Here is a 142,086-nt window from a genome sequence, read left to right as displayed (position 1 = left end):
TTAGGGAATTCTGAAGAATGGAGGCAGCAATCACCTTCCTCCTTCTAGGCTCTATGCCTTAAGTAATATGGCCTAGGGCACATTTGCTTGTTTGTACCACAGGGACTGAGCTCCCGGCCACCATGGACAGTGCTAAGCCATACCTTCTGGTCCTAGCCACACACAGCTTTTTTTTGGACCCAAGTCCTGGGATTCACATTAATTTCTAGTCAGATTTACTTTGCATGAGTCCTGACAGTGTGACAAGACCATTCTGATTCCTGAGTCAGTCTGTGGCCTGTCCACAGCTTTGGGCCATCTCCACCTTGGCCCAGGCTCCATTCTTTGAGCAGCCATGGGCAGGACATGGTGGCATTTCCCCTGGAGAGGCCATGGCAGAGGAGGGGGACGGTTAGAGGGAGGAGAGCAGTGCGGTGTCCTTGCAGTGAGTGCCCCTCTGACCTTTGACCCTGCTCCAAGCATTTTCTTTTCCATCCTTTGCTTTCCCCCTTATCCTGTGCTCAGTACTATAGTCCCTCTCTTGCCAGAAGCTTCCCAAAGACTTAATCCTACTTTCCCCCCAAGAATCACTGACAAATACATGAAACACAAGTGTGATTTTTACTTTACAGATGGGGAAACGGAGGTCTGTAGAAAAGAAGTGCCTTGCTCAAGGTCTCCCAGGGCATCAGGAGCCATATTGGATTCCACCTCTGTTGACTTATTGCCACCACTTAATATGCAGGGCTGTGCAGTGGTAAGCAAGGGGGCCAAGTTTCCGGGGTGGAATTCCAACTCCATCCTCCATGAGCCAGGCGAGCTTGGGCAATGACCTCTCTGGGTTCAGTTTGCCTGGCTGTAAAGTGGGGATCGTGCAGGCCTTAACACCACACGGGTGTTATGTGGAGTAAATGTGATAGTCCATGTCAAGTGCACAAACAGTGCTTGGGGCACAGAAATGGGCAAGAACTCTGTGCATTTTCACCATCATGAGCCAGATGCAGGGCTGGGCACTTTACATACGTCATCACCCTTTCCCTCACAACACACATGCTGGTTAGAAAGCACTATTCCCAGGGCGCCCGCGTGGCTCAGGAATTACGTGTTTGCCTTTGGGACAGGGAGTGGTCCCAGGGTCCTGGGATCGAGCCCCGCATCGGGCTCCCTGCTCCACTGGGAGCCTGCTTCTTCCTCTCCCACTCTCCCTGCTTCTGTTCCCTCTCTCACTGGTTGTGCCTCTCTCTGTCAAATAAATAAATAAAATCTTTAAAAAAAGAAAGAAGAAAAGCACTACTCCCATTTTACAGCTGGAAAAACTGAGACTTGGAGAATGAAGGCAAGTTTGCTTCTCTGCTCGCCCCTCAGACTTCCCACTGAGTGTTATGGTGAACAAGAGGCCAAGAGCATCTACTCTTGGGTCACTGCACTCTTGCTTCCAAGTTCATGGTTATTCTAATTCTCATTTCCAGGCGCCGGCCTGGGCTTGAGGGAGACTGCAGAGAATGGCATGGAGGAGGCTCGCTTTTTCCCATCGAAAGAAACATGGGCTAACCTTCAGCCTGTGCCATTGCTCCTTTCACTTGGTGCCCCACCATGCCCCTGAAAGAGCTGGACCTTAAGCAAGTAAACAAAGATACAGAAAAGACAAATTGCAAAAGTGAGAGATCTATGGTAAAGACAAACAGGATAATAAAGAGATGGGGGCAGACAGGTATAAATGAACAAGGATGGCCAGGGGAGACCTCTCAGGAATAGAATATGGGTTCTTGGGAAAAAGATGGATCATGGCTATCTAAAGGAAGAGATTCAGAGAGAGGAAACAGCAGGTGCAAAGGCCCTGAGGCAGAGATGTCTGACATGTCTGAGGAACAGCGAGGTGGCCAGCATGGCTAGAAAGCACTGAAAGAGGCACAGAGTGGGAGGAGAAGAGGCTGATGTTAAGGATACCCAGGAAAGCAGTCTCTCTGGGTGGTATCAGCTCTTCCGAAGCACGGGAAACCGCGCCGGAAAAAGGAAACAAACATCTCACAGATCATTTGCAAGCCCAGAACATTTTGCACGCAAACGAACACACCGCTGCTGGGAATACGAACTGATATCAAGACTCGAACGTTAAAGATGCACATTCTCTGAGCAGCCGTTTGAGCCGCGAGAGTGATGGGGCAGGTTCGTTACGCCGGGAAACCCAGACAACACCGCAGTGTCGGTGGAGGGTTGGGCTGTGTGTGTTGTTATATCATGTCAAGGCCTCAAGGTACGAGGTGGCCGTGTGCGACGATGCTGTAGAGAAGGGTCACCGACACGGGACGATGCGTACTCTGTATCATTAAAATGAAAAATGGAGGGTCCCTTCTCTCTAAGTACAAATCTGCATGCACGGCCACAGGAAGAGAGGCTAGAAATGCAAATGACCGTCTCGTGGATCATCTCAATACTCAAGGGCCAGCTCTGTAGGAGGAAATTGCTGGCCAGTGTGCTTGTCTTCTTTTGTTTGTCGGGCGCGGGGGGGGGGGGGGGGTTGCCCCTAAGGTTATTTCAAGTTCCCTGAGTTAAAATGGAAACTTTAAAGAGACTCGTGGCTCTGTGGTCGTGTAGCCAGATGGCATCCCCGGCTGGTGGGTGCTGGGCTGTGGCTCTGGGGGTCCCCACCACCATCAGCAGCCCTCCGGTGATGTGCTAACCCACAGCTGAGTGTTCTAACAGGCCGCTCTCCAGGGCCTGGGGGAGCCCACGCTGCCCTGGGCTGAGCCAAGGGGAGGGGAGGGGAGGTGCAGGGCAGGGAAAGGCCAACTAGGCAGCCAGGACATCAACGGCCAGCATGCACAGGGCCGTACCATCGGGGGCTTGCCCCACACAGCCTTCTTTCCTGTCTCCAGCAACCCACTCTGGGAGATACCGCTGTCCCCGCTTTACAGATGGGGAAACTGAGGCTCAGCAAAGGGGGCCAACCCACTCAAGATCTTACAGCTAAGCAGCACTAAAGCCAGGACCCAAACTCAGGCCAGGAGGACCCCAGGGGACAGGTTATGGCCAGGAGTCCACTTGGACACTCAGCATCTCTCAGCGACTACCACACGCCAGGCCCTGCCCGGGGCAGCTCAGCACAGGCCCTCGCCACGGCCTCATGATGGGCAACCAGGCACAGAGAGGGTAAGCAGCTTACCACACAGCCTGCAGGTGGCAGAGCCTGGGGCTCCAACTCTCCACTGTGCACTCCAGCTTCCACAAGGGACAATTCCAGAGAGAGCGAGGAAGAAAGCCTCCTCCTGTCCCTAAGGACTAGGTAGGGAAACTGAGGCAGTAGTGGGTGACTGCCGGGAGCTGCTGATGACCTCTTTCCCAGGCATCCCTGCCTTCCTGCCTGACCCTCCAGAAACTGAGAATTTCCGACGGAGACTGATCAAAGTATCCACTGGAGGTGCCCCCAGAGCCATGGAGTCCCACAAGGAAGCCCAGAGAGGGGTGGTGACTTGCCCAAGGTCACACAGCACAACAGTGAGGAAGGGCCCACTGACTTCCCCTCTCCTGGTACTCCGGGCTGGAGTAAGGGGGTTGTCAAGGAGAAGGAAGGAGAGAGCCTGCATCTTCCAGGCAGAGAGAGATTCCTCACGTCTGGCGATCACGTCATCGGCCGGGACGCCGCGGCCCCCGGAGTCACCGTCCCCGTCCTTCATGACCTCATCTCTTGGCTGGGCCCCAGCGCAGCGCCTGGTGCCTGGAATCAATACCTCTTGGCAGGGCCCAAGGCCCCCTTGTCTTCCTGCCCGCCCCTCCCAGGCGGCCCTGCCCAGCAGCACATCGACCCACTGGCTGCCTCCCACTCCCAGACAAAGTCCGGTTGGAACTGCCTGCCACCACTCCCCACAGGCTGGACGCGAGCCCCGGAATCCTCAAGGAGCTCAGACTGATTCTCCTCCTGGCTCACCTGGGCTGTGTCGCCGCAGGTGGGAAAAGCAGCCTGCATTCAAATCCAAACACCTCCCCCGACTTCCCGCCCCATCAGGACAGCTCGCACGGCCTCCTTCAGCCTCAGTTTCTCATTGTGATGAAAGAGTGATGAACCCAGCTTACAGAGAGGCCTTCAGGATCCACCATCAAACACAGTGCCTGGCAAACAGTAGGTGCTTAATAAATGCTAAGTCCCGGGGCGCCTGGGTGGCTCAGTCAGTTGAGCATCCCACTTTTAGTTTCAGCTCAGGTCATAATCTCAGGGCTGTGATCTCAGGGTCCTGAGATCGAGCCCTGTTCGGGCTCAGCGCTCCTCAGAGAGCCTGCCTGAGATTCTCTCTCCTCCTCCCTCCGCACCTCCCCCCACTTGTGCACTCTCTCTCTTTCTCTCTCAAATACATAAATAAATCTTTTTAAAAAATAAAATAAATTATAAGTCCCTCCTCCGTTAGTCTGGATGCTTGCAAAGGCCCGTTCAGGGCCAGTATCACGCTTAAGAGCAAGGGCATTCGGGAGGCCGGGTAGGGACTAACGGGCTGCGTAGGGACCTTCCCGCCTGCAAAGTGCAAGTCCAGGGAGGGTCATGCGGAAACAGGTTTAGAACCCAGCACCGTATGACATCAAAACACAGCTCGAGGCTGCAGCTCAGGGCCTGGGCTGGAAGGCCTCTCAGAGAACACGTCACTCTCTGTTCACAGGTGGGAAGACCCACCACGGCCCAGAAAGGAGAAGGCAGTGCTGAAGTTCGCCGAGCAAGTCAAAGACAGAGGCAGACAGGGCTCGGTGGCCACCCTTGCAGGCCAGTGGGGACGGGCTGTCTTCGGGGCCCAGGGAGGGCACCATGACAGGACGGGCCCTCCACCATGGTCACATGTGAGCCTCAGCCGGTGCCCCGCGCTCACTGCACCCGTGGGGAACCCACCTCCCTGGCTCATGCTTTACCAGGAAACGGTGGCTTCTCCGGGGCAGGTCCCTGCTGCCCAGGCCCCACCAGCTTCAGGGCATCAGGACAGGGTGGGAGGGGCAGGGACCAGGAGGACCTGACAAGGTGTGGATGCAAAATCAAGGCCCAGGCCAACAGCAGAGATGAGAGAAGCGGTTCTGGCCGGGCAGACTGCAGGGAGTGGTGGGGACTGAGGTGAGCAAGGCAGCGCGGGCCCCATCCAGAGGGAGGTGGACCCAGTGCCAGCCAGTTGTTGCCAAGCGGGAATGTGGGTCGTAGGGGCTTCTAGCTGGTTGTCAGAGTGTTGTCAAGAAAAGCAATAAATACAGATTTTACTTGAAGATCTCACTGAATCACTGAAAACACGGTCTCAGACCGAACGCACTCGCGGGCTGAAGGAGGCCCCTGTGGAGTGGGGGGGGCGGGGGGGACACAGGGTTAAGTACAATGCCACGAAGGCACCTGGGGAGCGGCCAAGTGGACGACCCAGTAGGGGGAGGCCAGCAGGGAACCCGGGGGCCTGTTTAGGTCTCCCCGTGGGGCCCCAGTCCCAACTTCCCTGGGCTCTCCAGAGCTCCACACGGCCTGTTTCCCCCTGCCTTCCTCCAGCTGCTGGAGGGGCATAGTCCATCCCCGGGGGGCCCAGCCTGCTCTCTGCAGGATGGTGTTAGGGTCAGGAGGCGGCACTGTGGGACGGGGACCCTCCCCGGCCCCCTGAGATTCATGAGCCCCCTGTGAGCCGTGCTGCAGGTGCAGTGGTGGCCGTGGCTTTGGGATAATTCCTGGTGTCCTGGCTCTCCCGACCCAGAAAGCAGAGACGGTCTGCGGAGGGGTGAGAACAGGGATAGCCTGGAATGTGCTCTGCCCTGGGGGGCAGTGAGAGCAAATCTTCCCACCCCTTGGATTTGGGGCACAGCCCACCCCAAGCAGCTCACGCACACGGCTCCAGACCGCCCCCCCCCCCAGAGGACCACAGTGAGCGGGGGCTGCCAATTTGGCCACGTGATAGGCAAATAATATGCCCCCAAATGTCTACATCTGAATCCCCGGAGCCTCTGAATGTGTTACATCCCACGGCAGAGAGACTTCGCAGATGTGGTCACGAAGGATGTTAGGTGGGAGATTGTCCTGCTTCTCCAGGTTGGGCCCACATCATCCTAAGGGTCCTTAAAAGGTGGAAGAGGGGAGGCAGGTCAGAGTCACAGAAAAACCTGAGACTGCCGGCTCTGAAGATGAGGATAAGGCCACAAGCCAAGGAAGGCAGGTGGCCAACCGAAGCCAGAAAAGACAAGGAAATGCTTCTCCCTGGTTGTCCAGAAGGAACACAGCCCTGCTGACACTGGAGTTTATCCCCATCAGACCCATCTGGGATATCTGACCTGCAGAACTGTTAGGAGAGTAAGCCTGTTCAGCCTCAGTGTTTGTGGTAATCTGTCGCAGCAACAGGAGCAAATAATACGGATGCCATGTCCGCTAGAGGGGGGAGTGGGACAGCATTTGCAGCCCAAGCCCTGGCCATGCATCCCCCGGGACAGCGCCCGATCTCCCAGGAAGGCCACACGCCTATCTTGGGTGCAGTCGTGGAAAGAGGGGGGCCTTGCCTCACCCAGGCTAAGCTGGTCTATAGCACCCCACCGATCTGGCATTAACTGTTGATTCAGGTAACTCAGGGCAAGGCCAAGGGGAGCATGGCGTCCTCCTCCCCCAGAAGTGGCACAGAAATGGCCCAGTCCCTACAAAGGCCAGAACCTCCCCTGGCTCTGCTAGAAATGCTGCAAGTGAGGTCTGGAACCACGGCAGCCCCTTTGCCACCTTGAAGGACCTAAAGCCCAGAGGAGACAAGAAGCAAGAGAATGACCAGTGAGAGCTGAGGCCTGAGCCCGAACAATGACTATGGAGAAGGCAGAGGGCCAGAACGGGGAAGATGGAAGCTCTGTGTCTCTGAGGAAGGGAGGACAGCCTGTGGGGACACTGAGCCACCAGCATCTTACCTACATTCTCCCCGGGGTGGCCAGAGGCATCCCATGAAAACCTGGATCAGATCACAAGCTTCCTCGGCTCCCACCTCCCGGGGCTCCCACCCCACCCAGAGCAGGGCCAGGTCCTTCCTAGGGCTACAAGACTCTGCCCCATCCGGCCCGTGACCTCCCTGACCTCACCCCTGCGTCCTCCCCCTTCATGCATCTGGTTTCACCCTGGCCCAGCTCTGGAACTCTGCCACACCAGCCCAGCCTGCCTCAGGGCCTTTGCTCAGACTGTGCCCTCTGCCTGGCTCGCCCTCTCTCAGATGCTCACTGGGCTCACTCCTCCCTCTCTTTCAAGTCTCTGCGCGAGTGTCACCCTCCAGGCAAGTCCTTCCTTGACCACCAGACATCTAGAACGGCAGCCCCTCCAACACTTGCCACCCCAGCTCCTGCTGACTTGGCTCCCTAGAGCATGTATTCGCTAGTATCTCTCGTTCGTTGGCTGTGGCTCCCCCAGGGCAGGGACTTTCTCCGCCCGCACGCCCAGGGCCTGGAGCACTGTCTTACACCGTGGGGCTGTAAAACACACATCGGAATCCCAACCTGGAGGCCGCGGCTTCGAGCTCCTGAGCTCTGACCCCGCCCTCCCAGCCCCACCCGGCGCCCGGAGCTTGCTCTCGGGCGCCCCCCACTGCCCGAGCCGGCCCTTGGCGCCAGACCTCTGCCGACGGCACAGACAACCCTGACTTAAAAAGAGCAGGCATTCCTGGGCGCCCCCCTCCCGCCGCCCCTGGCCCCAGGCCTCCCTCGCACGCAGGCACGTGTGCAGACAGGCCGCGCGAGTGGATTCCAGGAGCCGATGGAGCAGCCCGCCGGGCCCAGAGAGGCTGTCCACCGTGGGGCACCACCTGCCCCTGGCCCCCGAGAGCCCCAAATCTGCTACCTGAGCAGGGGCCCTGCTTCTTGGCACACAGGCACGCACGCACACGCAAAAACACTATATTTAGAAATTCTACAATCTCACAATCCTAGGATTTTGAAAGCTTGTTTATTCCAATTTAGCCTGTATTCTAGTCTTTAAAGTCTGGGACATGGCAAATTGTGCATATCCAGACCCTCAGACCCCTCCGGAGTCAAAGCAGAAAGACCCACAGGATCATTCTGAGGCAGAGTCAGCTGGTAGACCCTAGCACCATCCTCCCCTTCTTTCTCTGATTTTCAGCTGGGTTCCCAGAATAAAGACCTCATTCCCAGCATCTCTCCCATTTAGGAGTGATCATGCGACGAAGCTCTCACCATTGGGATGTATGAAATAGTGCCCAGCACCAACTTCCAGGAGCCTGTCTTAAGAGAAATCTAACACCCACACTTCCTCCCTTTTTCTTCTTCCATCCTTCTTTTTTCTGCTTAGAACTCAGACGTGATGGCTGGAACTCCAGCAGCCATCTTGGACCATGAGAACCAGATCTCCTTGGTTGGTTGGTAGGCTGGTCTCCCTGTCAGCATTGTACCAACTACCTCTAGGCTTAAATATAAAAGAGATAGAAATCTCTTCCTCATTTAAGTCATTATTCTTTGGGGTTTTCATTTATAGTCCAACCCTCTTGTTGCAGAGATGAGGCAAGTGAGGCCCAAGTCAGGCACAGACAGACCTATGCAACACCAGACAATGAGATGGAGCAGGACCAGCACAGAACTGAGGCACCTGCCTTGTGTTCTTGTGATCCCCTGGGTGGGTTCCTCATTTCTGCTTGAATGGGTGGCAGAACCCTCTTCCCTCAAGGTCATGCAGGCCAGCCACCTGCCTCATTTCCACTCAGGCAGGTCCTTAGGTCCCCAGAGGCAGCCCTGGGTAGAGGCAACCTGAGGCCTGGGCTCTATCACAGGCACCTCTGTGAGCCTGGGCAAGGCCCTCCTCCCTCTCTGGGCCTCGTGTGTGCTTCATCAGCCCCAGTCACCTTCCCTCCATGTCTTCCTTCCCTAGCCTCCCCTGGGACCCAGGATCCTTGGGTTTGGATTTGCCCTTCAATCTCAAGACCAGACAGAGGTCTTCAGGGCTTTCCCAGCCCAACCCCTGTCCCTTCTCTGGCATCCCTGGTAGATGGTCACCCAGGTGCTGCTTGGACCCCTCAGGAGCCAGAGAGAACACTTTCTCCCCGACAGTCCACCCCCACCCTGCTGAGCTCTGACTGGGCCACCTAGGCCCCCAGCCCTCAGTCCTGACCCTACCCCCTGAGCTGACCTGGGGCCAGGGGCTGGGACCTGCGGCTGCACCTCTCCACGTTCAAAGGCATTTGCCGCCCCGCTGCCCTCTGCATCCTACCTCCCCAGAAGTTCAGACACGAGAGTGGAGAGGAGGGAATGCAAACTCACCGGGAGTGCCCACCGGGGCTTATTTCCACAGATACAGGGCTGCAGAAGCCGCCCCAGGCCCCGCATGCGGAGCCCGGGCTGTTCGTCCTGCAGAACACTGAGTGCTTCCCGTGCCTGATCCGCTTTGGTTTTCATAACAATTCCCTAAGGTGTACCCAATCATGGACCCCATTTCACAGATGAGGAAACTGAGGTGCAGAGCAGATTGTCCATGGTCGCACCCTTAACAAGGCCAGATTCCACGCACATGTGCCCGCCTCCGAGAGCTGTGCTCCCTCTGGGACCCCGTCCGCCCCTCACCCCTGGAGCAGGCCCCAGCCCCGGGGTCTGAGCCCTGGCCCACCGCCTCCAGTGCCCCTCCCGGGCCCTCCCTCGGCCCACGTCAAGACAAGACTCCAACTTGCAGGAGAAATTATGAATAAGGCGAAAGAAAGTTGTCCTGGCCTCTGTGCATGCCTTAAGTATTTAAATTCTTTTTCATAATTATCTCAAATAGTAATTATTGCAGGAGCAGATGCGCTTATCGCAGACAAGAAACCACCTGCCTTCCCATTTTTGTCAAAAGTGGAAACACTGACATTATTTTTGCGATTTGCTTCAATAGCTGTTTTCACTGTAAATACCACCTTAACCACAAGAAAAATACCCTGGGAGACGCTGGAGGTATTCGGGGTTTCGGAGGAATTATTCCAAGAGGGCTGTGGGTGTTTCACAAGGACGTGGAGAGAGAGGGATGCAGAAGCGTGGCTTCCCCTCCACACCAAGGGAACAAGAACACCACTGACAGGAGGTTTTTACCCCAGTGGGAGGGGGTTCACACGATATTCCCCAACACCCCCTCCTCCTCTCCGCCCCCCAGCTCCCACCCCCACTGCCACCTCCAGCTGCCTGCCCTCAGCTGCCCACCTTCCAGAAACATCTCCTGCACCCTGAAGAACATCAAAATCAAGGGGCTCCCTTCCAAGCTCTGTCAGAAATGAGGGGGCCCCCATCTGATGGAAAACCTAAGAATTCAAAGACTAAAGGACCAGGTTTCCACGCATGTAGCGTTCTAACATTGGCAGCTCTCTCCTCTCGCACACTTGGGCACAGGGAGAGTTGGGGAAGAAAAGGGACATTGGGAGCCACAGCCTGGGAAGTTCCCACTCTAGCAAGCTTCTTCCTCCCTCTGTCAGAGCTGGCTTGTCACGGAAAGAGGGTCACCTCCTGGGCAGGGGTGCTGTGCAAGCAGGGCCCACATGGTCCAGGAACATCCAGTGCTGGGTGAGAGGCTGGGGACAGGGGCCGTGAAGGGGCAGGGTAAGCTGTGGCCAGGAGGCTGGCATCTCAGATTCTAGTCCTGTGTCTGCCATAGGGGGGCCTTGGGCAGGCTGACAACCCATTTGGGGTCCCCCATCTGGCAAATGGACAGGGAATCTTGTGAGGGGGCACCCCAGGCTAGTTCCCGGCAGGCACAAGTTAGGTAAATCTCTCCCCTTCAATGTTCCCATCTGAACAGCCCGTGTCTCTCTCGCCTCTACGCCCCAAGTCATTAATCGTTGTCATTACAAATGATCATCACTGAGCAGTCACTGTGTGCCAGGCGCTGTGCTGGGTACCTGGCGTGCCTTATGGTTTATATCAATCTCCTTGCACGGGACCCCCCGCCATAGCCCTACCATCATCCCCATCTTACATATGGGGAAACTGAGGCTCAGAGTGTAAGCAAGTTGCCCAAAGCAAGTTAATCAGCTGAGGCACACATGACTGCAAACAACGTTACTGAGACCTATGATGGGCCCCAGACAGGTGGAACTGTGAGTGTCCCCAGACCACAGACCCAAGCGTCAGGATTTTAGCAGGCACTGTTCTGACTGCTGAGGAGGGAGGAGCTGAGAAGAGAGTTGTAAGGACAGGTACGGAGGAGCAGAGTGGGAGGGCCTGGTACCAAGCCTCAGCTGCCAGGAGAGCCCCCCAACAGTCAGGGTCAGCCCTCAGCCTCCCCACTCCTTCCCAGGTGTGTCCTCTGCTGCCCCCGTGTGGCGGATAGAGCTGACGCAGCCTTTCCCAGCGGGGCCACGGGCTTGCGTGAAGAAGGGGCGGCGGGACTGGGAAGAAGGCAAGGGGGACCTAGGGCGTGGGGCACAGGCCTCTTGAGTCTCTCGCCCCACTTCAGCCACTCCAGCACATTATTGCTTCCTGGCCTTTGCCCCACAGACCCCTCTGCCGGGGACAGTCTTCCCCTGCCTTTCACGGGACAGCCACCTCCTCGTCGTCCAGGTTGCTGGCCCTGCGGTGCTGCCTCTATCTAACCCAGGCTCCCACCATTGCTCTACCCCCGCTCTGCTCTACCGTCCGTCTTCCCACTTGTCACCCTCTGCCCTCACATTCTAAATTTGTTTGTCGACTGTCCATTTCTCCAGCAAAATAATGTCAGCTCCAGTGTCTAGCACACAGTAGGTGCTCAGTAATGACTTGAACTAATGACTGCATGAACATTTCCATCACTGGCCATTCCAACTTGCTCATCCCCAGTATGGGGCAGCTGTGACTAAAATGGAGGCACTTCCTCACAAGCTTAGGTCCTGTCTTCCTAAGGGTCCCAGCCCTGCCCACAGACCTACTGGCCCCTCCTGTCCCTCCTGCCCCAGGACAATCATGCAGAAAATTAGGGACAGTAGCTGGAACCCCTGAGGCCGCACTTGTCCAGGCTGAGCCACTCCTCACAGGAAGGAGTCTCCAGGGGTCATTATACATCTCACTGAAGGGTCTTGATCTGAGCACAGGAACCAGGGAGCTCAGAGAAGAGCAAAGTTGAGCAGAACATCCCCTCCCTCGCTGCAAGCATAGACCTTTGGTAATGTGGCCTGACAGACACAGTCATTCACTCCACACACACCTCTTCATGCTGTTCCGTGCTGGTACGGAGAGGTCTTTAGAAATGAATCCGGCCTGGATATTGATCACGAAAGAGACATAGGCTCGGCCAACCTTGTCCCACCCACTTCTGTCTAGTCATGTGACCTGGGGCTTGCCTTAGCCTCTTTGACTTCAGTTTCTCCTAGGTACAGTGAGGGGCCAGTGAGAATGGCCACGAAGTTCCCTGGCACTCTGGGAGCCCCCATGTCATTCTGCAAGTCTGTCACCCCTCTGCACCTCAAACTCCGCCTCTAGTGGCTACTTCCCATCCTCCCCCTGCTGCTCAGGGGGTGATAGCCTCAGCCCGGAAGAGGGCTATATGGCTCAGAGATGGGCTGTGCCCAGGCCTAGATAGTCAGCCAGTGGCACTGAGACCTACTGGCCACCCACCAGACACCCTTCCAAGATGACCTGATGGCGGCTGTCATTGTCCCCTCCTGGGTGGTGGGGGATACTGTGTCTCAGGCCTCCCTATACAAGCCTCTCTCATGTGATGAAGCTAGGGGAGGCGTCCCATTTTACAGGTGGGTAGACTGGGGCTTGGAGTGTTCAGCAGTTGGCCCATACCACCCACGGTCACGGTCATGGCCTGGCACAGACGCCACCTTCTGCGGCTCAACCTGTGGGGGCCTCTCGTTTTCCTTTTCTTCCCAGAAAGGGGAAGTCTGGCCCAAACGTCTCCTGGACGCTGCCAGCCATGAGGGCTCCTCCCTCTACCTCTCTGCCCTTGCTGGCGCTCTGTTCCACCACTTGTGAGTGTCTGGCTTTCGAGCCCGTGCAGCAATGAGGAGTGATAATAAGGACCACTTCAGAGAGGGGAACAGACCCTGCCTCCCTCAGTCCGCACGCAAGCCCGAGAGGCCGGGACTCTCATTAACCGTCTCACGGGCCAGGAAACCAAGGCACAGAGAAGTTCAGGGGACTGCCCGTAACAGCTGGTGACTGGCGGTGTCCTGGAACCCAGGAACCAGTGCCAGGTCTGCGCTCCTCACCCCTCTGCGCCGTACTAAGATTCGGAGCACACCGAGGCCAGAATGGAGGCTGAAATTTGAAAAGCGCGGTATCAGACGCAAGAGAGTGTCACCTCCTTAAGCCAGCGTCCCATGATCTCTGGGAAAGCGGCGGTGCCCAGAAATCTCCGGGTGCATGCCATTCAGAGAAGTGGCCCAAGATGCCTCAAAGTCTCTACGTCGGGGCAGCTGCTTCCTTGAGAAGGGGCACCCAGGGCTGCCTTGGGGCCCCTGCCCAGGCTGCCTCCAGCCCCAGGCCGCTCACAGGGCCATTACTGGGGGAAGTGTGAGCCGGCCCCTTCGGCCTCCCCAGGGGCAGTAGTGAGTGGCCAGACCGAGGGGAGGGTGGGGCCCCACGTGACCCAGGCGTTGGGGACCTGCTGGGAGACCCTCTGGGCCAGGCGGGCCACCCTAGGCACGCGCGTCCCACGGCGCCGCAGCGCCCCCTGGCGGCCGGCTCCCGCGGCGCCCGGCTCTGGCCTTGGGCGCCCCAGGCCCTTCCTGCGGAGCAGCGAGCCGGGAGCGGGGATGCCCTGGGCGGTGGCGGGGCAGGGGCACGCCCCGGGAAGGGAAGAGGCGCCCAAGGCCCGGCTGGGAGCCGCTCAGGGCCGGGGCAGCTGGCGGGAGGGAGCGGCTCCCTGGAGGGCCGGGCCTCACCACCTGCTGGAGGGGGACTGACCCTCCAAGAGAGTCCTGGGCTTCCTGCCCTCTCCCCTTTCCCCACCCCCACCCCCCTCCGGGCCTGGGCAGCAGCCAGGCGGACCGGAAGAGAGCAACCACACCCCTGAGCCCGGAGGTCAGGGACCTTCCGGCTGCAGCTCTGTCCTGGGGAGGCACAGGCAGGGGTTCAAACTCCCCACCACCCATTTGTGCCCAACAGGCGGGTCCTCCCTTCCTGCAGCGCCCGAGGGGATAACTGGAGCCCAGGGGAAGTCCTCAGTTGCACCCACGCTGACAGTTGTCACTGTGGCCAGTGGCCCACCCCAGCGGAGTCCACATTATGTCCCAGTGGGCACAGGAGCAGGGAGGTGGGCTCAGCATTGATCTTCTTAAAGCAGAATTGTGTGCAGATGGAAATGCCAGGGCTGGGGGCCTAGAGAAGGACAGGGCCATGGAACATTGAAACACAGTGGGACACAGACATGCTGGTGGTCCAGACGCCCCGGGTCCCTGTGCACCCAATCCTCCACTCCGCAGTGAACTCCGTCCTTTCACTGGGCTCTTTCAGCATCTGCCTCACCAACGAGACAAAATGTAGGCTCAAAGGTAAGAAGGATGGCCAGACTGGAGGTCCCCAATCTTGGTCACTGGCCCCTCAAAAATCACAGACCGCAGGCAGTGTTCTTTCCCCAAGCCCGGCAGCAGGTGGGGTGGCCCCCAGAAGGCAGTCCTCCCCGGATCCAACAAAGGGAGGTGAATGCTCCCTCTGCTGGAGCCTAGCGCCTCTGTTTCCATGGCAACCTCTCTTCCAGGACAAAGCGAGGACTCAGAATTACCCACATCATGTTAGCAGGCTGCTGAGGAGGGAGAGCCCAGACCTCCGGGGGACACTGAGGCAGGGACTTGCTCTGAGTCCCCGGCAGACTGCTGTGTCTTCTCCATCCCAGGACTCATCCCACCGCAGGGTCTGTCTACCAGCGACCTTCAGACAATAATCATAAGACTAAATATATAAAATAACATCAGTGAACATGCTTTGAAGAAATTATAAAAGAGTAAGGAGATGGGGAATGATAGGTGGTGGGGGAGCAAGCGCTTATTGTAGATATGAGGTCAGGGAGGACCTCCATGAGGAGGTGATGGTTGAGAAAAGACCTGATAAAGGAAGGGAAGGAGTCCTTATGAACACCCGGGAAACAATGCTCCAGGTAGAGGGAACCATAAGTGCAAAGGCCCTGAGGTGGGAACGTTCCAGGTAAGCTCAAGAACAGTGAGGAGCACCACAGTGGATGTGGAAAGAGGGAAGGAGAGGAGGTCAAAGAGGTGAGCAGGGGCCAGAACGCAGAGGTCTTACAGACCACAGTAAGGAATTTAAATTTATCCTGGGTGTGGTGGGAAACCATGGAGGGTGGGAGGAATCGAGAACAGGCAAGTTATTTACAATAAATGTTCAGGCAGCTTTGAGGAGAAAGGGTTGTGAGGACAGATGGGCTGTGGGTAAGGGAGGAGGTGGCCACCATGCTTCAGGTGAGACATGGCGGCTGGAGCCAGGCTGGTGGCAGCAGAGGCACGGAGGTAGTTGGGTTCTGAAGTGTTCTGAGGGCTGATTATGAAGGAATTGCCTATGGTCAGATGGGGGGTGGGGAGTCAGTGAGCAGTAGAGGCTAGAGAAGAGGTTGGGTTCTAGAATGTTCTGAGGGTCCGGCAAGCCAGACTCACTGATGGTTTGGATGTGGGGGGGTGAGAGAGAGGAAGGAGTCCAGCTACTGCAGGCCTCTAAGTGAGCAACTAGGTGACCCACGGTGCCACCTCCCCTGCATCCCCAAACCAACTCAGGTTTTCTGCCCCTCCCCCACCCAACCTTCCCCCTGTGAGTTCTGGAACTCAGTTTGAGACCAGCAAAACCCCTAAAGCCACCTCTCCCCTTACTTCTTGCCCATCTGAGCTGCCACTCACTCCTGAGAAGCCCTGCTGAGGAGGCTTCGTCCTCGACTCCCAGCGCCTGGAGGGCCAGTAGGAAGGTGTGCGGGGAGACGGTCCAGCTAAGGCCAGGTGACGGGGGAGGGGAGCTCCCCCAAAGTACACAGAGTGTGGGCATGGCTGGTGTGACAAGAAGGGAAGGGCCCACCAGGCAGACACAGACAAGTGATGTCCCCTGCGGGTGCGCCAACACGCACTGCCTGAGGGGCCCAAGGAGCAGCCCAATGACTGCTCCATTACGCCAGTCACACTTGAGGAAACTGAGGCCCATGGAGGCAAGATGTCCCAGCCAATGTCCCTCAGATGGACCAAGGCTGGGCTGGCCTCGGGCCCCACCCATCGGGTACTTCCCCTTCACCACAGAGAGTCATCCCACAGGAGTGACAGGGTGACTTGTGTTCACTTCGGGACCAATCTGCAGGGGGCTGTTGTCTCAGGATGCCTGCGCTCCTCCTGCCCCCCTCTTGGCCAGCTCCTGGTCCTCGGGCCCTGCCAGGTCCCCTGCAGGGATGGCTCGCACTGGCCCAAAGGCGTCGGCCTGTGACCAGCTCTTGGGGTGGGGACATCAAGACATAAATCCTGACCCGGCTGACAGCGCCCCGGGGCAGGCTCGGAGACCCACTGTCCCCTTCCTGTCCCCACCCTTCCTGGCGTGCTTCACAGGGTCACAGTGACTGGGGTGGGGAGGACAAGCTCATAAACCTTGGCCCCGGTCAGGCTGGACCAGCCTTGAGCTTCCGACCTGATACACGGACAGAGGAGAGGATGAGGCCTAGCCCAGCACTGACCTTTGAGGGCAAAGAGAGAGAGCCACCAAGGGCTGAGCCACTGGGGACCCTCAGGGCCCTATGTGGAAGAAACAGCAAAGCACCCCCTTCCCAAGATGCATACAGAGAGGAACTTAGGGCAGATGCTTCAGGTGCTGGGGCGGGGGGCAGTGCAGCTCACAGACAAGCCCCAGCCTAACACTCCCCACCCTGACTGCTGCTGTCACCGCCTGCTCCGCCCTTCAGCCTGGACAGTTGGGCAAACTCGGATTACCACCTGAATAGCTGGAAAGGCCCCAGCCTTTTCCTCAAGTGGCTCATGGTGGTGGCGGCAGTCAGGGGGCAGTGCACAAACATGTTTGTTTATTCACTCAACAAACATTTATTCGTGCCTACTTTCTGCTGCCTCTGGAGACAGAGAGATGATGTTTATCTGTGTAAATCCTGAGATTTACGGGCTACCCTACGAGGATGTGTGAAGGCAGTGGGGGCCAGAGCAAGGAGGTGCCAGCTCTGTGTGGGCAATCAGAGTGGGGCACTACAGGATGAATAGGAGTTCGCCAGGCACTCCAAGCATAGGAAACACAATAGCAGAGGCATGGGGGTGTGAAGGCACTTGGAGGGGGTTCGGAAGGGCTAGCAGCTGGGGCGGCTGGAGCACAGGGAACAGACAGGCAGTGATGGGTGATGAGGCTGGAGAGGCCAGGGTCCACAGTGTAGGACTAGGGAACTTGGACCTGAGGCATGCTGTGGGGAATGGGGAGTCATGGTGGGAGTTACACAGGATAGACCCAACTTGAGGGTCTCCTCTGCTAGGGCAGCCTCTGATATCTTCTTGTCACCTCCCGACATGACAGGTGAAACTGCTGAGGCTCAGAAAGACCCAGGCACCCTACCCCTCCATCAACCATGGCTGGACAGCCTACGTGGCCCTGGGCAAAAAACTTGGTCTCTCTGGGCCTGAGTTTCCACATCTGTAAAATGGGAGTGGTCACAGAAAGGAGGATGAGTCTGGTGGGGCAAGAAGGCTCCACTTGTAGCCCACCCTATCTCTCTCGGAGGAGGCAGGGCAGGCCCGTCCCCCAGACCACTGGCTAACCCTGGGAACACCTGGGCAAGCTCTCATTGGACGTCAGAACGACCAGGCTGAACCAGGGGCTGTAGGCCAGCCTATAGGTCTGGTAGGCACCAGAGATCAGAATCCCCCATTCACACACTCCCACCTCTGCCACCAGCACAGCGGTCCTCCCCCCCCCACATCCGACGGACCCCGCCAGGTGTCCGCACACTCACGTTCCCCGGCCCACAGACACACAAGCACAGACACAACCACGGATGCCCTGTGGCCCAGATGTAGGGAAGCCCTTGAGCTGGGGTGCTTGCAGGAGTCCGTGGACACCTGCCGTCCCAGCCTAACTATTAGTGGTGCCTCTTTCTCACTCAAGAGTGCAGATCTAGATAAATTATAGGGACAGCCACGTCATGCTGGGCACTCACTGTCCTCGCCTTTCTTCTTCAGAGGCTTTCTGCACCAAGTGTGTGTGTACAGATGCAGTCACGCGCACGTGTGTTTGTGTGTACCCACGTGCACGTTTACGAATGTGCATGCACACATTTGTGTGTGTGTGTGTGTGCGCGTGCGCGCATGCCAGAAACGTCTTTGGCAGTCTGGGGGAGTTTTTAAATGCCAATGACATGAAATTATAGTTATCCAAATACTAAAAAGAAATCTGTGTGATGGCCCTGTGTGGGCTTCTCTCTTAACACAGTGAGTAACACGGTCTGGCGGCAGGTCTAACGCCCACGGTAATTTCAAAGTACCGATGAGTAGAAACGGTATTTTGAGATACCCGAAATGTAGTGTGAACACAGCTAATGCTCCCGTGGTTTGTTGTCTGTGTGAATAATGAAAGGAAACACTACAGTTCCACTAGAGGTTAGTGACGAGCAAAAGACGTCGTTTTTGTGCATCCGTAGTCGCAGACCCCCTGATTTCTGCCCTGGGATGCAGAACCCCACCCGGCCCAGGCCAGCACTGTTCTCCTAGTCGGCGCCTGCGCGGCCGCCTGCAGTACCCCTCACCACCGCCAGGCGTCGCCGCAAACACCCTTAGCCGGGGGCAGCGTCCGGGAGCCCAGGCCTCGCTTCGATCTGGGCAGGATCCGCGAGGCTCTAGCAAGCAGTGGCCCGTGTCCACTGGCCTGCTTCTTGCGACTTATCTCTGCTCGCACGCATCCCCACTCTGCACCTGAGAACTTCCGCTGCCCCTCCAACAGCGTGCACTTCGGTGCAAGCTGGTTCCCTCCCTCGAGTGCTTGCCCTGCTTCTCCACCTGGGTAACTGGAGGTGCAAAACCCACTGGAGGCAACACGTCCTCCAGGAAGCCTTCTCTGATGCCAGCATAAGAGCCCTTCTAGGAGTCCACAGCCCCCGTGGGTTTCTTACCATTGCAGTGACTGTCCAAACGGTTTACCTGTTTCTATGTCCAACTCCCCACCAGCCTGTGAGCTTCTGGAGTCCGGGTAGGGCAATGCGAAGAGGTTTTTTTTTGCTTTATTTGTTTTTAATAGACTGTATTTCAGAATGGGTTTTTTTTGGGGGGGGAGAGGCAGAGGGAGAGCGAGAGAGAGACCCTTAAGCAGGCTGCACACTGGGCGTGGAGCCTGACACTGGGCTCCATCTCACAAACCTGATATTATGACCTGAGCCGAAATCTAGAGGCCAAAACTTAACCAACTGCGCCACCCAGGCGCCCCGCACACCAGTGTCAGACTCACAGCAATATTAGGTGGAAAGTGCAGAGTTCCCATACACCGCCTACCCCCACACATCACCGTCTCCCCGACTGTCAAAGTCCACATTCACGTGGCGGTCCACCCTTGGTGCTGTACATTTTGAAAAAATGCACAATGACATGTGTCACCATTATAAGAGTAGTTTCACGGCCCTAAAAATCCTCTGGCCTCCACTACTCATCCCTCCCTCCCTCCAACCCCTGGCAACCACGGATCCTTTACGTCTCTGTAGTTCTGCCTTTTTCAGGATGTCAGATAGTTGGAATCATGCACTATGCAGCCTATTCGGACTGGTTCCTTTCACTTAAAAATATGCATTTGAGGTTCCTCCGTGTCTTTGATGGCTTGCTTGCTCACTTCCTGTTAGCACTAGACAGTTCCATCGTCTGGATGGACCACAGTTTATGTCCCCATTCACCTACCAAAAGACATCTTGGTTGCTTCCAAGTTTGGGCGATTGTGAATAAAGCTGCTAGAAACATTTCCGTGCAGGTTTCTGTGTGGATATAAGTTTTCAGTTCCTTGGGGTAAATACCAAGGAGTGTGACTGCTGGATTGTACGGTACGAGCGTGTTTGGTATTGTAAGAAATTGCCACGCTGTCTTCCAAAGTTGCTGTACCACTTTGCCCTCCCTCCAGCCACGAGTGGGCGTTCCCACTATTCCGCATCCTCAGCGGCGTTTGGTATTGTCCCTGTTCTAGATTTTGGCCATCCTACCAGGTGTGTAGTTGTAGCTCATTCTAGTGTACAATTCCCTAATAATGGCTGATGTTGAACGTCTCTTCATATACTTGTCATTTGTATACCCTCTTTGGTGAGGTGTCTGCTGAGGTCCTTTGCCCATTTTTAAATCAGATTATTCATTTTCTCATTGCGTTTTAAAGAGTATTTTCCAGGTAACAGTCCTTTATCAGCGATATCCGTAGCAAATACTTTCTCCCAGCCCACTTGTCTCATTCTCCCGAGCACTGAGCTTCTGCAGTCGGGCACACCTGGGCGTGAATCTCTATGTGCCCTTAGGTGAGTCATATGCTCTAAGCCTCAGTTTCCACTTCTGTAAAATAGGAACAGAAGCCCGCCCTTCTGGCTGGAGAGGGGTGGAGTGAAATCTTAGCAGGGCAGAGCCCCCAAGCACAGAGGCTGAAACCTGGCGGGTGCTACCAGGTAGATCGTGGTGGAACCAAGCACGTTGGTTCTCTGGGTGGTGCGCGTGGCCCACAGTTCCACCACCATTAAAACACTTGGCCATCAATGGTGGTCACGTGGCAGCACAGGTCAGGCCAGGTCAGTAAGTCCATTTGCCAGGAAGATTCTTATGGGTAGGAATTCTTGGTCCCACAGGTGGGGCATCGGAGCAGATCCCAGGGAGACCACAGCCTTGGGGCAAGGGACACATCTGTTGTTCAATGGAGGACTGGCCACTCTGCAAAGTCAGAGCACCACCCAGGCCACATCCCCTTGAGGACCATTCTTCACTCAGCATCCACTGCTCTTCTCATCTGACCTCCCCCAGACCTCCAGCCTCTGCTCCTGGTACCCCCTTCCCTCCAGCCACAACGGGCCGTGAGCAGGGCCTCCAGTGTGCTCCATGACGTACCATGGTCCTCCTTGCCATTAAAAACACCTTTCCCCCAAATACAAATCAAAGCACAATAAGATACCACCTCACACCTGTCAGAATGGCTAAAATTAACAACGGATGTTGTCACTAATGGATGTTAGCAAGGAGAAAAGGGGAACCCTCTTACACTGTTGGTGGGAATGCAAATTGGTGCAGCCACTGTGGAAAACAGTACGGAATTTCCTCAAAAAGTTAGAAATAGAGCCCTATGACCCAGCAATTGCACTACTAGGTATTTACCCGAAGGAAACAAGAATATCGATTCAAAGGGATACACGCTCCCCAGTGTTTATAGCAGCATTCTCAACAATAGCCAAACTATGGAAAGAGCCCAGATGTCCATCAACTGATGAGTGGATAAAGGATAAAGAAGATGTGGTATTTGTATTATAAATAATATATATTTTTTGTAATATATATAAATATATATATTATAATATATATAATCACTCAGCCATGAAAAAGAATGAAATCTTGCCGTTGGCAATGACATGGATGGAGCTAGGGTGTATTATACTAAGCGAAATAAGTCAGAGAAAGACACATACCCTAGGACTTCTCTCATATGTGGAATTTAAGAAACAACGCAGATGAACATTGGGGAAGGGAAAAGAGAGAGAGAGAGAGAGAGAGAGAAAGGGAAGCAAACCATAGAGACTCTTGATGGCAGAGAACAAACTGAACGCGGATGGAGGGCAGGTGGGTGGGGGATGGGCTAAATGGGTGCTGGGGATTAAGGAGGGTACTTGTCGTGGTGAGCACTGGGTGTTATATGTTCTGTGTTCTAAGTGATGACTCACTAAATTCTCCTCCTGAAACTAATATCACACTATATGTTAACCAACTAGAACTTATTTTTACTTATTTATTTATTTGTCAGAGAGAGAGCACAAGTAGGGAGAGTGGCGGGAGAGTGGGAGAGGGAGAAGCAGACTCCCCGCTGGGCAGGGAGCCCGACGCGGGACTGGATCCCAGCACCCTGGGATCATGACCTGAGCCGAAGGCACATGCTTAACCCAGGAGTCCCTTAACTAGAATTTAAATAAGAACTTGAAATTAAAACAACACCACCTTTCCCCCATACCCACCTGTCCAAATGCATCCCTCTCCATTGGTGGTGGGCAGAGTTTGGGCTGGGGCTGCACCTGCAGCCACAAGGGGGCACCATTGCCCCACAGATCTGCCAGAACTCAGCTAAAAAATAAGGAAGGAGCCGCCTCCCTCCCACCGGCCGCAGAGCAGAAGGGGAGAACGGGCGCCTAACAAAACCATGGAATCTGGACAAGACAGAACGTCGAGGGCTCCATCCCATGTCCTGGCCTTCCTGGCCCACCTTGCATACCTCCTGTGATGGGGCACTTACTACCTGCAGCCGGGCTGCCTGGCCCATCGCAGGACGGCTCTTCCTGTGAGAAAAGTGCCCTGCAGGGTCTGTTTTTCAGAAGCCATGAGGTTTTAAGGGACCACAGCGGCTACCAAATCAAAATATTTTAGGAGAACAGCTTTACCTTGGGAAACGTTAAGTTGATGTGAAGTGTTGGCTCAAAACTTTTCCAAATATTGTGCCAGCCGAGGGATGGAGCACAGGGGTCCTCCACTCGCTGGGTGGGTTTGTGGTATAGCTCAGTGACTCGGACAAAGCAAGCCTCGGGTGCCCAGTGGGGTGCTCACACCCCCCACCTGCACATGGGCAATGGCACTGCTCGCCCCCAGCGTGGCTTGTGTCAGAGAGTGAGGTCATCTATGGGGACAGAGGTTACAGGAGGCTGACATGCTGCCTTTTTGGAGGGCAGCCTGACAAAATGTCGCCAAAGTAGGGGTACAGAAGCCCCGCGACCTGCCGTGTGCTCCTGGTTTCATGTCCAGAAAAGTCCTAAAACAGGGCGCAAAGGCACGAGGACGTGGACGCTCCCCGTGGCAGGGTCTGGGGGGTTGGTACCGGGGGCAGCCTGGGCATCATCACAGGGTAAATGCTGGGGGGAGCCCCGGAGGGCTCTGCAGCAACAGACCAGACCCACTAGCAACAATGGCAAGAGTTTAAAACAGTGCCGAGTGCAAAGCAATGAAGCGACTGAATGACAGCTGTAACACGGGACCGTCAAAGAATTAAAACTAGGAGTGCAAAGGAAGGCAGTCGGGAAGAGCAGAAAGGAGCAACTTTACAATCAGAGAAACCTGACAGGCACGACCTCAGCCAGGTGGTCAAGGTCAACGCCAACAGTGATTTGTCACACGGACAGCATGCAGCCTTGATATGGTGTGACATCTCCGGGGTTTTCTTCCCCCCAGACCACAATCCCAGTCTAACCATGAGGAAAACACCAGACGAGCCCCGGGGTGGAGGCAGCTTACGACGCGCGAGACCGACACTCGTCAAGCTGCCAGCGTCGCCACAGACAAGCAGAGTCTTACAAGCTATCAAGGCCAACAGGAGCCATGGTTAACGGTCACGGATCTCCTGGGTGGCGTCCGCGGACAAAGGAGGACGCAGATTAAAAACCAAGGAAATCTGAATGAGCGGTGGACCTTGGTGGATAATAGGGTATCAGTATTGGCTCGGTCACGGTGATGAATGCGTAGAATGATGTAAGTTGCTAACAAGAGAGAAAACTGGGTGGGTGGGCGCGTGCGGGAACTCTCTGCACTATCTTCGCACTTTTTCTACAAATCTAAAACTATTCTAAAACAGAACAGGGCCCCTGGGTGGCTCAGTCAGTTAAGCGTCTGCCTTTGGCTCAGGTCATGATCCCAGTGTCCTGGGATCAAGCCCCACATCAGGCTCTCTGCTCAGTGGGGAGCCTGCTTCTCCCTTTCCCTCTGTCTACTGCTCTGCCTACTTGTGGTCTCTCTCTCTCCGTCAAATAAATAAATAAAATCTTAAAAAACAAACAAACAAACTACGTACACACCCAGTCATGGTACTCATTTTCTAAAGCTCCTCCCAGCACAGAGATACACACCAAGGTGTCCGGATAGAGGCCTGGGGGAGCAGGACGGGGATGCCGACCCAGACCCCAGGGACAGTTGTGGGGGTGAGTGCCAGTTCTGTGCCCCAAGGTCTGAAAACCAATGCAACAGAAAGGCCAGCGGCCCCACGTGCTCCCTGCATGACCCTCTGTGCGTGGACACATTGGCCATCCCGCACGGGTCCCAGGAGGGAGGCCTGAGTGCTGTGATGGTGCACATTGGCACAGACACCCCCGACCCTGCCACTGCAGGGGGCCCTGCCTCTAGTTGACTTTGCCTGGAGAAGGGAGGTCGACCAAGCCGGGCCCCAGAGGCACCAGGAAGCCTCAGCAGGGAGACCAGCGGGCAGGCTGGGGCGTGCAGCAAGACGTGGAACTAGGTGTGCGTGCACGTGGGGCTGGAGTGATAAAACCCATCCAAGGGCCCTAATCCAACAAGGTGCTGATATGCCCAGAGGGATCAACCCCTCTAGGGACCTGCCTTCACCCCTGTAATCCGTTCTCCAGACTGCAGCCAGAGGGACGTTTGTAAAGTGCAACACTGCCCCTGTCCTCACCCCGCCATGCTTCAGCAGCTCCCCACTGCCGCAAGCATTAGATCAGCGTCCTATCTGAGGCCTCCCCGTCCACCCTCTGGTCACACACCACACTCCTCACCAAGTCTCCAGGCACGTCAGCCTTCATCTCCATCCCGGGAGCTTTGTATGTGCTGTTCCCTCCCCCTGGCACACCCTTCCCCACATTTACTGTTGGGTTGTCATGTTGCATTTGACGGAAAACTCAACCAAACTAGCTTACACAGAAAATAAAGTAACAACAGAAAATTCAAAGGCCGCTGTGACCACAGGCCTGGCGGGGCTCAGGGCTCAAGCACTGCCGTGGGGACGCTAGTCACCTTTAGCCGTGCCGGCTTCCGCCTCAGCTCTCACCTGCAGCAACACGGGGGCAGCGGCTCCAGGCCTGATGGCCCCTCAGGTTCAAGGTGAGCTCAGTATTCCCAGCAAAACTCTCACAGCACCTCATTGTCTCTGCCTGCACCTGAGACCTACCCTGGAGCCAGGCACAGGAGTAAGAACACGCCCTCTGCCCCGGGCGCTAATGGGCAGAGGCCCAGCACAGATGGACTCCAAGGTGGGGGCGGGGAGCCCCAAACAAAGAGTGAGGCGCTGCGCTCAAAGCAGGGCGGTCGGTGCTGCGCCGGCAGACGCAGACGTCCTGCAAAGCCCACCCGTCTGGCCTCCCAGCTTCTGTATGCCTCTTCCTCCCACCGCGAACTCCGAAACACGCTCACACATCGGTCAAAAGCACGCAGGGCCAAGCGTCGCCCAGCCTAAGCGTCGGCCTCCGGTGGCCGTGAAATGTGGGTGTAGCTCCCACGGGTAAGTCACCCCACACCACCCACGTCCACAGTAGAAAGAGGGCAGAGAATAGCCACAATAGACGCCATCGCGTTAGTACCTTTGGATGCTGACGAGATCAAGTTCAAGTACAGCTTGTGTCCTTTGTCGTGGGATCTCAAGGGCAGCAGAAAGAGGCGTCATCCAACCTCCTTATGTTTGCTCCCAAGACCTCGGATGGTACGGCAGGTGGACTGACGAGCGCCTTCGTCACCACCAGGTAATGAGAAGTACCAAATTCTGGGCCACGGCGGGGGCGCTCCTTCTCCCACGACCCAGCCACATTTAGGGGTTCCCCTTTCTAACACCCCACTCCCGTTCCCAATTTCCACATTGGCTGTGGGGTGGCTAGTGAGAGAAACCCCAACCTGAACCGGCTTACACAGAAAGGAGTTCACAGACTCACATAATCCAAGAACCCCAGTGTAAACCTAGTCTCTCTCTCCTGGCTGCTTGAACTTATTTGCTCGAATCAGTTTGCAACAGAGATGAGGTCACAGAGTAAATACCATCCCTTCAGCATTGTGTGTGTGTGTGTGTGTGTGTGTGTGTGTGTGTGTGTGTGCGTGTGTGTGTGTGAATTCAGCTCTTTCAAAAAAGCAGATGCCAAGACAGGATTAAATGTGCCTATGTTAGGGGAAATGCCTGGGAGAGAAAATGGGGAGGGGTCTGGGCAAGATTCCGAGGGGGAGGGGAGAGGGCACGCGGAGTGGAAGCATCCCTGCTGCCATCACTCTAAGGAAGCTCGGCAGGACGCTTGCAAGTCCTCTGTCCACAGTCGCTGGCCGTCAGGCGAGTACTGTGCCTGCCAGGAAGGGGCCTGCCTCAGTATCCCTGTTAAGCCCAGTCCCTCGCTGGGAGCAGCCCATGGAAAGCATGGCAACGGCTATCAAAGCCTGGCAGCTGGGATCCTGGGTCAGTGGAGGTCTGTGAGGTGTATCCTCAAGGCGCCCTGCCTCTCCAGAGGGTCTCGTGGGCCCGTCTGTGGGACAGGAAAACTCAGGCAACAGAGGTGAGTAGGACGACCACAGCTCCCGTCACTGCCGTTGACCCAGAGGTGACCACTGATACGCATCCTCTCCCTCCTCTGCCATCAAAAAAGTCCCCTCGCCCTTAGCTATCACCTTTTCCAGGTGCTCATCTGGTGGTGAGGGCTCACCTGGTGGTGTGACCCAGACCTTCATCCTGACGGATCTCTGTTAGCCTGATACCTGACCGCTTGCCCGCCATGCCTGTCACAGTCTGGGGTTGCTGCGTGAGGCTGTTACAGGCACAATCCCGCAAGAACTCCTGAGGTTGTCGGGGCTCCTCACATGTCCCCCTGCCCCAGAGTGTCAGAGCCCTGCCCCCTCTGCTGACCAGGTCAATGACCCCCTTAGTATGGGGGCTCCACTCCTTACCTACGAGTCCTAGGCACGCGGAGACTGAAGAGCCTGGGCAATGGCTGTCACACGTAGGTCAATGGGACCTTTGTGTTCCCCTGGGAGAAGTGTGCTTCCCTTTAGGGACCAGGACCTCCAACCCTGAGGTTGCAAGCGTTGCGAGGACAGGAAGACAAAACCACTCAGTGGCTACTGGAGGGATGGCAAGCGAGGCCACTTCTGTGGCCAGCTTATCCTTCCTTTGGGACACAGCTTCGTATGGGGTCTTGGATTTAACATCCTGCATCCTAATGGGGGGCTCCCCGTTGTTTCAGCACGTTTCCCTCCAGCTGGCACTCCAATTGCGCCTTTAGGAAGCCGTTTCCATGTCTGTGAGGCTGGCTGCCTCTGGGTCATGTGGTATGTGCGTGACCAGTCCCGTGGTCATGGCCCAGTGTCTTGGCTCCTCCTCGGTGCAATGGGACCTCGGTCAGATCCCACGGTGTGCTGAGGGCCAGACACCCTGTGAGTCTCCAGACAGTAGGCATCTACCCAGAATGGAAGGGGGCCATGGAGTCACCTTGCTACCAGGTGGTCCCTGGTCTCCCCAAGAAGAGAGATGTGGGGGGGTTCTGTGTTCATCCCCGTTGCGTTCAGAGGCACCGTGACCTCTATTTGTGTGCTCACCTGGGGTGGCCAGTCATGAAGACTGGCTAACATCACCCGGTTGAACCATTTTATCCTCTTGGTCAGTCATTCTGCTTCCCTTCCCTGGTAGAGGCTCACTCGTTGGCCTTAATGCATCACAGAGAATCTCCACACTCGTGCCCACTCCCTCCACCTCGCCGTCCACAGGCCTCTACCCAGAACCCTTGTCTCTAGCCACCCATTCTTTTCTTTCTAGGCCTCTGGCCAGATGGCCCGTCAATGACCACCACCCCCATAGTCCCACCTCAAGCCACTTCCCCTTCCACACAAAGTGGATGATGGGGTCACTGGCCACAACATCACCCACGGGGAAGATGTTCTGTCTCCTCTGCCTTTTAGGGTCACTTCTGGATGTGGCTGTCACGCAGGTGCCGTTTGTTTCCAACCTGCACCTGTCCCGAGCTGACCCGTCATTAACCAAGCTCTGGCATCGTCTTCCTCTTCCAGCGGATTCTAGAGAAACCTCCACCTGGCCAAAGGGGACAGGCTTGGTACAACAGCTCTGGGTGACACGGGATTGTGTGCCACCTGCCCATGAAGCCCACTCACGCCTCTGGTCCTGCTCAGACTCGATCCTGGACCTGTTTCCATCTCACTATGGACTGTGATGGACTCGTCCAACTTGATGACTGGGTGGGTCTGACAGACGCAGCTCGCAGTGGGTCGCTGCAGATGCACGGCCACATGGCGCCTGTGGTCAGGTGTGTGGTCCCCACGAGGGCCTCGGAACACGCCACACGCCATTTCTCAAGCGGTGGATGGCATGGCCTTGCTCTAGAATCCTGGGGGCCTGCACTGTGAATCCCCCCTCCCCGGGGTTTGCCCTGAGCCCAAGCAGCAAGGCTGCGGCATCACTGCCCACAGCTGCTGCGGCCGCTTTCCCGCTCCAGCCCCACTCCACGCTGGCAGCTTCCGTGACGACTCAGAATCAACCAGCATTTCTGTCCAGGCCACAGCAAGCCACTTTGGCAGTGAGTAGGCCCTATCCCCTGGGTTCCTTGCCTGGGTGTTACACCCCGTGTCCCCAAAAAAGTGCCCCCGAGTCAGTGAAGTCATGTTCATCCGGCCTCTCGTTCTGGCTCTGTTGGCCCAGCACCCTCAAAATCCATCTCAGGGGGGCTCCCCTGGCTCTCGTCATCACCTGCCACATCAGTTTTGCAGTTCTTGGGTGGAGAGTCTCTTTCCTTCCTTATCAAGCCCAGCACCCCTCTTGCCAGGTATTGGTGCTTTAACCCTAGTTATCAGCCTGGCAGCCAGGAGGAGGCGCGAGCAGCTCCCGAGGGGCACCTGGGGCCCTTCAGGGTAGTGGCAAGGCTCCTCTGCGTCTCCAGATGTTCCCCTCTATTTTCAAGGTCTCAGGTGTCTCACCCTGGGGCCTCTAAGTTCCCATGACTGATCCTGGCTGAGCAGCAAATGTCCCTAGAGCTCCGTGACTCCCACAATCAACCTCCCGCCTGCCCCCCAGGCACGCCTGCCCTCCCCCTGCAGGAGACAGGGGCCTCTGTAAGCTGCCACTGAAGGGCTCTGCCTCACCCCAGCCACTACCCCAGAGTTCTCCCCGTCCCTCCACAAGCCAGCACAGCTCAGCGGTGACCATGCACTTCTGCGTCTTTGTAAGCATTCGTCCCTCGCAGTCTTCAAATGCGGGCATCCCTGCCTCTGCTGTAGCAACCCCTCCACCGGGACAAGCCGCTCGGGTGAAATCGTTGGCCATTGTGCTGCCACCTCGGGCCAGGCGCCGTGCGTGCCCCAACCACCGACCAGCTCCAATACAGACTCTGGACTCCAATGGCACAGGTGAGCCTCCCTGTTGGGTGATCCTCTGTGGGGGTTATCACACATCGAGCGTGGGAGGAGGTAGGAGCCTCCGGGACTCCACGGTGAGAGCGTAACCGGAAACCGCATTTAGACCCTCCTGGATTCTGCCCTACGTGTCTCTTCCCTTGGCTGATTTTGATTTGTATCCTTTGCTCTGATAAAACTGTAAAGGGGCGCCTGGGTGGCACAGTCATTAAGTGTCTGCCTTTTGCTCAGGGCGTGATCCTAGCGTTCTGGGATCGAGCCCCACATCAGGCTCCTCTGCTGTGAGCCTGCTTCTTCCTCTCCCACTCCCCCTGCTTGTGTTCCCTCTCTCGCTGGCTGTCTCTATCTCTGTCAAATAAATAAAATCTTAAAAAAAAACTGTAAAAATTAAGTAAGACACCTTCTTCAGTTCTGTGAGTCATTCTAGAGAATTACCGAACCTGAGGGTGGTCACGGGACCTTGGAGTTGGCAGCCACCTGATCTGACGTGTGCCTGCAGTGTAGACGGGCACAGTGGCCGAAGCCGACATCCCTTCCAAAGGTGGAAGAATGGAGTACAGATCGAGAAAAAGGAGTTGCAGCTGAGGGTGAAGAAATGAATGGGTTATGCAACGACAGAAACCCACTATTCTATTTATCCGGCCTCACATTAACATCGCGGGAGAGGCCTGGAGGAAGAAATGATACAGTCTCTTAGCTCGATGATACCAGACGGGGGAAGCCTGGCCCTCCCCTGCCTTTGGAACCTGACACGGTTGAATGGAAGGTACAAACCTGAGCGGCCCCAGGAGACATCTAGTCATACAAGAGACAATGGGCTGGACGAGGTGCTAATGATGGCGTGGGACCCAGTCTCACTCTCCAGGCGACACCCGCCTGCTGCGGCACTGTGGGTAGGTCTCCACGCGGACACCGATGGCCACGGCCTGCGTAAGCTGCAACACTGAGTCCAGCCTCCTCAGGACGCAATACTGCCGGCCTGAGAAAGGACGGATTCGGCTAACCACTAGCTCACGTGTCTGCTAAAGAGCTCTGCATGAGTTCACCGTAAGGTACGCACAGCAGCAGATCGGAGAAGTTACGCTGAACACAGAGGCCCGAACATGAGGCTTTCCACCATCAGAAAGCCTCGGCCGGGCCAGGGGGCCAGAGTCCCCCTCACCTGAAGGCAGAGCTGCCCTTTGCCCTCGGCTCTGGGAGGTGAGCTCTAGGCCCCTGGAAGGTCCTGACAGGACTGGCTATGCGTGGGGAGTGGGGCGGTGGACAGTCTGATAACGTGACTGAGGCTGGGGGCTTTGGCACATGCGGTATCCACTCGGAGCTGCAGGAGGGACTGGACACCATGGGTCAGCCGTGCCGGCAGTCTGAGCAAGCTTGAATCAAAGTGCTGGACACCGAAGGCTTCCTCGTTGGCCACACTCTGCGTGAACAGACACACCCATCACACCAGGAAAGGGGCACATCCTGGGGACGTGCACCCCTCCTTTCTGCCCTATGCATAGGATTTTAGTTTGTATGCTTTCATCCTAACAAAACTGTCATCCTAAGTTTGGCGCTTCCCCGAGTTGTTCAGGTGAGTTAACGAACCTGAGGGGGGGTCAAGGGGACCCCCAAGTTTGTGTCTAGCGTCCGGAGTGAGGGCAGTCTTATAGGAACTATTCCCGCAAACTGTGGCTTGCCAAACTTGCAGACATGGAACTCTACAATCACGGAACCTTAAAACCTCTGAAGTGTGAGAAAAACTCACTTTCCAAGAGCCTGCAGGCACCAAGCTGGGTGCCGGATGCGTCGCTCGTTCCGGTGGGACAGCGGCCCCGTGAGAGAAAAATCGTGGGCACCCCTGTCCACTGATGAGGCAAGTGAAACCCAGGGAGGTGATGTCACTCACGCGAGGTCCCACAAGGAGTAACCCTTGAGCTGGAGGAAGAAGCCATGGCTGTGTAGGCCAGAGCCAACCGCCACCAGCCAGGTGCCGCCCCGTCCCCTAACCTGCCTGTTGCATGGAGGCCTGGTCCCCACTGGTCCCTGCCTGGTAGGCGCTGATGCCTGACATCGTTGCTAGGTCCGTTTTCCCCACAACCAGAGAACTAGAAGGAAGAGAGATAGCCAAGGCAGCGGGAAGGAAATCCTGGCTCCTGCTACACGGCCTTGGGGACAGTGCCAGGAGGAGCGGGGTGGGGAGAAGAGGCCACGAGACAGCGGGGCCGCCAGGCTTACAGCAGCAAGTTCCGGGCCTGGCTCCTTCCCGCTGCTAAAAAGTTCTAAATAATCGCCACATCTTAAATTGGAAGATTTTACATCAAAATGTAGTCTGGGAGCTTGTCTGGAAGAAAGAGAACCTCCCGCCACGCAGGCGCGGGTTCCCAGGAGGCAGCAGGGCTGGAGCTGGGTCCTGCCTCCTCCTCTTCCCCGGGCACGCGCTCCCGGTTCACCACCGCCCCCCGCGGGCCGCCGCTCTCCATGACCGACCACCACCCGCCAGAGCTGGTGGTGCACGCGCACGTACACACACACTGCTGCGTCCTGACACGGGTCCTCCCCCTCCAGGTGTGCAGCGCTGTGAGACTGGCCAGTCTGGCTTTTCAATGGTGGCTGCCGCCCACCCCGTTCAGTTCACGACTCCCAGGGTCACATGCTGCCTGCATCGGAAACCCACTGGCTCAGAAAAAGAGCCAAGGGGAGTGGCAGCATGCACGTGGGGGGGACTCAGCCTGGGGCCCGGGCGCCCGTGCGACCTTGCGCCTGTCCCTTCCCTTCTCAGCCCTCCTCGTCTGCTGCAGCCTCAAAGCCCCAGAAACCTACACGGGGGAAGGGAAGATGAACTCTCTCATCCTTCGGGGTCCTGAGTCCTCTGTCTGGCCTCAGTTTTCAGGCCCCAGTGACCAGGACCCGTACTGGAGTCTCCGGATGAAATCCAGAGTGACAAGCCAGCCGGGTCCACCTTTGGGGAACGAGAAGGAGGAAGCGTAGTAGTAAAATATGAGGAAAGGAGCTCAGAGTTAGCACGCGTTTACACCGCGATCCCTTCACCCCAAGGGGAGAACCTCGGGTCAGAGCTAATTCCTTGAACAGGACATCAAGGACGGTCTTGATCGACAAAGGGATGTGGTGTTCCGGCCGGGGAGCCCTGCCTGAGCCCTGCCTGAGCCCTGCCTGAGCCCTGCCTGAGACATGCAGGTACGCTCGGCAAACACAAACACTTTACAAAATGAGGGCTGTTTTCTTGTCTCGTTTTTTTACTTTATAACCCTTTGGTACTATTTGAATATATTTTTTTGCAATGTGTGCATACTACTTTTATAATTAAACAAAAACACTTAAAATGATTTTTTTTAAAAAAGGAAAAGAACTAATCACAGTGGAATATGAAATGGAATATCAGCTTTGGGGACAGGTCACTCAGTTAAGTCCAAACACCCCAACGTGGTCGCTGTGTTTCCAGTCTTCGGCCCTCTGACTCCACCCACGGAGCACCTACCCTGACCTTGAACTGCCCTCAAAGTTTAGGCACACTTCCGGTTGCCGGGCTCCCTCCCGTGGGGCGGGGCACAGGAGAGGCCCAGGAATCCAGGAGGAATCGGGTCAGCAAAATTAAGTTAATTTACAGAGTTAGAGTAAAAACCGCCACCATCACCCGGCCCCACACATGCAGCGTTCTCCCCACACGCAGAAAGGCGTGCGCTGGCAGGTGGCACAGGTTGGCGCGGGGACACCGCGGAAGGATCCCGGGGTTCCGCGGCCCCCCAGGGTGCTCGGGCGGGTGCGGGCGCCTCACAGCGCGAAGGTGGTAAAGAAGATGTGCATCTTGGCCAGGAAGGTGGTGACGGAGCCCTGTCGCCAGAGCTTCATCTCCACGTCCAGGGCGAAGTCCCGGGGCTCGCGCACCAAGCGCTGCAGGTAGACCACGCCGGTGTAGGCATTGAGCGGCCTCGTGCCGAAGTAGCCCTCCTCGTTGCCCTTGGTGATGGTGAGGGAGATGGTGTCGCCCGCGAAGACGGGCACCGGGCTGATGCGGAAGATGTGCGCCGGCACCAGGAGGCCCGTCTGGAAGTTGAGCTGGTAGTAGGTAATGCGTGCCGGCGAGTTCTGGCACTCCATGAAGTCGTGGCACGTGGTGCGCTCACACTTCCTGTGGGATAACGGGGTGGGGGGGCGGTCAGCGGGCCCGGGGCGCTTCCACCCATGATGTCCCCCCATCCTGGACACGGCGCAGGCCTCAGCGGCAGGCTCAGAGCCGGCTGGCCCAGCTCCGTTGCCAGCTCCACCCTTCGCAGCTTCTGCTAAGTCGCCTTTCCTCTCTGGGTCTCAGTGTCCTCACCTGTAAGGTGGGATAATAGCCTGTGGTCTGGTTGGGTGCGGTGGGTTAATGAACATGCAGGGCTTCACACCGGCCCTGGCTCGGTGCATCAGCGGCCCTTAGCCACACGTTCCTCCCACTCTTCTCCTTCCTCCCTGCGTTCTGACCTGCCTTCCTCCGCTTTGTTTTTACTTGCACACTCCCATTTGCACAGATTTCCTGGGCACGCTGTTTTGATTGTTTTCATCATTTTCCAAATTCCTTTTCTTCCGTAACTGACTCTCTTTGGAGCGGTCTCCTCTTTGGACTCAGGCTGGCCTGCCCTTTCCCAGGGGAAGCCTCTCCGAGTACCAGGCTGTTGGCCCACCTGGAGCTCCAAGTCACCACTCCCTAGGAAGCCTCAAGACTGGGCCATGCCACATGACAATGACCATGAGGAGGGAAGCTCCCCATGGGGGTCTAAGGCCTTGATTTCTGAGCACAGCACCAACCTGTCCCTTCTTGGCTTGTGGAGCCCCCGTCACCCATCCGTCATTAAATCACTCTCCACAAGCTCACCGCTTGTGAATGCACGCTGCCCAGGCGCCAGGGCACAGCAGCTCCAGAGGACCCTCTGAGCAGAGCTCCCCCTGGTGGACCACAGCACACAGCCACACGGACGCCACGACGGCAGCCATGCCACCAGCAACAAGTGGCAATGACGCGGCACTTACTCCACGCCAGGCACCGTGCCAAGCCCGTGCACCCCTTTACTCCTCTCGTACTCACACCTGCCCCAGGCGGGTGCGGCTCTCGCCCCCAGGTTCCAGACCAGGCAGCTAAGACCCAGAGAGGGGAGGTTCCCTGTCCAGGTCACCCAGACACACTTCCCTAAATGTCCCGACACGCATGCACATGGGTGTTAGGGTGTATGTGCCGGTGAAACGTGGCAAAGTGCCGCGGGGCAGCCGTGAGGTAGCAGCTGCAAGCCGGGCCCAGCCGAGCGCGTGTGTGTGACAGCAGCATCACGGGCACTCCGTGCTAGCGTCAGAAGAGGGAAGGTGGGTGCCCTCCACAGTCCTCAGAGCCAGCTGGGGGCACGGACAAGAGCTCTCACTTGACCCACTTCTGTTGTCAAAATATTTTTATAAGCACGTGTTGCATTTGCAATTATAAAAACGTGAGTCTGGAAAATACCTTACACAGTAAAATAAAGTGGGAGACAACTGAATTATAGGAAACACAAGAGTGCTTTATGAACATGTATGTTTAGTAAAGAAAGGACAGGACATACGGCGAAATGCCAAGAGGTTATCAGTAAGAAGTGTGGTCACTGGCCTGTAAGATGGGGTCGGGTGTCCCACCTCCTGGTGGCCACACTTTGTGTGGTCAAGATATCCTCAGGGTACCCCTCACCTCTTGCAATGCTGGACTGTGTGGCCAGTAGTGCGGTATGTCACTTCTAACATTAGATTAGGTTAGGTTACAAAGGACTGTCACCTGCTCTCCTGATGACCCGTGCCGAGGGAAGCCACATCAGGAGCAGCCTCACAGAGAGGCCCCCGTGGCAAGAGCTGCTGCCCAGAGCCACGTGAGTGGGTGGCAGGGTCGTGCAGCCCCACTCGAGCCTTCAGATGACAGGGCTCCAGGAGACTTAGAGAAGCCAGAACAACCCAGCCGAGCTGCTCCCGGCTTCCTGACCCTCCAAACCACATGATAATAACTGTTTGTCATGGGAAGGTGCTACGTGTTGGGGTAATGTGTTACACAACAGCCGCTAACTAGTATATTGTGGGGGGGGGAGGGGATTGAGATTTTCTGCGAGTTGTCTTCCCTTTGTTCTCTGCTCTGAGCTTTCTGCAAGGTGTTTTTATTTGTACCCTGTGTGGTGGGTTAGACCACAGACCCAGCTGTCAGGACCTTCGAGGAGGAGGAGGGGTAAAGGCGGGCAGCCCGAGAAGGGTGCAGGGGTCCCTGGCCCAAGGCCAGGCAGGGGCACTCACGTTTCGGAGACCCGGACGTAGTTTGGAGGGCAGTCGAAGCGCAGGCAGCGGAAGCCGCCCCGGATGTTATGGCAGGTCTCGGCCTCAGAGCAGTTGTGGGTGCCCAGCGCACACTCGTCCAGGTCTGGGAGGAGGAGAAGAGGGTGATGACGGGGGGTCCCCCATCCAAACCACCGCAGCCCACGCTGGAGGCCTGGGTCTCAGGGCAGCTCGTCTCAGCTGCAAGCACACAGCTCCCGCACCCCCTACACCACTCTCACCCACCGTGTCCATCCACATCCAGCAGCCGAGGACCTTGCTTTAAAATAAATCATCTGTCTCCCCTGAGGGCTTCCCATGCTCCCAGAATAAAAACCGAGCCCTGTCATGCACACTGCAGCGCCCCTCTGGCCCTTCTCTGAGCTTCTCTCCTTCCACTTGGGCTGCAGCCTACTGGATATCTCTGGGCTGTTCCAATGCCTTAATGCCTATCCTACCCCAGGGACTTTGCACATGCTGTCTTTGCTACTGAAACACTTTCCCCACAGCTTCCCATGGCTGGCTCCCTCTCACCTTCTGGGTCTCGGCTCAGGGTCACCCCCTGCAAGACACCCTCCCTGACCGCCCTGCAGTGGTCCCTCCCATTTTATTCTTTCTTCTACTGCCTGTCCCGCTTGGAAGCACACGCTACTTTGTACGTCTGTTCTGTGTCCAACCTCCCCTTCCTCAGTGTGAGCTCCAGAAGGGCAGGGGTGTGTGTCTTTCTTGGTCCCGTGGTGTCCCGAGCACCTAGCAGAGTGCCTGGCACAGAACAGGTGCTCCACACATACTGCTGGATGGAAGTGTCAGACCCGTCACGTGTAAATACAGACTCTAAGATGCACAGCTATGGATGCCCCCCCACGAGCTGCACGGACATGCTCCCGCTTCCTGTGCACACTCGCACAGACAGGCCTGTGGTTAAGCACGCTCGTATGCTCAAGCATACTCACACAGACACACACACACAGATAAATATCTGACAAGAGCTCAGAGAAGCAAACGTGTGCGTGTGCGTGCACAGGCAACCTGCAAGACAAGTAAGATCAAATAGATGGGTTCCAGAGACCCCTTCCGTGAAGACTAGCTGCTCAGCTGAGGGAAGGCGGCCTCCAGAGGCCCCAGAAGCTGTCGCTGGGGTGAGGGGGGCAGAGCCTAGCAGGAGCTTCCCTGGGAGGCTTCTGGTTTCTTGCTCCAGTCCTCCACACTGACCCAGTTAAGGGATTTCTCCTCACTCAATCCTCATGCCAGGCCTGTAGGGTGAGGGTCATGGGCCTCCCCGGACACAGCAGGGAACTGAGGCTCAGAGAGGGGGACGGGCTCGCTCAAGGTCACACAGCAGTCAGCAGGCAGCTGGGGCTGGAAGCCAGGGATCCAGTCACGATGCCACACGGACTCCTTACAATAGTAGCGTGACAGGAACGACAGGCCAGTTATAACAGCAGCCAACTGCATTCCGAGTCCACCGCCTGATGTCCGTCCCATGCTCGGGGCCCTCTGCGCTCATTAACTCATTTGTCCTCACAACCCCACGAGGCAGGAACGATGTCACTTCCCATCCTCACATGCCGACCCTCTGTGGCGACAGACATTCACCTCTCCGAGCCTCCCTCCCTTTCCTCCTCTGCAAACTGGGTCATGACCCCAATTTCCCAGGGTCGCACAGAGGCGAGTGGGAGAAAACAGGGCAGGAGCCGGTGGGGCCAGGATGGGCGCGGTTGTTGGCGTGATGGTTCATTAACTGAATCCACATGAAGGGGGGGCCTCCTGCTCTTCCCCCTCTGGCCCCAGCGAGGACGCTTGGGCTGCCCACACTGGTGAGCAGGAAGTCCTGCCCCTGACCCCGGGCAGGGGTGTGGCGGGAACGGGGAGGGAGCTGCTTCTTGCTGTTTGCTGGCCCAGTGCTGATGGAGATGCCCAGAAGTAGGAGGGAGGAGGGCCAAGGGTCAGCACCCCTGCAGCCTGGCCTCACCATGCTCACGGGAAGCTGTCACAGGACGTCCCTATGGCCCCAGGTTCCTCGCCCCTCATGTCTGCGGGGTCCTCAACCCTGGAGCCTTTCTTAGAGAGATCAAGCCAAAGGGAGAGCTGGACAAGGCCATATCCTCAGGGGTGTCACTGCAGCCTCGGCTGAGACAGCCAAGCGCCAGCCACAACTCAGATGGGCGGGAATGGGTGACAATCTCAGCGCTAAGACTAACAGCATTGCTAAAAGCTAGCCCTTTGTGAGTGGACTGCTGATAAGGGCTTTACATACATTCAAAACAAAACAAAGGCAAAATTCAAGGTTATTTTCGGCGTGATCTTAACTCATATTATATTGTATATATACATACGTGTATTTATATCGGCATAACGAGAGACTGGAAAAAAATGCATCAAGTATCAGCAGAACTTGCCGCTCAGTTCAGTTGAGGGGTTGGACGTTCAATAAGCCCCTACTATGTGCTGGGCGCTGCCCTGCGTGCTGGTGAACGAGGGTCACGGCCCTGCCTGCATGGCGTGTGCATGCTAGGAGACACTACCGAGGCTCAATTCCTTCACATTTTTCTGTCCCATTTTTTTTTTAAACCACTGAAGAAGGATTTACTATGACATATTAACCGGCATACTCTGTTCTCCCACGGCTGTCCTCCCATCCTCCCATTGGAGCCACGAGACCTCCGTGGTTGGCCTGAGTCAGAACAGGACCACGGAGCACAAAAAGGGCCGCCGCTTAGCTCTGAAGGTCAGCAGCTGCAAACGTGGGCACCTCGGGTGACCCAGGAAGTGGACACGACCAGGCAGAACTTTCCTCCTGTGCTCTGTCCTTGTCCACTCTGTGCCAGCACAGAGACTTTTCCAGCAAGAGAGTGTGGAGGGGAAGCAAAGGCATCACATGTACAGTGGGGCCTCCCTCTCGCCTGACCTCCTGGTGGGGGCTGCAGCAGGAACTGGAGAGAGGGGACCTGGGCCTTGCCGGGGGCGGGGGGCAGAAGGGCAGCCACCCCTGGGAGGAGGACGTAGTGACCAGGGATGGGGCAAGCAGAAGCCGCTGCAGGGGCCCGGAGCCAGAGATCAGTGCTGGGGGCCAGAGGCACCAGCGGCCAGTGCACAGCAGCCATGGCCCCGGGCCCAGGGAGCCCTCTCTGGCAGCAGCAGAGACACTGTCGGCTGGCCGGGCAGCCCACAGACCCCAGCGGATGGGAGCCAGGGAGAGACCATCCCGGACCCGAACACGTTTTCAACCTGAAGCACCTTCAAGGGCAAAGTCACTGCAGGGTCTGACTGGGCCTCAGAGCAGGGACCCCACCTGTGTTCTTCCATCAGGTGGAACAGAGCCTTGTTCTCCAAAATGAAATCCTATTCCAGGAACACAAAGCCATGCGTCCCACACAGCCCAGTTGATGGCGGGAAAAATCCTGACCTTTGATGGAGCCCGTACTTACTCTTTTTTAAACTAAAAAGCATAGAGAGGGCTTTGTGGCCAGCGAGGCCTGGGTCAGCTTCTGTGAGCCCACCGGGCCTCCAAGACCGTGATTTACCTGCACTCGCTCGGAGTCTTTTCCTTTATTTTTTCTTTGCATCAACCTGCGGTAAGGAATGCTTTTGCACTGGACTAAGTATACACATACGGACGGGAACAATGTGGACAGGCACGGCGCACCCTGGTCCACTCCGTGTCCACTGCACCCCACCTGATCCTACATTTTGTTCTTCACTAAGTAAAACACAAAAACACAAACCCAAACCCAGCCAGCTGGGATCTACCAAAATGATCTCAGGACCCACTTACAGGTAGCGACCACCAGGCTGAACAACTGGTCTAACTTCGCACCCTGCCCGGCACCGACTCTGACCCCTGGGACTGCGGGAACACCAGGGCCTGCCCTGGCGGACCAAAGCTGCAGGGATCTCTGGACTCTTAGCCCCACCATCTGGGGAAGAGTCGGCCACACAGGCCAGGAGGAGGGCAGGCGGGCTGGGCCGTGAAGCCCTGAGTGGTCACTTCTCGGGCGGGGTGGGGGGAATGTTCCTGTGTCCCACCCAAGTGGATTCCAGGTCTCTCCCCCTTGCTGGGATGGCTTGCCAGGGCTAGAATCTGGTGGCCTCAGTAAGTCCCAATGGAACTGAACTTAGTATCGTGACTCCCCAACATAAAAGGAAAATTAGATGTCACAGAACCTGGACCCCATTCAGGGAAGTAGTTGCAAACTGCAAAAACAGGTGACTGCCCAGCGGGTTTGTACACCCGTAGTGAGGGGAACCCCGTGCAGCCCTACCCAGCTCCACACAGCTCCGTCTGGGACAATATCTGCACACAAGGCTGGCAGGTGCAGATGCTTCGGGACAGACGCCGGGACCCGAGGCTGCTCCTCAGGTTCCCCACTGGATAGGTCTCCTGTCTTTTAGGACCACCCCTCAGGATCCCTGTCCCCCTCCTAGGAGAGCGTTCATAGCTGAGCCTAAGCCTGGAAGATTAGCCCAAGCTGAGTCAAACAGCAGAAAGACTGTCTCCTTCCTCAACCCAGGCATAGACCTTGGTTAATATGGCCACCAGTGGCATCGGCCATTCCATGCTTATGTACTATGTGTAAGAGCTCCAACCACACAGCAAGCTGCTCAGAGCCTGCCCAAGACTCCGGCGGGGCAGGGACCCCCTTGCTTACCCTTGCAGGACCTCCCATTGGCCGTCACGGTGTAGCCCCGCTCCGGGCAAGCACACTGGTAGCTCCCTGGCACGTTGACACAGCGGAAGGTACAGAGGATGCCGGCGCCCTGAGCGCACTCGTCAATGTCTGTCAGAGAGAGGTTTGGCCCCTTGTGAACCCCTTATACCCGCAGGGCCCAGCCGCGGACAGTCATCCTGCCCTGCCACAGCCCTGGAGCCTAGGGGCCCATTTTACCGAGGAAGACAACAGGGCCCAGAGAGGGGAAGAGAGTTGCCAATGGCCACACTGCAACATAGGACTCCCATTCCAGTGCTCATTCTCTGGGGCTGCTCCATCATTAGTACTCTCAGTGCAGGGCCAATGAGATACCGGACTCGAGCTGGACAAGGTATGTAACCTCATCCTTCACCCCACTGAGGCCAGGACCATCACCTCCACTTTACAGAGGAGGAGCCTAAGGTCACATGGCCAAGGAGACTGCAGGGCTGGGAATCCAGCTCTAATTTGACGCTGAAGGCTTTGAGGGTCCCATGTGTCCCCGGCCCAGCAGGGAGTCTCTGGGAGCCTGGCACACGGGGAAGAGGTGCCTCTCGGGAAGGGGGCCCCCGGGCAGAGGAGAGGTACCTGTGCAGGTGTGCCCGTCCTCGGCCAGCTGGTAGCCTTGGCGACAGTAGCACTGGTAGGAGCCGTAGATGTTGGTGCACTCCTGGCTGCAGCGCTGGGCCTCACATTCGTTCACATCTGCGGCGAGACCGGCCTGTGGTCAGGGCCGAGTCCTCCCAGCCCGGCGAGGGCCGAGGTCCCAGCTTACCTAGGGCCTTATCTTGGGGAACCACTCATTCCAGCCTCTCTTAAGGGCCAGTGGGGAATGAGAGGCCCGGAAAAGGGCAAGGAGCCCACCTGGGGCAAGCAGCTGGGGCAGGCGCAGGGCTGGAGCTTGCTGGTGGGCTCTCGGCCTGCTGCCTGGAGGAGGCAGCCACAGATCCGGCTCAGATCTCCCCCGTGGGGAGCCAGACGCTGCTCTATTGAGAGTCCGTAAGAGCTGGGGGAGATAGCTCTGGGAGGCATCATCCAGGTGCTAACAAGGACCCCCTCAAGCTCTGGGGCCTCACCGGCCTGCCCTGATCCCCAGGCCTAGCTCTGCATGGGGCTGGGGGGGGGGGGCAAGAGCTACACGTGTGGGCATGAGCCAAACGGTGTCGGAGTTGAGTGAGTGAAAGGTCAACTCATGGCTCAGATGGCACGTCCACCGGACTCTGAGCTCCTTGAGGGCAGGGACTTGGCTTTCCCTCATCCAACCAAGAAATGCCAAGCTGTTACAATGTGCCGAGCCTGTGCTGAATTTGGGGACTTGATCATGAACAAGACAGACAAAATCTCCACTTCATGGAGCTGCCATTCCCGTGTGTGTTGGGAAAGTAGGGGGAGGGGCTAAATGAATGAGTCAGATAACCAGTACGTCCCAGGTGCAAGTGCTGTGAGGAAAGAGCAGAGAAAGGGACGGGGAACATGTCTGGGAGGCTGCGGCTCTGCCATCATGTGGGCATCCAGGGGAAGTGTTCCAGGCAGAAGGCACAGCAAGAGCAACGGCCCTGTGGTGAGAGTGTGCCTTGTGCCCTCGAGGGACAGCAGGGAGGCCGGTGTGGTCAGAGCAGAGGGGGCCAGGGGAGAGGAGCAGAGGAAGTCAGTCACGTGGGGCCTGGCGGGCCACCGTCTGACCCACGTGCAGGCCTCAGAACCTCTCAACACATACAGCGTTCACACAAAACGAGCCACCACCTCCCCTACTAGCCACACTGGTTTCATCTCTGGGTCTCTGACATCCAGCCACGGACGGCGCAGAGCAGCCGCCTGAAGCAGGGATGGTGGCGGCGAAGGCGGAAGGGCCCAGAAGCCAGTGAATGAGCTACGCCGCACAGCGATGCCTGGGATGCCAGGCCCGAGCCGCAGCTCACTGCACCCAGCCTGGCCTGGAGGAGGGGCTCAGATGAGGGAATGAATGCGATGAGGTCTGTTCTGGGGGGCCATCCAAACTGCCCTTCGAGGCAGCCAGGCCTGCTCACACTGCCTTGCCCCGGGCGGGTGCTGTCCCATGGGAGGGCCCGTCAGGGGTCTCCGCAGACTCCCCTCCCCAGGAGGGAAGGAAGGAAAGCGCCTCCAGGCTGGGAGGGGCTGGAGACCCACATCCCCTTCCCTCACCTACCCCGCCCCCAACCTGCGGACAGGGTCCAGCCCATTCATATGCTTGGTTTAACTCACTATGTTTTTTAGAAGTTTAAATCTATTGTATCATGTAAAAAACAGCAGATTTTACATAGATAGCTGCATTTCTAGCGCCTAGAAAACCAAGAAGATCGGGTCACCCTGGACCGGCACTGCTGGACGGCACCATCTCCAGGGGCTGTGTGGCTGCCATTCCCGTCTTGATGGCCACTGGGCTCTCCCCCTGGCCATAAGCCTGATCTCAGGTTTCACTCACTTCTGTTCCTCGCCCGGACCCCCAGGCTGAGCAATCACAACCAGGATCAGAACCTACTAAGGGGCCGAGGCTGGGCTGCCATCCCTGCCTGAAAGGAGCTCCTGTCTGCAGGTGCAGACGATGCAGAAACCCAGCCCCTCTGGTGTGGTGGCTGGACCCTGGGCCCTCTGGGAGGGCTCCTGGCAGGAAACAGCCGGAGCAGCTGAGGCCAGGGAGGGTTTGCACAGATGGAGAGGTCGAGAATTGGTGTGAGGTAGGGATGGGGCTGATGAAGGTATGAAGCTAGGGGCTGGCAGGGCTTTGGGCTTTTTACATGGTGGTTACATCTGTGTGGGGTCAGAGGTCGGGGTCAGCGGTACCTTCACAGCGCTTGCCATCCGCAGCCAGCAGGAAGCCGGTGGCACAGGAACAGCGGTAGGAGCCCAGCGTGTTCTCACACGTGTGCTGGCACAGACGGCCCGGTGAGGTCCAGCACTCGTTCACATCTGCGGGCGGGTGGCAGGCAGAGGGTGGGTGGCCCGTAGGGAGGGCAGAAGGCACCTGGGAGCCAGCTCCCTCCACCCGCAGGTAGAAGAGGGGGCTGGGTGAGGACGGAGACACAGAGACCCAGAAGGAGAGACAGGGAGGAACCTGGACAGGGAACGGGAGAGGCAACAAGACCAGGGGCCAAGGAGAAAGGCAGCAAGAATGTTGGAAGGAGGCTGGAGGCAGAAACAGAGGGATGGACAGACACAGCAAGAGGCAAGAAAGAAGGGTGACAGGAGCATGCCGAGAGAAGCCGAGGAGACCAGAGCAAAGAGGCACAGCCGGACAGGACGGCAGCTGGCAGCGAGACTGATGCTGGCAGAGCAAGGCGGAGCTCAAGGCCAGAAGGAGGGACGAGGTGGCTTGAGGGCTGGCCTGGGGCAGGGCCGGGGGCAGGTGGACACCACAGAGGGGTTCCCGGCCAGCAGCGCCCACCTACCGACACAGGCCCGGCCGAAGGCGTCCCGCTGGAAGCCAGCTTTGCAGTCACAGCGGTAGGAGCCGGGGAGGTTGTGGCACACCTGTCCCTCGCCGCACTGGTGCACCCCCGTCTCACACTCATTCACGTCTGCCAGGGGAGGCGAGCAGGGAACCCTGATGCTCAGGCTTTCCCTTGGCCGGGGCCTCCCATGGGCCGAGGACCCCAGGAAGCCCCAGGCTGGATGGAAGGTGGGCAGGGAGGTGGTTGGCCTTACCCACACACTTGGTCCCGTCCTGGTTGGCGTGGTAGCCGCGCCCACAGGACAGCGGGTTCCTCTGGCACGTGTAGGAGCCCACGGTGTTGATGCAGGTAAAGCCTGCCCGACACGGCTCGGCCAGCGACGTGCACTCGTTGATGTCTGGAGAAGGGACACAGGTGATGGGGAGCCTGGCACGGCCCCTCCCCACGTCCTGGCTTCTGAGTCCGGGGCCGCACCGGGAGGTGGCTGGTCTGGGGATCCAGACCAGCCTTGGACAGGGCTGAGCGATCAGACTGTCCCGCTCCTGTGTCCTAGGACCCTGGGGCCTTCTCCTCCAAGAACCTAAGCACCCGCTGAGCTCTTGCCACACTCCTCTCACAGCCGCCGTGATGAGGGGCTGAAGGCAGTGGCTCCCCTAGAACTTAAAGCTGAGCTCAGGTTAACTACACTAGGTCACGCCCCTGCTCTGGCTCTTCCCGCCAACCTGCCAAGCTCGGCCTCCATCTCTCCCTCACACTTTGCCCCAGCCTCACGGGCCTCGTCATCATCTCAAGATGTCCCCAGCCCACCACAGGGCCTTGGCACATGCTGCCCCCCCTTCTCCCACACACGCTGCCCTCTGATATTTGCATGGCTGGCTCCTTCTCTTGCTCAGGTCCCTGCCCCAATATCACCTCCTCAGGGAGGCCACCAAACATTCTAGGTAGATGAACCCCCCCTTTAAGATTTTACCCCCTACTTGTTTTATTATTTATCAAAGCACACTTGGATAACCACCACTTCTATAAATATGTTTGCTCACTTAGTCCCTCCTTCTCCAAAATGTCTCATTGAAGTGCTATAACTCCCTGACATCTAGAACCAGGCACATAGTAGGTGCTCTGAAAACGCCATCAATGAATGAATCACTGAGGAATTGTGGGCAGTCGGGCAGACCTTCCTCACATTGCCCTGACCCTGGCTGGGTATCCCAGGGCAGATTACAGGGACCCTCTCATGCCCACAGCCCTGTGGGGTCTCTGGGACAGTGCCAAGATCACACAGTGAGGAGCTGTTAAGAGGGTGCCCCAGAAACAGCTCCAGCTCCCAGAGTATGGCTAGAGGGACCCCACAGAGTCTTGAGAAAGGCTTCAGATAAAGCCAACACCCCTCTTGTCCCTAAGTGTCTTCCCTGAAAGATGGAGATGCCTGTCCCACTAGCTGCCCTTGTATGGGAAGGGTGTGTGACGAAAGCTGCACTCTAACATACCCCCGGTTTCTGTCCACACCCAGCGGCTGGCCTTGCACACCTGCCTGCCTTTCCACCTCTCCTTGTGCATCTTCTATCCCCCCGCCCCCCACACACAGGGTTAAGCGCAGCCTTGACCATGCCTGCTGCAGACGCCGTCAGTCCCGCAGGGGCTCTGACGTCCCACCTCTGGGCCAGCACACCTGGGGAAGGTGAGGCTGCAGACCAGCTGCGTTGCGGCAAGAGGCGAAGAGGGCTGGGGAGAGTGTGAGATCTCAGACAACTAGGCCACCATCTGCCAAACTGTAGGTCTTGACCCATGAGTGCGTCATGAGATCAATCCCATATGTCTCACTAACATTCTTTGCAAATAGAAATTTTAGGGAGTATCACTTGTAGTATGGTAATGTTCTGTGGAATCTCTGTTCCAGCTGTGTGTGTGTGTGTGTGTGTGTGTGTGTGTGTGTGTGTGTGTGTATGTATGTACCAGGTCAAGATATAAAAATATTCCTTACTGCTAGCTCAGTTAAAAAAGTCTGAAACATATCCATGCAGTCCCATCCCACAGATGGGTAAACTGAGGCTGTAAGAGCAGGAACTCAGCCACGGTCAGACACCTCAGGATTTCAAGAGTTCTGTTTTGCAAGTGCCTCCTGGGGCCAGGCCCCAGTGAGCACTCCGCAAGCCCCCCTGCCTATGGCCAAAGCCCCCACAGACCCTGCTCACCCACACAGTTGCCCTCAGGGTCCTGCAGGAAGCCCTCCATGCAGCGCTGGCGTGCCTGGCAGTAGAAGGAGCCCTTGGTGTTCTGGCACGTGAAGCTTGCCTGGCAGTTGTGCGTGCCCAGCTCACACTCGTCCACGTCTGCCACACAGAGACAGAGTGTCAGGGACCGGTGGGCTGGCAGGCCCCTGCCCACACGCCCCCATCGTGACCTTGATGGTTGCAAAGGTCTTCTCCATCATGGGAGGGCAGCAGAGCAACACCGCTGCTGTGACCCGGACCAGGAGTAATGATGCTGTCACCACAGTGCCTGAGCCCCTCTGTGGTACCAGGCACTGTCCCCGGCACCCTGACACGGATCTCTTTACCTAATGCTCCCAATAACCCCAGGAAGTAGGGGACACGACAAACACCATCTTCAACGGGGGGAACGGACGCACGAACACGGTTGACGGCTCGGGCGCACTGAGCTGGGATCCGCTCCAAGGTCTGTGCTCCCGGAGAAGGCAGAAATAAGGACGAGGGCCCAAATCCCCAAGGGCATGCGCCTTCTCGGGAGGTGTCACCGAGGGTGGAGCTGCCAGACCCGGATGGCACCGCTGTCCCCCACCTGCTCTGTGGCACAGAGCAAGTCCCTGAGGGCCCCTGACCTCTGTGCAGCACCCACAGTTTACGAAGTGCTGGCACTGAGCCCTCTCAGGCTTCCTACAGCAGGCACACCCGGCCTTTCTGACAGACGAGGAAACCAAGACAGGACGCAGACAGGTGGTGCAGAGAATCAGCGGCATGGCGGAGACTCACTCAGTGTCACTGACTGCCCGACCAAGGCCTGTGTGTCTGTCTGCAATCCTTCCACCTGTCTTTCCCTCCATCCCGCCCCTGTCTGATTGCCAAGGCTTCCACCACTGTTCCATAGCAGCCCGGTCTCTCGGAGGCCGGGTGCTGGGTTCCAGGCACCCAAATGTGGACCAGGTGTGGGCCCTGTCCAGAGACCATGCCTGAGGAGGCAGCCCCTCCGCAGCCGCTCTGGTCTAAGGAGGCAGTGGCCAGCACCCCAAGATGACAGAGGGGCAGGGGGCGTGGGACACATCCAGGAAGGTGTAGCCCCTCCCCAGGTGTCAGGGTCCTCAGAAGGGGGCTGGCCCTGGATCTGTGTGTGCACATGGGTGTGCCAGGGGACGGGGCTCACCTCTCCTCCCAGCTCACTCCACCCCTGGCTCAGGGCCCAGTGTGGGGCTTGCTAATCCCCCTCCCTGAGCTCACACCCAACCTCCGGGCCACTTCTCCTCCAGTTTCCAGGGTTCGCAACAGTCCAGCACTTCTGTAGGTCTTACCTCTTCGGTGACATTCTTCTGGACATTTTTAGTTAAAAATGTGAAGACCCCAAACCTCCTCCCTGAAGGGGCCTGCCAACCCTGTCCCCCTCCTTGCACTCGCAGCCTGCGCATACCCCTGACACTTTCTGTTCTCTGACCCCGCCAAGGTCTCTCCCCTCCCTCAAGCCCTCACACTTGCAGTTCCCTCTGCCTGGAGACCCTCTCCCGGAGCTTCCCATCCTACAGGTCTGGATTCCTGGGATGTCACCTCCACAGGGGGCCTCTTTGGAGCCCCACCTAAAGTAACACCCAGCCCACAGCCACTCCTGCCCTCCCTGTTTGCTTGGGTGGCCCCTGTCTCCCTCATCAGGAGGTCGGGGACAAGGGCCCCCGCACCCAGCCCACACCCTGCCATCCAGAACCCTGCCGGGCACATAAAAGCAGCCAGGAAGTATCTGTTGAAATGGTTCCATGAAATTCTCCCTCTTCTCAAGAGGCTAGAATTTTCCAGCGACAGGCACATGAGTGATTCTTCTGTGGAGATCCACCCCAGTGTACAAGCGGGGAACTGAGGCATGGTGAGGGCATAACTTGACACCCAGATGCCAGCAAAGGTAGCAAAGCCAGCAGCACACTCCGGCCTCCCCCCACCAGCCTCAGAGGCCCCGCTCTGCCCCAAACACCATCATCTGTGGGCTCTTTCCACAGGCAAGAAACCCAAGGGCTTGGGGCTTGCCAGAGGGGGAAGGCTCTGGTCAGGCCAGGGGCCGGACAAGGGGCGGGGTGGGGGCCCGACAGGATAGGTCAGGGTGGGATAGGAGGTGGGGAGGGCAGGGCAGGGGCGGGGCAAGAGGCGGGGCACATCAGGGGCGGGGCCTCCAGCCGGCCCTCCTCACCTTCGCACTCGCCATCCTTGAGGGCATAGCCGGGCTCACAGGTGAGAGCCTTGTAGCAGCGGAAGGAACCCACCGTGTTCACGCAGTGCTCGCCCCGGCTGCAGGAGTGCAGGTCCGTCACACACTCGTTGATGTCTGCAGGGAGAGCGGGACCGTCAAGGGCTGCCGGGTGGTGCCAGGACCTCAGCTGGCAGAGCCAGCCCTGCCCTCAAGGACTCAAGGTGCTCACCACCCAGAGAGCCACACGCGGTTGATGTCCACCTGTCTATGCAGCCATTCATTCAACAAAGATTTATCAAGCATCTTCTGTGCCAACAAGCATTGTTCTTGGAACCAGAGTGTGTCCGACGGTGAACAAGACAGACAAATCCCTGCCAGAGGCCCAACAGATAAATAAACAAGCATCAAGTAGGAAGGGTAGTGGTCATGAGTGTCGCGGAAAAGCCAGAGCACGGTGAAGGGAATGCGGGATCCAGAGAGACAGCAGGGAGGTCCGGGGGGATCCTCAGACAGGAGGACATTTGAGCAAGCATGTGAAGGGCTGACAGAATGAAGCAAACAGATATCCCAGGCAGAGGGGACAGTGGATGCCAGGGCCCTGAGGAGGGAGCCAGCCAGGCAGACTCAGAACCGGCCAGGAGGGGCTGTGGCTGCAGGGGAGAGACGCGAAGAGAGTGTTTGCATATGCAGAGGGAGGTGGGAGCCACAGAGGGTTCCGACAGAGGGTAGAAGGGTCTGACTCATCTGTAACAGGGTCCCCTGGCTGGGTGTGAATACTCTAGGAGTAAGCATGGAGGCTGTTAGACAGGAGATGGATGACGGGGCTGGGACCACCACCCGTGGAGGTGAGGAGAAGCAAGCCAGTTCTGGAAATGCTGTGATCCAGAAGAGCCAACAGGATCCCCTGATGGGTGAGCCGGAGGTGAGTGAGAAAGAGGAGCCAAGAAGCGTACAGAGCTTCCTGGCTGAGCAGTTGGACAGGCGGGGGTCCCAGCCTGGGGTGGGGACGGCGGTGAGCATCAGGCTGGCAGGGAAGGCTGGGAACCCCATGGACATGGTGAGTTTGAGTGTCAAGAGGCAGCCAGGCACGCATGTGAGTTCATGGAATGGGTCTGAATGGAGACACTAACTGGAGTGGTCAGTGGCTGAGGTCCCCTCAGGGACAGGGCACAGAGTAAAGAGGCCATGAACCGACTTGGGATGAGCAACTGGGAAGGGAGAAGCCCACAAAGGTGAGAGAAGCCAGGGTGGGAGAACCTGAGAATTCCCCAGAACCCGCCCCAGGCCTGGGGCTAAGGATGACCATCCCATGCCGGCTGTCTCCACGCTCCACCTGGCAGGGAGCTGCTGCAATCCTTCACTGATGCGTTCATCCCATGCATACATATTAACCAGCACTATTCTGTGCCAGGCCAGCTGGCCAAGTGGGGTGTCGGCCACAGCGCCCACCCTCAAAGAACTGGCCACCTGGCGTGGGGACGGGACAGGGAAGGTAGAGACACTGGGGAGAAAAGCTGCAGTCTCGGAGCCCCGGACTGTCAGAGTCGCTTCTCGGGGCAGTGACCTGGGAGCTCCGTCTACGAGGATGATGAAGACCAGGTGGAGAGGTGGGGTGCAGGGCTGTGGGGAAAGACACCCTCCCAAACTCACAGGTGACCAAACGGCATGCAGGCCAGGCTGACCCTGACTCGGGGTGGGGGTGGAATGGGGCGCTGAGAAAAGGAGAGTTTCGGACCAGCAGTTTCCTGGGAAGGCTTGGCTGTGCAAGGTAAGACTTCTGATTCCCAGGATAGAATGACAGGGAGAGATGTTCCCATGACCCCAGAAAGGCCCCAGCTCCACAGCCCCAACAGCCTGGGAGGAACCACGGTCATAAATAACAGCAGCCGACACTACCCGAGGTTCACTAGGGGCCTGCTGGTTTACCGATGCTGTTTCACGGATGAAGTGACATGACTGCCCCGAAGTCACACAGCCTGCACGTGGCAGCAGCAAGGGAACACAGAGCACCCAGCCCAGAGTGGTGCCCTTTCCACCCTGCTGCGGGATGGGCCGCAGAACCCGGGGCTGCTTCCTTCCCATCATCTAGCAGAAGAGCCCACCTGGAACACTTTCCCCAGGGGCCGAGATGGTCCTCAAAGGGCAGGGCACAAAAGACAAACTGCAGAAGTCACAGGTCCATTAGAAGTCTTCTGGACTTGGCTCCACCCTATCCCACTTCCGCTTACATACCTTCAGTGACGGGGAACTCACTACCGATGCAGGCTGCCTCAGTGTAACCCATTTGTTGAATCATAACAATGTCATCAAATACTATTCTTTACATGGACTAACTCAATCTCCACGGTGACTAAGGCGGGTGAGACTACTATGTCATTTCACAGATGGGGAAACTGAGGCTGAGAAGCTAATGGACTCATCTAAGGTCTTGCAACTAGAAAGCAGCAGAGCCAGGATTTGAACCTAGGCAGTCTGGCCACAGAGGGCACACTCTTCACCCAAGTGCAAGTCGCCCGTTGCACCAGCCAGGGTTCACAGTTGTGCCTGGAGCTAGGAGATGAACCACAGAAGACATCGGTACTCGTCTGTGCATGAAGAAGTGATGGGGAGAACATGAACTAACAGATGATAAAATGAGCATGTCAGTGGAGCAGGAGGAAGGAGGCGGGACACCGGGGCGTCAGTGCAGAATGAACAAGGAGGGAGACATAAAAGAAAGAGAATGGGAGCTCATAAATTTTGCTGAATGAAATATACCTTTGCTGTTTTAATCCCAGAACCTGTTTTCTGGCTGCCTGGTGACCCCTTCTAGTACGAGATCTTCTGTCCAGGCCACCGGGGGAGCCCGCACCCCCAGCCACAGCCAGGGAATCCTGGGAGGGATGCTCGCAGGCCCGGGCAGGATCCGCCTTCCCAGACATCCACACACAGACATAACCCAGACAGGAAGAGCTACCCAGCCACTGACAAGCGGGTTCAGGAGGGCGCATGTTGTGCCAACAGCTGGAGGCCAGGGGCAAACATGTCTGCAGCCGCCCCTCAGCCCAGCACCGTGGGCCCATGTGCCCAGCGGCAGAGGGTGAGGAAGAGAACATGTCCGGGCTGGACATGGTCCGCAAGCACAAAGGAGACAGACGGGGCTCCGATCACGTGCCCTGGATGCATTCTGCACTGTTCCTACCTCTGTGCTTTTGTTCAAGCTGTTCCTTCCGCCTTGCATGCCTTTCCCAATTTCCAAGTCCCATCCACCCTCAAAGACCAGTGCAAATGCCACCTTCTACGGGGAGTGTGTCCAGATGCCACCAGTGGAAATGACCTTCCCCCTTGCTTATGTCTCTGCTGGAGCATTTCCACCGTGTGCCCTGAGTCCCTGCTACTCTGGGTCTCTTTCTCTGTTGAGGACCATCATGTTTCCTCCATGAAAACATCAGACCCCTGAGCCATGGAAGAGCCTCAGCTCTGCCCTCCTCACTGCCCCTGGGGCACACCTGAAGTCCCAGCTCCTGGCCCACATGTGCACCAAGAGGCAGGAAGGAAGGACCATCATCACCAGCCCCATCCACACTCGGGCCAGGAGCTGGGTACCGCTGGGTAGCAGCCCTTGCCCAGGCCTCTGGCCCCAAGGTTAGAGGCGAGGAAACAGGCTCAGAGAGGGAGCTCCACTGCTCAGTGTCACACAGCAAATGAACGCTGAGTCGGGGTGCAATGCTGGGTGTGCCCAACCCCAACTCCATCCATTCACCTCTGGAAGAGATTCTGTTGGCACCTAAGGGTCATCTGAGCAGCTGACATCACAGGCTCACCGTGCCCCAGATTCTGCGCGACGCCATACACGTCATATAATCTCCACAGGAGGATCAATGCCTCCTTTTTTACAGGTCGTGAAACCGAGGCTTGGAGCAGGGAAGACATTTGTCCAAGGCCACAGAGCTCCTAGGGGGTCCCGCTTCAAACCCAGTCCTCCCTGCCTCCAGACCCCATGGACTCTATCCTGCTGCCTGCGCATGGGGCCTCCTCATTTCAACCACCCAGCCACGTACACATCAATTTGTTTTCTGACTCTTCGGGCACACGGGTCCCTGAGGAAAGCAGCCTCCCGGTGGCGTCGGTGAAGCAGCGGGACGGGATACCAGGACACGTAGGGCATGACATGGAGCGGGGGTGCTGAGAGCTCATATGCAAAGGGCAGGCCCTTTAGCATGTGGCCACGGCGTGGCGGCATGGCATGGAGCAGCGCAGAGAGCCATGACGGTGGCGCAGGCAGGGGCTCTCGCTTACCCACGCACTTCCTGTGCATGTTGAGAATAAAGCCCTCGGCACAGAGCACCGTGTGGCTGACACAGTAGAAGGATCCCAAGGTGTTCGCACAGAACTGTCGCGGGCTACAATCATGAGTGCCCAGCAGGCACTCGTCTTGGTCTAGTGACAGCCGCAGGAGGAAAAACAGAAGGGCCATTAGAGGGGCGTGGCCTGCCGTGGAGCATTTCTTGACAGGAGGGAAACTGAGACCTAGAGAGGGGCAGGGACCCGCCCAAGGCCTCCTAGCACATCAGTCGTACCTCTGGGCTTGGGGCCCAAGTCTGAGTTTGTACGATCAAAAAGCTGTCAGAGCCAGAACCCCAGTGAGGACAGATTGCAAGGTGAGGCTCAAAGCGGACAGGCGGCCTGCCCCGGGCACACAGCAGGCTGGGACCAGAGGCCCCCCCCCCCCAGCTCTGGAGACATTCCACCTCCACGGGCAGCCAAGGAGCCACACAACAGCGGGGGTTTGGCACTTAAGTGCCTAGCAGACCAAGCTGGCAACATATATAGGAAAAGGGGTCAGGGGCAGGGGGGCTCGTTGGGGCACTCTGGGCCCTGTGCTCTATGGGGAGAGCAGGGCTGTGAACCCCCTGTGGGCACAAGTTTGAAGAGAAACCTGAAATCTGGTCATTTTTAAATAATTATTGCGTTTTCATGGTTGGTAACCGTCACTTGATTATTTTAAACAGGGTGGAGCCCAGCCAGATCTCCCTGCACAGCAGGCTGCCCCCTCAGAACGCCATCAGCAACCTCTGGCCCGGACCCCACAGCCTTTCCTGCCGGGGGTCCCGCAGAGGCCTGGAGAGACACCTGACGGGGACCAAAGGAGTCCCAACCCAGGAGAGGTGCATTCCTCACGTTTTTAGGACCCTGAGGGTTGGGGAGGGAAACCCAGACGGTCCCTGAGATCTGTTCCCACCACCTGGGAGAAAGGTCTGCCAGTCACTGCCATGCTGTGTGCCCTGGGCCAGCCTCCTGCCCTCTCTGGGCATGTGAATGGTTTTCATCCACATCAGAACACAATCTCAGCCAAGTGGCTGGATGTCGGGTTTTTCTCAGATAGACTTAACCCTTTTACCAATGGACACCCACTGAAGTCACATCTCCTGAACTTGAACCTGAACTAAAGCACTGCCTAGCCTTCTCCACGCTCCATGCTTGTCCTGCCTCCAGACATGAGGCGGTGTCGTCTCGAGGTCTCTCGGGTTGCTCTCAAGGTGTCATTCACTGTGGGAGGCACCCCAGCAGGTGCCGGACCCAATGCCCCCATTTCACAGCGGGAGGTCCTGGTCTCGTGAAGTCCCACCAAGACAAGACCCAGTCCTAGCGGGACACGCTTTTGGTCCCTCTTTGGCCCTTTTGGCCCCTTCATGAACGGCAGAGTTACCAACATCCACTGCCCCTTCTTTGGTTTCAGTAACAGAACCAAGCACATGCCACCCACCTGGGGCCCCTACTCCCCAGGCCTGCTCCCCCTTAGAGACAAGAGGGGAGGGACAAGCGTCACTTCCATGTCCTGCCTTACCACCACAGGGCGTGTACTCCCCTCTCTCTCTTTCTCTGCACCTGGCTGGAACAAGGACAAGGGTCACAAACTAACCTCAGCCAAGCAGACAGGGCTAGTCGGAGTGTGGCCCACGGACCTTGAAAGAAACACAAATTCTCAGGCCCCACCCCAGCCCTACTGGGTCAAGATCTCAGGATCCGTGCTGTCACCAGGCCTCCAGGTGACTGTGGCATGCTGAAGTTTGAGAAGTGCTGCTCTAGAGAATGGTAGAACAGCAAGATGGAAGTGGCCTGAAGTGCTGGCCAGACTGTAGGCACACCTGGACGGCATGCACACACCTGAGGGCACACCTGGACGGCACGCACATACCTGTGGGCACATCTGGATGGCACGCACACACCTGTGCTTATGCCTGGACAGCACGCACACACCTGTGGGCACACCTGGACGGCACGCACACACCTGTGGGCACACCTGGACGGCACGCACACACCTGTGGGCACACCTGGATGGCACGCACACACCTGTGGGCACACCTGGACGGCACACACACCTGTGCTTATGCCTGGACGGCACGCACACACCTGTGGGCACACCTGGATGGCATGCTCACACCTGTGGGCACACCTGGACAGCATGCACACACCTGTGGGCACACCTGGACGGCACGCACACACCTGTGCTTATGCCTGGACGGCACACACACACCTGTGGGCATACCTGGATGGCACGCACACACCTGTGGGCACACCTGGACGGCACGCACACACCTGTGCCTACACCTGGACGGCACGCACACACCTGTGGGCACACCTGGACGGCACGCACACACCTGTGGGCACACCTGGACGGCACGCACACACCTGTGCCTACACCTGGACAGCACGCACACACCTGTGCATGGTGACAGGTGAGGGAAAAGCTGTTTCAGCTCCTCCATCTGGGGCTCCAGTCAGAGCAGGCAGACCCACTCCCTTACTAACACAGTGCGTTTCACATTCAGAACGCCTCCACCTCATTCTGTGCGCCCCGTCTCCACTCTGGGGCCCCTGCCACAGGCCAGCTCAGGTTTGCACAAGTAGGAGAGCAGCCCCCGGGTACTCACCTTCACAGGACACACCATCCGCCATGATGGCATAGCCAGGAAAGCAGGAGCACATGGCTGTGTCCCCAATGACGCTGCACACCTGCTTACAGGGCCCGTTGTCTTGGGAAAAACCACAGAGATCAGAGACTAGTGGGCTTGTCGCCCCCGGCTCCAGCCTACAGGCAGAGGGCCTGGGAGCCAAGGAACCCCAGCCCCAGTCCTTTCCACAAGGTCCCCTGGTAAATCGGCTCAGACACCGGTTGGTGTTGGGGACGATGTTCAGGACCTCCCATCGCCACCACTGCTCAGATACCAAACCCCTCCCTGGAGTCACAGTGCTGGCAGAGAGGAGGGGACAGAGAAGACAGGGAAGGAGGGAGAGAAAGGATACAGAGAAAGAAGGAAAAAGAAAGAGGGGGAGAGAGGAAGAACACAGAGAACTTTCCACACAGGACTGCAAACAGTCTCCAAGACAGTTTCTCAAGCAAGGATTCTATTCTTTCCATATTATAGGACCTGAGAGGAAAAGTCGCTAACAGACTTGCTGGGGGTCATCCCCGGCCCTAGGCTCCCCCCCACCCCACAGCCTCACATTCGCAGCTACACTGTCAACTCCTGACCTCAGGCAGGAAAGACCAACCAAATCCCCAAAGCAGAAGCACCCCTTTGGAAGGAGGCTATCTTGTGCATGCCCAGCACTGGGGAGCTCACCCCTGCAGGAGGCCCAGACCCACTCCGCGGCCCAGGTTACCTTTGCAGGTGTTGGGCTGTGGCACTGGCAGCATGATGGTGTTGGAGGCCACTTGGGAGGAATCTGGTTTCAGTGCAGAATCCTCTGCAGCCTCTGGCTGTGGGGGGTCACCGTCTGCTGTGGGCAGAGCAGACAGAAAGGGGACAGCTCATGCCTTCAGTCGGGCCTCAGGCTCTTCTCACACTCTGGGCACCATGCCAGGCATTTGACAGAGACTGCCTCATTTAATCCTCTCCTACCCGTTTCACAGGAGAGGAAACTGAGGCTCAGAAAGCAACGTACCCCAGGCAAGATTGATCTCACAGCTATCCGGGGCAGAGGAGGAGAGGAAGGAGGCGAGTGAGTTTCTAGACTGAAAATGTATCTATCCTGGGACAGCCAACAGGCAGAAAGGTCCCCAGACCAGGGACTGAGGCAGCCTGACCACCTCGGGCCCAGTGCCAGGGACACAGCTTGAGCTGGGTCGGTGGGAGCGTCTGTAGCCTGGGTCCTGGCCCTGCACTGGGATCTAGAGTGGGGTGCTGGGGCTGCCCACGCAAATGGACCTTCAGTTGGAGCAGATGGTTTCAGCCTGTCCGCCTGACCTTACAAATCCCATTGCTAGGGGCCACCAGTTCCCACGGGTTCCAACGTGCAGGGTGACAGGAGGGGCAGGAGCCCATTGTGCCCATCACAGGAACACCACGCTCCACAGGCAAGATCAGCCCCTGCCCCAGCCGTCTGGGCCCTTACCTGGGCGGCAGGTGCGGCCGTCGTCCTGCAGTGAGAAGCCAGGAAAGCAGGCACAGTGGTAGGAGCCCACGGTGTTGATGCAGAGATGCTGGCACAGCTCCCCTGGGAGGAGCAGGCACTCATCCTGGTCATCGCCGGGCAGGCTGTTGGGCAGCTCGGTCTCCGTGCCCAGGGACAGGGCCTCCCGGCTCGCCAACTCTGCCTCTGCAACTGGGGGGGGGGGTGTCAGTGCTCGTGATGGGACACAGGTTGGCCCCAGCAGGTGGCTGACGCTATAGACCCCTGGGAAATCAGTGCAGGTCCGCCTGAGACTTTCCTGTGTGCCCAGCTAAGATAGCGCAAACGGACAAAGCATGGATGCATAGATGGATGGATGGATGATGATAGATGGTGAATGGAGGCGTGGATGAATGATGGATGGATAGATAGGAAGGTGGGTATGTGAGCGGGTGGATGGATGGATGGACGGATGGATGGATGGATAGGCGGATGGACAGATGGATGGACAGATGAATAAACAGACCTCCAGCAATAAGAATGAACCCATCAGAGCCAGGTACAAGTCTTTGCCCTGCAATATGACAGGACCAGGCCCATAACAGTCTCCAGGAAGCTTTGGCCAAAGTGTTGAACTGGATCCAGACCCCTGATCTCAGCGACATCTGGGAGGACCACCCCTAGCAACAGAAAGGACCCCAAACATGTGTTCTGTCAGATGGGGATCTGAACTCTCACTTGGGCCTTCCGCAGCCATGCCCCCTTGGGCAGCACTGGGTCTCTCCAGCCCCCCGGGGCTGCAGTGGGGAGCAGGTGGGAGTGGTAGAGAAGACTCCTGGGGCTGAGTTGCCTTGGAGGCTCTTCATAGACCAGTAATGGAATGGGGAAGGGGGGCCCGCAGCCCTCCCCGTTTCCAGTCAGCATGGGACTTCAGCCTTGCTCACTGGCCCCAGGCAGCCGAGCGTCCCAAGAGACCAACTGCATGAGGTCATATCTGAGAAACACGTTTCACATTGACGGTGTTTACTCTGTGCTCCAGCCCAGTCAGCCCTGGCCTGGTGCGTGCAGGCGGGGCCGTGGCACCTGGGGATCCAGCCTGGAGACCTTTATTGCAGGTGGGCAGCAGACGGGTGGGCAGCATTTCTAGGGTTCATGCTCAACCCATCCTCACCAGCATGCTCTTCATACGATGCTCCGGGAAACTGAGGCTCAGAGGAGCAAAGTGATTTGCCCAAGGGTCACCTGAGCAGGACGGGAACCCAGGTCAGTTTGACCCTACCATCTGTGGCTCCCGAGGCCCAGGTTATCCAGCAGTTCCCTGCTGGAGGAAAGGAACGTGCACCTCTGGCTCTGGATCCTCCCGGCCCTGTCCCCACCCTGTGACTCCTTAAGCCAAACTTCCTCCCAAACTTCACCTTGAACCAAACCCTTCTGGGAACTAACCAGACCTTCACAGCACTGCTCCACCAGGCCCCTACAGCCAACCCCAGCAAGTGGTAGTTCCTCGGACTGGACACGGATCTGTGCCCACGCTAGTCTGGTAAGGCCGGCCAGTCCCTCTTAGCGGAATCACTGTGGGCTCACCTGGGACACCCTCATCAGGCTCCTGCTGGCCCACAGGCACAAAGAAGGCTAACGGTCATGAGTCCAGGAGACATCCCTGGCTAGGATGACAGAGGCTGGACATGGCAGCTGGAACAGTGACCACAGCACATGGAAGTCAGAGGAAGGAGGAGACCCCAGGGACACTGAGGGCCAGAAGCTCTAAGACTACTCAGGCTCCAGGCTCGCCCTGGCACCAGAGCTCCCACGCACATAGCCAGTGGCTGTCTGGGGGCGGGCTCTGGGCATGGGCACAGAGGAAGAGGGCACAGGTCTGATTAGCCCTCAAAGGGTTCATGGTGATGAAGGGGAGACCACCAAACAGATGCCCTGTTCATTCAGTTGTTCGCTAGCGACTTCGGGGCCAAACACTGAGAATTCAGGGGGAAAGACAGTGCTGTCCTGAAGAGGCTGAATGCACCCTGTATGCTAGTTCTACCCTGTACCCTGAAGACACGGAACAGCGGAGCTGACAGGGATGGAGGGCAGATGAAGGAAAGAAGGTAAATGAATGAATGGATGAGTGAAAGTTTGACTGCTGGGTGGGTGGGTGAATACATGAGCGGATGGACAGATGATGGATGGATGGATGGATGGATGGATGGATGGATGGGCAGAAGCGTAAGTGGCTGGGTAAGTGGCTGGGTGGGTGAGTGGGTGGCTGGGTAGATACATGGATGGAGGGCAGATGTGTGAGTGGCCAGATGAGGGGACAGGGGAATGGATAGTGTAGTAGGATGAATGAGTGGAGAAATGGACCAGGGTCAGAAGGATGTGCCGGGATGATGAGATGGATGGATGCATAGAAGAGTGAATGGGGAGGAAGACGTGTGGAGGTGCAGGTGGACATGGACGGTGGGTGAGTGCAGAGTGGAAAGGCGGCAGGGGGTTGCTGGTTCGGTGGGGAGAGTGGGTGGTACATACACAGCCAGATGGGATCGCCATCTCAGAAAGAATAGGGCAGAGGTCACCGTTGGAGGCCACAGAACTCTATCCAGAGCAGAGCTCGTACCTCAGCCACAGGTGACAGTGGACCCTGGGTTCCCACAAAAAGCAAGAGGGCACCCAGCCTTGGTTGGAAGCCCCAACAGCTGTCTCTGCTCCCCACTCACCTCTCCGTGGTATGGCTTCGGGCTCCGGAGGCCGGCGGACCTCGGGCACAATGAGGGGGTCTTCGCCCTCACAGCAGGAGAGCATGACGTGGTTGCAGGGGTAGCCCAGGTTGGGGTTGGACTCGCACGAGTGGCCCTCAGCCCGCACACGGAGTCCCAGGCCACAGCAGTCACAGCATTGCTGGAGAGAAACACAGCATCACTGCCCACAGCCCGGCCCCTCCGAGCGCATCTGCTTTCCCCATGGACTACGAGCCTGAGGGACTCACTCAGGGCCCCCAGGATGCAGCCTGGGGCCAGGCTCAGAGAGGGGCTGGTAACTGGGAATGAATTCACCTTTGTCTCGTTCTCCAGCGGTCCCTGTCACAGGCACCCAGGCCTGTGACACTGGCTTCCTCAACTGCTTCCTCTTCTCTCTCCTAATCTCCCCCAAACAGCCCCCATAGTTTCTCCTGAAGCTGTTCTACTCTCTTAACTCGCCCTTGTCCTCTGCTGCACACAGCCAGCTGTCCATCCGCAAGGCCTGTTTTCACTTCCTCCCGATTTTCAGCAGGCACATGACCTCTCCAGAAGAAAGGCTGCATTCTCCAGCCCCCTAGAAGCTCGGTCTGGCCACAGGACAAAGTTCAAGCCAATACAGTGGAAGTGAAATACTGTCTGTCCTCGAGAGAGGCTCTTCTTAGCCCCACGTTCACAGCAGCATTATTCACAGGAGGCAGGAGGCAGAAGCCACCCACGGGCCATCAGCGAAACGTGGTATAGCTACACAATGGATGGTTCTTTAGCCTTGAAAGAGAAAGACTGTCCAACACACGCTGCAATGTGGGTGACCTTGAGGACGTGATGCGAAGTGACATAAGCCGGATACAAAAAGAAAAAGCAGAAACCGAAAGCCCTGTGAGGGCAGGCCTTTACATGTGCCGTTCACTTCTGGCCGCTGGAATAGCTGGTGGTGGTTTCTCTGCAAATGAAGAGCCCCCCAAATCTACGGAGGAGTCCCACGGGGAGCCTAACCCCCCAGCCCATGAAGACCTCGGGCCAGCCTATGGATACCACAGGTCGGGCTTGCCTTGTACAAGGAGACGCCACAGGTGTCGTTGTCCTCAGCCCCACAGGCCTCGCCCTCCTTGGCCCCCAGGACGCCAGCCATGCAGCTCTTCTCCTTCAAGTAGGATACACAGCAGTGCTTCTGGGCTGTCCTGCAACACAGGTGTGCCTCAGCCCCACCCGAGCACCGGCCCCCATCCTCCCCGTGACCCCTCCGGGAGGGACGGCCAGTCCCATTGCCCAGACGAGGAAACGGAGGCTCAGAGAGGGAAGCCCCTGCCAGAGGCCCATTGCAAGCAAGGCCCGTGCTGGTGGCGGGGGCCTCGGCAAAGCCAGCACATCCCCCACCAAAGAACGTGGGTTCTGCGTCTGAGCTTGACCAAGAACACTCAGGCCTGGGGCTCACTGGACTCCACGCTGTCTATCCCTGACCAGTGTGGGAGGGGGTCAGCATTCCGAGGTCCCCACAGGGCTGAGAAGGATAGGGAGACTCAACCCCAGGAAGTGCAGGGCAGCGTGGCCTGGAAGAGGGCAGCCTCCAGGCTGCGGGTTGAGCCACCCAATATCTGTACGGCTGCCCTGGGCCGCCAGCACACAAAGAGGGGGGTCACCGGGAAGCTGGGTTCAGTCTCACTTGAGAAAGGGCATGTCCCAGCGGGGGCTATTCAGTGATGGAACTGCCTATCTATGAAGTAGTGAGTTTCCCATCACAAGAGGGATACAAGCATACCTCAGGGCCACTAAGCTCAAAACCCCTGAACGATGTACATTCTAACTCCTAAGCAGTCCCCAAACTGGTAGGATGACAAAAGGGAAGGGAAAGGGACAAGGTTAGAATTTAAATGTCTCTAGGGGCGCCTGGGTGGCACAGCGGTTAAGCGCCTGCCTTCAGCTCAGGGCGTGATCCCGGCATTATGGGATCGAGCCCCACATCAGGCTCCTCCGCTATGAGCCTGCTTCTTCCTCTCCCACTCCCCCTGCTTGTGTTCCCTCTCTCGCTGGCTGTCTCTGTCTCTGTTGAATAAACAAATAAAATCTTTAAAAAAAAAAAAAAAAGAATTTAAATGTCTCTAAAGGAGGCACGGGGGGCTAGACTTTAGGAAACAGGGACTCTAATTCTGGCCATGCTCCCAGGGAGCAGTGCGGCTTTGGGTGAATCATATCACCTCTATGAACCTTGTCCTCTTTATCTAGAAAAAATAAGTAGGTTGGAAAAGAAGGCATCCCTGGGAAAAAGGAGAGGTGAATGGCTGACCAAGACGTCTTCTGGGCCCAGCACAGTCGGGGCAAAGGCACAAATGAGTCCTTTGCAGAGCACACTAGAGTCGGAAAAAACAATCAACACGGCAGAGGACAGCGGGAGACCAGGCTTCTGGAGACCCCCGGGTAGCAGAGTCGGGAAAGAAAAGAGGGCTGAAGTCTCCCAGTTCAAAGCCGGAGAGGGAAATCTCGCGTGGGCTGCGCACTGCCTGGCCCCAGCCATGGTTCACAGTGAGCGTGGCATCTCCTTGTTCCCAGGTGACAGCGGTCCTCTAACCCTGGCTCCAAACTGTACCCTCTCTGAACTCTGCTCCTCAGCCCAGCTACAGATGTACGTGGTTACTTTGTTCCTGCAGCCAGCCTTGGGCTCGCCGCACCTGGAGGGAGCCTGGCTGGCACGCTCACAGCAGCCACAATGTGCCCGTGGACACAGGGGGCCGGGGCCCCGGGCCAAAGCAAGCAGGGATCCGGAAAAGGTGCACGGGCAGCTGTGCCCGCTCCAGGGTGCACACCCTACCTGCAGGCGTCACCCTCAGCGCCACTCTCGGGGATTTCCAGGCACTCGTCATTGTCGATGGCCCACTGCTGTCCGGCCGCACAGCACGTCTCAATCAGATCCTTCGTGGACACTGTGGGCAGCAACACAGGCAGTCACCGCACTAGCGGGGGCACCTGGCTCTGAGGTGTGCAGAGGCAGCCAGGATAGTAAATGCGGCTGGTGCTGTCCAGACCCCCATTCCCAGGCAGGGGACTCACTCACCACCCACCCCTCCCCCGCTGCTGTGCAGGGTGACCCAAGTACAACCTTCGGCGCGCTGCCTGCGAGGTTAAGCCCACCGCTGGGGGAGCAGGCCGGCAGAACTATGGCCAACCGGTGACTAGTGGGGGTACAAAACCCCAGCCCTGCCTCAGAGGGGACAGTGTGTGGGGCCACCTCCATTCCAGAACTCCCAGTGGGATCGGGGGCATTGGCTAGCTCCTTCCCTGCCCCCACCCCAGGCAGGTTCTCCAAATGAACCACCACATGCACAAAACCCTCAAGTCAGGCTCTGCTTTTTTTTTTTTTTTTTGAGATTTTATTTGTTTACTTTTTGAGGGGGGAGAGGGAGAAGCAGACTCCCCACTGAACAGGGAGCCCAACACAGAGCTCGATCCCAGGACCCCAAGATCATGACCTTTAGCCCAAGGCAGCCGCCTAACTGACTGAACCACCCAGGCGCCCCTCAGGCTCTGCTTCTAAGGAGCCTGACCTAAGACACCAAGACAGGACAAGGCATAAGAAGCAATAGCAGCAGCGAGGAAAGTTTAAAACTCATCCAGGAGGGGCGCCTGGTTGGCTCAGGTCATGATCTCAGGCTCGCAAGATCCAGCTCAGCAGGGAGTCTGCTCGAGATTCTCTCCCATCCTCTCCTTTTGCCCCCCCCCCCAACTCACTGGTGCACGCGTGCACGCGCACACGCTCTCCCTCTCTCTGTCTCGCTAAAAAAACAAATCTCATCTAGGAAAGTTAGTGGAGAAAATATTCGTGGCTGGGAGAGCAGAAGGAGGCAGGGGTAGGGGAATGTCTTAAAACTGAAAGGCACAGACCTGAGCTTAAAAGGCAGAGCAATCTGCCCACCTCAAAATTAAAATTCTCTGTATAACAAAGAACCCCGTGGACAAATAGAAGACTGCTGACAGGTTCGGAGACATTTTTGGAATTCCTAGAACTGGCAAAGAATTGCCGCTGAGAAAATGTCATAATCTCCTGAAAACTAACATAAAAAAAAAAACCCCAAGTAAAATAGCTATTAAACTGGAAAAATCAGAAAGAGTGATACATGCCAGGCACAGGTTGGAGCCCTCATGCCCTGGGCGTAGGAGCGGTCACCAGCACAGCCAGTCTGGAAGGAGATAAGGCGCCACTGACACAATTAAGTATACACATTGTCCCGGACCCAGTTGTTGTCCTCCTGGCTGCGCATTCCAGGGAAGTCCTCACCCAGACCTGTAATGCAACCACTACAAGGACGTGATACTCTGGCATCATTGTGGAAGTGATAGTTCATCAGTGGAGGAGTGGCTGAATAGAATGTGGGGCTGTCCTCCATGGAGGACTCCACAGCTGTCAGAAACAATAGACTAGAGGCACACACAACACCATGAAGCTAGGCACACACACACACAGCAACACGGAGTGCACAATAAAGCACTGGGGGGAAAGGAAGAAACCAGGTGAGATCTGTTACACAAATTAAAAACACTGCATACAAAATTACAACGCACATTTTGCACATAAATTAAAAACACACACATGCAAATTAAACAGAAGAGAGCAGTTGCCTCTGGTGGGGCAGAGATTGGCAATGGGGAACAGGCATATAAGGGAATAAATACATAAATAAAATAAGACAGAGTCTTACAGAGACGATAATGTGTAAGGTGCCAGAAGAGGAGTATAATTAACCCAAACATTTGCTTCTGAGGTCTAAAAATAAATGACATGCAATAAAACACGTATAGACCAACAGACACATAAAAAGGTCCTCAACATCATTCATTATCAGGCAAATGCAAAGCAAATCCACAATGAGATATCACCTCACACCTGTCAGAATGGCTACTACAAAAAACACAAGGAACAACGAATGTTGGTGAGGATGTGGAGAAAAGGGAACCCTTGTGCATGCTGGTGGGAATGCAAACTGGTGCAGCCACTGTGGAAAATAGTATGGAGATTCCTCAAAAAACTGAAAATAGAAATACCCCATGATCCAATAATTTCACTACTGGGTATTTACCCAAAGAAAACAAAACACTAATTTGAAAAGATAACTGCACCCCTCTGTTGATTGCAGCATTATTTATAACAGCTGAGATACGGAAGAAACCAAAATGTCCATCTATAGATGAATGGATGAAGAAGACGTGGCACATATATACGATGGAATATTACTCAGCCCTAAAAAAGAATGAAATCTTGCCATCTGCAACAACATGGATGGAGCTAGAGGGTATTATGCTAAATGGAATAAGTCAGACAGAGAAAAACAAATACCATATGATTTCATTTATGTTTGGAATGTAAAAAATAAAACAAATAAGCAAAGACAAAACCCCAAAGAAAACAGATTCTTAAATACAGAGAAAAGCTGAAGGTTGACAGAAGGGAAGTGGTGGGGGGATGGGTGAAATAATAAAGAGGATTACAAGATACAAACTTCTAGTTATGAAATAAATACAGATGAAAACTACAGCTTAGGGCATAAGTCAATAATGTTGTAATAACATTATATGGTGGCTACATTTATTGTGGTGAGCACAGAACAATGTATTGTTGAATTGATATCTTGTACACCTGAAACTAATATAACATTGTATGCTATTATCCTTCAATAAAAATTTTAAACCAGAACAAAGATAAAGTTCATCCAGAATACCTATATCCATTTTGGGGGGACAGCAGGGTGTAATGGAATAACTTTGAGCCTGGGTCCACATCTTAGTGCTACCCTGTATAGCCATTTCTTCTCTCTAAGGAATCAGTGTCCTTATCTACTATGAGCACCTTTAGCTGCATAACTGCTGAAACCTACAAAGACCTCTAAATGTCCTTCAGCAGTTCACATAACCTAGCAGAGCTGAGGAACAAATGCACCAATGGATGTCAGCAGCCTGGAAGGTTCCAGGAAAGGAGTGCACTAAGAATCATCAGCTTCATCTGCTGAGTGGACATTTCAAGTTATTGAACTTTTCTAAGTTTCAAGTCCCCTTCTGTAAAAGAGGGAAAATAAGTTTCAGTAACAACCTGAGGTCTGTACCAGGAGGAATGAAAAGAATTTTCTACCAGAAGCAAGTAGCAAATATCACACTCAGGGGTGAAACACTAGACACCTGTCTCACTGAAGTCAGAAATGTGACAAAAATGCCTATTGACACTCTGTTTATGTTGTCCTAGAGATACTAGCAGATGCAATAAGGCAAGAAAAAAAAGAGGCAGAAATATTAGAAACAAAGAGATGATGGTCATTCTTTGCAGATATTATGGTTTCATCTTTCTAGAAAATCCAAAGGAACAAAAACTAACACAGTATTAAAGTGAATACTAAGGAATAATAATAATAATAGCCCAAAATAAGTGGTCAAAACCAAAATCAAGATACTCAATTTAGTGCTTTCCTATACGAGAGTAACAATTAAATAGAGTAAGAGAAAAAAAATCATTCAAAACAGAAACAAACCTAGAAATAAATTTATCATAAACATGCTAAATCCACATGAAGGAAAAAAATAATTGTCTAATAGATATAACAGTATATTTTATTAGAAATATATCCCATGTGTCTGGATGGGAAGATTCAGTACCTTGAAGACATCAATTCATCTCCATTTAATCTACAACTTCAATGCAATATAAAGTCCCAACATAATTTGTCATGAAATTTGTCAAGCTGGTTCTAAAATTCATCCAAAATTGAAAATGTCTAAGAATATTGAAGAAAAATTCTGAAAGGAAAAAGTGCATGGTTTAAAGTTCTAATAACTAAAGAGACAAGGAGATCAATGAACAATAAAATTCAGAAAGAGAACTATGTGCATATGGGAACCTCGTATATGATAAAGGCAACATTCAAACTCAGTGTGGAAAGGATTGAATATATGCTGTTGGGACCTACCTCACACCGCACACAAAAATAAATTCCAAATCCAAAGGCAGTACTAGAAGAAAACCTAAGAAAATAATTTTAGGATAAAGAGAGCTATTTTCAAAAGTAAAATCCACCAAAGAATGAAGTTGGGCCCTTACCTCAGAACACATACAAAAACAACTCAAAATGGACTAAAACCTTGGATGTAAGGCCTGAAACTGTACAACTCCTAGAAAGAAAACCCAGGGGAAAAGATCCTCAACATCAGTCTCGGCAGTGAGTTTTTGGTAGACACTAAAACACAAGCAACAAAAGCAAAAATCAACAAGTGGAACTACATCAAACCAAAAAGCTTCTGTACAGCAGAAGAAACCGTCAACAAAATGAAAAGGCAACCTGCAGAATGGGAGAAAATATCGGCAAACCACGTATCTGATAAGGGGTTAATATCCAAAATATATAAGGAACTCATACAACTCAATAGCAAAAATAATAATAATAATAATAATTTTATTTAAAAATGGGCAAAGGGGGGCGCCTGGGTGGCACAGTCGTTAAGCGTCCCCCTTCGGCTCAGGGCGTGATCCCGGCGTTATGGGATCGAGCCCCGCATCAGGCTCCTCCGCTATGAGCCTGCTTCTTCCTCTCCCACTCCCCCTGCTTGTGTTCCCTCTCTCGCTGGCTGTCTCTCTCTGTCAAATAAATAAATAAAATCTTTAAAAAAATAAAAAATAAAAATGGGCAAAGGACCAAAATAGACATTTTTCCAAGGACATATAAATGGCCAACAGGTATGTGAAAAGATGTTCAACATCACTCATCACCAGAAATATGCAAAGTAAAACTTCAGTGAGATGTCACCACGCACCTGTTAGGGAGGCTAATACTCAAAAGACAAGAGATAACAAGTATCGGTGAGGATGTGGAGAAAAGGAACCCTGTCCACTGTTGGTGGAGATGTAAATTGGTGCAGCCACTCTGGAAAACAGTATGGAAGATCCTCGAAAATTTAAAAACAGAACTACCCTACGGTCCAGCAATTCCACTTCTGGGTATACATCTGAAGGAAATTAAAGCACAGTCTCAAAAAGATATCTGCACCCCCAGGTTTGCTGCAGCATTGTTTGCAATAGCCGAGAAATGGAAGCAACCTAAGTCCTAAGTGTCCACTGATGGATGAGTGGGTAAAGAAAACGTGGTATACACGTACACAGATACATGTATGTGTATGTATATGTATGTATAGGTATGTATGTATACGTGCGTATAGGTCTCTATGTATATATATGTATGCGTATATATGTGGAATATTGTTCAGCCATAAAAAAGGAGATCTTGCCATTTTCAGGAACATGGATGGAACTTGCGGATATTACATTAAGTGAACTAAGTCAGCCAGAGACAGACAAATACTGTATGAGCTCACTCATACGTGGAATAAAAAAAAAAGTCAAACTCAGGGGCGCCTGGGTGGCTCAGTCGTTAAGCGTCTGCCTTCGGCTCAGGGCGTGATCCCGGCGTTCTGGGATCAAGCCCCACATCAGGCTCCTCTGCTGGGAGCCTGCTTCTTCCTCTCCCACTCCCCCTGCTTGTGTTCCCTCTCTCGCTGGCTATCTCTCTCTCTCTGTCAAATAAATAAATAAAATCTTAAAAAAAAAAAAAAAGTCAAACTCAAAGAAACAGAGTCGTTTGGGGGCTGCCAGGGAAGCAGTTGGGGGGAGCCTCTGGGGAGATGGGGAGATGCTGGGCAAAGGGTACAAGCTTCCATCCAGTTATAAGGTGAATAATTTCTGGTGATCTACTGCACAGGACGGCGACTCGTTACCAATACTGTACTGTGTGCCTGAATGTTGCTATGAGAACAGATCTTAACATGTTCTCACCACAAACAACAACAAAAAATGGCAACTTTGTGCGGTGACGTATTATCTGACATCACTGTAGCCATCACCTCACAGTACATATGCAGATCAGATCATGACTTTGTGTACTTATATTTATACAATGTTATACGCCGCTTATATCTCAATAAAGCTGGAGGAAAAAAGAAACAAAATCCACAACTCAAAAGGAAAACCTTAATACAATAAGAGTATAAAATCCCTGTATGGCAAGAGACAGCATATCCAACCAGCCCCAGTTACTCTCATCACATCACTCATTTTTAAGGCTCCTCTTAGCATTTATCACTGTGTGAAATCTTGTTTATTTATGAGCTTACTTCTTCACTTGTCTGTTTCTTTCTCTACAAAGGCACTCGAGTCTCTGTGGCCACTGAAAGTGATGCCACCATTCCATGCTTAATCCTTTCTCATTACTCTCTGGGCACATGGGAGTCATGCCTCACCTGAATACTTCTGGTGATGGGGAACTCACTCCACCCAGGCAGCTTGTCCCTTCTGTGCATCGCTCAAGTTCATATCTTTCTTTTACTGGACTGAACTCTTACTCCCTAAGCCTTCTCCAAGACTGCCTTACTGAGATCAGGAGATTGCAGTTGATCCCTGGGTCTTAGCCAGGTGACTTGAGATGGGTGCCCTATCGAAATAACTGTAACAGCTGGAATGAAGTGTGGGCTAGTGCCAGGCTCGGCTCCAAGAACTTTCATGCTTAAAGTTATGATGAGTACCCTTGTCTCCCTACTTTACAGATCAGGTGGTAAGTTAGAAGTCCCAAGCCTCAGTTTCCCCTCTTCTCTTCCCCCCTCCAGGCCTCAGCTTCCCCACATCCGTGGCATGGGTGACTTGATATAGCTGATCCTGAAGGCCCTGTCTGAGAATCTAACCATCACCAGCCTGAGAGGGGGTTCTGCTTCCCTATGGACTGAATGGTGTTCTCCTCCTGCCCCCTCCTTGATCAGAAGCCAGGTTTCAGCCTGTGTTTGGCAGACTTCCCACCATTCTCCCCTGGCCTTTCCCACCCTGGCTTCCCTCTGTTTCAGACAAAGGAACTCAGAGGCCGTGAACCCATATGCTGGGAGGGCCACCCACTTGGAGCAGGAGGGGGAATTAGTACAGGGGCCAAGCCTGGCACTGCTTGGTACTGTCCAAGACTTGGGAGGCAGGGCCAGGCCAAACCCCACAAGACGTGTACCCCCATGTCCTAGTCCAGAAGACACACCCTCCTTCTCCACCCCAGTGCTTCAAGGCTCAGCCCAGAGGCCCTCTCCTCCAGGTCTCCTTCCTTGACCGCCCCCTCTGAGGTCCCCAGCCTCTATCTTTCTCTCTGCTTCTTCTTAAGTTCCAGGCACCACCATTCAGATGTCCAGTCCTAGGATTCTTCCCTTCTCCACCTCCACACCGGCCCTGGCTGATCTCACCCAGCTCTGAGTGTCAAGCGCCTGCTTCTCCTTGACCCCTCCCACACACCTGTGTCCAGCCATAGCTCCGTGCGGGCACGCACAGTCGGCGAAGGAACCACCGCCGCTGCTCCCTGGTGCTCCCACCACCAGAATCTGTTCAGCAACTGAACCACCTCACACCACCTCTCCCCAGGTCTCCCCTGCGTCAGTGAAGGGCCGCCAGCAACCTCAGGACCCTGCTACTCCAATTCCTCCTTCCCCACCTCTGTCCATCACCCAGTGGGCCACCTTCAAAGTGCATCCCAGTCTACCCACCTGGCCCCTCACTCCACCACCACCTCTTGGTCCGACATGATCCCTGTTCCCACAGGTGTCCTCCTCCAAGTCATCTTCCAGAGGGTGTCAGAATGAGGCCCAAATACAAATCAGACTGTGTCTCTCCTTGGCCTACAGGCCCCAACAGTCCCCCTTTCTTTACAAAGACCTGTTGACTGCCTCACCCTCATCTCTGTTCTCTGATCCTCTTTCTCACTCATTCTTTCCACTCCTTGAACTCCCTAGGCTCACCCCTGCCCCAGGTCCTTTGCACGTATTCTACCTTCTGCCTGGAATCCTCTGCCTTTTTCCTGTGCCCTGCCCCACTCCCACTGTCTACATGGCTGTCCCTTCTCCTTCAGGGCTCTCACCTCCTCAGAGAGGAGCTCCCTGACTGCTGTATCTAAACTAACCTCTATGCTGACCCTCCTCACACCACCCTACTTCCCTGGCCTTCCCCAGTCCCAATCAGCTCAGGAAACCTGTGGTCCACAGACCCCCACTGGAAGGCCACTGTTCTACAGGATGAAGCACCCCTCCCTGGTGGGGCAATCACAGCCCAGAGTCACGTCCAGCTCCTATGCTCTACCCTAGCCCCACATGCTTCTCCTTGCCCCTCTGTCTTTGCACATGCTGGTCCATGTTGGGAACGCCCTTCTCTGCTTGTCCAACTAACCATCCCTAACCAGCCAGTCCACATGTGACTCAGCCTCTCCATCTGCTGAGCTCCCACTAGTACCCACCTCCAACCCGGGGGGACCAGTGGCCCCCTCCTCTGGCTTCATTCACATCAGCACTTGGTACATACTTTCACCGTGATGTCACTGTCGGGTGACATGCTTGTCTCAACCACCAGACTGAGAGGGTCTCAGGAGCCAAGAAATGGTCTGAGTCCTCTCAGGGCTCCCAGGGCCTGGGGCTGAATCGAGTATCCCAGGCCCTCGGTGTCCACCACCTCATGGAAAGCTTACATCAACAACACGAAGTTGGATGATTATCTCGATTTTCCAGATGTGTAAACAGAGTTTCAGATACACAGCCCAGCACACAAGCTTAGGAAAATGAGGGAGAAGAACGCAAGCACGGCCGGTCCACCTGGCCCAGGCTGCCTCTCTGCTAAGGGCTCCAGCAGGGGGCGGGGGTGAGCCGGGCACGTCTGTACCACCGCTGGAAGCGCGGGCTAGGGGACATGGGCAAGTCACTCATCCTCTGAGCCTCCATTTCCTTGCCTGTTAAATGGGCAAATAACCTTTCCCTGCCACACTTCACAAAGTTCCGGGGAGCTGAGAAGATTCAGTGCCTTGCAAACAACAGGCGCTCAGTAACCAGTACCTCCCTGGCCCTAGCACACAGGTGTCTGATGACTACTCACCAATCAATTAATTAAAGAACAAAGGAACAGACCAATAAACGGATGGATAGAACAATAACCCCTTTCACAGAGGAAGCTGGAAGGGCTTTCAGCAATCCCTCCCCTGCCTTTTCTGCTTTCCTCTGGGCTTTTGCGGACTCCCCCATTTCTGGCCACGTTGCCACACTGCCTGAGCTCTGGCCAAGAGGGCGTGTGGTGTCCGTCACCTGCTGGTGATTTGCAAGCCCTGTGGACAGGAGGGGAGGGGCATCTCCTGCTGAGACAGCGGCAGTCGTGGCCCTCTCCCTGACCTCCAGAGACATGGGCCAGCACCACATCATCCTGGCTTCTGAACGCATTGCCAACCATCTGCTTCACAGACTCTGGCAGGAAACTCGCCTCCAACATCCCTGAGTAGCAAAGGGAGAACAGACCCACTTTGGGAAACCGTTAACTTCGTCTAGTGGACTGGAAGATACCCGGAGCCAGTGATGCAGTGATCTCATTTTCAGGTACTCGCCCAGGAGAAACAGGTGCCCGTGGTCTCCACCCGGAGACCCACAAACAGAAGCCCCACACTGCAAGCAACGCAAGCACCCCTCGACAAAAGAAAGGGTGAATAAGCCATGGCAGGACCACACGATGTGCACAGATTCATTTCAACCACACACAGCAACACGGATGAATCACAGACAGGATCTTGGGGGGAAGAAGCAAGTCACAGAGGAATGCTGCAGACTGCCTTTCATAAGAAGTTCCAAAACAGGGGAAAAAGCAACACGACCGTACAGCCCTAAAGAGAAGGAAGGAACTCCCGTGCACAGAAGTCAGGATGGTGGGAACTGTGGGGGTCAGGGCAGGCGGCCACAGCCTCTGTCTCCACTGCCGGTACCTCCAATGGGTGCCCCCTTTAAACACTCCTTTAATTGTCATGTAGGTCTCATTTGTGCTGATAGTCACAAACACTTCACAATAACATTACTGCAAAAGTTATTATGATTAGAAAATTCTAAGATTCAGACTAAAGACTAAGGGTATTTTCAGTTTTGACCCAGAGAGTGACTTTATACCAGGCACAAAAGGACAAAGATATGATTCTCCTTATATAGGGTACCCAGAAGAGGCAAACTCAGAGAGACAGAAAGTAGCCTAGAGGTTACCAGAGGCTGGGGGAGGGGGATGGAGAGTCAGTGTTGGATGGGCACAGGATTTCAGTTTAGGAAGATGAAAAAGTTCTGGAGATGGGACGCCTGGGGGGCTCAGTCGGTTAAGCATCTACCTTCGGCTCAGGTCATGATCCCAGAGTCTTAGGATCCAGCCCTGCACGGCATCTTTCTCCCTGCTCAGCGGGAGTCTGCTCCTCCCTCTCCCTCTGCTGCTCCCCCTGCTTGTGCTCTCTCACTCTCTCCCACAAATAAATGAATAAAATATTTTTAAAAAAATTTCTGGAGATGGGCGATGTACTTGTACAATGTGAATATATTACATCTCACTGACCTAAAACTAGTTCCAGTGGCCAATGTTATGTTACGTGTATCTTACTGCAATAAACAGAAAATGATGCATTGCACTGTAAAAAAAAAAAAATGTGACACAGCACTTCCTCCATCCAGAAATCTAACCTGCTGACAGATTCCCCTCCCCCACGGGCACAAACATGCATGACCGGGATGCTTGCTATAGCTGAATTTGTGAGAGCAAAGGTCAGACGCAACCAAAATCTCACCAATAGGGCAGCGATTGAATAACTGAGGTTATACCTGTCCACTCTTACGCAGATGTTAAAAAGAACCAGGTGGGTGTTCCTGCACTTAAAGGCATGATTTCTTTTTTTTTTTTTTTTTTTTTAAAGATTTTATTTATTTATGTGACAGAGAGACAGCCAGCGAGAGAGGGAACACAGCAGGGGGAGTGGGAGAGGAAGAAGCAGGCTCATAGCGGAAGAGCCTGATGTGGGACTCGATCCCGGATCGCCAGGATCACGCCCTGAGCCGAAGGCAGACGCTTTAACGACTGCGCTACCCAGGCGCCCCAAAGGCATGATTTCTGAATGTACTATGAAGAATTAAGGACAGGGGTGCCTGGCTGGCTCAATCGGTAGAGCATGAGACTGACTCTCGATCCCAGGGTCGCGAGTTCATGCCCCACACCGGGCATGGAGCCTACTTAAAAAAAGAGAGAGAGAAAATTAAGAACGTAAGGGTCAATGCTGGAAAGTATATACAATAAGTCACCCTTTAGCATTTTAAAGGGATATATGGACACAGATGGATTATTTCTAGAAGGACAGTCAGGAGGCTCAGGGCAGGACCTGACCGTGGGAAGGAGGAAGCACATGGACATCTCACTGTTTGCCCCTTTTGTATTTTTTATGGTTTCTTATCTTGTGCAGGTATTGCCCGTTCAAGAGACATTCTGTTATAAAAAGATTCTGAGATTCTGGAGATTACGACCACCTTTGATCACAGAACAATGGGTGCCCTGAACAATACTGCTCAGAGGTCACGACCCCTCTGGACCATCCCCTCTCCCAGACATTAAAGTCCTAAAGAATAGTGGCTTTGGAAATGTTGCAGAAAAAGCACATGCACCTGGCAGGACGGTGATGAGCTGGCGCTCTCCACCGGCGCCCTGTTTGGACAGGGTGTTTGAGAGGCCTGAGCAAACAGCCCAGGGCCCGCTACTCTCTGCGCCTGGCAGCTTGGTGTTCTCGGGGGGTGGGGAGGAGGTACCTGCAGGCCCTGGGAGCGCCTGGAGTCCTCTTACAGGGACTGTAAAGCAGACAAACAAGAAGGGCTCCTGAGCTCTGTCTTCCTGCACCAGGATCACAGACACAGTGGTGACAAACAGCCTCTGTTGCCCTTTCCAGCACCTCCCATCACCTTGTGTGATGGTGCTTACTGTCTACCCAGCTCTGCCCAAGTCAGAGGCGCAGAGCTGCTCTTGCTGACAGGCTGGAGGCTGGCTCTCTGCCCTGGCCGAGCCACCTGTGGGGCCCAGTTTGCACCCACAGCATCTCCCCTCCAGCTCCAGAAAGAGGCTCCTCTGCGCATCCCCATTTTAGAGACGAGCAGGTGGCAGCCTGGAGAGGAGGCAGCACTGGCCCCAGACCACTCGCGGGGCAGCCGCAGAAGCCCACGGCAGCTGCACACTCCAGAGCGCAGGCTCCTGAGCAGAGCACCCAAGCAAGCAAAGGAGAGGGTGAAGAAGGAGGGAGGCAGGACAGAGTTCAAGTCCCTCTGCAGCAGCTACTCCAGGGGAAGCAGGGCGCCCTACTCTTCGGGCTCCTTTCCCATTCTCCCCACGGGCAGAAAAGCCCCTTGATTCCTGACAAAGCCAACGAGGCAGTGGGGGGAAAGATGGCCTTTTCCACACTGGTGCTGGGTGAGCTGAACACGCATTGAAAAAAAGAATGAATTCTGATTCCTACTCATACCACCTAAAGAAACAAATCTAAATACGATCAAATATGATCGTAGGTGAAACACGTTAAAATGTCTAGAACATAACCTAGGAAAATATCTTCATGACTCTGGGGCAGACAAAGATTTCTGTAAAAGGATACAAAATACACTTTCAGAAACGTGAAGATCAATATACTGCATTGCGTTAAAATTAGGAATTTGTATTCCTCAGAAGACAGCATTTGCAATGTACTCATCACATACCATCACTAAGAAAGTGCAAAGATGGGGCGCCCGGGTGGCTCTGTGCTCAGCGCCGTCTGCTTGAGATTCTTTTCCCCTCTTTCTCCCTCCCTCCCCTGCCCCTCCCCCACTTGCAGGTGCTCTCTCTCTCTCTCTCAAATAAATAAATAAATAATTTTTTGAAGTGGAAAGAAAAGTTACACAACAAAACAAGGTCATGAGTGATCCAACAAAAGACACCAATCGGAATCCTTAAAGAACCCCTACGAACCAGTCAGACAAAGAAAGGCAATTTAAAAATGAGCAAATGACAACAGAATGTCCGACAGTAATATGAGAATGTGCTCCACGTCCTAAGTTCTGAGAAAATGCAAATTAAAACCAGAACGAGATACTGCTACATATGCGCCAGATTGGCTCAGATGAAAAGGAACGACAGCGTCCAGTGTCGGCAAAGACGTGGAGCAACCGGAACTCTCCCTCACTGCTGGTGGGGATGCGAGCTGGTAACGTACTTTGGAAGAACGTCCGTGTCACATCCCACTCCTGCGTATATATCCCACGTGAATGCCCGCTTCATCCAACAGACTCCGACAAGAATGTTCACAGCAACTATATCCGTCACAGCCACAAGCTGAAAACAGCCCAGATGTCCACCCATGCTAGAACGGATCAATAACCCACGATTGATTCCCACAACGGGAATGATTAAATGAACTACTGCAACAACTACATGCGACAACATGGGAGAGTCTCAAAACACAGTTTTTGAGCTAAAGAAGTCAAATGCAAAATACCACATTGTCCCCATTACACAAAATAAATTGAAGGACAGGCAAGATGGTGACGAAAGTCAACACCGTGGTTTCCACGGGGGAAGGAGAGCAGAAATGGTTGAAAAGGGGCACCGGGAAAACTCTGGAATGCTTGAAGTGTTTCATATCTTGATTGGGGTGGAGCTGCCCAGGTGTCTTCAGACGTGAAAATCCACTGAGCTGTTCTGTTAAGATCTGTGTGCTTCACATAAATTATACTTCATAAGGAGTATAATAAATAAATATATAAAAATAAAAAGTTGTAAAGGGAGTACTGTTATACTAGTCAAGATTTAAACGTTATCTACAGCATATGTTAGTACAAATGAGAGAGAAGAAAACTCAGAAGATATAACAACTACATATAAACCAAATAACGTCTAATCGGTCTCGATTAGATAGGACTTTACAAAACGAGCTCGGCAATGCACTTTGGGGACAGGCGGAGAGTTAAGAATATGGTCTGAGACTCGGATGGCATGAGGGACTTAGTACCTGCTTTAAGTGTAGGGTCACAGTCCATCGTAATACGAGAGAATGTCTTGATTGCTTAGACTTGCACTGTGCACGTAGTGTTGAGACTGAAATGGTTCCATCTCACGTACACACACATGCGTGCACACGCATACTGCATCTCAAATGAGAAAAAAGAGCAAGACCTGAACGATTATGGGGCTAAGACTTCTTCCCGGAGCCCCCTCCCCTTTCAGCAGCCCCACCAAGGGTCCATCCCAGCTGCCTGGTGTGGCCTGGGTTCCAAGAGGACTCCTGGGATGCTGGGGTGTTGTGGCTGGTGGAGCCACAGATACGGGGACTCTGTGGTGGGCTTTGTCAACATGGAGGGGCTGTGAGGCCCCGGGCACATGGCTGCAGCATGGTCTTTGGGGAGCTTTGGGGGGTAGTAGGCGAGCAGTAGGATGACCCGAGCAATAGGAGGGCCCTACCCTCCATGGCTTTCCAGGGAGCCAGTGGTGGGATTTGTGCCTGTCATCTGCATTTTAACTGGCCACTTCTGCTAAGAATTTTCCAGTTGATGAGAAGTTGACTCCATGCAAAAGAGAAAAGGAGTTTGCACAAAACAGGCCGCCCTGACCGAGGACTGGGCAAAAACTCTTGACAAGCTTAGTTCCGTTCGAAGGGAGTGTGAGGAACTGGCATCATTTAGAGGAAGCTACCCTAGAAAGAGTCACCAGACATTCAGAACCCCAGGCAAACTCTGAAAAGCTGAATGCAACCAGCCCCATTTTCTGAGAAAATCAGCTTCCCAGAACAAGGACAAGACAAAGATCCAAAAGCTGGGCCACAAGAGTGGGCGGCTCACATCCTAAGAATGAACCAGTCATTGGAAGATCGCTCCAGAATTAGAACACGGCCAACAGCTTTCTAAAACAGTGCATGTGACCAAGGGCACATGCCCATTAGGGTCCCTCACCAACTGGTGGCCTTCATCTAAAAGGAGAGCTGTCCCTCCCTCCGCTCAGGCTCACCCCAGGCTACCGGTCATGTCCCCCGCCTGCTGCAGCTCACGGTGGCACCAGATCCCGGGGCCAGAGCCCACACTCCCTCCCTGTGCTCCTGGAGGAGGTGTCTCCCAGCCCCACCCCAGCACAGCCTTCCAGCATCGTGCAAACCTCAAACCAAATGCACGGACTTCCAGAACCTCATCAAGACACTTGGGACGTGGTCTGTTCCTCCTCAAAAAACCCTGTGAATTGTATCTCCTTCACTATGAGTTAAGGAAACTTGCTGCCACCCCACGACAACGTACTCTTGCTCAAAGAGGAGTCTGATGGAATTCTGGTTCTCGGGATAGCATTCTGTTTTATACATGAATCTTACCAATGACTTAATTCTACTTCGCTGGTCATTCCGGATAGTTGAATTTAATTACCAGTCTATTGTACATACGTACAGTATAGTAAGAGAAGACGTTTAACTATAAGGCAGCTTTGGTCTCCGCAGGCCAGTTTTTTCTATAAAAGAAATATAAACATTTATATTTACCTTAATAAATAGGGATTTGGTTACAGAATTACAGAAATTAAAATATCACATAAAAAACAGGATGTTTTTTTCCTCCTCTTCGAGGCAAACAGGAAGCAGGGTACCAGCAAGGTTTCCAGCAAAGCCCCAGGTGGCCATGCTGACGCAGAGGTCCAGCTGGGGGAAGAGGCAGTGGGTGCCCGGGGATGGGTCGCCAGATGAGACGGAGGGGCCACGAGTCCGTGACCTGAGGCTCCCAGCCAGTGTTCCCAAGGGGGACACCACGGGGCCAGGCTGGGCCCCTCCAGAGCCAAATTCCCAGTGACTTTACACCCAGCAACTTTGCATTTCTCTTAAGTGACATGGGACTACAGCCCCACCAGGCCCCAACCCCACCTAGACCTTTACCAGATCTCTCCCCCACCCCCAAGTACCTCCATCCTGTGTCCTCTGCAGCCTGCAGAGTGACCCAACATTCAGTGGAGCAATGAGCCTCACCCCGGGGGCCCAGGAGAGGTGGGCTGACAACGCCACTCCACACTGGCCAGAACCCTGCTGTCCTTCCACCGGCCAAGCAACCTCAGGCAAGTCCCTTGGCTCGTCTGGTCCTGCATTCAGGCTTCAGGGGTCATGTGGTGACAGATAAGGAATCACGAGCCCTTCCTTGGGCACTTACCCACCCACCCTCCTGCTGCCCACCTGCTGAGTGGGGCAAACTCGATGGGGAAGAAACAGAAACCCAGCTGTCCTCTGATGGGGTTCCCACCTGTGTCCCAGACCTCCGCCTGGCCTCCAGACTTGCCTTCCCGGTGTCAAGGCTGTGTCTCTACCTGAGTGTCAGCAACTGGCACCAACACCTCCAGAAAGAGACTACGAGTAGCCCTCGCCCACAGACTTGGGGTCACCCATCTCAGGAAGTACACCCCCCAAACCAAGCCCGGAAGGTGTGGCATCCTGGAGAGATCCTGATCCCTCCCCAACCACATCTACGTGGCCATCATCCACCAATCCTGCTCCTGTCCCCATCTGTCCCAGGGCCGCGTCCCACCCTGCTCTTCACTGACAGAAGCTGACCTGGAGGGGCTGCAGCACGGATCCCCAGGCAGGCATGGCCACCTCAACCAAAGACCTGAGCGCCTTCAAACCTCAGCTCTTGCCAGGCTCCCGTTCAGGCCCTGGAGCGACAGCTTCCTTGGCTGCCGGCCCAGGCGCAGCAGCGTCCCCTGCTAGTCCCCAACCCCGCCCTCACCTGTGCATGTGGCCTCTTCATGACACCCTCTTCAGTCACCCTTCACATGTACCACCTGTTCCCCATGCTTTGACTCCACTGGCCAGGGAGGTCTGGGAGGAAAGCACGCTGCGCTGGCAGTCAGGAATCTGGGGCCCATCCTCTGAGCTCCTGGAGTCCTTGGCCAGCCCCTCACCCATCTCTGGGCCGTTGTGTCCTAGCTGTGTAATTAGGGGTGGGAAGGGGTTGGGAGACTAAATAGTGGCAGCAAACTGGCACTCACTGCATACTTTACTGGTGCTTTAATATATTTGAATTAGTTGCCAACATTTACAAATTGGGAGCTTTCATAGAAAATTCCAGATCCCTGGTTTCTTTTAGAAAACCCGAAGTTACAGGCCGCGGTGGGCCTCCCCTGCCCCAGGGCAACCACATTGGAGCTGGGGAGCAGCTGCCCCAGCATTCCAGGTGCCTTCCTAGTCCCAAGGCCCAGAGAGCCCCCATGGGTCCTCACTGGCAGTTCTTATCCTCCAGCCGTCCCACCTCCAGCATCTGGCTTTGCTTCCCCATCCTGTGCGTTCCAAAGGTCTGCTCATTGCAGCAGGTACACCCACCGCAAGCTGGGGGTGGGGGAGTGTTCTCCCTTCTGGTTCCCGCTGGCTCCCTGGTTCAGAGCGCGTGGCCCATAAGTATGTCGTGAGTGAGTGGGGCAGATGAGAGGGTGAGGGCTGTAAGCGAAACAGGCCAGCTCCTCTCACTCTCTCCCCGCACATCCCGATCCCCTCTCAGGTGCTGGGAGCTCTCTGTGCCCAGGCAGACGGCTCCCTGCAGCCAGATTCTACTCTTCAGCCACCTCCACCCTCCCCCACATGGATCCCAGAAAACCCCAGAATCCCAAACTCTGTGCCTGAGGGCACATGCAGAGCTTGGGGCCTGCTGACCCCACCCTGGGCCCTATGTGCCCCTTGTGGGTCTGTGACATGGGGCAGGGCTGGAGCCCCCATCTGCTGGCAGTGGGAACTACATACTCGTGCCAGGCAATTGCGCAAACCCAGGGAGGTGGTCAGGACAAAGGGCCGAGAGTCAGTGGTCGACAAATGTCTGTTTGCTTCGTCACCCTCAGTGACCCTGGACAATTTGCTTATCTTCCCTCTGCCTCAGTTATCTCACCTCTAGCAATGGGGGTGTCACAAGGCGTAACATACCGATACACGTCCAGACCAGCACAGCATCTGCCCTGTAATGACCTCTCCCCCAAGCAGGCCAGCCCTGTGAGGGTGAAGGAGGAGACCACGTGCAGACCCAGGGAGGGTGCCCCCTCCCCATTTCTGGGAGGTCAGCCACCCAGTCAGGCGGTGCCACTGAAGAAAAGACCTCAGGACCGGGCGTCTGCTGACTCAATTGGCAGATGCTGGAACAGAAGTGTAGAGCAGGGAAGGAAGAGCCAGGGAGGACCACTGCACTGCACTTCTGGAGGCGGCCAAGAGTGACAGCACCGGGGTGGGGCGCAGGAAGTGAATACCCCCCACCCAACCCCACAGGCCTGGCCCCTCTGCTTTTTCACCAGCGGGACAACTCCTGGCCATCAGAAAAGACACACATCTGTTCACTGAAGCACAAGCGCAAGTCCATAGCCCCAGCCCCCAGAGTGCAGTGGCCCTCCGACACGGGAAGGACAGGAACTCAGTCCCAAGCAGCTGCTCTGTGCTGGCTGACACTCCTTCTTCAACTCCTCTCAGTAATCCTGGGGTGGTAAGATCACTCTCCCATCTTACAGATGCAGACACTGAGGCTCAGTGAGTCAACTGCCTGAGGTCATGCAGCCTTAGCAGCAGGGGCAGGATTCACGCCCAAGGATTCACCCTCTGAGGACCAAGCTGGTTCATCCCCAGTGCGACCGGCCCCAAGCTCATTTTCCCAGTATGGAGACCCTGGAGTGGACACGGAGGGCCCCATAGAACCCCAGCCCACACAATGCTGACCTCGGTCTACAGAGGCCTCCCCCTCAAGGCCCCAGATGCTGCAGGACAAAGGACACAGAGGCCACACAAACTCCTGGCCGGGCTTGGAGGAGGTGTTGGCAGGCAGACGATTGCTGACACCGCTCTCAGGAGAGCCCTGAGCTCAGACCTCTCAGCTCCAGTTCACCGAGGCACCCAGGATTCTGGAAGGCTCAGGGTACAGGAGGCCAAAGGGCTTGGTTCAGCCTCAGGACAACTGCATCTGTTGTCTTGGGTTCAGTGTATAAATAGGAAGCAGCCCAGAATGGAAAAGCTGTTGCCCTCCCAACAGAGACCCCAGGCCTGGAATCAGCACCCAGGACACCAACTGTGAGTAGAGCCCTGCTAGGAGACAGACCCCAACATCTGGTGCCCAACACCAGCCTTCTTCCAACTGAGAACATAGCTATAGAAGGGAGCCCTCAGAAAGCCCATTTTATAGACAAGAAAACTGAGGCCCAGGAAAGAAGGCAATTTGCCTAAGGTTACATAGCTAGCAACGGGCACAGCCAGCTCAAATCTGGGAGCTCTGTACCAGGCCTACCAAAAGAGGCAAGCAGGAAATCCAGACATGCCTTCAGCATCAACGGACCCGAGTTCAGACCTGGGCCCACCACTTATTTGCTGCCGGACCACGTTGCTGCCTGGCCAGGCAAGCGTTTCCCCCCTGGTGGGAAGGGACTCACTGTAAAGTCTTTTGAGGCCTAAGTGAAATGAGGTCCATGGAGCACCCAGCCCAGGGCCTGGGGTACACTCAGCCCCAATTCTCCTCCCTTCCTCTATGCACACCCTTCGCAATGTGACTTCACAGCAACTCCCAGGAAGAGAGGCCCCTGAAACTGGGCTGGCCTCCTGACCGGCTGGCCACAAAATGGGGCAATAGAAAGGGTTCTACTAGTTCTGAACCTATGCCCAAAAACCCTGTGTGCTTCTTGTCTTTCTCCTGGAGCCCTGTTTCCGGGGTGAGAACAAGCCAGGGCTAACCAGCTTGAAGGGGTCAGGGAGCAGAGATCAGAGACAAACCATCCCGGCAGACACCGCCCCACACCTGCCAGGCCCAGCGGAGCTGCCAGCCCACCACAGACACTCACAAGCATGAGCCCAGCTGCCATCAGCCACTCCTGGCCCAGGGCAGCAGAGTCCGGCTGCCCCGTGGACTTGGGAGTGATGAAAAAGTTCACTGTGGGGTGGCTTGCTGCTCACGTTACCATGGCAATAGATCATTCATACCATCACCAAGGTGTGTCCCCAGCACAAGGACTGGCACGGGTTCGGTGAGAGTTCCAGAAAGACCAGGTGGCAGCCCCATGCGCTGTTGGTGGGAGCATGGCCAGACTTTCTGAGGACCCCTTGGCCAAGGAGGGGGATGGGGAGAGCAAAACACACGTGTGAACTAAAACCACCCCAAGACACCGTCTTCCACCTCCCCGGTTGGCCACACCGAGAACACTGTATAGCACCCCGATTCGTTTTCTTGTTAGCGCCTAGTGCCATCTCACATAGATTTTGCATATGCATGGGACCGATCGTGCGCTCCCCAAGCCCGCCAGCACGGAAGCTCCATGACAGATGCGAATTCTGTCCATTCTGATTATGGTGCTGTGTCCCCAGCACCTACAGCAATGCAATAAATACTTGTCGAATAAATAAGTGGGGGAAATGCGTTCTCCTGTATTACTGGTGTGAGCAAAACCCTGGCACAGCTTTCAAAGGAGGCCCAGCTGACACCTACCGAGGTGACAAATACGCGCATCCTGTGTCTCCTCACACTGAGCACACGGGAGCCCGCACCTCCCCAAAGAAACGTGTGCCAGTGATCCTCAGAAGACTGGTTCAAGCAGGTGCACAGAAATACGTTTCCTGATGGTCCCGGACTTAAAACAACCCCAGCACCCCTGGACGGGAGAATGAACCACCAAACTGGGGTCCCTGCATATGCTGGTGCACCTCGCAGCAGTCAGAAGGACCAGCTACAGCACACGCAACACGGCCAACCTCAGGAATGATGTGCTGAGCAATAGAAGCAGACGCGAAAGAGAACAGACTCTCTGGTTCCATTTAGCAAAGTCTGGGAGCAGAAAACTAACGGCTGCTGTTAGAAATCAGGGCAGTGGCTCCCCAGGACCGGCACTGAGGGGGTGACCTGGCTTGTCTCCTGACGTTTCATGATCTGGGTGCCTGTCACATGGTGTGTTCCATTTGTGAAAAGGTATTACTGAGTTGTATGCTTCTGATGGGTTCTATTGGTTATGCTTCAATAGTAAATTCACAAAAAAATGTAAAGAAATGCACATGCACACTGACCCAGCACGCCACACCAGGAGACAGCATAAAGATACTCACTAGAGCACTGCTTTTGAACTGCAAAAGGCTAGAAACAACCTGAACATCTGTCAGTAGGGACCAGAAAGTAAGGCCGGAACACGTGGACTGTGACACACTGGCTGGTAAGGGAGCTCTCCGTGTGAAGACAGGAAGAATCCCAAGATATGCTGTCAGAGAGAAAAAGCACAGGGCAGAACGGTGTGCATAATATGCTAGTATTTGTGGGTTGACCACTGATTCTCAAGTGTGGTCCTAGGCCTGGAGGGTCCCTGAGGACTTTCCAGGCATCCGTGAGATCAGCATTATTTTCATAACAACACGACAACATCAGTTGCCTTCTTCATGCCTTTTCTCCCACGAGTATATGGCGGAGTCTTCCAGAGACAACAGGACATTGTGATGATGTCATCACTTTAATGGCTAACGGAATGTGTGCTTGTGCGTTCTGTGTTTTCTAGAATTTTCTAGAGTAAGCTCCTGAAAAGATGATCAACATCATGAGTCATCAGAAAAATGCAAATCAAAACCGCAGTCAGATAGCACTTCACAGCCACTAGGATGGCTGTACTCAAAAAGACACGACGGTAAGGGGCACCTGGGTGGCTCAGTCTGTTAAGCGTCTGCCTTGATTTCGGCTCAGGTCATGATCTCAGGGTCGTGAGATCAAGCCCGGCGTCGTGCTCTGCGCTGGAGCTCTAAGCGTGGAGCCTGCTGACGATTCTCCCCCTCCCCCTCCGTCTGCCCCTCCCCATCCCCGGAAAAGAAAAAAAAAAAAAAAGACAGTAACAAGTGTTGGTGAGGACGTGGAAAAGTCGGAACCCTCGTACACTCTTGGTGGGAGTGCAAAACGGCGCGGCTGCTGTGGAAAACGGTCTGGCAATTCCTCTGGTGATTAAACATACGGTCACCATATGGCCCAGCAATTCTACCACTGGGTATATTACCCAGAGAAACAGAAACATCTGTCCACACAGAAGTATGCACACGAATATCCATAGCAGCAGTTCTCATAATGGCTAAAAGGTGGGAAACAACGTCCGTCATGGATGAATGCATAAAAACCCAGTACATCCACACCATGGAATGTTATTTGGTCATAAAAAGGAACAAAGTCGTGACGCACACTGCAGTGTGGATGAACCTTGAAAGCATTATGCGAAGTGACAGAAGACAGTCCCTGAAGACCACATATTGCATGACTCCACATCCAGGAATGTCCAGAATATGCAAATCCACGGAGACAGCAAGGAGCTTGATGGTTGCTAGGGGCTGGGAGAAAGAGGAAAGGGGGAGTGGCTGCTACTGGGTGCGGGGTTTCTTTCGGGAGAGATGAAAATGTTCTAAAATTGGAGCCCAATGATGCCTGCACAACTCTGATAAAAACTACTGAATTATACACTTTAAAGGGGGGGGGCTTTATGGTACATGACAATATCTCAATGAAGCTATTCTGAAAGAAAAGAAAAGAAAAGAAAAGAAAAGAAAAGAAAAGAAGACATAGTTTTAAAAATTAACACAAAGAAACCCACCACAGGCCTAGCCCTGGCCCCTGCCCCATTTCCTCCAAGTGCTGTATGGTGTGGGGCAGGCAAACACAGGGAGGCCCAGCTAAGGCCATTCAGACCCACTCGTGCCTCCAGGTCCTCCGTGGGAGCCGCCATGAGCCCACCCCTCCACTGGGAGCCTGCAGCCCCCTGCCCAGCTCTCCTGTGACCTCCAGAAAAGCCCCCTCTGCTCTCAGGATGCCAGTTTCTCTTCCATAAATTAGGATGACCACAGAGACCACAGGGTGAAACTCCATGCGCTGACAGATACCCCAGGACAGGACCCAGCCCAGCTGGCAACCAGGGCCAGGCCACTGGTGAAACCGAGGACAGCCGGCTCAGTGAAGTGCAGACGCAAACCCAGTTTGAAGGGCAGGGAGCCTCCTCTCAGTAACCCCAATGGCCAGCCTGTGGCACGCGGGCCAGGTGTGCCCACAACTGCCAATTTTCCAGGAAAGCCTGAGAGCTGAAATTTATGTGAAATCTTCTAATTTCAAAATATTCACAACAAAATTCTACTGCTTACAAAGATGCTTTGCAGAAAGAAGCTAACAGTGGACCGAGGAGAGGAGCGTGTGCCGTATTAACAGGACAGCAGGCACAGGTGCGAGCAACACTGGTCTGGGTCCTCGATCCTGACATGTTGGTCCTCACTACAGCCTCGGGCACTTGCAACCATGACATTTTGTCAACAAGGATGTAGGGGCTCAGAAGGGTGATGTCGCCGGCCCCAGATCAAACGAGTGAGTGGAGGGCTTCAGACGGGGTCTTACCGCAGATGTGAAGAGCCCAGGCCCCCAGTTTGCCTGTCCTATTGCTCTCAGCAGGCCCCACACAGTCCTAAGCAGAGTCAGACCCTATTTCAAGGCCCTGTGGTTTGGGATGAGGAGAGGAAGGGCTGGCCGGGCCCTCCTGTAAGCTCTCCTGCCACAGCCTCGACAGGCCAGCTCCACCCCCTGCCTGCTCCGGGAGCCTGGAGCTCTAGCAGAAGGTGATTCTGTTGCATGGGACATGAGCTCAGGTGTCCAGAAGCCCAGCCTGGTTCCCTTAGGACCCATACAAATCTCCCACAGGCCAAGACTGGAGAAGAGAGGGCAGGGTCTGCAAGGATCCTCTGGGGAACAGGGAGAGTCTGGGCAAGTCCAGTCCCTCTCTCCTGTGCCCCTGCAGCCACGGCCTGGAGATTCCGGGTGGCCTGGGGTGGGGGAGGGGGCTCGGAGGTGCAGTTGGAAACCCACAGATGTTGGGAAGACCCACTACTAGTCCTCTGTTCTCCTCCCAGCACCCAAAGGGAGTGCTGCCCTGCCCAAATAAGACCATACCACCTCTTGCCTTACACCTTCAGTGGCTCCCCATTGCTTTTGGGGCAAAGACCCAAATCTTCACCTTGAGGATCAACACCATGGTGGTCCCCACCCTTTCCCCAGCCTCATACCAACCACACAGCCTCCTTCCAATCTAATTCCCTCCTTTCAGCTGCAGGGCCTTTGCATGCGCTGTGTCCTCTGCCTGAAGCACTGTCCCCTCTCGGCTTGCCACCTACCACCCAGTCAACAAGCCCTCATGCTCAAACATCACTTCCCCCAGGAAGCCTTCCTAATCCCCAGGAGAAGTCAGATCCCCGAGACAGGCTTAGAGAGCATATCTGCCTCCTTCCTCAGCCCTGGTCATGGCTCAGAACGTCACACCTATGTGACTACTGGGCTATCTCCCCCACTAAACCGTGAGCTCCCCAAGGGCAGGGACTGTGCTGGGCTTTGTTCTACGCTGCACGTTCAGTATCTGTCACAGCCACACACACACCAGGCACTCAGAAATGACAGGGATGAAGACACGAAGAAATACGAGGGACATCTGGATCCATCGTTCCCTGCATACGTGTGTCCTTGGACCAGGGGCCCGATTCCTCTGCTGTAAACCACGCGGATTAAAGGGGTTAATTATCACAGAGTACTTATAATGGTGCTGGCGTAAGATGCAAGCACGACAATGTCTGCAATTAATAGTTACTGGAGTTTTGAAGTTTCTCTGTTAACCAGAATGTCAAAGCATCCAAAGAGCCCGCCCTGCAGAATCTGGTTACACGAGGCTCCCGAGGAAGGGGGCTCCTTTCCTGCCACGTGGTCTGGGGGCCCAGAGACGTCTTGCTGGATCCTTTCCCAGAAGGGAGAAACTCCGAAATCTTAAGGGCCACCCTGCCCCAGGACGCCCTCCCTTGGGGCCCAGAAGTCCCCCGGCTCCCTCCATCATACCAGCCCAGCGGCAGAAGGGGAAGGCATGCTCCAAAGTGCCCTGAGTGACAACAGACATCGGACCCCTTCTCCCCAGCCCAGGGAGCCAGGCATGTGGCTTCCATTAGGCCACATCTGGACATGCTCAGAGGCAGCCAGGATCCCTGGCACAGCTCCGGCTCAAAGACAGGACCCCCACCCCAGCCGGGCCTGGGGCAATGGCTGGAAACCTCCTTCTCCAGGCCCCAGGGCTGCCATGGCAACATGGCTGGGGGTCATTTCCGGCTCCGAGGCCACCCACTGGCGAGCAGGGCAAAGCTACGTCCCCAGCTCCTCCGCACTGAGGGCCCCTCTGTCACTTGGGATGCCCCAGCCCTCCCCCCACAAGGTCCCCACTTCCCAAAAGATGGTCCATCGGGCCCGACCCCCGCCCATCAGGCTTCCCACCGCCCACCTTTCCCGAGCTGCGTGTACTCAGTTATGGCCATGAATAAATCTGTGTGTGCACTTATCCCTTGAACACCCTCCTCCCCCATGAGACCTCGGGAGGGGATGGCTGTGCTGGCCTTGTTCACAGGCACAGCCCCCAGCGCAGAGAGGGTGGGCCACAAACATCTGTTGAGGAAATAAATAGGCAGAATGAAGAGTGGAGGGTGACAACCAGTGGCTAACATTTTTAATTACTCAGCAAGTGCTAAGCTCCATGCCCAGCACTGGACAGGAATCAGCTCCTTTCAACTTCAAGACATCCCCACGAAGCAGGGACCTCCCAGCTGCTTACGGACGGAGAAAAGGAGGCCCAAAACAGTGAGCCACTTGCCTGAGTTACGCGGGCAGTGGAGCAGAGCTCGTGAGCTGGTGGGGGATGGCTGGACACGGGGTGAGGAGAGGAGGAAAGACGGCCGGGGGCGGTCAGTGGCAGGCTAGTCCTTATTTATCTGGCTAGGGCAAGCTCTCCCCACTCCCCGCTCCCAGCTTCCCACACCTTCCTTTCCTTGCACACCAAAAAATGCAGCTGCCTGTCCGTGCCCTGGTAATTATCTCTGGGCTCTGCCTGCGCTGGGCCCTCCGCCAGGACAGCCCTTGGATGGGATAGGGGACACCCCATCAGGGGCCCCTGCCCCCAAGCAGCCTTCATCAAAGGCCACACCCCGAAATCCATTTGAGAAAGCACAGGGCAGAGAAAAAAAAAACAAAACAAAAACTAGGGCTCCTGGAAACAAAGTAATTCTCCAAGATTCCAAAGGCCCAGAACCACAGAGAGGCCTCTGGGGTGAGGGGTGGGGGTGGGGGGCGGGGGCTGTGTCTATTTTGGAACCCTTGGAGGCTGCAACCCAAACACGCTGCATGCACCATGCTCCACGGCCAGGCCTGCAAGCGCTCCCTGGGCACACATGTACTTCATTACAGCCCCCACCCCACCCCACGCATGCTCCCCACATCCTGCAGGCTCAGGGCTGGGTAAGGAGGAGCCCCCTGAAGCCCACTGCCCTGGTTCCAGGCCACCGACTCCCACTGTGTGACCTGGAGCCATGAGCCACACCTCTCTGACCTTGATGTGGCCAGTTTTAAAGGAGCCCACCTCCCCAGCTTATGGAAGGATCAGGTCACAGAAATGGGGCTGGCACCTAGGAGGTACTCACTCAGCAAGGGTGAGTTCTATGCCCCACTCACCATAATGAGGCTGGAAGGAGAGCCATCTGGGCTGGGGGGGCCGCTGATCCTCCCACCAGGGCAGAAGGAGCCTGCAATTTCACCCCCTCACTACTTGTGCACAAGCTTTGCACACAGTCTGTGCCCAACATGGGCTACAGTACTTGACAGATGGGAAAACGGGGCCCAGGCCAATTGAAAGACCTGCCCAAGGCCACACAGCTGTGGGCAGCAGGGTGGGTATATGGGAATGCTGCAGAAATCCCGGAGCCCCCTCATGCCCCTTCCTCCAAGAAACCTTCCCACACACCACCCAGGCATCCCTCCCTCACAGCCCCCAGTCTGTAGATATGGGCCATAGTGGTCCATTTCTGCCTCCCCAGGGCCCACCAGGGCCTATTCACAGTTAATGCCTAACGAAGGTTTATAGAGAAGGTTCATGTATGAGACTGAACAAGACACAGACTCTCAGCTATGGGGAGGGATCTCTAGACAGCCAGACAACTGCCTAGGGTACCCTCAGAGGTGAGGCAGGGAGCCAGGGAGGGGTGTTGGGAGGGGATCAGACAGGTATAAAGATTCAGGGAAGGCTTCCTGGGGGAGGTGCTGCCTGAGCTGGCAGGGAACAGTGTGAGCAAATGGATGGAATAGAGGGGCTATGTCAGTGTAAGGTGTTCATAGGATGGAAGGGAAGCCAGGATGAGAAAGGATGGTGGGGGGTGGCCAGAAAGCCCCCACTGATTCACTCCTTTGTTTACCCGATACTCACAGAACACCAATTGCGTTGCCAGGCCCTGCTGAAGGCCCTTAGGCATAGCAGAGAAAATGATAGATGTGGCCCTTCCACTCATGGCACTAACATTCTACTAGGGGTGACAACATTAAACGAGTTAACGATGTGCTAAAATGTCAGATATTGCTAGGAGAAATTAAAGCAGGGTAAGAGGAAGGTGGAGTGCTCTTTTAACTGGGTGGTCAGAGAAGGCCTCTCTGGGGAGGTGACCTGGAAAAGAGAGCTTAATAGAGGGAAGGAATGAGGCACATGGACACCTGGGAGAGCATTTCAAGAGGGGGTGGCAAGTGCAAAGGCCCTGGGGCTGGAAGGTACCTGAAAGGGGCTAGGAAGCCTGTGCTAAGCCAAGTGGGTGAGGGAGAAGGTCAACAGGAACTAAGTGTTTATGCCCCACTCCCAACTTCATATGTTAAAACCCTAATGGTGGGGAGGGTCAGGTAAGCATCTGACTTCAGCTCAGGTCATGATCCTGGGGTCCTAGGATCGAGCCCTACCTCAGGCTCCCTGCTCAATGGGGAGCCTGCTTCTCCCTCTGCCCCCACACCCGCCCCACTTGTGCTCTCTCTCTCTCTTTCTCGAATAAATAAACAAAATCTTAAAAAAAAAAAAAAAAAGCCGTAATAGGGATGGTATGTGGAGATGACCCTTTGGAGAGATGTAATTAGGCCATGAGGATGGATCCCTCATGATGGGATTAGTGCCCTTCTAAGAAGAGATGCAAGAAAACTTGCTCCTTCTGTCTCTCAGATGAGATGCACCCTCCTCTGTCATGCAAGGACACAATGAGCAGATGGCCATCTGCAAACCAGGAAGAGGGCTCTCACCAGACACTAAGTCTGCCGGCCCCTTGATCTTGGCCCGCCCAGCCTCCAGAACTGTGAGAAATAAATGCTCTGGGTGTAAGCCCCCCAGTCTATGGCATTTTTGTAACAGCAGCCAGAATAGGGGTGCCTGGGTGGCACAGTGGTTAAGCGTCTGCCTTCGGCTCAGGGCGTGATCCCGGCATTATGGGATCGAGCCCCACATCAGGCTCCTCCGCCATGAGCCTGCTTCTTCCTCTCCCACTCCCCCTGCTTGTGTTCCCTCTCTCGCTGGCTGTCTCTATCTCTGTCGAATAAATAAAAATAAATAAAATCTTTAAAAAAAAAACAAACGAACAGACTAAGACAAGGGTGATGAAGAGCCGGTCCGGGAGGTCATGGGGCCAACTGGGGCAGAGCCTGCAGCCCTGGAGAGACCTTTGGCTTCTACTCTGAGTAGGTTGGAGCCCCGGCAGGGCACCGCACAGAGCAGGGACAAGAATGACATGTGTGTTAACAGGACCCCTGGCTGGCAGGGGAGGCAGCCCTGGTCCTGGGCTCTTGCAAGGAGGCCCCATGAGAGACCATGTGTCTTCTGCTGTGACCTCAGAGACCAAGAACACAGCCACACCCAGAGGCTATTGGCAGGGGGGATGGGAGCTGGACCAGGTCTGCGAAACCTTCCACTTCCTGCCAGGGCACCTGTGAACCCCACTGGGCCCAACGTGCACTTGAGCTGGAACCCTCCTCGGGGAACCCCAGCCCTGAGAAGGTATGCCTAAGAGGCCCTCAACCACAGCCCCACCAGTAGCCCAGCACCTACCGCAACAGGGACCTCACCCCTACCCACCCGCTCTGCCCCCAGGAGTGCAGTGGTGGAGAAAGAGCCATCTCAGAGCCACCTGCCCTGTAGTGTGGGGGCTGGGCTGACTGGCCCTAGCCTGGCCCCACAGACCTAGCTTCCCCAGCCCTAGGCACCTGTGCAGAGAGCTGGGGGCCCTGACAGGGCCCTGAGGCTGCCCTTCCCTGGGCTGAGTGCCCCTGGAGGAACTAGAATAGGGTCTTACCTTCAGGGTCACCTCTGGGGACAGAATGAACAGAGTTGGGGTCTCTGTCTTCCTCTGGCCGAGAACGGGGCAGAACGGGTGGCTGCTTGGGCACTTCCTGGGTGGGTGGGACCCAGGCTGCCTCTTGGGGAGATGTGGCCAGGATGGTGTGGGTGCTGGGCTTTGTTGTATCCCCAGGAGAGCTCGGTGTGGTCTGTGACAGGGGGACACTGACCGTGCTTGACCCCAGAACAGTCCCAGCTCCCTCCTGCTCAGCACTGTGGGGGGTGGGCTGGGCTTCTGGGATTAAGTTCTCTTCAGGCCCTGCCCTCGCCTCTGCCTTGTCCTCTTGGGCAGGGAGACCAGGCCCCGTTGGGCCTGGAGTGGGTGGTCCATCCAGCCCCCTGGGGCCGCCTGCTGCTGGCTGCTCCTTGATGGCCAATTCCTCTGTCTCCTCCTGCCCTTCACCCTGGCTGTCCTCTGTCACTCTCCTGGCTTTGGCTTGCACTGGGGCCGGGGGACCCAGGGCAGCAGCCGCCGTGGGCCTAGGGAGAGCAGCCGGCCAGGGCGTGGCCTGGATGGCGGAGGACGGCTGACTGCCACCTCCCAGAGCAGCCGGGCCCCCAGCGCCCGCCTGGAGCTCCCCCGCCAGGGCCGCTGCAGCTTCTGCCTCAGCCACCTCCTGGTCATAGCTGTAGGGGTCTTCGTAGTGTCGCTCGGGGTCACCCTCCTCCGCATCTGAGAAGTTCCCGGTGGCAGCCGCGGGCATGGCTTCGGCATCTCCACGGCAACCGGGGAGCTGGTAGCAGATGAGCTCGCCCCCAGTGTCAGGACAGTGGCAGGCCCGGCAGGGCGGCAGGTGGACAGTGTGGCCGGCGGCGTACTTGCGCCCGGTGTGGACGCAGCCCACCTGGCCGCACTGCGGGCAGCTGTCGGCCGCCACCACGGCCTCGATGCAGTTAGGGGGCAGCTCTGGGCACAGCATGAACTGACAGCTGATCTTGCCACCGCCCGGCGGGCAGGAGCACTCGGTGCTGCCGAAGTCTACGAAGTAGGACTGGCCGGCCGGCACCCGGCCGCGCACAAAGCCGCCTTGCAGGCAGTCATAGTACTGGTAGCCCTCGCACGCACAGCCCTGCTGCACGCACGTGGCGCAGCAGGCGCCCGGCTCCAGCGCCTCCTCGATGCAGTTCTCCAGCGGCGGGCACTCGACACCCGTGCAGTCCTGCCTCGGGGCAGCCGTGCCGGGGCTCGGGCCCAGGGCCAGGGCCAGGGTCAGGGCCAGCCAGGCTCCTGCAGGCTCCCGGAGCCACGCCATGATCCCACAGCCGGCCCAGGTGCTGCCTCGAAATGAGCCGCCTCCACTGCTGCGAGGCCCTGGGGGAATGGGAAAGAACACCTGTCAGCGCCCCGGGAGGGGGGGGTGGCACACACCTGGACAGCCGCCCGCACACGCACACGGCTGGACCGCGCCTCCTTCCCTCCCACGTGTGCACCCCGGGAATACAGCCCCCGCGCATGCTCCCCGGCACGTTGCCCCGACGCACAGACCGGAGCCTCCGCCGTCACGCATGCGCCACAGGTGTCGGCGTACAGAGTCGCTAACGGGGCCCCAACTCTGGGCCACAGACCACCCCCCACCCTTGCCTGCCTTCTGTCACATGTCCTCTGAGTGGGAGCCTCCTGCCCACAGCCCCACAGCACCCCCCACACACCCCTGCACTCTCACTCACATTCAGGGCACACATCTAGTCTCTCACACCCTTGGTGACAGGCACCACGGTCGCTCACACACAGTTACACTGTCTCATCTACAGCCTCATCCACGTGCCAGGACACCACAGGTGGTCACACACACACACCCGTCCAAATGATTTCTCTCCCCGCCGAAGTCCAACTCGATCCCCAGCCATCTATCAAGAGGCGCAGCTGCCAGTCAGAGGATATGGTCAGGTAGTTGCTGGGCAGGAAGAAGCCCCCTCCCGGGCTGTGGCACAGCCCGCCAAGCCCCCCACTCTAGCCCCCAGACTGCGAGGCTCGGGAACACCGCCCACCCCGAAGACTCCCTTGGACTACAAGTTTAGCCACAGGGGAGGCTCCTGCCAATGTCCTCGGCTGCCTCTGCAAATGTTACCACCATTCCCAGAATTATTCTAGATACCTGCTGTCTTTAACACCCTCACCCCCCAAGTCCTGGCCACTCTTCCCCAGGAAGAGCTCTCCACTCTCTGCCCCTTCTCTTCGTTTCCTTGGCCCCACCCCAGCCCCAGCCTCACCTCCCATCTGCCCTGGGATATGCCCTCCCTGCCCCCCACAACCCCACTCAGCCCTTCCTCTGCAAAGCCCATGTGACCTGAGAGCAGCTGATCCCCACACACCGTGGCCCCAAGCTCTGTGGTGGCTTCCCTGCTCCAGCAAGGAAAGGTCCACGATCCCAGTGGGAACCGCCCTGACCCTGCCCTCACTCCCAGACATGGGCTCCTTCTCCACCCACCGCAGCGAGGCTGAGCTATTGTTTGCAGTCACTTTGCTAAAATTGTCTGGCTTTCTATAAAAAGGGGGGGAAAAAACAATAAAGTGGCATTTCTAGTATTTTAAGTGCTTGTCATTTCAAACCTATATATATAATAATTTCAAACATTTCGACATTCAAACAAACGATATAACAGTAACTTCTGAGAAGTTTCTGACAAGAGAAGAGAGGGAGCAGGGAGTGGATCCACCACTGTTTTCTAAAGGAAGCAGCTTCATGCTGCCACCCTCCCCACCCCCAGTGATGCCCAGGGCAGGGCGGGCGGACGGGACTAGAGTGGAGTGCAAGGACCTGAGCGAGGGGGGCAGTGACAGTGACTCAGCATCCAGCACAGCAGGACAAGGAGGTCAGCCTCTGCCAGCCAGTCAACCAGAACTGACTGAACAGGTCCTATGTGCTGGGCTCCTTTAGAACTGGGGGGTTGTCAGCAAATAAGAGGCTCCACGGCCATTCTGCCAACGCAGAGGCTCTGATGTGGGGAGGCAGGTAACAAACCCACAGCAGTGCAGATTACTGAATGCCCAGCAGTAATAAGTACAATGGAGAAATAAACGACAGAAAGCAAGGAAGTGGATCAGGAAGTGACTGGGGCTGTGGGAAAGCCTAGTTTAGCCAGGGTGGTCAAACAAGTCTTCTTGAAGGAAGTGCCATTTCATCTGAGGCCTGAGGGAACCAAAGGAGACTGCCATGTGAATAGCTGGAGGTAAAGACATGTCTATATGTCAGCCAACCAAACAGCAAGTGCAAAGGGCCTGAGGCAGGACCAGCAGGAGGGAGATGAGGAACAGCAGAGGGCCACCATAGCTGAGCAAATGAGCAAGGACGAGTGTGGTAACAGCAGTCAGATCAAGCAGGGCTTCTGGCTCTGGCAAGCGCTGCTGGAAGCTGTGGAGTCTGGGACCATCTGATGGAACTCTCTACTTAAAGGGATTCACCTGGCTGCTATGTTGAGAACAGGGGAGTTAGGCAGGAGCAGGGAGACCAGGGGGAGGGCCAGGGTGGCAAGGGATGGAAAGTGGAATTATTTGAAAGGTAGAATTGACAGGATTGCTGATGGACTGGATGGGGTGTGACAGGAGAGGAGTATGGTAGAGCCAAGGTTTTGGCCCAACGACCTGGAAGGATGGAGCTCTGGCTTCCTGAGGCCGGGAAGGCTGCCGAAGGAGGGCCTACAGGGGGATGTGCAGCCCAGTTCGGGCCATGACAAATTTAAGAAGCCCAAGGAAAGTCCAAATGAATTTGGTAAAGACACAGAGGAAAATCCACCCCCACCCCCAAGCCGAGAAGCCATCTCAGGAGGTGGGTGGGTGGGGGAGGGGGCTCTATAAAGTGCAACTAGGAATCGTCTGTAGGGAAAACTGGGGCCTGTAATCTCCCCTGACCAGGTTGATGACCCTCTACCTGGAGATGGTGGGGCACAAAGGCCCAAAAGTGGCCCGAGTCCACTCTTAATAGCGTCATTTAAGAAAGGAAACCTTTACAAACCAAGACCCAAACCCTCCTCCCACCTCCATGTTGCTCACACGAACAATGCATCCCCAAGAGGCAAATATTCTCGCCACAGGCTGGCAGGCTTCTCCAAGAGCTTCTCCCAGAGGAACTTTGTTCCCAGCCAGCCCTGCCACACTCCACCCTGTCTCACATTCTCCCGCGAGTTGGTCCCCTAGTTCCTCTCGGCCCCCTGGGTGCCCTGGCCCTGGACCCTCACCCCAAGGGTCACATTCTGCCCACACCTAGGTGATTCTAGATCTTGGGTTTGCCCATCACCCCCACCCCAGACTGGGGGGAACTGGAAAGGACATCAGGCCCTGGCTTTGCGTACTCCTCATCTGTGGGGCAATCCTGCGCGAACTCCCCTGCCTGCATCTGTAACAATGACCACACCTCAGGTCACAGCAGGGGGCCCACAGGTCCTGGGGTGCTAGTCAGCCAACTCAGCGTTTCGTTTGTCCCTCACAGGGGGTTTTCGTTTTAAATTAACCAGGGGCGCCTGGGTGGCGCAGTCGTTGAGCGTCTGCCTTCGGCTCAGGGCGTGATCCCGGAGTCCTGGGATCGAGCCCCACATCGGGCTTCTCCCCTGGGAGCCTGCTTCTTCCTCTCCCACTCCCCCTGCTTGTGTTCCCTCTCTCGCTGGCTGTCTCTCTCTCTGCCAAATAAATAAATCTTTCCAAAAAATAAATAAATAAGTAAATTAGTTAACCAGCATTTACAAATTGGAAATGTTCACATGAAAATTTAGGTTTCTAAAGAAAGAGGAAAGGAAAGGAAAGGAAAGGAAAGGAAAGGAAAAGAAAAGAAAAGAAAAGAAAAGAAAAGAAAAGAAAAGAAAAGAAAAGAAAAGAAAAGAAATTTCTGACTCCTCTTAAGAAACCACCGAGGGGGGGCGCCTGGGTGGCACAGCGGTTAAGCGTCTGCCTTCGGCTCAGGGCGTGATCCCGGCGTTATGGGATCTAGCCCCACATCAGGCTCTTCTGCTATGAGCCTGCTTCTTTCTCTCCCACTCCCCCTGCTTGTCTCTCTCTCTCGCTGGCTGTCTCTATCTCTGTCGAATAAATAAATAAAATATTTAAAAAAAAAAAAAAAAAACCACCGAGGGGCGCCTGGGTGGCACAGCGGTTAAGCGTCTGCCTTCGGCTCAGGGCGTGATCCCGGCGTATGAGATCAAGCCCCACATCAGGCTCCTCTGCTATGAGCCTGCTTCTCCCTCTCCCCCTGCTTGTGTTCCCTCTCTCGCTGGCTGTCTCTCTCTCTGTCGAATAAATAAAATCTTTAAAAAAAAAAAAAAAGTCACCGAACCCTAGCCACCCTGAGATGTCACATGGGGTATGGGCTCCTGTTCCCCACAAAGCCTATGTGGCCTCATCACTGACTTACACATGCTTGGGTGTCCTTGAATTCAGGGTCTCCCCAGGCTCACCCCTAAACTGGAAACCTCATCCTCATTCCCACTATGGTCTCCAGCTGGAAGAATGGAAGCCCGGGGCGTCCACATGCTGCTCAGAGTCTCGTGGTGCTGTCTGAAGGCTGTGTGCCCACCTGTGAGAGGGGTGGGACCCACGGAGACATGTTTGGAGGAGGTGGCCCAGTGGGGAGGGTCTTGAGCCTCCTTTAGGGTGGCTCACCTGGAGAAGAGCAGCCACGGAAAGCTCCAGAGCATCTCCACAGCTGCTCTGGGTAGGTCAGGACCCACAGCTGTGTATGAAGGGTGGAGGGGGGTAGAGCTCAGCTCCACAGGGGAAAAGCTTTCTCTAGGTCAAGCATTAGACCAGGCTGCTAGGGGGAAGGGGTGAGCTCCCTGTCCTTGGAGATAAGCAAGCGGGCCTGGAAACACACAGGTGAGAAGTAGGAGGGCACAATCTCTACGTTGCTTTTCTCAGATCCAAACATGTCCCTCCTGGAGACTCCAGCTGCTGTTTTCCCACGGCCCCCACAGCAAGTGGCCCCCTTCATGTCTGGCTTCTGCAGACATCCCCCCCTTCCAATCTAAAAAGAGGAGCCACAAGGGGAAGGGCTGAGAAAGGGAGGCTGACCTCCCTGCAGGGGGGAGCCCCAGCAGCCAGACTGTGGTCACAAAGAGCCTCCAGCCAGGCTGCCCGGTGCCTGCAGGCTGGGTCACACACTCCCAAGGTGGGAACTTATCAGGGACCAGGGAGAGGCAGAGCCAAACCCGCGCGGCCTCTGCTCTACACCCATCCCACTGGCAAAGCTGGCGAATGTATGCACGTTCATAATAACGTAACTGTGATTATGACAAAGCCAGCTGGCCCAAGCGACCACAGGAGCAGACACCCTGGAGAGGGCCATCTACGCAGTTAGGTCCACAAGCATGTGCAGTGCACACAGGCCACGTCCTCCTGTCCACTGAGCTATCCAAAGAAATCTGCGGAGGTCCACATGCCCACGGTGGTCACCAGGTATTCATCTGGTGATAGGTGGGGACCCAGCAGGCTCAGGCCACGATGCTGCTCCCTGTCCCTAGATCCACTCCCCGCCCTCCTCCACCCTGCTCTGCACACCCTGCTCTGCACCTGGAGGCTGACCTCTCCAGCCCGCATCCCAGAGGCTCCTGCACCCCTCAATGGCAGCCACTTACAGCAGATCAGAGGGTGGGGTACCTATTCCCCATCTGCCACCCCCTTTCCCTCCAGGGCAGGGTTTGGTGGTGGCTGCCCCCTCCGCCAAAGGCCACGACTCCAGCTGGGTGACCCTGCTGGGTTCAGGGGGCGCTAAGGGCTCCCCACCGCCGCCACGACTCCAAGCACGGCCCCAGCCCCTAGAGCTCCCTCAACCCTGCCCACACCTCTGTTCTACAGCTCCTCATTAACCACTCCTCTGGTAAACCTGGGAGCCCCACCACCCTGTTTCCTGCTGGGACCCTGCCAGACGCATCCCTGTGAGCACCCCACAGAAAGCTAGGTCAATGATTTGGGGTACACAGAGCACCAAGGATGGACCTTGAAAATAGAGCACGAAGTGGAACAGGTAAGAAAGAGAACAAGCTAGCCCAACACCGTTCATATGGAGTAAAAATACCCACGCCCAAAGTAAAAGACACCATTTGCAAAACATGGGCAAACAGAAATGCACTGAGCAGAGCTGGACATCTGCCACAGTGGGAAACTGGAATGGCGTGGGGAGCAAAGATAATGGGAATAAACCGACCAATAAAATAAAAGCAGGACCCTGCGGAGACCAAGATAATAGTGTGTTATTAGTTGAGGAGTATAATTAACTTGACTCTTAGTGCCTGAGGTCTAGCTGAAAAAACAGAAAGAATCCCATGTCCTAACTGGGCCCCTCCGTAAGCAGGAACCCCACCAGCCTGAGGGAGGGTTCAGGTGGGGGGTCCTTCCTGCACCCAGCTCCACAGTGGGGCATGGCCACACGACCACACCCAGCCAATCCACAAAGTTCATCCCCCCTTCGCTGCGATTGGTTGAGCTGGGCCTGGGGACCTGTGTGACCCGTGAGACTCAGAACTCCAACTTCTCCCGCAGGGGAGTGTGGCAGTGGGGACGCTGAGCCGCCTGTATGAGGCCTGGCGACTTCCACCTGGGTCTCTGAGGCACAGAGCCACCAGGGAAGACGCGTGACCACCCTGCCGCTGAGACCACAAGAGCCCAGCATCCATCCCTCCTGGTCACAGCCCTGGGAGTGTGAGTCCATTCTGGAGGCCCCCATCTGCCCGGAGGCCGGGTGAACACCACTGATGTCCCCAACTGATGCTGAAAGAAGGAGCCAAGGTCTGCCTAAATTCCTGAGCAAATTACATCAGTTGTTGCTCTCAGTTGCCAGGGGTCCGGGTGGTTGGTCAGGTAGCAAGAGGCAACCAGAACCACCGGATCTAAGCAGTGAAACACTGACCTTCCGGAGGCGAGACACTCCCCAGGACAAACGTCCCCAACACTTCAGCACATGGGAAAAGCAGGCAAGGAGACGCTGCTGTAGACCCACACGGGCCTGAGAGAGAACAGCCCAGTTCGTGGGGGGTTCCTGATCGGCCCCAGGGGTGAACAAACCCGATGAGAAAGCCATCTCAGCTCAGGGGGGTTCCAAGGATGGACTGAGGACCAGCCGATCGTTCTGTGAGGTGTGACGGCTGGCAAACGCCAGCGTGTTTCAAAGCTGAATACTTTTCTCATTTGTTATTAATCCTCTACTTAGCCATCGTGCGTCTACAGTGCTCTAACATATTTCAGCATGGATCGCAGTCAAAAGCAAAATGTCCGAACGTTCACAACCGTGAAATCTAGGTGACGGGTGTCTGGTGTCCTTTCTGGTCTTCTGGGTTTCAGTCTGCCACTCTCCACAATGAACGGCCACCGTCAGTGTGGAGGTGGGACTGAAGGCCAGGGAGCCACCGACACTCACATCTGGGAGTGTGTCCAGCTCGGTGGGCTGAGTCTTTGACTCCCAGAACTGGAGACCCCGGAGCAGGCTCCAGGCAGGACCAGCGGGCCGGTTGAGGTCATGGTCCAGGCTGCTAGTAGCTTCGGTCTTTGTTGCTGGGACGCCTGCTGTGGATGGGGGCAGCGGGGATTCTGTGGTAGCCTGGGGTCAGGTTCTCATGGGTGTGGGTGGGTGCGCACTCACGAAGCGTCTCTTCCCAGGAAGCATCCCCCGAGATAGGTGGCTGAGCACGCTGTGTGGAGGCATGCCTGCCGTCCTCCCTGCCCCCACCCCAGGGGTATGGGCAGCGTTGGGGAGGGGGGTCTCTGGAGTAGCAGAATCAGAGGTGCCTTGGGGTGCTGCTCGAACCTCAACTACCCTCCCTCACTCTGGCTGCAAGCTCCTCTCTCTGCTGCAGCCAAACTGAAACAACATAACTCTGCAGTAAGTTGGCACCACCCCCACAACTCCCATCCACAGCAGAGCCATCTGAGAACTCTCTGGGCTGGCAAGGCCACGCTGCACGCCCCACTTGGCCCTGGGAGACACTGATTCATTGCCGGTGCTGTTATCAAAAGTGGGGTCTCGCTTCACATAACGTCAAATCACAAGATAAGGAAATGCTTCCCTTCCCCGGTCCTCTGATCCTTCTGATCCTGACGAGAACAAGCTTGCCAAAGCTAGCAAATAAAAATACAAGACATGCAGCTGTGGCAAGCCTCAGATGAGCAACGTGCAAACGTTTAGCCTAAGTGTGTCCTGCACAATCCTGGGGACGCGCTTATCCATCGTGTATCTGAAATTCCAGTTTAACTAAGCATCCCACGTTTTTACTGGGCAACCCCAGACAAGAAGAAAAGCTCAGGTTGGTGCTGGCATGGCTCCAACGCTTTCTAAATATTTGTAGGGGATCTCTCTTTTAAACAAGAGGCAGCTATATCAGAACACTGGGACTTTGAAGCAGCGGGGGATGACAGAGGGGAAATAAACATACAAGGCACTTGTAGACACACCAGTTACAAACATGTGAGTCATCAGGGCCACCTGGCCCTGATCTTCCCAGGAGCCCACCCCGAACAGCTGCCCCCTGCCCCCAAGTCCCACCAGAGGGTGGTCACAAACCAGCCGACTGCTCACAGGGCACATTTGGGGGCCCGCGTGTACTCTTGAAATCAGTTGCTGTATTCTCACATCTCTGTGTCATTAATTTATGATTAATTTAGTGTTATTTAAAATCTGAACACTCTGCACTGAAGCTAGACCCCCAACTTCTCCAGGAAAACCAGAAGGTAGGGCCTGACAGCAGGGCTCCTCTGGTCCGTAGCAATTCCATGCTCATTCCCCTCTGGCGTCAGTGGGTTCCCTGGTTCACTGTCCCCTCGGACCCCTTTGGGCCTTGGGTCTCCCTTATCCATGTCCAAAGGAGGGAAGCCCAGAGGAGGTGGGAGTTCTTGCTCCCTGGTCTCCTGGGTTAGGACCCATCTCTTCTCTAAGTGGCAGACAGTGGAAATTTTGCCCCCTTGCAAGGTTCCTGCTACTACCCGGGTGGCCTAGTAGGCCACAGCGTATCAATCCTATCGGATTCCAGCCACATCCCACAGTCACACAAGATACACAACACAGGAGGGAATATGGGAGTTACACCATCTTAGATGGTGACCCCCAGAGGCAGAGCCTGACATGGGTTCTCATATACGTGACTTACTGGGGGACAAAACTGGGCAAAGATGGGGTATTGGTGAGAGCCCAGCACTAGCCTGATTCCTAGGGAGCCCTGCAGTGTGACTGGCACCCCAGGACTTGTCCCACTTAGGGACCTCAGTCAGTCACTGGCCAAGAACCACAGTGGGGTGAAGAGGGAAGGATTACTTCCCAGGCATGTAGTGGGATGCAATGCCTGTTGGCTAAGGGCCAGCATCTGCAGAAGGATGCAGGTGGGAACCATTAGCAGTCAACTCCTGGAGCATCTGGGGGATGAGGGGCACCAGATGGGGCACCAGCAGTGGCCACAGCGTCTCTCCCACACATGCACACACACCCCACATGCACACACACAGGCAGAAGCAGATAAAACAGTATAGTTCTGGAAAGTGTCCCCAAACCTACCTTTAATTTCTAATTCAGTCTGAGATCACCCCGGGCTCAAAAAGGGAGAAAGTACGTACTAAAAATGGTATTCGGGGCGCCTGGGTGGCACAGCGGTTAAGCATCTGCCTTCGGCTCAGGGCGTGATCCCAGCGTTATGGGATCGAGCCCCACATCAGGGTCCTTTGCTGTGAGCCTGCTTCTTCCTCTCCCACTCCCCCTGCCTGTGTCCCCTCTCTTGCTGGCTGTCTCTATCTCTGCCAAATAAATAAATAAAATCTTTAAAAAATAAAAATAAAAATAAAAATGGTATTCGCACACCCGTGCTCATGGTAGCATTATTCACAAGAGCCAAAAGGCAGAAGCAACCCAGGGGTCCATCAGCAGATGAAGAGACAAACAAAACGTGGTCTATACCTACAATGGACTATTATTCAGCCTAAAAAGGAAGGAAGTTCTGACACAGGCTCCTGCGTGGACAAACACTGCGGACATTGTACTAAGTCAAATAAGGCAGGCACCAAAGGTCAAATATTGTAGATCCCACTTCTGTGAGGTCCCTGGAGTCATCAAGATCACGGAGACAGAAAGCAGGACGGTGGCTGCAGGGGGCCGGGGGAGGGAAATGGGGAGTTTGTGTTTGATGAGGACAGAGTTTCAGTTTGGGAAGATGAAAAAGTCCTGGAGACGGATGGCGGCGATGGTCGCACAACAGCACGAATGGACTTCATGCCACCAAACTGCACACTTAAAAATGGCCAAGATGGTCAATTTTCTGTTATGTGTATTTCACTACAATAAAAAGTAGAAACACATGCACTGTGGGGCCAGAAGTGAATCATGGAAGAACAGAGAGAGGAGAGGAAAGAAGGAACCGCACTGAAGGCCCCACGGGAAACAAGGGCTGCCCCGGACACCTCCCCTTTGTAGTAAGCTTCCTGGCAGCCAAAGCCAGAAGGGAAATTAGAGGATGACCCAGTGCTCCTTGTCTGATCAGAGGAAGTCATCTAGTTCATTGGGAAAAATAAACTTGCTCTTGGCACAAAATGTCGGCAGGGAGTTTCGCTGGTTAGGTTCACGTTCAGCTACGACTTCCTCAGTGCCAGCACAACACCAAACACCGGACCCAGGCTTTCCAGGAGATTTATTTTACTACCATGCTCTACGGATAGGGAAACTCAGGCCCAAATAGAGTAAATGATCTGCCCGAGGGCGTATCAGTAAAAGGTGGCACGGGGATTTGAACCCAGGTCTGTCTAGCTAAGGGAGTGTAGCCAGAGCCCTTCAGCTTGTAGATATTCACCACACACCTGCTACCTGCCACCTCCTACCATAGGTACTGGGATGCGGCAGTGAACAAAACCAGCAAGGTCCCACCCACACGGGGCCAACACTGGCAGAGGGAAGAGACAGGGAACAGATGAACAAGAAGATAATACGGGCATTGTGAAGAACGGGGACTGGAGCACTTCTTTGGCAAGAGTGGTCAGAGCAGGGGTACCTCGGTGGTGCCGTCGGTTAAGTGTCCGACTTGGTTTCGGCTCAGGACATGATCTCGGGGTCCTGGGATCTAGCCCTGCAGGAGGCTCCCTGCTCAGTGCAAGTCTGAGATTCTCTCTCCTTCCCTCGCCCCTCCTGCTCTTGCTCGCTCTCTCTCTCTAAAATAAATCAATAGGGGCGCCTGGGTGGCTTAGTCGTTAAGTGTCTGCCTTTGGCTCAGGGCGTGATCCCGGCGTTCTGGGATCGAACCCCACGTCAGGCTTCTCCGCTGGGAGCCTGCTTCTTCCTCTCCCACTCCCCCTGCTTGTGTTCCCTCTCTCGCTGGCTGTCTCTCTCTCTGTCGAATAAATAAATAAAATCTTTAAAAAATAAAATAAAATAAATCAATAAATCTTTTTTAATAATAATATTTTTTTATTATATTATGTTAGTCACCATACAGTACATCCCCGATCCTTGATGTAAAGTTCATAGCAGCTCTGTCCACAATAGCTAAATCGTGGAAGGAGCCGAGATGCCCTTCAACAGATGACTGGATTAAGAAGATGTGGTTCATATATACGATGGAATATTACTCAGCTATCAGAAAGAACGATTTCTCAACATTTGCTGCAACGTGGACGGCACTGGAGGAGATAATGCTAAGTGAAATAAGTCAAGCAGAGAAAGACAATTATCATATGATTCCTCTCATCTATGGAACATAAGAATTAGGATGATCGGTAGGGGAAGAAAGGGATAAAGAAAGGGGGGTAGGGGCGCCTGGGTGGCACAGCGGTTGGGTGTTTGCCTTCAGCTCAGGGCGAGATCCCAGCGTTGTGGGATCGAGCCCCACATCAGGCTCCTCTGCTATGAGCCTGCTTCTTCCTCTCCCACTCCCCCTGCTTGTGTTCCCTCTCTCGCTGGCTGTCTCTGTCTCTGTCGAATAAATAAATAAAATCTTTAAAAAAAAAAAAAAAAGAAAGGGGGGTAATCAGAAGGGGGAATGAAGCATGAGAGACTATGGACTCTGAGAAACAAACTGAGGGCTTCAGAGGGGAGGGGGGTGGAGGAATGGGATAGGCTTGTACGCAAATAAATCTTTAAAAAAAAAAAAAGGAGTGGTCAGAGCAACCACATGTTAGAGATGACATTTTAGCTGAGACTTGCCTGGCAAAAATGTGGTGGCCATGCAAAGATCTGGGGAGTGCGGGGCGCCTGGGTGGCTCAGCCATTAAGCGTCTGCCTTCGGCTCAGGTCATGATCCCAGGGTCTTGGGATGGAGCCCCACATCGGGCTCCCTGCTCCATGGGAAGCCTGTTTCTCCCTCTCACACTCCCCTTGCTTGTGTTCCCTCTCTCGCTGTGTCTCTGTCCGTCAAATAAATAAATAAAATCTTAAAAAAAAAAAAAAAAGATCTGGGGAGTGGCATCCCAAGCAGTGGTAAGAGCATGTGCAAAGGCCCTGAGGCAGGAACCAGCTTGACACATATGTGGCTGCTATGCAGAGAATAAAAAAGAGAGCATATGGTGAGGCGAGCAGCAAGAGGAGAAAGGATGGAGGAAGGGAAAGAGAGAAGTTCCAAAGAGGAGGTCCATCAGTCCCCCATGTGCAATGCCCCAGAGAACTCAGCAAAACATCCAATACATTTAGCAGACATTGTTCCAGCAGGATGGTGGGGGCCGCCATCAGGTCCAGCACGCTGGGAATTCAAGAAGGGGCAACTGGGTGGCTCAGTCGGTTGAGCATCCAACTCTTGATTTTGGCTCAGGTCACAATCTCAGGGTCTTGGGATCGGGACCCATGTTGCCTGCTTGAGATTCTCTGTCTTCCTCTCCTATTGCCCCTCCCCCAGTTCACACTCTCTCCCACCCCCTCTCCAAAAAGAAAAAGAAGAGAAAAAAAAAAGGAACTACAGACCTCCTTTTCAAGGACTCCAAGGAAGATTCCAGTCCATAAACTCTGAAACCAGGTAAAACCTAAACAACATCAGATAGGGAACACAAATGTAGAAGACAGAACTGAAAAGCCAAGCTGGAATGGCCACCATAGAAGTCTAGAAGTCTGGTGATGGGGACCTGGTGGGGGGAGGGACACAGGAAGGACCACGGAGCTCCTGGCTGTGGACGCTGTCCTCTTGATTCCCCCAGGTAGTGGTCACTCGAGGGTACACTGATTTTTATGTACTTTCTTTTACGGGTGCTTTTTCACAATAAAAGAGATTTTTTAAAAGAAGAAAAAAGAGCCCATTATAGTAGTCCAGGAAAAGAAAACCAGAATGAGAGAGGGTGTTGGCAGAAGAAATGGGAAGGAGGGGAGGGATGTGAAAAATAGTCACAAATTACCAAAAGAAAGTGATCGCGTTTGGCTTCTGTCTTTAGAGTCTTATTTCCCTTCACTTCCTTATAGGCAAAAGTCTTTATAATCACTGGCATGGTTTGCAAGAAGACAAGGCTGGCCATGAGGAGAAGGGTTACAGGGCCAGGGGCGTGTTGGGGAGGTGGGGGCTGGGTCCTTGCACTGGGAGAGCCGGGCAGGGCTGAAGGCACAGGTGGGTGGCCTGCGACCCCCAGGGAGTGGGGAGGGGCTGGGTCCAGAGTGCAGGGGGACACCGGGTGTCTGAGCCAACCCTGGGTGCAAAGTGCTGAAGAGCATCGGGGACCCAGGTGGGACACAGAGAGGGGCTGGGAGCCTTGCGTCCTCACAGATTCACTGGCGCCTGGGGACTGCCAAAGGGGTGAGCTCATGAAAACACTGAAAATTCATCCTTCAAGTTGAACAGCCAGGGTATTTTCCCCTCCCTGCCCTCTCCTCCCTAAAAAGAAAAAAAAAATGAAATGAATAAAAAGCTCCTTAAAGCCTGGGCGAGAGTTGACCCTGTATATATAATCACTAATCTCATTACCAGCAGAAGCAGGTGAAAAATTACAAAGATGAATGTCCATGACTTATAATCAACCTTTGAGAAAAGAAAATGTTGCTTTTGGCACTGGGAGGGAGCTGCTATTTTCCTTCCCCACAAGTCACAACTCTGGAAAGAGGAAACACTCCCAGGGAGGAGCGATGAGAAATGGGCCTGCCCACAGCCACGCTGAGCTCACTGCTCTCCCCACCTGGCGTCCAACGCCCTCCACCCGGCCCCAGACGGATGGGCGGATGGGCGATGCCACACCCTTGACCTCTCCCTCTATCTGTGAGAGAGCCCGGCATCTTCCATCCAGCCTGCCCTGGCCCCACCCGCAGGAGGCTTTTTGGCTGATTTCCTCTCCCCCTGCTCAAAATCCTGAATGGAAGAAAAGCTATGGGTAAGACATCCCCCTCCACCAGAAAAGGGAAAATGCGAGTAAAGCCCGGCAGTGGACAAGGGGTGGTTTCTGACCATCTCATTATACCCACCTTCTAAGAGCAGCCTGGGGGCTTCATTCTGGGGTCCACACCACCCCACCGCCCCCCACCATCAGTGTTTCCTATTCCTGTCATAACAATGCCAAATTCAGACTTGGACACCGGGCTAACGTGAACTCAAGAAAACCAATTCAGGTGAGACTTGGGGCAAATGGCCTCTCTCTTTCCCACTGTATTAGACACGAAATGATTTCATGCCAAGGATGCTTGAAGCCATCTTGTTCTCAGGTGGAGACCGTCTGAGGCTGGTGCCAACTCAAAAACAAGAAAAGTCCAAGAGGTGGAAAAAACAGAAACACAGTGATAGCTGCTTGGGCACCTGCAGGCAGCCATGCCGAATTGAAAAACTGAATTCTGCACTGACACAAACCTACGGTGTATTAAGCTAAACTGGACCCGATTTTCTGTCAATTGCAATTGAGAGCCTTAACAGAGATATGGGCATACACAAAAACCTGTTGTGTATCATTTTAGGGGTCTCACAACTCCCTGAAGCTCACTCACACACCCCTGGTTGAAGATCCCTGGCCCAGGGACATAGTGAAAACTCCTAAGAGTGGCATTCAAAGTCCATCACCATCTAGCCCCCACCTATCTTCCCAAACCCATTTCCCTCTGCTGCCTTCCATCCACCCAATTCCTGATACACTGGAAGACTCCCAATCCCTCATCTTTGCTCATATTGCAATCCCAAACCAGAGTGCCCTCCCTTCTGAATCTCCGAAGACCCAAATCCCAGCCCCTACTTTAAGGCTAAGTTCCAAGGGCAGGTGGATGGACAAGTGGATGGATGGATGGATGGATTGGTGGTTGCTGAGCAGGTAGCGAGGAAGATGGATGGATGAGATGGTGGATTAGTGAATGAATAAGTGAACTGGTATATAGATGGATAGTTGATGAAGAGATGGATGGGGGAATAGACAGATGGTGAACAAATCATAGATAAACGGGTGGGTGAATAGATGGCAGATAGAGGACAGATGGATGGGAAAGTGGGTCAGTGGATGAATGAGTAACCTACATGTGGATAAATGTCTGATGGATGGGCAGATGGGTGGATAGATGGGTGAGGAGGTGGAGGACGGATGATGGGAAGGTGATTAATGGGTGGGTATATCAGTGTAGGAATGAATGGCTGAGGGACAGCTCAACGACTAGGCAGGCAATGGGTCAGTGGACAAATGGATGCGTGCATGGTGGGTGGGTACATAGGTAGGTGATGGGCAGGTAGAGCTAGCAAAGTTCTCCTGATGCTCAATCAGGGTTCTTCCCGGATCCCCTGGAAAACCCTAGAATAAAGCCAAAGGCTCTCCTATAGGCCAGCATCTCAAACAATTCTTGGCCATGCTGAATAGTTTGGAAGCATGGCCCTAGAGTCACACTGGCCTACCTTCACAGCCTGGCTGAGCGGACTCCCACCATTTGACCACAGACCAGAGACCGGCTCTCTGAGCCTCATTTTCCCCATTGTTAAATGAGAAGCATCATGCTCTCACAAGGTGCCGTGGGATGAAATAATTATCTGCAGAGACTAGCCCAAGACAGTACAGTCAGAGCTGACAATAATTTCCATCCTACTGAAAAAAAATTGTTCCAGGGCCTAGAAAAAGAAAAGGGGCAGCCTCCTCTCATTCTGTAAGATGAGGAAAATCCTGACACCAAAAGCAGACATGGATACTATAAGCAGAAAGCAGTATAGGCCAGTTTCACTTACAAATCTAGCTGCCAAGTCCGAAATAAAATACCAGAAAATTGAATCCAGCAGCACATTAGGGAGATAATAATACATTGTGCCCAAACAGCATTATCTCAGGAATGCAAGGATAGTTCAATATTTTTAAAAAATCAAGGCAATTCACCAAAAGAGAATGCTGGAAAAAAGCATTCAATAAAATTTGACATTCTGTGATTAAAAGCTCTGAGAAAAGTCATCTCCTGGTAAAGAGAACCACCGGCCAGGCTCCCATGCAAATGGATTCATCCATCTCCCATCCCAGAAAATAAACTGGCCATGGGAGAATGTAATGCCTCTCCCGAAGGAACAGGGAGGTAGGGTGTTAGGTGCCACGGCAGGCCAGTGGAAGATAAACTCTGGGGTCCACCCCTCCTCCAGAGCCTCCCACACCTTGGTGCAACCCCTAATCACACCTTCTCCAGCCCTGGAGTTGAGTCTGGGGTTCCATCTGAGCTGAGAAACCCAGCAGAGACTGAACTGCTCCAGGGAGGTGCAGGGAGTCCGCTGAGAGGGTCCCGGACCTGGCTCTCCCCCATCTCTGGGCTCAAGCAGACATTCTCTTGCTTTTTTCCTTCTTTTGATAGAAGAGGTACTTTCAAGGGAAGCCTAAAGACCAAGAGTCCCTTCCATGAGAGATGTGTATACATGAGTGTGAGAGAGTGCTCGTGGGAACGGGAGTTTGGGTGTACGAATGTGTCTGTGTACACACTCATGTGAGGGAGAGTGAACACATTCGTGTATACGTGAGAGGCTGTGGAGTGGATATGTGTGCAAATTTAAGTGGGTACGATTATGTGTGAGGAAGTGTGAATGTGCATGTAACTGTGTGTGTAAGAATACACAACTCCCCCCCACACACACACATGCTGGGCCACCCTCCCCTGGTGGGTCCCACCCCTCCTCCAGCCCCAGTGGGTCACTGCTCTCTAAGGCTCCTGACCATTCCCCTCTCTCTACCTGTGTCCCTTCCCCTCTGCACTGACCACGTTTTCTCAATGCCCCCATGACAGGCTTCCTGCTTCCTGCCAAGTCCCTGGCCCCACCTTGCTCAGAGCTCCAACAGAGCCCACCCAGTCCTGCACCACTCCTCCAGCCTGTGTAGACAGCCCTGCTGACATCACCACACTCTGCCCTGGACAGGCTCAATCTGCCATCAGCCGCATTTCGGAGATCCCAACCCCTGCCTAGCCAGATAGGTTGCCCATCAGGGGCCGGGACTGGCAGGGTCCTTCCCCACACTTAGGAGCTGACATCTTACACTGACGTGTCTGCCTGCTTGTCTCCCCAAATGCCCTGTGATTCTGAGGCAGAGACTCTGCCTTCCTGCTCAGCCTTAACCCAGGGTCCGGGACACAGCGGGCGCTCAAAATGCTTTGGGTGGGTGGTGGATGAATGAATTAGTGTGCGTGGCCCCAGCAAGGCCTGATACAGGCCATGGGATGAGTTATAAATGTCAGTGTCACCAACACTCATCCCAGAAGGGCCTCCAAGATCGGCAGAAACTTGCGTGAGGTCACCTGGTGTTGAGTCACTACCCACGCTGGGAGCCCCACGCCCACAGGTGCCCAGGAGCCTCTTCTCACGGGTCACCTCTTAGTCTCACGCCTCCACAAGCAGCGAGGGTGGAGTGGAAAGGGACAGGCAGGAAGAGATGAGGCAGAAAAGCAGATAGGGAGAAGGCAGAGGCCAAAAGCCAAGCGGACAGACAGACAAGACAGGGACAGACAGGAGGTAGAGATGAAGGGGACGAGCCGGCAGGGCTGGCCCGCAGCAGTCCTGGGCTCCCTTGGCCACAGCGGCACATGGAAGGAGGTGCCAGCCAGGGAAACTCGGCCACTCCCTTGGGCCTTTGCCATGCCAGTGCCCCTATTTATTTGCAAGGCCCTGAAATTTAGGAATCTCTCGGGGCTGCCAGTGGGGGAGCCAGTGTACAGCAAGTGGCGGGGTCTGGCCCCGGCTGTGGCATCACCATCGGGGGGGCCCCCCCAGGCCACAAACCACCCCTGCCAGAGCAGAGACAGACAGCAAGCAGGACCAAGCCGTGGACTCCCTAGGCTGCTGGGCCACTCCAGCACGTGACCCTCTGAGAAGGCATGTTCCATCCGCACATGGGCCCAATCAAAGCAGCCTCCCAGCAGCACCCGGGGGGACTCAAGGAGATAATGCAGAGACCCTAGAATGGCACCCGGCAAAAAACAGGCACTCAATACATGTTGTATATTTTAAAAAATTAATGTCCCCAGCTACTCTAAATCTTTCACAGCTCTTCAACTCTGCCCATTCTTTGATTCCCTGGGCCAGGCACATCTTTCGTCCCCTTAGCAAACTCCTATTCATCCCTAAAGGCCCAGCTCAATATCCCCTCCTCTGAGAAACCTTTCCTCAGAGGTCACAGCTGCCTCTCTTGACCTCGCTGCACTCTGTACACGGAGTCCCCGAATCCGCCTAGGGTTCACAGACAAGAAGGATATAAAAACAAGAGGGTTAGACCAAACCCTCAGAGAATGAGACTGCCCGCATCCTCGCCATTTGGAGTAAGTGTGGTTGGGTTGGAGGTCCAGACCCCACAGCCCCCACGCCTTCTCTCAGCTCCCCATCTAACTATGAACTACCCCAGATGGTCAACAGCCGCTGTTACTCATCCCGGAACATCCTCACATTCCCTTTGGGATGCGTCCACCATGTGACACAGGAACGGGGGAAGAAACCGCAGGCAGGTATAGAGCAACCCAGTGATGCTGTGGGGATCTCCTCCTCCTTCTCCTGGCACAAGAACCCCAGTCTTCCTCTGGGGAGCCACCCGCTCTCGGGCGCCATGGACCGCATCATGGCCATCCCCCATCCACAGTGACTGCCACGTGGGCCCACACCAAAGCTTCTGAGCTCAAAGGAGTGAGCCCAGATCTGCCGGGCCACCTGACCACCTGCCTGAGAAGAACAGTCCCAGGGGCATCTCTAGAGCCCCTGGATACAGCCAAGCCTGAAACTGCACCCTGTACTTTTTCGTTCCATCACTTTTTTGCTGAAGTTACACTTTCTCTCACCTGTGATCAAAATAATAATCCTGACGCTTGTGATGAAAGTGAGAGTAGCAGCCACGTCGTGTCTGTGGCTGACTTGACTCCAAGAACGTTGGTGTCTGGAGTTTGTAGACTGTCTCTGGGGCAGGCACCGCCTGCCAGTCTGCTTCACGCAAGGCCCATTCTCAGGGACCGGCTGGAGAGAGCCTCCAGAGCCCCAGTCACTATCACAACCCTGCCCCCGCCACAGCCCATTGGACTGGGACGTTTCACCCAGGCTGGGCCAATCAGAGCACTTCCCCAGGATTCTGAACTGGACCTAAAAGAACATACGGACCGTCTCTGCGGGGACAAACTGTGAGCCAGGAGGCCTCCAAGCTTAGGGCAGGCACACTGAAGTCATTTTGAGAAAATCGCAGAGCTCGCAGAGAAAAGCAGAGACAAAATAAAGATGGGGTGTGAGGCAGCTTGGCGGCAGCAGAGACCCTCACTGTAGCTTTCTCTGGGGCCTACTCTCCCCGACGATGCAGTGAAGCCCCCTGCTTCTCCTGAGTGGCCTCAAGTGAAGCCCACATGAAGGAGAAACCGCCCACCCACAGTGAACAGGCCCCATCTGCACCCCGGCGCAGGGGAAATCATCGTGCAGGACAGAGCCCGGGTGGGTGGGCTACCGTGCCCTATGCTGAGGCCCTACCATCCCTGTGAGACCCCTGAGGTCTGGAGCCAAGGAGGGGGTCACTGCTCCCACCCCACGCACAGGAAGCCACAGCCATTCCAGGGGGCGTACCTGGCCCAGGCATGTCCTGCCTTGGGGTCACAGCGGGGCATTTCAGGGACAGGCAACTGACGTCACCACATCCTTTCCGTGGCCAGCACTCCATTACACGAGTCTCTCTCACTCTTCAGGGTGGAAGGTCAGCCATTCAGTTCAAGAAAACAAGGGGTGATGGGAGTAGGAGCGCTAGGGCAAACTCTTCCTCGCGTGGGGGCGTGTGGCTACTTAAGGGCCCGACCGGCCATTATTGTGAGTGTGACTGGTATTGCCCATGAGACGTATCATTAATGACCTCTGCTCACCGTACTTCATAGCTTACAAGGCACTTTCCCATCTAGCCAGGCCTAGATTCCCCGTGTCATCCGGAGACTGGGCCAGCTTCACCACACCAGGTACCGTCAACCTCTTTCCTCAGCATGGGAGCCCTGGCCCTAAGCCCCCGGCCCACGACCCCCTGCCACGGACCCCAGGCCACTGGATGCCTCAGAGAATTGCCCCCAACGCCCGGCCTGAGAACCAAGGACTTGGCCTCAGAGAAGACATCCCTGCTGGAAGGGCTGCAGCCTCCTGTTACAGTCCTGCCCAGCAGGAAACATGCCAATGAGGGCCCAGAAAGGTGGGAAGGGGGTTCCCAAGAAGATGGGAGGTGTGGGATGACCAGCCAGAGGGTCTGCCCAAGTGGGGCTAGAGAGGACCGTGCAGGGTGAGCTCAGATGGATCTCAGGGGGGGCGCCTGGGTGGCACAGCGGTTAAAGCGTCTGCCTTCGGCTCAGGGCGTGATCCCGGCGTTCCAGGATCGAGCCCCACGTCAGGCTCCTCCTCTATGAGCCTGCTTCTTCCTCTCCCACTCCCCCTGCTTGTGTTCCCTCTCTCGCTGGCTGTCTCTATCTCTGTCAAATAAATAAATAAAATCTTTAAAAAAAAAAAAAAAAAGATGGATCTCAGGGACAAGACAAAAGCGACGCCCGTGGAGAGTAATTATCCCCCTCCTAGTCTCTTCCCACCACTCAGGATCACAGAGAACTCTCTGTGGAACCCTGGTGTGCCTTGCACATCTCTCTGCCACTCGCCAACCTTTGTAGCAGAGAGAGGGCAGGTCCCGCGGCCCAAGGCTGAGCCAGGGAACAGAAACCGCGAGGGTTCAAAGCCCCGCTTGGTTGTTGTTAATCTTTATTTTCATGGGTATTGCTGATTTAGGGAAAGTCTGATTTGTGTCTACAGCTGTGACAGAAGGTCTCCTTTTAAATAAGTACAAGTAAAACGGAAGGGACTTTTTAAAATACACTGTGTGTGACATAAAGGCACGCGAGGTCAAGAGGTCCGGTGGGAAATGTGATGGCGTTCGGCTAATCATTACCTTATCAGAAGAGGAAGCCGACACCCACTGGCTTTTTCCCCAAGAAAGGACACAAGGCCCCTTATGGGGCCTGCCTTCATCAGCCCTGTAATCAGGGACCAGCAGCCAGAGACCCTGAGGTGCCCATGGTCAGACAACACTGGAATTATTCTGCTCTGAGGACGTGCCAGGGGAAGAGATAAAGAACACTGAGACGCTCAGCCGGCACCAAATCACCACGAGGACGGCTCATCTCCCAGCTCCCGAGGACCAGGAGGCTGACGCGGAAATCTCAGGGAAGAGCTGCGGCCTTGAGTGTGTGTGTACCTGCGTGTGCACACACGTGCCTGTGAGTGCTGGGGATCGAGGAGGGTACACGCCACCCCCTCGCCCTCTGAGGGGTTGGCATGTGTCAAGACCTCCTTTGCCCCGATCCCCTGAGCTGGCCCTGATCCGCAGAGGTCCTGCCCATCCTGTCCACCCCACTCGTGCTCCAGCAGGCTGCACTCTTCCGCTCAGAATCCCTCCCTGGCTCCCTCCGGCTCCGACAACAGGCCGCAGACTTGCTGGGGGCTGGGGAGGTGTTCTCTGGGGTCCTGAGAGTCCTCTACCAAAATGTTTTTAGTGTTGTGCTTTCGTTGTGGGGAGTCATTGAGAAGAACAGAATTTTCTGGATCACCTAATGCTCGCTTAGTGACCAAAGACACAGCTGGGAACTCAGGGTCAGGATGGGAGACCCAGGCTGAGGAAAGAAGAACTCTGGAAGGCTTATCAAGAACCGGTCTGTCCTGGGGACACGTGGGTGGCTCAGTCGGGTAAGCGTCTGCCTTCGGCTCGGGTCGTGGTCCTGGGGTCCTGAGATCGAGTCTCACATGGGGCTCCCTGCTCAGCAGGGAGCCTGCTTCTCCCTCTGCCTGCCACTCCCCCTGCTTGTGTTCTCTCTCTCTCTCTCAAATAAATAAATAAATAATCTTTAAAAAAAAAAAAACTGGTGCGTCCTGACCACAAGGCCAAGGGCTGACCCCTCCACAGACGATGGCATCTCAATGATGAGAAGAGAGAACAGAGGAGGACAGGAGAGTGAGGTCTCGATGCTCAAGGAACCCCGCTAGTGTATGTTAGGGAAGCACCGTGTCACTGCCAAAAGCTGCACTTGGGGCTCCCCTGCAGTCTGCATACCAACCCTACCAAGCAGGCCCCTACCATCAGGCCCACTTTACAGATGGAGAAGCTGAGGCTGGGACACCAAGCCCTCGTTATCCAGGCTCACAGAACTCGGGCCGGGCAGGCGTGCCAGCGCCCTCCATGCTTCCCTGGCTGGCTGAGTCCTCACCCTACTGGCACTCCACAGGCCAGGCCCTCTTCCCACATTTCAGGCCGTTCCTGGCCATCGAACAGTAGCAGAGCTGGGAGGGCTGTCCCCGGTTTGCAATGAGGAAACTGAAAGAGTGAAGCCCTGCCTGCAGCCAAAAAGGCCTCCAATGGCCAGAGGCAGCCATCCCACTCTCCTGGAACGTGGGTGCTCGCTGCCCCCCACCCTCTCGGCCAGGCCAAGTCTCCCAGCCCGGGGCGGGCAGGCAGCACGGCTTCCTCACCGGCACTGTGACCTGGGCGGGGTCACTCTGGCCTACAATACAGCATCCCCCCACCAGAAAAGCTAGGCTCCCCACCCTCGAGGAAGGAAATAACCTTCCCCCAAACCAGCACTTTCTTTGCAACAATCTCCATATATGAGAAGACAGAGGCATTTTTGCAATGTTTCCAAATTCCAATACCCGTGAGGACAATGGTGCAAAATGACGCAGGGCTTGACCTGAGAGGGGCCCCGGGAAGGGACCAGACCGGAGGGGGTGAGTTAGCAGTGCGTGCGTGCGTGCCAGTTGTGCCCGGAATCAAGGGGCAGCCCATCCGGAGCAGGACCTGGAGGTGGACAGACCGGGCTCCTGCTCCAGTTCTTCCTCCGGGCTTGCCCGTGTGACCACCGCAGGCATGCCCCGCTCTGAGCCTCAGTTTCCCTGTCCTGTCACTCTCACAAGCCTCCCACCTATCATCTCACCCCCTCCAGTCCCACCCTCATGCCTGGACTGCGAGAGGGACCCCTAACCCCCTGGCCATGTCCATCCTCTTCTAAGAAATGCCCCGAGACTGCCCATCTCCAGTTCACGGACGAGGATTTGAGGTGCTCCATTGTCAGGGTTCAGTCCACCAGCACACCCTTACTCCCCACCTCTCCTCCAACCCACCTCTCCAAGAGAAACTGGGTTTTCTCCTGTTCTTGTGTCTTCACCTTTTTGCCTTCACATCACAGTGCCTGTATCACCTCCTCTAGGAAGCCCTCCTTGACCACCACCAGACTCAGCTAGATGCTTCCCTGGCTGCCATGACCTCTGTGCTCCTCTGACCTCTGTGCTCAGCCCTGACCGAAGCATGTCAGAACTGCCCGTGTGCATCCCTGGGGCCCTCGAGTTGGCATGGGAGGGGCAAGAGGCCATCCCACACCAGAGGCTACTATGAGCACCCCAAAATCTTGGGCACACATCCCTGGCATGGATGTCCAGGGAGCCACTGCCCGGGAACCCTGACTCCACAAGCCTCTCTCCCAGGCTGTTCCCAGCAATGCTCAGCCATGGTTCCTAACCCTCCCAGAGAAAGTTCACAACTCCACTACTCCCCACTGCTCCATAAGGCCCAGTTCCAGGCCCCAGCAGCTCTCCCCCAGCAGCTCAGGGGTGGGGGGACTTTAAAATCTCAATCAGAGCAGGTCCCTCCCTGAACTGAATCTGTATCACACCCAGAATAAAAAGCTAAGCCCTCCTGCGGCTCCCAGATGTGGCCCACCCTCCAATAGCCCTCCTTGCACATGGGCGGGTCCTGATTTCCAGCTGCTCCAGGCCATTTGCACCTCTGCCTGAACAGCCCTACTCCACCCAAGTGTCTATTCCACTGATACCTCTGATACTCAACCTAAAACATCCCCACCCAAGTCCCAGTCCCGGACCAGCTCTGCCATCTCTTCATTGCACCCACAGCCAGCACAGGACATCCCAGTAAGCACCCTTACTTCTCCTGTCTGTGTTTCCCGCCAGAAAGCGGGCTCTGTGGGGGCGGAGGATGTTGTCCTGGTCACTCTCTTATGCCCAGCACTCAGAAAGGTGTCCAGGACCAAGTAGGTGCTCAATAAATATTTGATGAATGAAGGAACGAGCGATCTCATTTCCTCCTTCCGTTAACCCTAACAGAGATAGGACAACCATTTTACAGATAAAGAAACTGAGGCTCAGAGAGAGTCACTGGCCTAATGGGAGCACAGCCTGCGAGCGGCAGAGCTGGGAATCGGAAACTTGCAGGGTGCCAAAGCAGGGATTTCCTGCCCCCGGCGGCCCCTGGCTCCGGCCCTGCAGCTAGTCTCCCAACCAGCTGGCAGGGCTGACTAGGGAAACAGTCTCAGGACAGAATCCTAAGGGCTGGTGCCCTGGTGCCCACGCCAGGAAGAGCCAGCAGTCAAATCACCAGAAGGAAACACACCCACAGGAAAGGGGGGTAAGAAACCGGGAGAGAGAGAAAGGGTGGGTTTTTTCTTTTGTCCATTTGCCAAACTTTGCAAAAAGTGACTTTGTTACCATCTAATTTAATCACAGTGGAAAGTTTCGTGTACCATGCCAGGAAGAAGTCAGTCCTCTCCACAACAAGGTCAGCGAAGCCAGGAATTTAAAAACCATCCTTAAACACTTCCACTTAAAACTCACAAATGAAGAGTCACCCACCAACTGCCCAACTGCTTTTTAATTTAATGTTTTGAGCAGGCAATGTGGTCACATGGTTCAAAAAGCAGCAAATACAAAAAAGGCACAGAGTGGGACATGTCGCCTCACCCTTGCGCCCTTGTCACCTGCCTGCCCACCCCAACCCTCCCCAGGTGACCACAGGCAACCACTGACCCTTGTTCCTCATGCTTCCTCGCAGGCCTCGTTTATGCTCACACAAGCCCATGGGAAGTTGGAGTTCTTATCGGACACAAGAGGTGGCGTGGTTTCCAAGCCATTCGGCACCTTGTTTTCTTCTCTTAACAGAGCTTGAAAGACCTTGCCACAGAGAGCGCCCTCGCTTTTTACAGCTGCATAATCTTCCATGGTGAGGCCGTGCCAGCGTCTGTCACGCTGGGACTCAAACGTCTGCCCACAGACCTGCCTCCCTCCTCTGCCTGTAGCTTCTCAAGGGTGAGAACGGCACCCCGGCATGGGGCCTGGCACCAGGCTCCTGATCTTACTCAAGAGGGTGTCTTAAAACAGAAATCCGATCTCCTTGCTCCTTCCATCAAAACCTTTCGATGGCTTTCAAAATCCCTGTGCTGCCCCTCCTTCACTTCCTCGGCACCCTCTCTCCCCTCCCTGACTCACTCCAGCCTCCTCCTTTTCCATCCCTCACGTACACCAAACAGGGTCCCACCACAGGCCCTTTGCACTAGCTGTGCCCCCTGTTTGGCATTCTCCCTCACTACTCTGGTCTCAGCTCAGAAATCCCCTCCTCAAAGGACCCTCCCTGCCCCCTGGATTGGGTTGTCCTGCTGACTTAAACTCCTTTATAGCCTCTGAAATCAACGTAATTCATTTCTTTGTCACCTGAATCACCCCACCTCACCCCTCTAACTAGAACATAGACTGAATGGCAGCAAAGACAGTGTCTGCGTTGCCCACCCTGAGTCCCTACCTGGATAGTGCCTCACCTAGGATGTGACTCCCACACTCAGCCCAGGACAGCCAAGCTCCCGAGCAGCCCCCGCCTGATAGAATTATTCCTGCCGGCCCTCACAGAGCTCATGGACTGTGGGAGCACAGCACCCGGAATCGTGTGGCGAGCCAGAACCGCATCCCAAGGCGTTCGGCTGGGAGAGGCCCCTCAGAGCTCAGGAAGCCTGGGAACCGGGCTATCCCCACTGCCTCCCGGACAGCAGCCCCCGGGATTCCATATCCCCTCCCCACTTCAGGACCATGAGCACTGGAAAGCTCAAGCACACTGTATCCACTTTACAGAAGGGAAGCCTGAGGCCCGGAGAAGGGAGGGACAGGCCCTCTGCACCATCTTGCACAGCCCATCTTCCTCTCCCGTGGAAAAGAAAACCCCCAGGAAGTACGAGGAAGAGGTCAGGACTGCCCACCACCCCCAGTCACTCTGGAAGGGCTGGTCCTCATTCAGTCAGTCAACAAACTTCCGGGAGGCTGCACATCACAGGGGGCACTTCACTTCCATCAGCCACATACGTGTGCTCACAAGAGAGCAGAGAGTCACGGAAGCTGGGACTTAAAGTGACGCAGCAACTGCCCCACCCCATGCCACCCATGGAGAGACCACCCAACAGAACGGGAGCTTGGAGCTGGGAGCCTGTTCTCCCCGAGTCCCTCCTTGTAAGGCATCTCGTCCACCAAGGCTGACCAGGGGCTTACGGAAAATGCTCACACCCAGAGCCCCCAAATGCAAGGCCAACATGAAACCTGGCGTCCAAAAGGCCGCACTGTCATGCTCCTGAGGCCAGACAGACTCAAGACTCAGCGGTCTTTAGCCTGGTGGTCACAGGGTCACAGTGAATATGAGTGTTAAGACCAGAGCAGAAAACTGTGCTGAGCTTTCAGGCTGATGAAAAGGAACCTAGGGGGCACCTTGTAATGGCTGGCTCGGCTGGTAGAGCGTGTGACTTCTGATCTCAGGGCTGTGAGTTCGAGCCCCATGTTGAGTGTAGAGATTACTTAAAAATAGGGGTGCCTGGGTGGCACAGCGGTTAAGCGTCTGCCTTCGGCTCAGGGCATGATCCCGGCGTTATGGGATCGAGTCCCACATCAGGCTCTTCAGCTATGAGCCTGCTTCTTCCTCTCCCACTCCCCCTGCTTGTGTTCCCTCTCTTGCTGGCTGTCTCTATCTCTGTCGAATGAATAAATAAAATCTTTAAAAAATAAATAAATATATATATAAATATACTTAAAAATAAAATCTTAAAAAAAAAAGGAAACTGGGTGGTCATTTAGGCTGCGTATAGTCTTCTTCACCTTAGGTCCTGAATTTAACTCTACCCTGACCCCCACAGAGAATGCAGCTTGCTTCTCTGGTCATTCTATAAGCATTTATTAAGCACCCACTGTGCGTCAGGCATGGACCTGGCTCAGGGAATTTGCCCAGGGCTGACAAGACCAAGTCCCTCCTCTCGTGGATTCATTGAGAGGGGGGCAAAGAGCTTGGCTCTAGGGTCAGAAAAATTGGGGTTGAAATTTCAGCTCTTCTATTTCCTTGCTAGAAAACTCTTTCTGAGCCTCAGTCTCCCTATCTGTCAAATAGGTAAGAATGTAACCTTGCAGAATCACTGACAGGATCTGGGAAGAAAGGTGATGGTTAAGGCCTGGCTCTGAGGTCATTGCCTTCCTCGCATGGGGCTCCCAGGCCCCTGTCCCCCACAGTTCAGCAGAAAGAGCCTGCCACCATCACAAAGATGCCTTGTGGCCCAGGCCCCTGGTGTGCCCCTCAGCGCTCAGAAGAGGTACGAGGCTCACGTAAGGCTTTCTCAGTCATGGGTGAGGGGACTAGCCCAGGCCCCTTCGGGGTGCGCAATGCAGCAAAAACAGCCCAGTTTATACAGCACAGCCAACACAGAGGCCTCTGTGGGCCAAGTAGGAGCTGAGTCCCTGCTCGGGACTATGGCCAAATGGTGCTCCTGTCCCATCCCCCAGGGGCAGCAAGCAGGCACACTAGCCAGTGGACACCACAGGGGGGATGAGGACCCTGAGCTGCCAGATCTTGTGATTTTTCGGGGAAAGATGGAAATCCGGACTTTTATGTGAAACCTGCCAATTTGCAAATGCTGGCAGCTAATTAAATATTTAAAAATAATAACAACATGGTAAGAGCCAAGCAAAACACACAGCGCCAGTGAAAGCCGGGGCTGGCAGGTTTGCACAGCCAGAGTAACATTCTTTGATTTCACCCATCCCCTGCCCACTTCCCCCATCTCACAGTTCTGGATGCAGGAGGGGAGGGTGGAAGTTGAGGGAGTAACAATTACAGGTCCCCCCCCCCCCCCGCCGCTCCTGGTGGGGGTCTTCGCCCTCATTTGCAGGTGAGGAAGGTGAGGCGAGGAGCCCCAGTCATTCAGCTGCAAACACTAGCCAGGCCCCCTCTTGGAGCCTTGCTCTGGGAGGGGCTTAAACCAGTCCCCTTCTTCAAGGGGCTCTGAGTGATGACCAGCTCCCAAATCTTTTTTTCTTTTTCTGGCCCGTCATAGTGACACCTGCTGGCTCACACCAAGTGCAGTCACCTTGTAACCGTGCTGGTCCTCATGCAGAGAAAGGGCACGGCTGCTTAGGAGAGTCGGGTGGGGGAAGGGAGGGGTGCAGGGGGTGATGAGGGGTGGGGAGGCCCCTCCTGGTGCTCCCACAGCCTCCCAGTCCAACGGTAAAGGAGCCCCAGCCAAAAGACTTCCCCCAGCCCTCCTCTGGCTCCCAGCAAACTCCGGATAGCAGGGAGGGCTGTATCCACAGAGGTGGGGTGTCAGGGGCGCATGGGACTGGGAGGTTGGCGTTATGGGACTCTGTGCGCAAGAGTCAGTGTGTGGGGCACCGTTACTCCAGCTGTGCAAGAGACACGTGTGTGACGCATGTGAGATAGACATGCATGTGAGATAGACACACGTGTGGCAGACATGCATGCGTGTAACACAGACACAACTGTTTGAGAGAGAGGCGTGCCTATCTGGGACACGCCCGTGTGTGAGGCACGTGTGTGCACAAGGGACGTGTGTGGGAGACGAGTGTGGGAAGTCCACGCATGTGTGTGAGAGATGGTGGGGAGGGGGGGCCGGCTCTGAGCATGGGACTTTGCAACTGGGGGGATGGGGGGATGGGGTGACGGGATGGCGGGTGCGCCCAGGCAGAGGGTGCAGGAACTTCTGGCTACTGGTGTGAGCGTGTGTGTGGCAGTGTGACGGGAGGGGGGAACTGAGGATGTGAGCTTCACGGTGGCGGTGGTGCCCGAGGTGGGGGTGGTGCCCGACGGAGGGAGCTGAGGGGCAGCCAGAGAGGGGGAGGAGGGCGTAGGGAAGGAGTGGAGCAAGGCTGGGGCGGCGGTACCGGTTGGATGCAGCGGAGGGAGGGGGCGACAGCACAGGAGTTGGGGGGCGCTCGACCCGGCGGGTGGGGGGGACCTGCCTGCTGCGGACCCCGAGGCCCCCAGTTCCCCGTCGCCGGCCTCAGTGCCCGCATCCGTCCAACGGGACCGGGGCCGGGAGGGCGAGCCCGCGGCGGGGCGCGGGTGTGGGCACCCCGCGGCTCGGGGCGCGCATCCGCGGGGCCGCCGAACCGTCGGGGCGTCCGAGGGGCCCCAAGCCGAGCTCGGCGACGGCCGCCCGGCGGGGGCGCGACGCGGGAGGGGAGATGGGCACCCCGCGCGGGAAGGGGGTCGGCGCGCACTCACCGCGGGGCGCTCCGCACGTCCGGCCGCCTGTCCGTCAGTCCGCCGGGCCGTCGCGCGTAGAGAGCCGCGAGCCCCGAGCCCCGGCTGTGCGCGGCGCGGGGCGGGGCGGAGGCGCGGAGGGGCGGCCCCAGGCCGCCCGGGGCCCCCTCCCCTGCCTCCGCCTCCGGGGCGGGGTCTCGCCGCGGGCCGGGGAGGGGGCCGAGCCCGCGCCTCTCGCTGCAAGCCGAGCTGTGCGAACCGACGCCCAGAGACGGCCGCCCAGCGCGTCCGCTGCTGAGCCCCGAGCACCCCACCCGTCCAGCACCCCTCGTGCCCCGCCCAGTCTAAACTCAGTTCCACATCCCGCGCTGCTGCCTTCAGCCTGAGGGCCTGTGGCCCCGCCACCTCGGCCAGCCTGGGCCTCAGTGGCCCCACCTGGAAGATGGGCTCAACAACCCTGGGCACCTGGGAGGGCCTGAGGGGTCTGCGTAAAACACTGCCAAGGGACAGGCGGTGTGACAGGATGAGAAGGCAGGCCTCTCCATCCTCCTCGCTTCCTTCCCTGGGGGCTCCCACACCCCACCTGACTTTCCGGCGCCCCACTACTACAGGTCCTTTGGGCAGATGGTTCCTAGCCCCTCGGCTTTGGGGCAATCTAAGTTTGTCCTTTTCCTCCGTGCATACAGCTAGCTGCCTCTGACCCCTGTACGACCTCAGCCAAGACCCTTGACCTCTGTGAGTCCAGCCTCCTCATCTCTTGAATGGGTTAACCCCAACCGATGATGGGGAGCCCAGGAGAAACCATACCCACAGCACAGGCCCCCACAGGTGGTGAACACACTGCTAAAACGTTCATTACTGCGCCTCTCATCTCCACAGTCGAGGCAGAGTAGGGCATCCCACAGTCTGACTAGGAGCCAATGACTGGTAAGAGGCCCTTCAGGGAGCAGGCAGCTGGCAAGGGGCTACCTCCCAGGTCTTGGCCAAGGGCTCAAAGGCCCATCCCCGAAACACACAAGCGAACTCTGGCACTGCCAGACCAGGGCAAACCTTTAGCACAGAGCAGCCCAGGGAAAGGGGGTCTGGCCCTAAATCCGGGGGCCCTGCAGGCTCAGACTCTGGCACAGGGACCCCAAGCCCCCAGACCACTATCTTAGCATCCCAAAGGCCAGTCTGCCCCTGAGAAAGTCACAGACCAGGAATTCTGTCCTTCCGTCTCTGTCTGTCTCTCTTTGCCATCTTCTGTCTCTCTGTTTCTCTTTTTATTGTGGTAAAAGTCACAATGGCATAAAATTCACCATTTTAACCATTTTAAAGTGTCCAATTCAGTGGCATTTAGAATATTCACAACGTTCTGTCTTGTCCTCTCTTGGTCATGCCATCTTTGTCTGTCTGTCTGTCTGTCTCTCAGTCTCTCTCTGTTGGAATCCACCTCTATGTGCATCTCTTGGTGTTTCATTCAGACGGTCTGGTCTCTCTGTCTCAGGGTGTCTCTCACTCTTCCCCCACTTTGTCTCTCCCTCTCTCCCCTCTTTCTGTGTCTCTATCTCTGTTTTGAGGCCCATCTGTCTCTCTATCTTATTCTATCTTCCTTAGTTTCTGTACTTCCCTGTGACACCCTTGCTGTCTGTGTGCTTTTCTCAGTCCAGGCCGCATCTCTGGGACCCAAAGCCCAGACCAGGACCTCCAGAACCATCTTCCACCCCTTCCCAGAGACATGGAGCTTAACAGTGGCCACCTCACATCTGGGCAGCAGCCAAGGACCTAGGTCGTCCCCCACCCAGAGGCCTCGCCATAGCCTAGGACAAGGATAAGACAGCCAAGAGCAAAGGCAGAGAGAAGGGAAGCCACTTGCTCAAGGTCACACAGCCGGGAGGAGGTAAAGCCAGGAAGTGCCCAGGGACTAAGACAGGGCTGACCACAGAAGAGCCAGGAGGGGATGGAGGGCCAAAGCCTGGACTGAGAACCCAGGTCCAGCCTACCCCAGCTTTCTGTCTAACCCTAGGCTCCCTGGGCCCTATTCTCCACTGGAGCTTGTTTTTCTTCAAGGGCCTTTGCACATCCCCCATTCTTCATGATTGGTTCATCCTTGCATTGAGATACAGCTGAAAGGTCACCACCCCAGAGAAGCCCTCCCTAGGACCCCAGCGCAGGTAGCAACTTCCCCGCTCTCACTGTCTACCCTCTCTACTCTTCAGAGTCCTTGTCACCAGCTGACCTTTTTTCTTCATTTATAAATGACTGTAGGTAGTAGAGCCTGTGGTTAAGAACTCCCACCACTCACCAGCTGTGCGACTTTGAGCAAGTTACTTAACCTCTCTGGGCTTTGAATTCCTCAACTGTAAAATGAGCATAATGACATAATGGGCCTACCTCATGGGGTTGCTGGGAAGATTAAGTGAATCAAAATACAAAAGTACTTTGAACAGAGCTTGGCAGGAGGGGAGCACTCGGTAAAGGTCTGATAAGTGAGTGACAGATTGAATCCTTCCTTCTGTCAGCAAGGGAGGAGCCCTGGGGCGTAGAAGGCACTGGGCCTTGCCTCCCTTGTGCCTAGGTAACTCACTGCCCCCTGATGAGGCTCGCCCCACCCCCACGTCCACCCCCACCCCCTGCAAGACCCAAGCCAGGAGGAGAGGCAGCGAGCCAAGATTTGGCCTCACCTTGCAGCCTGGGGGAACCCAAGGCCTGGCCAACTTTCACAAGATAAAATGGAGACACTTCGCCCGTCCCCTGTTATCTGAGCTGCAGATGTGGCCAAGGCAGCTGACTCCTCGGAGTCCTGCCAAGGCTGTTATCACAGACAGAGCGCACATCACCCACCAGGAATTTGGGGCCCGGGGCCTGGCCGAGACACGACTGGAGGAAGTTCCAGGCCGATAAGGCACAGACAGTGCTCAGAGTGGGCAGCGGAGTTATTCACATCAGCGACAATCCCACCAGCCCCCCCGGGCACCAAGGCGCCAGGGCTGGCAGGCACAGAACACACCTGCACTGCCTGGCCAGCTGGACCAGGGAGGAAGAGGCTCGCTGGGCTTCCTGAGTCTGAGTCCTCCCTCAGTGGCCTCCGAAAGGTCACCGCACCTCTCCGGGCATCTGAGAAGTGCAAATAACGATAATAATAACACTCCCATACAGCAATAGAGTAGGGTCCAGGAGCAGTGGCTCTGGAGCCAAATGGCCTTGATTTGTTTATTTTTTTAAGATTTTATTTATTTCTTTGAGAGAGAGAGAGAATGAGAGCAAGGGCAGGGGGAGGGAGAAGCAGACTCCCTGCTCAGCAGGGAGCCCAAGGCGGGGCTCCATCCCAGAACCCTGAGATCATGACCTGAGCCTTCGGCAGACACTTAACAAACTGAGCCACCCAGGTGCCCCCAAATGGCCTTGATTGAAAGCCACATTCCCCTGTGTGACGTTCAGCAAGTAGCTTCAGCCCCCTAGCCTCAGTGGCCTCATCTATAAAACAATTCCTGCCTCATAGGATTGCTTTGAAGTTACGATGCTTCAAGCAAAGTTCGGCATGTGATAAGCTCTCAGTTAAATGTTTGTTGCTGTTAATTGCTCACAGCCTAAACTAACGGGATCCTCAACAGTGCCCCAAATCTTCCCACCCACCTGGGTGCAAACAGCATGGGGCTGCCCACTCCTCGAATGATGGGCAAGGGACTCCCCACCAGAACTTCTCCTGCTGTTGCTTCTGAGGGCTGATGTGACGTGCCCTCCCCTGCACTGGGCCCACTTACTCATCACGCTTGCCTCCCCTTCAGCTCCCTTTGCAGCCACAATGACTGGGCAGTATGAGGCAGCTATCTGTCCCTGGCCACAAAGGAAGTGAGGAAAGTGCATGTCCTGGGCCCAGCCAGACTGCCAAAAGGGAGCGTTCCACAAATACAGAAAAGGTATGCAGAGATGATGGGCAGTGATTTTCAGACAGAGGCTCTCCTCACCCGGGGGCGGCTCTACCTGCCATCCTGCTGCCCAACGACCCAGGGCAGCAGTGCCCAGACCCGAGCTTTGGAACATGACAGTCCTCGGGGCACCTGACTGGCTCAGTCGGAGGAACCGGCGACTCTTGATCTTGGGGTCACGAGTTCAAGCCCCACACTGGGTGTAGAGATTACTTAAATTAAACACAAAAAATAAAAAACAAGGCGGTCCTTTAGAATCAAGTAGGGACTTTTTTTGAAACACCAATGTCTAAATTCTACTCCAGAACGATTAAATCCGAGTCTCCAGAGGATGCAGGGGGGACATCAGTATATTTTTCACCCCCAGTTGATTGGAAAGTACTGCCAAGTTCGGAAACTACTGCTTTGTCGATTTCCCTCTGGCTTTCTCCTTCCAGCTGTGCCCTTCTGGAGAGGACCCAAGAGAGACCAAGGAGATGTGCCCACCTGGAGCTTCACGCCAGTCCTTGGAATTCCCCCACTCGAGTGGCCCAGAGCCCCAGGGTTTGTGCTGGCTCCTCCCATGCATCCCTTCCCCCAGGAGTGGGCCACATCCTCAGTGGACACACTCCGGGCCCGAGGGGTAGCCTAGGGCAGCTGCTGGCAGGTGACAGACGGGAACAGAGTATGCAATCAGTTCTTGGAACCCTGTCTGTTCCGCACCCCACCTGGTTCTCCAGCCTCATCACCCACACACATCCTGGTCTTTACTCTCCAACCCAGCCAAAAGCTGATTACACACCACGAACCTCCCCACCTCCCTGCCTTTCCAACCACCATGAAAACGGCTGCGTCTGGGCCACAAACTGCTAGTCATACCCCACTCTTCACGTAGAAAACAAAGCCATAGATGTTTTACACAGACCCAGCCTCCCTGGCAGCCAGGTGGGAAGTGTGAGACCATTGAATGGGAGCAGAAGTGACGTGGCCTCCCCTTCCCTTTCCCCTTCCTGCTGGCCGAACGAGGACCGGGGTGGATTCAGAGCTGGAGCAGCCACCTTGCCTTTCAGGCGGAAGTCGTGCTCCGGTGGAAGGAGCCCCTGAGCATCATGGGAGAAGCACCACACCTGGCCTGGATCATCCCATGAAAGGGAAATACACTTCTTTTTTTTTTTTTTTTAATTTTTATTATGTTATGTTAGTCACCATACAGTACATCCCCAGTTTTTGATGCAACATTCCATGATTCATTATTTGTGTATAACACCCAGTGCACCATGCAACACGTGCCCTCCTTACTACCCATCACCAGCCTATCCCAATCCCCCACCCCCCTCCCCTCTGAAGCCCTCAGTTTGTTTCCCAGAGTCTACAGTCTCTCGTGGTTCATTCCCCCTTCTGTTTAACCCCCCTTCATTCTTCCCTTCCTTCTCCTACCGATCTTCCTATTTCTTACGTTCCATAAATGAGTGAAATACACTTTCAAATAGCTAAGCCATAGTCTTTTAGGATCTCTGGGTTATAGCAGCCTAACCTATACCTAACCTAATGACTAGCATCCCACTTCCACAGCTGGCTTGGATGCTCTGCGAGCAAGTCGTAGACAGGTTGTGTGCGCCGGTCTGCCACAGGAGCTCGTGGTCTGGAGCCCTCCGTGAACACCTGTGCCATCTGCATCTGGACCAGTTACCAGCCTCCCAAGCATCCTGCACACAAGCCTCTTCTCTCCATTTGGAGTCCATGTGTTTTGTTGGGACGATCCTCCCTTCCTGGGGGGAGGGCTGGGGGGGCCGGGGTGGTCACCTGGCCCAGGTGTGCCATGCTAAAGTAATCCACCCAGGGAAGGAACTGCAGGGAGGAACCTCTTTCTTTAAGGCAGGCTGCCTGCCTCGGAGCCGGAGCCGGGGACAGAGGCGCTCTTCCCGCTGCACGGCTCAGCTGTGGGTATGAGCCCATGGCGTGGAAGCCACCTCTTAGGAAAACCCGCTGGGAAGGAAACCGGCTCAGGGGAAAGTGGGCGGAGAGGAGAGAGAGAGAGACAGACTTCTGATGACAACATTTGAGCACCTGATTATAGCTCGGCCTGGCAACCCACCTCTGGAATTTTCAGTTACAAAGGCCAATACCTTCCCTTTGGGGCTTCAGCCAATTTAAATTGGGGTTCTGTTACTTGCACCCAAGACTCTTGGCCAGTGGCATTTGTCTCATCGCGGCGATGTTACCTACCCAGTCTGGCGCCTGCACTTTCGAGGCTTGATCGGATACTGGGGTTAGTTAGCCGTCAGGGATCAGATTTTATGATGTCCAGACTCTCTCCAAAGGCGCTTTGTCTTAAATAAAGGGGACAATGATTGGAATGAAAAATAAAGTCATATCTGTTCACCATCCACTGTGGGCCAAGCACGTGACTAAGCACCTTATATTGATTCATCCATTTAATCCTTGAAACAGTCCTAGAGGTGCTGGGTATTATTACCCCCATTTTACAAAGAAATGGACTCAGCGGCATAGCCAGGCCCCTGCCCAGAGCAGTCTGACTCCAGAGTCTGCCTGCTTCTCCCAGCCCTTGCAGAGGAAGGAGTGGGGCACGTTGCAGTGAGGCCGCCGTTCCCCTTCGGGTATGTGAGCCGGGACTAGGTGACCCCTTGGCAGAACGTTTGGAGGGGCTGAATGAAGCACATGGAACAGGGTGTGTGGAGAGAAGAGGTGGGAAAACCATTACAAGTTTTCTTCCACTCTGGGGCTTCTCCACACTTTCCCAAGCTGTCTGCTGATTTCAGGAAAACTGCCCAGCCTGACACTTCCCATCTGGGAATGGTCAGCCCCTACCTCCCGAGGCCCAGCTCACTCTGCTCATTCGTGACTCACCCCCGCCCATCTCTCTGCCTGGTGTGATGAAATTTCTGGCACTTCTGAAAAGTTCTGGTCACCCTAGACAAGACTTGGCTCAGCCTGGCCGTTCAAGCCAGCTCTCCTGGCAAGGGACAAGGGCGAGGGGGCCAGGGGCGCTGAGCTCAGAGGCTGGGATCTCCCCCAGTGGGCTGAAAAACTAGGCTGTGGGGTCTCAGAGCCCCCTTCCTAGTGGAGCAGCCCAGAGAGGGAAGGGAGTTGCCTGAGGCCACACAGTGAAACCCTAAGGGGCCGAAAGGGACCCCCAGGACAGCAAAAGCAGCCCAGGGACAGAGGGAGGCTTGGTCCCAGTACGGCTCCTGCCCACTCTGAGCCTCAGTTTTCCCATTTGTGAAATGGCCAAATGGGAGAGGCTGACTCTGATCTTAATACAGAAGTTGGGGGAAATAGACAATAGAACATTTAACACTAGCAAATGTACCTTCACAGGAGAACCTCTTCCAACTGCTTTTGTTCTAGACACGCGTATGTAGAAACGGGCAAATGACTGTGCGCGTGGGCGTGTGGCCACGGGCATGGGCGTGTGGCCGCGGGCATGGGCGTGTGGCTGTGCGCATGGGCGTGTGGCTGTGCGCATGGGCATGTGGCTATGGGCATGGGCGTGTGGCTGTGCGCATGGGCGTGTGGCTGTGCAAAGGCACACAATCAAATTCTAATGAACACTTTTTTCTGCTCCATTTGACTGTGACATATTGTGGCCATTGTTCTGCATCAATAACGGGCCCACACAATCACTGTCAACACGGGATTCCACCGTCTTCACCACCACGATTTACCTGATCCCCACTGATCACGCCTAGCTTCCTTTATTATAAAAACCAATTTGAAAGACATCCCTGAATCTACGTATTCGGACGCTAGTCCACCTCCAAGAAGTTACAAGGGCAAAGGGCATGTACGTTTTAAATGCTTTTGATATATCCTTGCCCAAGGACCCCCAGAGACATGTACAAGTGGGCTTGCGCCAGTCCCGAGTCAGAGGGCTGGTACTTCATGTCATCACCACCCCCGGCGGGCCTCAGTCTTGGGGATGTTTAGTTAGCGTGTTAGGAGAAGAGGGTATTCTGTTATTTGAAGTTGAAGTCTTTTTAAATGGTTACCAGCTGCTTGGGTTTCTTCTGAGAACTCCTGCACACACTCTTCATTCATTTTCACTCTCGAAGTGCTCATCTTGAGCTCAACAATTTTTTTTAAAGATTTATTTATTTATTTGGGAAGTGGGGGAGGGGCGGGGAGAGGGAGGAGGGGAAAGAAACTCAAGCAGACTCGCGTTGAGCACCAGCCAAGGAGCCGGAGACCGTGACCTGAGCTGAAACCAAGAGTCCGACACTCGACAGACTGAGCCACCCCGGCGCCCCTTTAGCTCAACAATTTTTAACAGTTCTTCATACAGTAGGAGTGTTGGCCCTTTGTCTTCCGAGTACGTGCAGTCAACACCTCTGTTTTAACTTTAGTGGTGTATTTTCTTACATACAGAACTTGCGACATGTGACGTAGAAAAACCTACCAGCATTTCTTTGTGCTTAGAAAGGCTTCCCCCTTCTAAGGTGGACGTGGTAAACCTCCCCTATATTTCCCTTACAGCTTCTTTCTCAGGCACTCATCCATCCATCTTTTGTTCATTGTCGCCCTCGCATCTAACCCCGACGCCCCTGGCCACCCCATACCACACAGCTGGTGGCTGGCTCCTCCAGCACACGGCCTGCCGTGGGGCAGAAATCGCCAGTAATTCCTGGAAGCCTCCCCTTCTAGGAATGTGCGGAGGGAAAACCTCTCTGCTTCAGTAACAAATCTGGGCCTCTGAGGCTCCAAATAATCTCTGGTTACCTGACAGGGCCTGCCCAGCCAGTCCTCGGGTATCGAAACGTTTAGAATAACGATGATCGTGGCTGCCACGGGAGGCACCGCTCAGATCTCCTGGTTCAGGCAGCACAGGTGGCTGCCCGTCCCCCAGGTCTACCACTGCCTATCTGCAGAGGCCACAGTGAGCTGCCCCCTGCAGAGGCTGCTACAGCAGGACCGGTCCAGCAAGACCCAGGCTTCCGCCAGCAGGAGGCGGGCTGAGGGCCCCCCCTCGTCCTGCCTGAAGCTCTGAGGAGTTGTTCGCATTCTGAGATTCTTCGTCCCCACTCTCCTTACTTCCCCATCTCTGGTAGCAAGTGTCTGAGTTGCAATTGGCCTGAGTTTCTCCTGCCTTCTCCTGCTCCCTCTCCCAGAAATGTCCTTGCACATCTATCTGGTCTTGGGGAAATTAGTTTGGACTCCTTGGCAGACCTAAACTCATGCAATGATAAAGAGAGCAACTAAAGTCACCACTGTGTTACATGTTTATGAAGCTCGGCTACACCCATCTCTCTTGCATCCCTCTCCATCATGCTGGAGGTTAAGCACTGTGCCCACTTTATAGACGAGAAGACAGAGGCTCAGAGACATCTAAGCTTCGGTCCAAATCCAAGCTCTCTCCTTCCCACCAGGAAGCTAGGGAGAGCCCCGTGGCCCCCAGGAGTACCAAGCTCTTCCGTCTAGGCATCCCAGTCCATAGCATTTCACCTGGAGCCACAGCCCAGCAGGCTCTTTGTTTCCTCCTCCAAATCTGAAACCCGTAGGCCCCTCCACACCATAGGAATGTCAAGGGGATAGGGCCCAGACCGCCCCTGGAAGCTGCTATTCTCCATGCAGAGCCACCCCAGCTCCTTTGCTACCTAACACAGCCTGTCCCTCTCCCAGGGCTGGGCCCGGGGCTGAGCACCTGACCTGGGGGGCGGTCTGCACAGCCCAGAGAGACGGTTCACCTTCCACATTCCAACCTTTAGACTTCAGGTAATGTGACCCAACGTAGAGGTAGTTATTTGGGGTGACTTATTAAAGTGCCAGCACACACTGACGCCTGGGTCTGTCCACTTCGCAGCTGAACATGCAGAGCTCCTTGGCTTTGTGCTGACCCAACGGGGCTCAGGAGCCTGTGAGCAGGCCAGCCCATCTGTCCCGGGCATCTACACTGAGCTGCCCTCTGGTCCCTTTCCAGCCCATGCGGTTCTCCTTGGAACCTGCCAGGCCTCTTCTTCCTTCCATCCTCCTCACTGAGGCCCAGATAAGGCAGTGGGCGGGGGACCTACTCTCTCTGCAGCACGCCAGCCAGCTGGCTCCGACCCCAGGAAGGAGAGAAGGTCCCCGGTGAGGTGTGTCTTAATCCTGAACCTCCATCTGGCCTCCTGACATGCTCGGGATAAGGGCCCAGTCTTGGCTCCACACCCCTGATCTCTGCTTATCCTGCTCCCCCCACCCCTCGGAATCTTCTCAGTGTCTGTCCCTCCATCTATCGCCCCATGCAGGGATAGTGTGGTTGCAGGCACAGTTTCTGGAGCCACACTGCCTGGGTTCAAATCCCAGTTCCGTCACTTACTAGCTGTGTGACCTGGGGATGTTCCCTCTCTATGTCTCGGTGTTCCTAGCTATAAAATAACCCCCAACCGCCGCATGCTATTGTGAGTGCTAAGTGAGCTAATATATGGGAAGTGCTTAGGAAGTGGCTTCCACGTGGCAAGTGCTCAGTGAGTATTGGCCACTATTACTCGCTCAGCAAATCTTCCCTGAGCACCCACTCCGTGTCAGGCACCAGGGTCCGGCAGGAAGGCAGACTCCCCCTCGCCCTCAGGGAGCCCGCACTCTGGCAGGAGACAGATATAAATTCAGCAGCCTCACCAACACACAGCAAGAAGTACCCCGAGGAGGCGGGGCGGGGGGGGGGGGGCTAGCCCACAGAGGCTCGGAGTCCTAGGGCATCCTAGCTGCACGGTGACTGGGGGACGCTTGAACCTCTCGGCCTCATTTCCTTCTCTATAAATACAGCCGATGGTGCCTAAGTCGTCAGGTTTCATGAGAGTCACATGAGTTCATAGGCGGGCAGAACTTTGGCAGGGCCAGGCACGCAGCAAGTGCTCAAGGACCACGCTCCTGGGGGAGTGATGTGAAGTTGAGGGGCCCTTTGAAGGAAGGGTTGTGGGGGACGATGCAGCAGGCCGTGGGCTGTGGGAAGGGTTTGGTGTGTATTCTGAGAGCCATCGGAGCCACTGGAGGTGGCTGGTAGAGTCCAGGTGGAAGATGATGGGGTTCAGATGGGTGTGGAAGCATGGGAAAGTGGTAGGATGGGAGAGATACGGAGAAGAGAGACAATGTGCTCACGTGGGTATCTCACCAACGCAGATAGGAACTTTTACAGTATGTCTGTTTACATCAGGTTCAAACACAGCCCGGACTCAATACCAATTTGAGGATGTATAAACTTGGGGAGGCCTTGCAACTGGGGAGGGGCCCAGGAAAGGGTGTGATGTTGGGAGCCGGGAGAGGGCGGGGCAGGGATGACACCCCAGCTTCTGGCTTAGGAGGTGCCACCAATTAGCTGGAGAGGGTGCTGGTCTGGACTTTCTGCTGCCAATCACAGTACACGTGACTCAAACAGGCTTTTTTTGTTTTTTTTTTAAAGATTTTATTTATTTATTTGACAGAGATAGAGACAGCCAGCGAGAGAAGGAACACAAGCAGGGGGAGTGGGAGAGGAAGAAGCAGGCTCATAGCAGAGGAGCCTGATGTGGGGCTCGATCCCAGAACGCCGGGATCACGCCCTGAGCCGAAGGCAGGCGCTTAACCGCTGTGCCACCCAGGCGCCCCATCAAACAGGCTTAAGCCAAAAAAGGGAGATAGCGAATTCCATGAAAGAGTAGAGGGATGGACTTCAAGCATAGCTGGATCCAGGTGCTCAAATATCTCCAGGAACAAGTTCCTCTCCCCTTCTCCCTCAGCTCTCCCTGCCCCCCCTCCTCCATTTTCCACCAAAAGTACTCTTCTGGTGACCAAACTTCCCAGGAGCTCTAGCCTACAACCTTTAAAGTCCAGACAAAATGAAGCAGTAGTCCTTTTGTCTTAAAGTTCTTTCAGATTGGAGGGGCTTAAGTCACGTGCCCAGGCCTGAAGCAATCACCTCAGCCAGAGGAATGGGCTATGCTGATTGGCTCAGCCCAGGGCCTATGCTCTCCCCTAAAAGCCTGAGGGGGTAGGATGAACTTCCAAATGGAAACCGAGGGCTGTTGCCAGAAACTGAAGAGGAATCTATGAATGGCCCTGATAGGGTGGGTGAATTTGCAGCCTTGGACTTAAAAACGATTTTGTCTACATTCAATTCAGTCACTGTCAGATAATAGCACATATTTTTAAAACATGTTCTCTGTAAAATCCCCAACAGTCACAAGGGGACTTCATCAAGCTTGTCAGTGGTTGGCTCTCAGCCAAGGGAGCCCCCAGGCAGTCCAACCAATGAGAGCCCAGAAGGCCTGGATCTCACACGTCATCGACTCACACTAGGCTGGGTACCAGAGGCCAGACGCAGCGCCACCGTGGAAGCAACGTGGGTCCGATAGGAAAGTCGTCGCCTGCGGTTGGTGACTAATAATAAAACAAGCAGGGTACGCCCATTGCAAAAATGCAAAGCCAGCAGGAGAGAATGCGATACGAGCCCAGAGTCTGATTCCGGTTATGTGAAAATACCAGAACTGGGGACTCTGAAAGGCAGAGACTACCAGACCTAGAGATCCTCCCCTGCGCCCTTCCCCAGCTGCAAGTCCTCCCCAGTGTATTCGTTCCCAAATCGTCGCTGAGCTGGGGCTGTTTTTGAACCAGATGTCAGCGGACAGACTGTAACCGTTCCTAGGCACGCGGGTAAGAGCCTGCTGACAGTGCCTGGGGCGGGCCTTCGTTTCTTTTTGGGGCTGTATAGTACTCCACGGGCCAACACCGAGCCACCGTCTTGTCTATGGCTGTTTAGGTTGCTTTCTGGGTTTTCTTTCCTATGACAAAGAGTGCCGCTGGAGCTCTCCTTGTACCAGTCTTCCTGTGACATCTGTTTCAGTCGTCCAGGGCCAGCGGCCAGGAGAGGGAGTGCTGAGTCATAGGGCGTGCACACGTTCAAGTTCACCGGCTCATGCCAGACCCTTGTTTCAGAGTGTTTGTACCAGCCCTGCCAGCTGCTGCTGACGGCTGCTCCTCCTGGAAAACACTGTCGACGTTTGCCCATGCAGTGAAGTGCTATCTCGGGGCCGTTTTCATTTCCACGCCCCTTGTCACTAATAGGGATGGGCATCTTGACGTCTGCTCGTCGGCCATCTGCCGCTCCTCTTTTATGAAATTTCTGCTTATGGCTTTTGCCCCTGAAAACATTGTTTTCTTCTTGGAAATCATGGATTTCTAAAGCACGGTCTGGCCATGTGACTCCCCGCCTTTAAGCCCTTCTGTGACTCCCGGGGGGCCTCAGAGTAAAGCTCACACCCAGCAGCCTGGCCAGCGAGGCCCTACAGTGGTTTGGCTCCCATCTGCGTCTCCTCCATTCTTGATAGGAGCTGTTTCCTGACACTCTCATCTCACATTCTCCCCTCCCCTCTTCCACTTGCTTGCCTGAACCCTGCCTCTGCAACCTTCCCGCTTCTGCTCCTGCCGGGGCCCTGTCAGAAATCCCCTTCCTCTCCCCACTGACCCCACATCCTTGCCTGGCTGCCTCTTTCTCAGCCTTCAAGTCTCAGCTAAAGCATCACCTCCTCCTGGGAGCCCTCCTGGTTTCTCCTTACCTCCACCCAGACTGTAGGGCCACAGTGCCTGCTCCCTCTATCTCAGGATCACCACTCCTGTGCTATAAACCAGACAACAAACTCCCTGAGGGCCAAGACGGTGACTGTTTGGCAGGTTCATATTCCCGGTAACTGCGAATGTGACTGCAGTCAGCCAGCTCTCTGGCTGGGAGAAGGAAGGAGGGATGGCAGGGGCAGCATGGGACTTAAAGAGAAATGGCTGCACCAGTGCAGACCCTGGAAGGGACCCAGGGACCAATAGGATCCATGTTAGGGTGGAGGAGGGGAACCGGCTTCTAGTCCCGCCTCCCCCACTGACAGACTGAGCTTCCTAGACAAGTCTTTGTCTTCTCTGTCTCAGTTTTCCCATCTAAAAGAGGGGAGCCCTGGCCTTCTTCCCATCAGAGATAGTGCCCCTGGATGGCCAGCCTGAGGTCTGACCTACAATTTCAGGCCCAGGGAGCTGGCAGACCCCGGGCCAGACAAAGGGCCCTTGTTCCCAGGCTCTTTCACGGAAACTCCCCCCAACAGCTTGGCCCCAGCTGAACAAAACCACATGCCAACACGTGGGAGGAGGGGGTGGGAGTACAGGCAGCATCCCAGCGCCCCTCTCAACTCCAGGCCCTGCCCAGAGTGCCAGATGCCACAGACTCTGAAGAGAGCTCCCCCCACCACCCCCCTCCCCGCTGGCTGCGCTCCTCTGAGTCTCCCGTGGGGGCTGAGGGAGACAGTGGATGGGAGCTCCCTTCTCATCCCATGCAAAGCTCACACCAACCCTCCAGGCAGGCACTGCCACCAGGCCCATGGAGCACATGAGGAACTCAGGAGGCTTGGCGGTCACAGTCACGAGCCGTTGGCGGCGCCAGGAGAGGCAGAGGCCGGACCACACGTGGGCAGCCTGACTCCAGTGCCCCACAGCCCTGGGGCCCAGCACAGGGCGCTTTCCAGCTGCTTGTCAGTCGTCTGCCTCTCCCGGTGGGCAGTCAAGGTGGGCTGGAGGGGCGTCTTCCACCAGACCTCACCCTCACCTTCCTACAAGAACACACAGGCGCAGGACGGCTTCCCCTCAGCAAGTCAGAGAACGGACGGGGACAGGATGTCATCTCTGGCCTGCTGGACGGCTTCGGGGCGGGGGGAGGAGGCCCCAAGCCCACTCACCACTTCACATCTGGAAATCTGTGGAGTCTCCACCCCCGGGTCCCTCCACCCTGCCTGTGTGCCAGTCAGCAGAAGGCCTCCTGCAGAGAACTCAGACTCAAGTTCCCAGCCTGCCACCCGCAAGCTGTGTGATGTGGGGTGAGGGACTCCCCTCTCTGAGCCTCCTGTTTTCTCATCTTTGAAATGTGGGGGAAGGCTGGGGGGGGATGGCCCCCCACGGAGAGTGTGAAAAAGCCATGGCCACTCGCCCACTGGAGTCGTAGAAGGAAAACAATGGAAAGATCAAGTGTGGGCAAGGAAGGGAAGCAACTGGAATTCTTGTCCGCTGCTGGTGGGAGTTTCACATGGTCCCATCCTCTTAGGAAACTGTTTGGTGGGATTGACTAAAGCGGAGCATATGCACGTATCATGACCCAGAAATTCCACTCTTGAGTTTTGCCTCAAGAGGAGGAGAGGGGCGCCTGGGGGCTCAGTCGGTTGGGCGTCAGCCTTTGGCTCAGGTCATGGTCCCAGGGTCCTGGGATCGAGCCCTGCGTAGGGCTCCCCGCTTGGGGGGAATGCCTGCTTCTCCCTCTCCCTCTGCCTGCCGCTCCCCCTGCTTGTGCTCTCTCTCTCTGTCAAATAAATAAATAGAATCTTTAAAAAAAAAAAAAAAAAGGAAGAGAGCATGTGTCCTCCAGAAGTCCGGACAAGACAGTCCCTAGCAGCACTGTTCACGATTCTCCAGCTGGAAAGCGCTCGGATGTCCATCAGCAGCGGGATGCCTAACACGGCCTGGCGCGTTCGCACGGCTGAACACCGTACGACAGTGCAGACAGACGATCCACGGCCACACGCAACAGCATGGAGAGAGCTCCCCACACAGCTCCGAGCGAAAGTCAGGCACGAAAGATTCCACACATACGAGTCCATTGTTTCAGACAGGCAAAACGAATCTCTTGCTGTTACAAGTTAGGAGCAGGTCCTTTCAGGGTGGTTGTGACTGGAAGGGGCACCGAGGAGATTTTCAGGGGGCTGGCTGGGTTCTGCTTCTTTTTTTTTTTTTTAAAGATTTTATTTATTTATTTGACAGAGATAGAGACAGCCAGCGAGAGAGGGAACACAAACAGGGGGAGTGGGAGAGGAAGAAGCAGGCTCATAGTGGAGGAGCCTGATGTGGGGCTCGATCCCATAACGCCGGGATCACGCCCTGAGCCGAAGGCAGGTGCTTAACCGCTGTGCCACCCAGGCGCCCCTGGGTTCTGCTTCTTGATCTGAGTGCCAGCTTCATGACTATGTTTGCTTTGTGAAAATCCAGCCTGCACACACTTAGAATCGAGGCATAAGGAGTTAACAAGAGACAGGGCCGTGTGGTAGGCAGTGATGTCCCCACCCCACCCCCACCCCCGGTCTGATGCTGTTTTTATTAAGACTCTAAAGGGATGGCTAGAGAGTGGTCCCGTGGCAGACACATCGGTGCCCTGCCTGTCACCTGCAAGCCCATAAGGGAGGTCACCGAAGCCTCCATGGTCACGCTGCACACGCAGGTGGCTTCTGTTGGCGGGAGCGCACCTGGCCTAGGGGGCGGCCCCGAGTCGCCATGCTGTGAATACTCCGGGAGCAGCCTCAACCAATAAGGGGCAGGACTGGTGGGCAAACACCCCAGCTTCCTCGGCCCACACCGGGCAATTCTGAGGTGGGCTCTGCACAGTCCCTACAGGGTCCCCGGTTGTCTTGAGCCCCAACTTCCCCCAATGGTGAGTCTTTGTGGGCTTTCTTCCTTTTCCTTCCCCGGCCTCACATGGTCACTGTGCTTTCTGGAAGCATCTCCCAAATAATCCACTTGCACTCAAATCCTTGCCCCAGGTCATCTTTTGTATCCCTAAATGTCAGAGCGAGAGGGAATGATGGTGGGATTGTCCCTGTCTGGGAATCCAGAGGAGGGAAGCCAGTCCCAGATCTGATGAGAACATCCCATGTGACCGTGGGCGAGTCACCTGCTTATCTGAGCCCGTCAGCAGCACTGGGTGCTGAGACCTTTGCCTTAGCAGGAACTAGGGACCAGGACCCAGAGCTGAGAACAAAGAAGACCCCAAAGCCCACATTTTAAAGAAAGCCAGAAGCCAGTGGGAGACAGACTCAGCCTGCAGCTCCAGCCATCACCCCAGGAACCCTTGTGCCCCACCCCATGAGTCTGCATATGTGGACCACCAGGGGGAGAGTGGTGAACTGTTGCTCACGGGGCAAGAGCCAAGCTCCACTTCCCCCAAAAAAACAAAGTAAAGCCCCTCAAAAGCCAAATTGCCCAGGGATTGGTGGATCTGCAAGGAGGGGAGCTGAGTACTTCACTCTCAGTTTGGACATCATCTCTTGCAGTGGGCCAGGAGCCCTGGGTCCTGGGCCTGTGTGTGCAGGGGAGAAGAGAGTGGGAGAGATGGGGCCGGGCAGGGAACAGCTGTGGAGTCTGCCTGCCAGGGCCCACTGATGGTCACCACAATGGAGGGTCAGATGTGGACAGCCTTGCCAGTTCCTGGTCCTACAGGGATGCCTGGCTATGGGGGGACCACAGCAGCAGGGAACCCTGCTGGGGGCAGGAAATGAGCAGATGGAAAGGAATCCAACTGAGACCAGGGGCTCTTTGCCGATGGGTCTCCTCCTAGGAAGTTCCCCCTGTGCTTCAGGAAGAATCACACGTGCTCAGGAACGTGCTGGTGGGGACGGAGCCCACACGAAGGATGCTGCCGGCATTGATGGCCCGCCAATGCGTCCCAAGAGGCAACAGGGATGGACCGAGAGAGGCTGGCCGTCCTCCCTGCAACCTCCCGCGTCCTCCCCCTCCCTGGATTGCAAAAGAGAGCGGGCAGAGAGGGAAGACAGGCCACACCCTCCCCACCCTGCCCAGGGCCACAGGCCACATCCAAATCTGGAGGGGAGAGATGGGGAGGGGAGGAGATGTTAAGTCCACAGTGGCCTGAACTTGACTTTTCCTGTCTGAGCATTCTAGGTTCTGTCCCCAACTCCCATCCCCATCTACCACCCCAGACTCCTGCCCACTGTGCAGACTGGGGTGTGTGTGTGTGTGTGTGTGTGTGTGTGTGTGTGTGCGTGTGTGTCTCCACCCCCTCAGTGACTTTCCCAGTGGCCACCAACCTCGCACATCACGAACCTCCCACCTCCAGAGCCCTCCAAGCCGCACAGATGGGCTCATGCGCACCCCGGGCCCCACGCAGGGCCCTCAGTCTTGGGGCCCTGTCCAGCTCCAAGGGCTGAGCTGGTGGGCACGGCCAGGCTGGGGGTGTGCTGAGAAATAGATTTCCCCCAGGGATGAGAAAGGTAAAGCACAGGCCAGTCTCCTCCAGAGACACAGAGGCAAAGATCCTAAACAAACATGAATAAACCAGATCGAGCCATCTCTAAGAAGATAACACATCGCCCGCAAGTACGATTTATCCCACAGCACGAGTCTGGCCTAACTCGGAAAGAGCGAGTCATTTCGCTCATCACATAAGTAAGTGAAAGGAGAAAAAAATTATATGATCGTCTCAAGAGGCACAGGAAAAAAACGTATTTCATAAAGTCGACAGCTCAAAAACGAGGAGGGGAAAGGAGCTGCCTTAATCTGAGAAAGTATACAGATACGCAACAATTTTGACACATGATATAGAAATTCGGTTCCTACAGAAAATTGAAGGCGGAACCAGATGAGCCCCAGCTGAACGTGTCCCCCTCATTTCAATACCAGCTCGCACCTCCAGTCAACAAGCGTCCCTCAGCACCTCCCATGCCAGGCCCAGGAGCGTGTGCGGCCGGATGACACCGGGTCCCGGGTCCCTGCCCCAGCGGGACGAAATGTGCTCATTGGCTGTGCAGAGCCCTCATCTCGTTGCAGAGGGAGATGCCCCGGCAGTTTGGGAACAGGCAGGAACGGCCCCAGCAACACCAACACCACGCCAGCCTCCCGGCCTGCCTTTCCCTCCCCCACATGACTGCGCCTGCCACTTCTTTATAATAATTACGGTAAAACACACATTCCCAGAGAACTGACCATCGTAACCATGTTTAAGCGTGCAGTTGCGTGCCATGAAGTACGTCCACACTGCTGTGCCGCCGTCCCCATCATCCATCTCCAGACTTCTCCCTCTTCCCAAACTGAAACTCTGTCCCCATGAAACACTAACTCCCCATTCCCTCCTCCCCCAGCCCCTGGCAACTAGCGGCTTGTTTTCTGTCTCTGCAAATGTGACAAGTCTAGGGAACCTCATATAAACAGAGTCATTCAGTGTTTGTCCTTTTGTGATCGGTTACTTGTACTGAGCGTGATGTCCCCGAGGTCCACCCATGTCGTACCGTGGGTCACAGCTTCCTTCTTTTAAAGGCAGAAGAATATTCCATTGCATGTCTGTTTTGTTTAGACTTCCACCCGTCGATGGACACTTGAGTCACTTCCATCTTTTGGCTGCTGTGAACAATGGCGCTGTGGACATGAGTGTATGAAGACCCATTTGAGACCCTGCTTTCGGTTGTTTGGGGTCTATCCATTTTCCTCCTTTCTGCACAAAGAAACACTGCCTGCACCCCTAGTACCCTGGGCCCCCCAGCACCCAGCTCGGATGCTGGGGCAGGGGGAGAAGACATAGCAAGGAAGAGCTGAGGCTTGTATTCGAGAAGAGGAAGGAGGGAGGGAGGGCAGAGGAGGGAGAGGAGAGACGAGGATATTTTGAAAAGCGGGTTATTGCAAGATCTGTATTTCTGGCTTCTCTTGAAACATCAGAGGGTCTGGTCTGGTCTGGGTTCCCATAGCTGGAGCCGAGCAGCCACCCCCTTGGCTGGGGCCTGTGCCCTCAGGGTCCCAATGGTTCTCTAAAGCCCCTCCCTCCCTCCCTGGCGCCCCGAAACACCTAATGAGCTGGTGAGCTGCTGGCTGGGGAGCTCTTCCTGTCTTACAGCTGAGGAAAGCAAGGCAGGGGTTAAGTGGCTGAGCTGGGACTTGAACCCAGGCTGCATCTGACACTGAATGAAAACCTGTGTAAGTGGTGACTGGATGCTCGGAGAGAAACATGTCGACTCACCTGCACCCCGCACCCCCATCCCACTTTGCTCTTGGGTCCCCACTACCATCCACCCAGCCCCACAACTAGTCCTTGGCCACCAGGATGAGTGTGGCCCTTTGGCTTGTGTCCCCATTCTCCTGCTCCACCGTCTCTCCCCTGGTTCACCTGAAACCCCGTGCCCACCCTCACTTTGTCTTGCCCCTGCCTGGCACCCTTCTGATCTGCCCAGACTCTGCTGGCCGTAAGAAGGCTCTTCCGGAAACATGTACCTGCCCACAGAATTTCCCTGCCTAGAAATCTGCCTCAGCCCCAGTGCCTTGAAGTTGGAGTCTAACTGCCTCAGCTGACCTTCAAGGCCCGTGGGAGCTGGCTCAGCCCTCCCCTCCCCCCTTGCCTCATCTCCCACACGTCTGTCCCATTGGCTAGACTGTGCAGGTGGGGCACACCACACCGTTCATACCTCTCGCCTTTGCAGATACTGTTGCCTCTGCTTTGATGCCCTTCCTTCACCTTTTCCCTGGTAAATTCCTACTCAGCCTCCAGAACCCAGCTCAGGCATTGGTCCCCTGGCCCCATGTGTCCTCTCTCACAGCTCTGATCACCATGTTTTCTTTCTTTTTTTTTTTTAAGATTTTATTTATTTATTTGACAGAGAGAGAGAGACAGCCAGTGAGAGAGGGAACACAAGCAGGGGGACTGGGAGAGGAAGAAGCAGGCACCCAGCGGAGAAGCCTGATGTGGGGCTCGATCCCAGAGCACCGGGATCACGCCCC

General features: G+C 55.3%; 1 protein-coding gene across 5 annotated transcripts; it reads right to left on the bottom strand.

The window, feature by feature from the left end:
* Nucleotides 1-32,390: 32,390 nt before the first annotated feature.
* FBLN2 (fibulin 2) lies at nucleotides 32,391-121,878 on the bottom strand. 5 transcript variants are annotated; one of them, XM_045812429.2, is made up of 18 exons: nucleotides 121,736-121,878; nucleotides 91,049-92,404; nucleotides 61,885-61,996; nucleotides 60,130-60,259; nucleotides 59,061-59,241; nucleotides 56,350-56,559; nucleotides 55,618-55,734; nucleotides 54,885-54,986; nucleotides 52,249-52,389; nucleotides 47,971-48,105; nucleotides 45,762-45,899; nucleotides 43,823-43,966; nucleotides 43,567-43,695; nucleotides 42,962-43,087; nucleotides 40,748-40,864; nucleotides 40,121-40,249; nucleotides 35,454-35,577; nucleotides 32,391-33,303 (listed from the first exon to the last, which is right to left on the bottom strand). In XM_045812429.2, the coding sequence occupies exons 2-18, from the start codon at nucleotides 92,343-92,345 to the stop codon at nucleotides 32,946-32,948; spliced, it is 3,690 nt and encodes a 1,229-aa protein (XP_045668385.2). In that variant the 5' UTR covers nucleotides 92,346-92,404; nucleotides 121,736-121,878; the 3' UTR covers nucleotides 32,391-32,945. The 5 variants fall into 5 exon arrangements, with proteins under 5 accessions (XP_045668385.2, XP_045668386.2, XP_045668387.2 ...); XM_045812430.2 differs by having other exon boundaries at nucleotides 55,618-55,731; XM_045812431.2 differs by lacking the exon at nucleotides 52,249-52,389.
* Nucleotides 121,879-142,086: the final 20,208 nt, after the last annotated feature.

This window comes from Ursus americanus, chromosome 14 (genome assembly GCF_024610735.1).
Source record: "Ursus americanus isolate L20-20 chromosome 14, mUrsAme1.1.p, whole genome shotgun sequence".
Taxonomy (NCBI): Eukaryota; Metazoa; Chordata; class Mammalia; order Carnivora; family Ursidae; genus Ursus; species Ursus americanus.
Note: the sequence above shows the minus strand (reverse complement) of the source record. Positions and strands in the feature narration are given on the sequence as shown.

What these genes read in the sequence shown, in the direction of transcription:
- FBLN2 (XM_045812429.2), bottom strand. Translation starts at nt 92,345, where the DNA reads ATGGCGTGGCTCCGGGAGCCTGCAGGAGCCTGGCTGGCCCTGACCCTG. An exon ending in GGACGGGACCAAGTGTGTGG is followed by an intron (nt 43,696 to 43,822) that starts GTAAGGCCAACC and finishes CTCCCCTGGCAG; the next exon opens with ACGTGAATGAGTGTGAGACG. An exon ending in CTTCGGCCGGGCCTGTGTCG is followed by an intron (nt 43,088 to 43,566) that starts GTAGGTGGGCGC and finishes ACCCGCCCGCAG; the next exon opens with ATGTGAACGAGTGCTGGACC.